General features: G+C 41.6%; 9 protein-coding genes across 14 annotated transcripts in view; 4 read left to right on the forward strand and 5 right to left on the reverse strand.

Annotated features, from left to right (window-relative positions):
• Window positions 1-36,394, reverse strand: part of LOC126391270 (lamin-A-like) — a 63,116-nt gene extending 26,722 nt beyond the window's left edge. Inside the window, exons 1-2 of one of the 3 annotated variants that reach the window (XM_050045903.1) lie at window positions 36,376-36,394; window positions 22,623-23,001 (exon numbers count right to left, since the gene is read on the reverse strand). In XM_050045903.1, the coding sequence (XP_049901860.1) occupies window positions 22,623-22,957 (335 nt within the window). In that variant the 5' untranslated portion in view covers window positions 22,958-23,001; window positions 36,376-36,394. The other 2 variants (XM_050045901.1, XM_050045902.1) reach the window with 2 other exon arrangements.
• Window positions 36,395-49,447: 13,053 nt separating this feature from the next.
• mex3a (mex-3 RNA binding family member A) lies at window positions 49,448-62,071 on the forward strand. The gene is made up of 2 exons (XM_050045904.1): window positions 49,448-49,991; window positions 53,256-62,071. Exons 1-2 carry the CDS (start codon window positions 49,571-49,573, stop codon window positions 54,407-54,409), a joined length of 1,575 nt encoding a protein of 524 aa, XP_049901861.1. The 5' UTR covers window positions 49,448-49,570; the 3' UTR covers window positions 54,410-62,071.
• Window positions 62,072-63,369: 1,298 nt separating this feature from the next.
• Window positions 63,370-78,434, reverse strand: rab11al (RAB11a, member RAS oncogene family, like). The gene is made up of 5 exons (XM_050045957.1): window positions 78,112-78,434; window positions 72,131-72,326; window positions 71,106-71,299; window positions 67,626-67,706; window positions 63,370-65,259 (listed from the first exon to the last, which is right to left on the reverse strand). The coding sequence occupies exons 1-5, from the start codon at window positions 78,149-78,151 to the stop codon at window positions 65,120-65,122; spliced, it is 651 nt and encodes a 216-aa protein (XP_049901914.1). The 5' UTR covers window positions 78,152-78,434; the 3' UTR covers window positions 63,370-65,119.
• Window positions 78,435-86,096: 7,662 nt separating this feature from the next.
• Window positions 86,097-105,139, reverse strand: rab25b (RAB25, member RAS oncogene family b). The gene is made up of 5 exons (XM_050045959.1): window positions 104,836-105,139; window positions 95,318-95,513; window positions 89,961-90,154; window positions 89,002-89,082; window positions 86,097-86,716 (listed from the first exon to the last, which is right to left on the reverse strand). Exons 1-5 carry the CDS (start codon window positions 104,870-104,872, stop codon window positions 86,601-86,603), a joined length of 624 nt encoding a protein of 207 aa, XP_049901916.1. The 5' UTR covers window positions 104,873-105,139; the 3' UTR covers window positions 86,097-86,600.
• Window positions 105,140-107,293: 2,154 nt separating this feature from the next.
• Window positions 107,294-111,426, reverse strand: lamtor2 (late endosomal/lysosomal adaptor, MAPK and MTOR activator 2). The gene is made up of 4 exons (XM_050045961.1): window positions 111,206-111,426; window positions 109,793-109,955; window positions 109,595-109,684; window positions 107,294-107,871 (listed from the first exon to the last, which is right to left on the reverse strand). The coding sequence occupies exons 1-4, from the start codon at window positions 111,271-111,273 to the stop codon at window positions 107,815-107,817; spliced, it is 378 nt and encodes a 125-aa protein (XP_049901918.1). The 5' UTR covers window positions 111,274-111,426; the 3' UTR covers window positions 107,294-107,814.
• Window positions 111,427-113,079: 1,653 nt separating this feature from the next.
• On the reverse strand, window positions 113,080-120,717 carry ubqln4 (ubiquilin 4). The gene is made up of 7 exons (XM_050045917.1): window positions 120,536-120,717; window positions 118,238-118,389; window positions 117,989-118,146; window positions 116,893-117,155; window positions 115,991-116,106; window positions 115,712-115,883; window positions 113,080-115,065 (listed from the first exon to the last, which is right to left on the reverse strand). The coding sequence occupies exons 1-7, from the start codon at window positions 120,680-120,682 to the stop codon at window positions 114,925-114,927; spliced, it is 1,149 nt and encodes a 382-aa protein (XP_049901874.1). The 5' UTR covers window positions 120,683-120,717; the 3' UTR covers window positions 113,080-114,924.
• Window positions 120,718-122,230: 1,513 nt separating this feature from the next.
• Window positions 122,231-124,714, forward strand: LOC126391282 (1-phosphatidylinositol phosphodiesterase-like). The gene is made up of 3 exons (XM_050045927.1): window positions 122,231-123,360; window positions 123,474-123,545; window positions 123,646-124,714. The coding sequence occupies exons 2-3, from the start codon at window positions 123,493-123,495 to the stop codon at window positions 124,490-124,492; spliced, it is 900 nt and encodes a 299-aa protein (XP_049901884.1). The 5' UTR covers window positions 122,231-123,360; window positions 123,474-123,492; the 3' UTR covers window positions 124,493-124,714.
• Window positions 124,715-127,744: 3,030 nt separating this feature from the next.
• Window positions 127,745-135,292, forward strand: LOC126391287 (uncharacterized). The gene is made up of 7 exons (XM_050045940.1): window positions 127,745-127,806; window positions 131,120-131,314; window positions 131,483-131,599; window positions 132,380-132,436; window positions 133,657-133,872; window positions 134,119-134,241; window positions 134,706-135,292. Exons 2-7 carry the CDS (start codon window positions 131,138-131,140, stop codon window positions 134,769-134,771), a joined length of 756 nt encoding a protein of 251 aa, XP_049901897.1. The 5' UTR covers window positions 127,745-127,806; window positions 131,120-131,137; the 3' UTR covers window positions 134,772-135,292.
• Window positions 135,293-140,379: 5,087 nt separating this feature from the next.
• LOC126391280 (transmembrane protein 176B-like) overlaps window positions 140,380-144,179 on the forward strand; it is a 35,871-nt gene continuing 32,071 nt past the window's right edge. For 3 of the 4 annotated variants that reach the window (XM_050045923.1, XM_050045922.1, XM_050045926.1), the window contains exons 1-6: window positions 140,380-140,518; window positions 140,596-140,790; window positions 141,240-141,359; window positions 142,702-142,758; window positions 142,998-143,207; window positions 143,672-143,794. In XM_050045923.1, coding sequence (XP_049901880.1) covers window positions 140,614-140,790; window positions 141,240-141,359; window positions 142,702-142,758; window positions 142,998-143,207; window positions 143,672-143,794 — 687 coding nt within the window. In that variant the 5' untranslated portion in view covers window positions 140,380-140,518; window positions 140,596-140,613. The remainder of the gene's footprint in view (window positions 140,519-140,595; window positions 140,791-141,239; window positions 141,360-142,701; window positions 142,759-142,997; window positions 143,208-143,671; window positions 143,795-144,179) is intronic. The other variant, XM_050045921.1, reaches the window with a different exon arrangement.

Raw genomic sequence — 144,179 nt, forward strand, 5'->3', positions numbered from 1 at the left:
ATATGTGCTAATTTCTCCGCCCAAGCTGTGCTCAAACATTGATCCAAATTAGCCTGAGCCGAGTTTGAAAGAGACTGAATAAGTAAGAGTTTTCACAGGCCTCCATGCTGCCCTCTACTGTTTACTAACCTGTTTTCCAAACAGTCTGTGGCGTCGAATGTGACACGCTAAAAAACCTCTTCTGCTGCGGAGGCATTAGGAAAGGAGTCTATAGCCTGTTTTTGGAGGTTTTCCCGTGTTTAAAAAACCTGCGTACACATATTTCTTGTCAAAAATGTGCTCAGAAACATATTTTATATGAATGATTTAACTGTAATACAAGATTGTTTGTTGCCAGCCGGTTGCCATATTGTGACTGTGTCAAAACGGACAAGCTTGCATTACGTCACCCACTACGGGGAGTGTTTATTGGTCTGGTGCGACGCAGTGCATTCTGGTAGTTGTGGGTTTACTACCTCTCGAGCTAAAGCGAATGCGACAGCCCTTTTCCTTTGTTTTTCCGTCTTTCTACAGCAGACAGCCTAATTTTATAAAAAAGTCCACCTTTTCTGCAGCGAAAGACTTTTCTACGTGACATTTTATTTTTTTAATAGAAGCTGACTAACATATCCCCATATTTGTCAGGTGGAAGAAGCAAAGTAGCTGCGAGGGATTCAGATACCTACATGCACACCAGCACCTTTGGAGCTGCCCGCTACAGCTGCAGCCTGGTGCTGTTCACCACAGAGCAGCTCCCCTGCAGCAGTAGGGGGTTCAGCACTTTGCACATGGGCACATCTGCTGAAGCTGTGGAGGGACGGGGAGGGTGCACATCTCATTCATTTCACCCACAGGGTTTTTCCCTGCCAGTTTTTTTTAAAGCAGTTTCTCTCTGTATGAGGCTGCTATAGTTACAATCCATCACCTCCTTCATTTCCTGTAGTCAAAGAATGACATCTAGTGTAAGTGTCCATTGATCCATATTGTATGTTACTATGTAAACAGACACACACACACACACACCCCGTCTGGCAACCATGTGTGGGCCCGTGTGGGTGGGGTTTCCCGATGACTCATTGCTGAAACACTGAGAAGAGGAGAAAAAAAAGGGGGGTCTCCCAGATTCCCTGTAGATTGTGGAAAAATGTTCCCTTCTCCAATTATAGCCCCCTTTCCTTTTGCCACCCTGACTACATTTAGTTTAGCCATTTACAAAGCGGCTTTATGTGGAGAACACTGGAGGGAAAAGGTGACTAAGAGGAAGGTTGTTGAATAATGGGGGTTTTAGTAAACAAACACAGGGACCCAGAAATAGAGCTGGCACCAGGAGAACATGCGGAGTACAGTTTATTACTGTGTTAATGGGCCATTACATGAAACACCTTCCATGAAGCTGGCTGCATTATCATGTTGATCTTGCAATTATTTTTTTCTGTTTATCAGTTAATTGTTTTGTCTTTACAAAATATTCCCATCACATTTTCCCGGAGCCAAAAGTGACGCCTTTAAATTGCTTGTTTTGTCCAACCAACCGTCCAGGACCCTCAGGTATTAATCACTTAACAAGCAGTTTTCTTCTTATTTAGGACGACATCCAGTCGAATCCACACTCGACTCTGAGAGATGATACATATTCTCAACACTCCATCACGGAAATCATTTTGAACCCAGTGTCACTGCAACAACTGTGGTTATTTTGTAACAAGATCAAAATCAAAATTAGAAAATTACAATCACTGATAATAAGTTAAAAAAAAATAAATAAAAAAATAGATACCTCCATGAATTCATGTAAGCATCTCTTTGACTAATTCTGACTTCCCTTTTTGAAGAGACCAGGATTGGGACTCTCATCAAAGAGTTTAACAAAAAGAAATATCAAACAAAGAATCCTCGTATTTAAGAAGCTGGAATGAGCAAATGGCATTTTTGTCCTTATAAATGACTTTTTCTATGAGCGAAATTGCTGGATTAACTTTCAGTCAATTGCCTTATCAATTAACCAACGAACACTTCAATACAACTTAACAAGACATACTTTAACTCAGTGGTTCCTGACTGGTCCGGCCACGGGGTCCAGATTTCTCCTTAGTCATTAGTTCAAGGTGTACACAGTTTAATACATTCAGTGTCATACTTGCGTTTGGCCATGTCGTCAAGCTAGTTTGCTGTCTCTGTCAAGTAGTCATTCACGCTACAGCAGGAAATGACACTTAAAAAAAGAAGCTATGCGCCAGACATTCACTGTACTTCAAAATAAAGTGTGTTTTTTACAAACATGACATGTTCGTGGGTCACTTGTGGTCCAGTCAGAATGGAACCATGACCCACCAGTTGAGAACCACTGCTTTACCCTATAGATATAAGGTGTATTAGAGATCTGGGGTGGATCTGACTGAGAGGCCAACAATACTATGCAAGCATGTCTTGTTAATCACAAGGTAGCCACACCCTAAAGCACACCCTGCTTTGTTGTCAATTTTGCTATAAATGGGACAATAATTTTCAAAATGAACATCATTCTGTAGTGAAAACTTGAAACTAGCAACTGAGTCCATAAACTAATTAGGAAAATATTCACTGAGGTCATAAATCAACTGAGAATTAGGGTGATTTTCTTATAGACTTCTACATAATCGGGCTCCTTTTAGCAACCAATGGAGTCGCCCCCCTGATGGCCATTAGAAGGAATGCAGGAAAGCTGTAGTTGGTAACTTTTATAAAAAAAAGAACCTTTCGTCATTTTTGCTGAAAGAGATGAGATATGCAATCCCTCCAGTGTGTTCTGGGTCTGCCCCGGGGCCTCCTACCAGTGGGACGTGCCTGAAACCCCTCTAACAGGTGGCGCCCTGATCAGATGCCCGAACCACCTCAACTGACCCCTTTCGACACGAAGAAGCAGCAGCTCTACCCCGAGCTCCCCGAGCTGAGTACAGGATAAAGATTATTTTTAAAAACATACTCCTCTGCCTCCTCTTAGTGCTTCTAATGTCTTTTGTACAAATCTGCCACACATGAACGAAAACAACCAGTCACAGTCGAGGAGTCTCTGATCTTTGTTATTATTTGCGGTCAAATTAGGCAGCGCTAATCAAATATGACTCAAGATTCTGTCACTGCGTTGCCTATTTCTCACCTCTAATTATTTCGGACACATATTTAGTGTACTGTTTAGCTGTAAAATGAAGAAGTTAGGCTAGTGGGCAGTGCTTGGTTTTTGCTAGACTGTTTGCAACATGGCAGCCAGGTCACATTCTTTCTCACTTTACAGCTAAACAGTACACTAAAATATGTTTCTGAAAACATCTGAGGTGGGAAATAGGCAATGCAGTAACAGAATCTTGATTCATGTTTGATCAGCACTGCCTAGTTTGACAGTCTGACCGCAATTCAGGAGCAGCGACTGATATAATTAACAGCAGCATTAGAGACTCCTTGGCTCTAATTGGTTGTTTTCATTCACATGGGGCAAATTATCTGCGTCATGTAATACTGGGTAGATGTCGGGACAGTTTCCGCAAATAAGACAAAAAGTTATTTGTATGCAGGTTACCAACTGTAGCTTTAGGGCACTTCTGCATTGGCTTCACCTTTTTAGACCCTGAGGCTACATCCATTTTATACAGCCTGTGTTTTGCAGACAACCTTTGAGATACACTGTTATACTAACTGCAAACACAATGAACACAGGCATGTGTAGTGCAGCAGGTAAGAGTTGATCCACACACTCTTACATAAACAGAGATGTGAGGAGCGTCTCAAGCACAGACTGCAAAACGGCGATGCAAAAGCTGTTTAGGCCTGCTAGCTCAAGTCAGCTGCGCTTTTTTCCAAGTGTGTTGTGCAACTGTCTCCCAAAAAATATGCAGTAAAATAAACATTACAGGCTGGCACATGACTGTTTCCTGTGTCTCTTCATGGATGAGGAACACAATAACAGGGATTGTGTGTTTGTGTGTGTATGTGTGTGTGATAAATCATCAGACACCGACAACAGCGCAGCCTTTGCCAGAGGCCACCCGTACACATCCACATGTGGCAGATGGGAACAGAGTTGCCAGTGTTTTCAGTCTGAAAGCAGAGCAAATGTCGACCGTGTCTGATTTCAGTGAGCCGACTTCTGACAGGGCAGCCACAGAGGGAGGGGACAGACAGAGAGGACGGGCAATGTTCTCTTATGTCAAACTCATGGTTTTGTTTAAGCCGTCTCTAAAGCAAACTTTGTGAACTCAAAAGAATCGTATGCACTCTCTTTGTTCCATTCATGCCTGCGACAATTTGCATTTGTTCATACAGTTCCTCAAACACGGCGTCAGTCAACAAGATGAACGAGAAAGGTGTCCCGCCTTTTATGAAAAAGTGTGTGTGTGTCCACAGACACCAGAAGGCCTCACAATGAAACAGCCCTTGTTCCTGTCTACATGATTAGTTGATGATTCATCTGGTGAGTGAGTCAGACACTAGTTTCCCAGTCTTTGTGTTAGTTTACAATCTACATTTTTACTGGTACTGAATCCGAATATCTGCAAGGACTCCGAGGACTCACCCTTTCACTTTCTACTTTATAGTGTCGTAAAATAAGCAAGAGTCCACAGGGGAAAAAGATAGGGAGTGCAAGTGATAAATCAAGATAAGAATAGTTAATAGTTACTATACACTCTATGAGTTTTCTGTTTGTTGTCTAAAAAAAAACTGTCTCAGATCTGAAAAACATTCATGTACACCATTCCAAGTAAATGACAAACATAAGCCTTGGCTAATTATCTCCTGAATGCATCCTTGGTGAGCCTGCAGGCACTTAAATATCCTTTTTGCATCCTTATGATAACAGGTTCAGCTGCATTGCCTCAACATTCTTGCTTTACGTGTACAGGAAAATGCCAGGAGCAGGGGTGGAGGAAGAGATCCTTTATTTAAGTGAAAATACTCCACTACAAGTAAAAGTCCTGAACTGACAATGTTACTTAAGCAAAAGTATAATCAGGAAAATGTACTTAAAGTATTAAAAGTAAAAGCTGTGACTGTAATTTAAAAGTTATGTCTGTAACTTTCAAAAAAAATCCTTATTATTAGTGACACCTCCCTCTGAGGCCGTTAAGTGAGCATCCTGTTGCTTGTGCTCGTACTCAGTAGCTGTTAGCGGCACCTGGGCATCGGCCAAAACAGTGATTGACCATCATTATGTTCAAATGATATTCAGAATAACATTACTATCTGCAATGTCCTTTTTTAAAAAAAAATTTGGACTGTTGGCTCCATGATATCACGTAGCTTAACCACAAATGACATTATCTATCAACTGACACTGTGAGCAACCATGTAAAATAGCTGATTAGAGCTAGCTGGCTAACATTAGCTCAGGCTATAGTTAGCTAATTCGCTGTTACTGCATCACTCTTGGTAGTTGAAGGTACTTTTTACCATCACATCTTTAACTAGTGGTTAAATCAACACCGTTTGTCATAATACAAAAGTTATTATCATGTATCATGTTAGCTGGGAAGTAATTTGGCGAGCTAGCCAACTGACAAATCCACTCAGATAGTGTTGTGCTAGCAATAACATTAGCGAGCAAGCAAGGTAGGTTAGCCAGCTAGCTGTAAGCCGAACTAAGCTACGCTGTATTTATCTGGTGTTGGTTGCTTTGTAATGCTAGCTGATAAAGTAATTTGCAACCAGCCAGATCAGATGTGGAGTCTGGATGAATTAAATGAGAAAGTTGGGTAAAGTCTTAGTTTTTAAGTTACATTACAACCTGAAAAGTTAGGCAAAGAATGTTTAAACAATTGTCAGACGAGTTTCAGATTAATTTTCTGTCAACTGACTGATCATATGATTTTTCTGCAAAAATCTCATTTTCTAAAGTAACTAAAGCTGCCAGATAAAAGTGAAGTAAAAAGTACGGGTAAGAACGAAGTCAATTTACAGTAAAATTAAAAAATATTCGGTTATGATTTAAGCATGTATAGAAAGATGGTGCATAAACCAGCAAACTGTTGGGAAAAATAAAATGGTACAATGGCCAATTTTGTTGTTATAGCACAAAAATTAAAATCTTGTAGAGGGCATCGTGCCACATTACTGGGGCAAGATGCACCCTGCGTAGGGCAAAAAGACCCCGAGCTACAAAACAAGCTATCTAACTAAATAAAAGAAATAAAAAAAAACAAAAAAAACCCTGACCCATTATAGGATTATCTAGAATCCTTTTAGCCTCTCCTTCAGGCTAATTCTTTTAATTTGAGGATGACTTCCTCCAGCAAGCTTCTTAAAAATGTTGGCTAATTCTGGATAGCTAGCAATGCTAAGGATTGCTAGCAGTAGCAGCTAGCTATCTAGCTAATAATGCTAGCAAGCTGTTAAAACTACAATACTATACTATTACTATATGCAGATATATAAAGTCACATATAGATTTTGTTTTTTTAAACTATTATTTTGAGGAGGGATGCCTTACATTTTTATTTTAAAAGGAGAATTTTTTTTTTTTCATCTTTCAAACTAAATTATTATTATATATGAAAGCTTTTTTATGTGCAACTTTATATAAATAAATAGATCACTATTTTCCAGTGATGAAAAATTAGATCAGTTTACCCTTAAATGGTTCTGGTGTAATAAAAGAATGCAGCAATTCAGATCAAATGTCAACATTCATTAAAGCAGAGCCGTGTCTTGGCTAGGAGAGGAACTAAGGGGGTGGGGACATCTAACCCCATCTAACCCCTACAGTATTTCCCTCTGAGATGTGGTGGAGTAGAAAGTAGCATAAAAAAAGACTAAAGTAAAGTACAAATACCTCCAGTTTTTACTCAACTGCAGTACTTGAGTAAACATACTTTGTCACATTCCACTACTGATCAGAAGAGACTTTATGAGCACTGATGCTCTGCACATATGTGACGCTGCTGCACATTAATTGTGCTTCTTAAGCTGGTAATTCACATCATTCTGATTGGAACAGTGTCTCAATTTGCATCCTAGAGTTTAATTCTCATTTGCACTAACAAGAAATCTCCCTGGTGTATCACCACCCTCACTTATGCTCCTTGCAGTAACAACAGATTGTTTTCTAGCCTCCCCTCCGATGAGGCACAGCGCTCCTTCCAGCTGCACAATGAAAACTCCATGGGTAGAAAGACTGCTGCTAACGTTAGCTTGAAGCTAAACAAAACCCATGTGGAGTTTATGAGACTGTGATGAGCCTTGGTCAGCATTCTTTAGCTTTCGCTAGCGTATGAGGCGGAAAAAAAAGGATTTGATGCCTGGAGTGTAACCAAGTTGTGGTTGTGAGACGAGTCTGGCGATCGGCTGCTCTCAAATCAAATACATACATCAAATACAGACACTCAGGAAACACAGGAGAGCTCGTTGATGAGTGCTTGACAGACCAAACGGAGAGATGAGATGTGTTCTAACAGCAGACATCCACAGAAAAGGCAGAGTTTGCATTAGGACAATTCACTTTGTGTCAGGTGAGCTGTAAAACACTGAAAGTAACGCCGCATTGACTTTCCTGTCATTGTCTCAACTCTGGCACTCTGTGTCCTGTTCCCTGTGGCAAACCCCACCCATCTGGCACTAAAACATGCAAACTATTTCCAAAGTAGCTACTGAGCCAGAAGAGTGTGTGTGAATGTGTGTGTGGGAAAACACACAAAAAACACTTAAAAAGTCATCATATTAGTTGTGTGTATCAAACACACTGACACAGCAGCACAAGAGCAGACGAGTGCACTTCTCACAAAATACATGTGATAAAGATTTTAAATGATACTAATTAGCATCTCCAACTATTTTACCAAAGTACAACAAACTAACTGATGAGGAGCCACATCAAGATGTAAAAACTTGGCTCTAATCAGATTCCTCCCGTCCTAACGAACAAGAGTACAGCAGTTAATGCAGAACATCTGAGACGTCTCACATTGATTCAAAGAGCTCTCTCACAAACTCAGTGCCCTGTTTAGATTATACAGTAGAGCTGCTCCAAACATCCCATCAACCCAAATTCATTTCAGAGTAAATGAGGTTTTGCAGATCTGGAAATGAACGATTGTTACGTAACAAACCAGATGGGACGAGGGTGGTTGAGGTTATAGTGCGCCCAACCCTGCCCACTTCCAGCGGTAGAATGTAACTAAGTGCATTTACTCAAGCACTGTATTAGTATTTCCATTTTCTGCTCCTTTATACTTGTCCAGCACATCTCAGAGGTCAATAGTATAGTTTTTACTTCACTATAACTTAAGTTACTTTTCAGATTACAGTTTTCCAACCCCTCTCTTATCCAGTGAAAATCATGTACCTCCAGATGTGCTGATTTTGGATGTTTGTGCTAAACTAAAGGATGAAGTGTTCCTTTATGTGTTAGAAAATTCTCCTACTTCTTAAGCTAAATAAACTCATAAAAAACCCTCTTGGATCAGACTTTAACTTAAGGTTTTGAATGCAAGACTTTGCTCGTAGTAGTGTTTCACAGTGTGGTATTAGTACTTTTACTTAACTAAAGGATTTAAATGCTTCTTCCACCGCTGTTCACTCCCTAATAGGCTGGTCTTTGGGCAGAGAGAGCCAGTGAGCTGGAGAGGGAAATACAGAGAGAGTCTGGAGTCCCACCATCTTAAAGTGATTTACCCTGTCCATGTGCGAGTGAGTCATCGAGGGCTTGGCTGGCTCTGAGGGCTCTATGGAAACTCTAATTCTATAAACTACACACACACACACACACACACACACACACACACACCAGCAGCAGCCTGCCAAAACCTCTGCTTGGTACCGAGTTCTGGTACGTTGAAGTCCAAGACCGACTCTCTCATTACTCGCACACCAATAAACCCGACAGAAACGGCTCCATACTAACAGCCATTCAGCACATTTACAAGCCTACAGCATCTGTTCTCTATTACAAAGTATTCTGTTAGAAGCCAAGAGAACAAATAGCCACCAGGCCAGCCAGCCTCACACACATCTACTGACATTATCTATAGGATATATGTTCAGGAATGAAATACAAAAACAAAACAAGTAATAGATCATCAAGCAAACTGTGTGTCCTTCAGCTACAATACCTCAACGTAATAAATCAACTGTATCAGGAGGAAAACATCAGTGAAGAATAAATGTCTGTAAATTAAAATAAACTGTCCCAGAGCTGACACAGTAATTAATAATCTGCCATTATTTTTATAATCAGCGAAGAACTCAAGGAATTTTTTTAAGCAAAAATACCAAAGATTCTCTGTGTCTCGCTTCTCAAATGTGTCGATTAGCTGCATTTTTCTTTTTTATATAACAGTAAATCAAATCTATTTAAGTTTTGGACCATTTGTCGACAAAGCAAGTAATCTGAAGACACGCCCTTGGGCTAGGCCTGTCACGATAATTATGTTATCGACTTATCGTGGTCAGTAAAAATTAACAAGGTCACGTCCATGTATTGTACAATATTGCCACGGTTTTTACATGTGTTTGTTTACATAGGAATGTCACCAAAATTTTAGCCAACGTGATGCCAGAATAAACAGCTGGGTTTGACCATTATAAGACTTGAACGGAGCACATTTCTTCACAGTGCCTGAGCCAAAGGAACAGAAAAAAACGCTATGCTAAGACATGTTTTTAACTTTAATTTCTCTCTGAATTTTTAAGTGCGTATTTGCATTACTATTTTTATTATTACCTTTTAATGAAATAATACTGTTTATCACAAAAATTTGGGATAATGTAGCCTGTCGTCCAACAAAAGTCGAACAAAAGTAGTTATCGTTACAGACCTATTTGGCTCTGAGAAATTGTGCTAGCCAATTTTTATTTTTTTATTTTTATTTATTTATTTTTATATACTTTATTAATCCCCCTGAGGGGAAATTCAATTTTTTCCACTCCGTTGTCATTAACACACAGGTCCGAAAGACACACACATGCACAAACAGGACCTATACATGCACAAAGTGGAGAGATTTCAGAGTGAGGGGGCTGCCTTGATCAGGCGCCCCGAGCGGTTGGGGGGTTCGGTGCCTTGCTCAAGGGCACCTCGGCAGTGCCCAGAAGGTGAACTGGCACCTCTCCAGCCACCAGTCCACGCTGCATATTTGGTCCGGACAGGGACTCGAACAGGCGACCCTCCGGTTCCCAACCCAAGTCTCTATGGACTGAGCTAATGCCGCGCAGTTTAAGAGCAAATAATTACATTAAAATAATTGTTAGTTGTAATCTATTGATATGAATTAGGGATGTCAACAGTTAACTGCCAAGAACATTTTTGACCGGTCGCACTGTGCATCACCCAGGTCTGCTGAGAGCTAGCTAGCAGTGCCACTCATTTAGCAATTGCTGCTAATAACGCTGTCCCCACCCGGCAGTGTTGCTGTGGTAACACTGTGCTCACCCTCTGGTCTCCGCCCAGGCTGCCACTGTGAGTATCTCTATCTCTATCTCTATCACTGTTAGCTCTGTTAGCACTGTTAGCAGTGTCAGCACAGCTAGTGATGCTAGCATAATTAACAATGCTAGAGGAATTTTGTGGCTAAAAATAAGGCCGCTTATTCACCAGGGCTACCTCGGGCGAGACCGGACGGTGGCCACCATGTTTCAGCAGCAACACCATGCCACCACCAGAATAGCCTTACCAGCGGTAATTGCAAACTGAGCAGCATGGCTAGCTAGCTCCCACCTGACCTGGGTGGCGCACAGTGCAGAACGGCTAAGGCTAACAGTAGGTAACTAACCAGTAAGGACTGAAGGGTGGGCAGTGGGTATGTTTTCATGTGTTAACACAGCCATCCAACCGTAGGTCAACAAAGCTAATGGAAGATAAAATAAAATGTATAATATGTACAACACAAAAAATTAAAAATTCACCACCTCTAAAGGGATAGCGATTGGAAATGCGATGCTAAAGTTCACTGAATGCAGCATCGTTTAGCTCAAAGGAGTGGCAGAATAAGAAAACTCTTGTATTTCACGTCATCATTTTTTTTTTTTTAATTAACCGGTTAGTTACTGGTTAATGGGTCAACAGCAAAATTAACAAAAACTGACATCGCTAATATAAACATGAATTTTGTTGTGGAATAAAATGTGCATTACTCCTTTAGTTTTCATGCAATCACTTACAGCTACTGTTGCTGCTGTGTAATGTCACAAAAAATGTGCTGGGTAGGAAAAACTGTCCCCCAAAATTATTAATATCTCAATAAGATAATTCAGCTCTAAATTATTAATCATATGCAAAAAAAAAAGATGTTTTTTTTTTACTTTACTTTTGAACAAGTTATTCAACACAGAAGAGTGTCTTCAATGTTGTGACGCTTAGAAAGAGATCACTTTACATCACTGCTGGATAACACCCAAAATCACGGGCTGCTTCTCGGCGCTCTTATCTGCCCTCGCATGACTCAATGTGACAGACAATTGTCTGCTGTCACATAATACAAGCTGAGATCATCATAGGGGAACACTGGGTTTCCCCCCTGAGGCAGCCGGCAGAACAGAGGGGGCGTGTGATCAAACGGCATGAGGGAAAGATGTAGAACAGCCAGATGAAATCTGCCGCTGGTGGTTGATGGTGGTTTGTAAACCGTCTCTGGCCTTGGGGAGCAGAACTCATGATGCTGAGCTTAAAATGCTAAATGTTTTAGAGTTTAATTTTGTTCCACATCCAAACCTGAGCGAGGGTGTCAGGGACACAGAGACAAATGCATTTAAGAAGGAACTAGACATTTTTCACAGCAGACATTTTGATTGATGTCATTTCAGGAAAAAAAAAACTGGTGCAATTAATAACAATAATGAAGGCAGTTCCAGGCTCTTGGTATTGTGCACACTGCCTCACCAGCATGACTTACTGGGACACTTACTGGGAATTAATCCATTGTTAATTTAATTAGTTCTACCTGTGCTTTCCCTGATATGACAAGTCAAAATGTCTGCTGTGAAAAAAAGGTCTATTGGTGCAATAATTATTGAGGCTGAAGGATAAAAGATGTTTTCTAATGGCTGCTGGCTTTGTGTTACAGTGATGCAGTAAATTATGAATGAAGTGGACAGACTGTAAGCTTCTACAAGTGAGTGTTAAGAGAGAAATACCCGTCAAGGTGGGTATTTGACATTTAAACAATGATATACCAGGATAATAAGAACCGGGTGAGCTTAATTTTTCATCCCACTAATTACTCTGACCTAATAACAGCACGTTACAGTCATTAATTTTTTACCAAGCCTGCATAATGAGTCTTTTAGATGTTGGAGGGAAGGTGCGTACAGTATAATGTGCTATAGTTTAGACTGAAGCTCCAAAAAATTCCGTCTGCTGCACTGACGGAATAGTTTTACTTATTTCTTGTAGAGCTTCCGGTAGAAAATTAAAACCAGCAACTACTTTTCTAAAGAATTAATTAATTTTTTTTTGGATAAATGACAAAAATTCTCTTGTTCCATCCTCTAAAATATGAAGAGTTTCTGCAGTTTTTTTTTTTTTTTAATTTTATTTTTTTGGGAGTGAGTCTTTTGTGACAGTAAATTGAATCTCTTTGGGGGGTTTGGATTATACGTTGAAAAAAACAGACAATTTGAAGACGTCATACTGGGGTTTAGACAATCGTGATGAGCATTTTTCACTAAAAGACCAAGAATTTAATTTAAAAAATATCCTGCAGATAATCAATATTGAAAATAGCTAACCAATATTAAAAACAATCTTTAGCTGCTAGGTATTTGTCCCTGAGATGCATCAGATTTTTTATTTGTGACTATGAATGGATAGAGCATTTTTAATATACATCACTAAAGATCCTATTTTATTATTTATAATTCAGTCTGTTACATGAATCTAACTGATTTCTTATGTCAGTCAGTCTGAGATGCTGAAGTACATGGACAGCTTTTTATGCATCCGGAGATACATTCAGTTGTTAAGAGGGGAGAAAGGGTGCTTATAGGCATCAGAACATTTTTTGAGATCATTTTTAACCAAATTTTAAGATTAGTTGTCCGACAAATCATCCTTCTCTTACTCAAGGTTTTAATTCAATTGAATTTTATTTATAAAGCCCAATATCACAAATCGCAATTTGCCTCAGAGGGCTTTACAACATGACATCCCTCTGTCCTTGGACCCTCACAGCAGATGAGGAAAAACCCTTTAACGGGGGAAAAACAGAAACCTCAGGAGGAGCAACTGAGGAGGTACTCTCCTTCCAGGACAGCAGACGTGCAATAGATGTCGTGTGTATAGAACACATCAACGTAATTCAATGACAGTAATTCATCTATTGTGGTTAAGTATAAAGGTAAGTAGTATATATGCGGTTCTGTGCAGAGGTTTAATGCAGAAATATGACCATTACAGTGAGTTAGGTTGATCTACAATTTGCCAACAGATAAAACAAGTATTAACTGCGTCGGGTAGAAACTAGTTACAGGTAATTAAATTACAAGATAAATGTCATTGTAATCAGTTACAGTTACTAAGAAAAACTATAAAATATAATTACACTTAATAGTCAAAATGTAGGTGATTATAAAGAGGTGGCATCTGCATATATTATTTTTGGTAAAAGTTTATATGTAGAATTCTCTTTATTGTTTATATCCATTGTAGTCACTGCTTATTGTACTTGCAAGTGCTCATCATCTCCCCACGAGCTCATGCCACTGCTTGAGTTTTATATTGATGTCTGTGGATGGTGGTGGTGTTATTTATTTATTTATTTTTATTTTAACTTTTTTTTATTAAATTTTTTATTCTTGATTTTATTGTATTTTATCATATTTTATTTTATTCTAATTTTTCTGACTTTTTTTTTTGGGTGGGTGGATGGTATGGGGGTGTGCTGTTCAGTGTTCAGGCCTTTCATTTTATTTTTTCCCTTCCCGGAAAATTCAATAAAGAGATCTGTCCAAGAAAAAAAACAAAAACAAAAACGTTTATATGTAGAATAAAACATCCATTTTGTTGCTTTGCATGTTTTCGCCGTGTCGACACGCCTCCTTTTGGCATTGCCTGTTTCTGGACATTTCCCAGCTTTATCGCCCACATTAAAACTTTAGTTAAGAAAGTAAGCAAAAAGTAATCAAATGCAAGAAGTTACATTACTTTGATGAAATTATTAAAAGAGTTACATTGCTTATTAGATTTTTAATAAGGTAACTAGGAATCTGTAACCTATTACATTTCAAAAGTAACCTTCCCAACACTGAGTATTAAGTAAAAATACAGTATTAGATTCAGCTGTAGGTTTTAAGATTTGTATCAGAAATGTGGACTTTCACACAGAAGAGCTTGACTCATTTTAACAAAAATAAATCAAAAAATGACTTTTTGGGTCTTATATTTATAAAATTAAACGTGAGAATTTTTAAGGACCTGCAGACAAACTAACAAAAATAACGCTGTAACTGTTGCCACCAAATTATCCTGAGCAAGCTTCACTATAAAAAAAAAAAAAAAAAAAAAAAAAAGCAGCTAAGGCATTTGAAAGGCTTCAGAGCACGATCAGAAGTAGAGTGCAGGCTGCTCTTGTCCATTTTAGGAAGAGATTTTGAAGAGAAAAATTTTATCTCAACAAACTTGACATGAGCAGCTTGAATGAATCCTCCTGTTATCCACAACACGGTCCTGTTATAACACGGATGTATAATGTGTCACCTTAGAGACGCTTTGAAAGTTCCCCTCGAGTTAAACATAGAAACTTTACTCACTGAAACTCGAGCTATTACTAATATTACACCACTTCTTATGACGTCCACCTCTGCCGCCGCTCCGTCACGCTCCCCCCTTTTACTTCCCCTTTTGGCTCACCAGGTTGGTGGAATATTAAAAAGCTTTTGTTTACCACATTGCATGCGTTGCTTAGCATGTGAGGTTTGCTTCTATTGTGCCATAAATGTCAGAGCCTGCTGTGTTGCTCCGAGATGACAATAAAAACATGTGACGTGTTGTACGAGGCAAATTAAGTCTCCAGATTGTAACGAATGAAAGGTCAGAATGCAGCTTTACATCTAAATGTGCTATCATGAAGAAATGTAGTTCATGGGATAACAAACACTTTAATGAATCAAAGAGAGCTGTGGGTGATCATAAGAAACAATAAACTGCAAAAACACCAGTCATATTTCATAGAAAGCAAATATCCCAAAGAAAGGAAATGAGACTGTGCTATAAGATAAGTGCACTTCCTGCTGCATTCTCTGATAGCTCCAACATTACATATCAGTCTGTGAATACAGCACAAGAACATGTACAGTGCTGCACAAGATCTTTGTGTTATATTAGTTTCAGCCTGTGCTGCGCCTGGACACGTTCTGTTTCTACTTATTGAATCCATTTTGTTTTTAAAAAGACATTGTTCCAACAGACTGCCCGTAAAGAAATGTCTGAGAGCTTCATCTGCCTGCTGCCACACCCTAAACCACAGTGTGCCGACAGGTGGGGCAGACTGAGCCGAGGTAAATCCCTGCTTTTATGTATTCAAAGCAGATCAGATCCAGAGAAGGGTTTGGCGGTTTACTCTTCAACCCTTACAGTCGAGTCTCCTGCTTATCGGACAGACTTTGACCAAAGGTGCAGTTCAAAGTTTAGTCTCAGAAAGCGAGTGTTCCCTTTTGATTAGACAGGGTGTGCAGCAGGAACGCAGACACATGTTTGCCACAGATAATACTACATTAACATTTTATTTAGTCTTTTGCCTTCTTTTGCTTTTGCTTTCTTTTGACGGGACAGACTTAAGCGTGAAAGAGGGAGAAAGACGTGATGATATGCAGCAAAGGGCCAAAGACTGGAATCAAACCAGCGGCTGCTGTGGCGAGGACATTGTCTTTGTACATAGTACACCTGCTCTAACCACTGAGCTACTGGGCACCCATACCACATTATAATTAATACAGTAAAAGCAGCTCTGCACCACAATAAGCTCAACTGAATTGAATTCAATTGATCTCAATTTCAATTGATTCGACTGAATTGAATTCAATCGAATCAATTGAAAAATTTAGATATTATATACTATTATACTATTTTTGATATTTTTTAGTTTTTATTAAAAGACAAATATACCTCCTGACTTTCCTTTTCTTGATTAAAGCAGAGAAAAGCAGAATGACTGTAGTAAACATTAACAATAAAAGAGAGCAAGAAAGCCCAGCTGGTATCGGTGTATCAATACTGCTGAAAATGATTTTGAATCTGTTTCAAATATTCAGAATCTGTATGTATCAATAAATCGATATATTAGACAACACTTTTTGCTATGGAAAGATATAATGGAATAATGAGCAGACAATGGTGTCACACTACCTCTATGTGTGATATGGCGATATGGAGACAATCACGTATCACAATATTCTTGACCAAATACCTCAATATCGATATTGCAGAGATATTGTAGGGTTGATTAGTGGTGCTTTTACAATATAGTTACACAATTAGACTTTTTGATTAATAATCATTAATTTAAAAAAAAAAATCACATTCCTGATGACTAAGTAGCTAAAGTCTGGTAAGTTCAGAAAATCATTTGTATTGATAGAATATTTTAAAATATATTGCCGAGATGTAGCTATAATCGGAGTGTCTGTTTTTGCCGAGGTAGCATGTGAGTCCCTGTGTGTGGCTAGCTAGTTGTTGGTTAACACTAACATCGGGATGGCGGCATCATAGAAGCGTAATGCCCACCCTCCAGTTCCCTTCTGGTTAACACGGTTAGCTCTGACGGCACTGTTGCCATTGTTAGCACTGGTCACAGTGTAAGCACCCTTAGCTGCAAGGTGTTCACGCTGCTAGCACCGCTAGCTGCTGCATGTTTACGCTGTTAGCACCATTAGCTGCTAGCTGTTCACTCTGTTCGCACCATTAGCTGCTAACTGTTCACGCTGTTAGCACCATTAGCTGCTAGCCGCCAACTTAGTCACCTCCATGTTGAGAGTGCAGACAATCTCTGAATTATAGATACACTCTGAATGTCACATACAGCTCTTTTAAATTGGGGCTGCAACTGGTGATTATTTTATTAACAATAAATCTTGATTTTTTTTTCTTCCCCATAGCATATTTTTAATTGTATAAAACGATGTTACATATTAGGTATTGACAAATAATATTAATTCCTATTTTTCCATTTGGATAAACATCCTGATTTGTTTTATTTCCAGCTGTATTTCTTTTTTATTCTTAATTTTATTTGTAATAACAAAGACACAAAAGTGACATATAGATAGGAACGCGGGAGCAGGTTCATTTCACTGTTAAATGATAATGGTCAGGGGGGAAAAATGCCCATCACTGTTTCCTGAAGCCCAAGTTGACATATTTAAATGGCTTGACACAAAGATGTTTAGTTTAATATTATAAAGCACTAAAAAACAGCTAATATTCAAATTTTAGAAGCAGGAAGTTGTACATTTTTGGCCCTTTTTGATTTTGAAAATTAATAAAAAATAAAAATAAAATATCTGCAAATTCATTCATAGTTCATGAGTGCATGTCTTTTGCACAAAAACCAACATAGATAAAGCAAACTTTAACCTGAAATCTACATGTGCACATTGTAAATACCATCTACTCTGCTCTGCCTGGGTGGAGCGTTAAAGACGGATTTAGAGAACGAGTCTTGCCAGTGATGAGCCAGTTCCCCCACACAGGCTCCTGTGTCACAGCCAACGGCACAGCTGGAGGTTAGACTGGGCACGAGACACCAGACAGACGCGCTATTTCAGTATTAAAGCAAAGACGACTGAACGAGGTCTCGAAAAACCTGTGAACAGAGTTCTGTGGCTCCTGCCGTAGCTCGCGGGCTCATATTTAGCATTTTCTGACCTGCTTTTTTTTTGGATACCTGGCTCTGAGCTTTACACCTCATTTTACAGCACCACATTCCACCCACACCTGATTTTGCCAAGTTACGTGTATCTTTTCTCTACAGTTCTGAATTATTCACAGTCAAAGTCAAACAGTGCTGTGGGGAGACTGGTTGGCATTCTGGCCCAACAGCTTGAGGTTTTGCCTCCGGAGGGAGGGGGGGCATGTGTTTCCTGGGTGTAGTTCTGCATACAAAGACGTGTGTGAGGAGAAACAGTGTCATGCCTTTGGGCTAAACAGGTGTGTCCAGTCAACTGAACTGCAGTGACGGCTCCACCTGTTGCTGTGTGTTCTGTCAAAATCGAGAGGAATAACCAAGGACACCCGCAAAAAGTCAACATATTGTGAGACGTAGATGTCCGGTGTTTGTTGCGCCGCCGTCTGCTGCTGTCGCCACCTGAAGCTCAGCTCTGCTCAGCTCAGCTCTGCAGCCCATCACAGTGTGTATTAATAAACCTGACTTCCCGTTACAGTGAGTCCGCAGTCAGCCCATTCCAGAGGCCATGAAAAACCTCTGAGTCACCACCCCCGTCACACGGCCAAGCCAAGACTCTCACAGCACCATGGCAACAAAACACCAAACACAGGGGCTAACAGATACAGCCGGCCCAGGCTGGACTGAGTGATTCTTTTCCACCACACATGCGTCAAAGGATCGGTGTCCTTTAGAAAACAATATTACTGCGGGAGCTGTTGGTGCTTCTCTTGCCAAGTAGCTGGAGAGGCACAGTGACATGAGGGATACTGTGGCAGTGAATACTAAATTTAATAATACTATTCTCTCAACACTTAGCGGACACACACACACACTGCCTTTTATCTGGAGCACACAACAAAGTAAACATCCTCACCCACCTACAGTGATGTGCAAATTTACAAACAATTGATTGATGAGCTTGAGACCAGGGCTGCAACTAACAATTATTTTCATTGCCGTTTAATATTCTGATTATTTTCTAGATTGATTGATTTGTTTGATCTACAAAATGTCCGAAAATAGTTAAAATGTTTCCCAAAGCCCAAGATGACGTCCCCAAGATATTCAGTTTACTGTCATAAAGGAGGAAAGAAAGCAGAAAATATTCACATTTAAAAAACTTAAATCAGAGAATTTTGACTAAGCTTTTGCAAAAATTACTCGAACCAATGATCAATTATTAAATTAAACAAACATTAATTAAATAGTTGACAACTAATCCATTAATTATTGCAGCTCTGCTTAGAACAGTGACACCACAATGACCACATTTAACAAGGCAGAATTTTTACATTTGTATTCATCTTTCCAAACGCAGCACTGAGTCACTCCCTCTGAGTATTGCGTGCATTCATGAGGACATGCCTCACAGTGCACATTCAAAAATAATGTCAACCTAGTGAGCAGAACACAGTGGTGCTAATTGGAGGAAAACGCTCCCTGCCATGTGTGTTCCCCTCATACTCTCACACTGCTCTTTCAACACTGAAATATGCCTTGTTGAAATTCAGTTTTGTTTTTTGAAATGTGCTGAATGTCTCTATCTCTGCATTCTGTCCCTGCCACAAAAGTGAATCTCTGTGCTACAAATGCAGGTATGTAAATGCACTGGGGGAGTACAAATACTTTCTTTGTAGTGGTTTCATTTTCTCAGACCCCTCTGCCCTCGGTTGCACTTTACCAAGACATTGACACATTCCTCAACAGCCACCGCTGGCTGCGGCCTGCGGCAGTAGTCAGGCCTGCAGACATTCACCTAAGTAGCTGAAATCACAGCTCAGGAAAACACTGACGACAAACCTGCTGCCAACACCTCACCTCAGGAAGGACTCAGCCACACATTTCTCAGCCTGGATGGCGACAAGCGGGCAGTAGAACAACAGTGGTCAACACAAAAATGGCCCTATGTGGAGCCAGTGTTTGGTTTGTTTGCTCTGGGCTACTGTAGAACAACATGGAGGACTCTGTGGAAGACAACCTGCTCCCTTTGTAGAATAAACGCCTCTTCTAAGGCAACGAAAATACAACAGTTTTTAGTTCCACATGATTATAAACTATTAAAAACACAGCTGTGATTATTTTATACAATTTCTACCAATGGATGCCCCAACATCCTTTAATTTTTAAGGATTCTGTTATTCTATATTATTTTTGTTTGTATTGTTTTTTGTTAATAAAATAACATTTCCAAGAGGCTTGCTGTGTTTTGTGCAGAGAGTTCTGGTTGAACAAGGTTCTATTTATGCACTTTTGTGACATAATAACAGCGTGTGACAATTTATCTTAGCGCGGATAAATTACAGAGCTACATAAATGCTCATAATAATGGGCTCTGAATCTGAGGTGACGCCCAACAAAGTGCCATGAAAAAAACAAAACAAAACAAATAACCGTATCCCAAAACTGAAAACAGAAAACCTACACAACGGACAAATATCTGAATATTTGGGTCCAGCTTCACCGTACAGTCAGTATATGTCTCAAAAGAGATACAAACAATAATATAATTGCATGCTCTTAACTCTACAACCCCTTAAGTTAATAATTTATTACTCTACACACACACACGCAGTGCCAAGTTCGCTTAAAACCACCGGGTGACTTTTATGTGACTTCTACTCGAATATTTCCTGGTAAAACATTAACTTTTCATTTGATTGATGCAGTGTATTCCAACAGGATGTAGCAAGCATTCAGCTTTTCTGTGGTGACATCAAGTTTGTAGAAATCATTTAAAATATGTCACTACTCCACGTGTGTTTTAATCCACTGTGATCTGTGAACACCCGGCAGCTTGTCCATGATCCAACTCCATTAAAAGTGCAACAGATGTGAATTCGGAGCTTCTGTTCGTGGAGGCAATATTGTGCATCACATTAGAACTTTACGCAGCCGAGTTGTGTCACACACTGAAATAATGAAAGACATTCTGTCATTAGGGCCATAATTCCACCTTTACAGAGCAGGCTGTGTGTTAAAGGTGTAGCCTGTTTGGCTGGAGGTGTGTCATTTTCAACCTCCTCGAGGGCTTGAAATGACGCAGCTGCACTTGCCAACTGACGAGTCACACAAACTTAACCGCCAGGAATGTACTCCGCTGTGCTAATGTTGGGTATGGCTGCACACTCCACGCAGCATTCCTGATAGAAAATTAAGGTGTTGCACTATCTCAGTCGTACCGAACAACAGGCGTGAACTGGAGGCGTAAAAAGGTAAAACTACAACATCAAGATCCACACGTTGGACTGCTCTGACTGCACTGCACTGCTGTGAAATGTTTTGGAAACACATTATTAAAAACAGAGAGCCTCAAACTTAGAGCTGAAATGCAGGCGAGTGGCTCTGAATGAAAAAATGCTCATTTAAAAAAAATGAACACAAATGCAAAAACAAACCTGCAGCGGCTGATGTGCCGCAGCACGTACAGGAACATCACGTGTTACTATAAATGATGTCACATATAATTCATTCTCGTTTTACTTTTGTGGCTTAGTTTAGAACAGTTTATCTGAATTATCATCTTGTACTAAACATGACTGGCCTATAACGTAAAGCATATAATTCTCATGCATCAGAGCGACGAACATTCCCAAGTTACTGTGGGATCAGTTGCCAGAAAGACGGGGAATTCCCAAACAAAAGAACCAGACAACAGCAAATAAACGTTATGTCATCAATACTGCAATGCAACCTACAAGATTTATGGACGGCTCCTGGTGGAAGAGCAGACTTTGAAGTACAGCTGCATGAAAACCTGTTTTAATCTGATGCAGGTAAAAGTGCATTAAAGGGATAGTTCAGATTTTTTGAAGTAAGGTTGTATGGGATACTTATCCATAGTCGGTGTGATAAAGGGACAGTAGATGTCAGTCTGCATGCCCCCGGTTTGGAGAAGCGGGCTGGAGTCTGACACCTAAGCTGAGCAATGCACTGCTGTGGATGGGGTCAGCGATAAAATGTATTTTAGCAACCTGAAAAAGTCTTTATCAGTTTGAGTGTATGCTATATTAAGAGCCGCTTTACCTTTCTATCAGACAGCCAGTTCAGAAGGGGAAACATAATGGCTTCAGTTCCCCATCTCGTCAAAGCCACCAGACTCCATTGACAAAAACAGCAATTTAAGCACAATGAACACAGGGGCTGCTGGTCTACCACTGCTTTGATTAGTAAGTTAGTTTGTGTTATTGTGTGACTTTGGTGAATCCAAACCAAATTTTTTTAAACACCAACGTCACACAATAACACAAACAAAATAACTGATCGAAGCTGGGGTCGACCAGCAGCTCCTGTGTTCAGCGATGTTAAATCACTGGTTTTCTCAATGGAGTCTGGCTTTGAAAAGAGCGATATCACAGCTTCATTTTCCAGTTGTAAATCACAGAAAGGTAAAGCAGTAAAAATATTCTAAATATAGCGTACGCTTAAAGTGATAAGATTTTTTTAGGTGGCTGGAATACGTTTTGTTGCTGACCCCATCTCAGCAGTACATTGCTTAGCTTCCGTGTTGGACTCCAGCCTGCTTGTCCAAACTGGGGGCTTATCAACTGACATCTACTGTTTGTAAGACACTGGGATATACTGGGATACACTATGGATAAGTACCCCATACAACCCCACTTCAAAAAATCTGAACTATCACTTAAAAGAGAAATGAGACGTTCAGAGAGATGCACAAAATATTTTGTAGTGCGTACTATGACACAGTATAATAACATGAACTGTATGTGTAGCCACATCCACTTTGTGACCTCACACTTGTACCAAAGCCACTCCCTCTCAAGCTCCACCCCCAAATGCTCCTCCTACCTGGCTTTGAGCTCCTTGTGCTCCTCCCTGATCTTGCCCAGCTCCAGCTGCAGGCGTGCTCGCTCCTTTGCCACCTGGTCTAGGGTTTTTCGGGCATCGGCCAGCTCTGCCTCGTAGGCCGCCTTCATGCCCGACAAATCTCGGCTGGTCAAGGACTCCGACTCTGTGATCTTCAGGCGCAATACGGCATTTTCCGACTCCAGCGAGCGAACCTTGTCAATGTAGACAGCCAGCCGGTCATTGAGGTTGCACAGATCCTCCTTCTCCTGCAGCCTGGTGATGCGGGCCGGGGAGACGGCTCCGCGGCTGGTGCGTTTCTGGCTCGGGGTTTCCATGGTAATAATGGCTCAGCAAGAGGTGCACAGGGGTGAGTCACTGGCTGTGGGGGAGGAGGGAGAGGGAAGAAGAGTTAATGACAACTACAGTATCTGGAATGCCTTCCCTAGAAACGCAGTGCACCAAATCATGGGTGGAATCACACGTCAAACTTTAATGGAGTTTATGCTGAAGAAATGTTCCAGTCTTGCGTAACCCTGATCCCTGTCTGGGCACCCTGCCTTCAGTGCTGGGTCTACTCTGCTCACAGACCTGCATGATAATGTATTCCAGGATCCTTTTTCCACAGTCAGTAAGCACATCTATAAACCTGCATTTGCATTGTGTGGGGTTAAAACTAATTTGCAGAGGCAGAATTCGTTCACAGGAATGTTTTTCTTGGTTCTCGTTTTTTTAGGACTTCAGATTTTTTGGATACAAAACCCCCATTATTTCATAAAAGAAGGCGCTACAGTGTTCCTGCCCTTTTCCTGCTTTTAGTGCTCCTGATAACATCCCTTATTCACACTGGCATTTCCACTGCACAGCGTAACACACTGTCATAACATATGCCTTCTCTCCTCCAGCTCCATTAAATTGTTGCAGGAGCAGTTCGGCCACTTTATACATTTCACTACCGAGCAAACATATTTCCCACGAACATCAGCCTGTACCTTTGGCTCACTCACAAGGCAATTAAAACACTTTTATAATTACTCTTAAAATATGCAGCCGTAGCCAGGGACACTAAAATAAATTAAAACATGTCTCTTCTTCTCTGCTTTCCACAGACTTTTTTGGTGGAATGAAGGCAAACCACATTACAAAAAGCTTCTAATTGCTTCCGCAACATGTTCGGCAGTGATGATTTTGCCCTTGTCCACAGCCACTTGCACCAGCGTGGATCATAATACCAAAGTGTTGACTCATAAAATCAACAATTACTGCAAGATGCCCTGATAAGGAAGTACAGAACATGTGCCCTCTATGTGGGCTAACAGTGGAATGAATCAAAGAGCTCAGGAGTATATTTGAAAATGAACGGGGAAAAAAAGAAAATGATCCTTTTTGAGATCTTTCACAGAATTTGCTTTGATTACGGCAAATGTGAGCAAACATTTCAAACTGTAAATATAAATTATTGGGGGGGAAAAAATGCAATAGATGGCATTTTTTCCATATCAGAGAACTCTATAATACAACTATAGATGAGGTCTTAAACCGTATTAATAAAAGGTGTCTGTATTGTTATCATCAAATACATCTGTGGTGTAATACAGGTGTGACTTTAAAACTTATTCTTACTTTTCAGCAGCTAAGCGCGCGCAACCTAACAGTCTCTTCCCAGTAAACGGCGGGAAAGCCTCCTCCAATTTGGTTCAGTGGTGGGTGGACTTTGCCATCCATCCCACCACCGCCCATTACCAAAAGTGCACATGAGGACACGCACGCCCATGTGGGTGAGATGGGATGGCGCACACATGCATGCACATGATGCGTGCGCACGCCCACAGGAGCAAAGCCATACACTCACACAAGTACTCTCTGGCCTAACTTTGAATAAATGAAGCATCCACTTAGAGCTCCCAAAAATGTGGCGAGCGTTAACAGGTGCTGTCTGATGTCCCACTCTCCTGTAACAGCAGGCGGTAAAATGAGCCGCAACTTTCAAAAGTTATTCCACATCACTACCCGACAAAAAATAACTTTGAGCTGACTAAACAGACACTATATCATGAGCGTATTATCTGCACAACAGTAGCTCTGCCTGTCAGTGTAACAAACAATAAAAGTCTCACTGGGAGACAGAAATCTGAGCTGTGAACCTTACCTCGGCTGTGTGGGAACCTCTCGACTTCTGCCTGCTGAAGGGACTAAAAGTGCGAGTGCAGGACCTTTCTAGAAGTTTATCTGCTGGTCTGAGTGTGTGTGAGCTGCAGTGAGTGAGTGTGTGTGTGCCATACCCCAGAGGAAGCGTAGAGAAGAGGATCCGCTGAATAATGCAGTCTCTGCTAGTGGGTGTGTGCGCCTTTGGCTCGTGCCCTGAACTGCTCTCCTAGCTGTCGCTCACTGCACATGTACCTACTGCTGAAGAGGGAGAGAGGGGGCGGGAGCACAAGAGCGAGGGGAGGGTGGGGCGGCGAGGAGGAGCCAGGCTAGACACACACACACACACACACACAGAGCAGCTGCTGAGCTTTATCTCTCCCTGCACTGGCCCTATCTTTCCCTTTCTCATTTCACTCAGACGGAGCCCTCTCAGACACACTGACCTCAGCGACTGGTGCAAGTGCTCTGTCAATAAAACGCAGTGACACTGATGATACTCAACAGCTCCCAGGTGGATGAAAGTGTGTGAATGTGCAGATCTCACCCTGCTCCTCCCTGCTGATATGAAGAATACATTCTTAGCCCACTTTTCTGCTTGAAAACGGCTGTGACAGCTAAAGCAAACACACGGAGGAAGAATTTCTGTTTCAATTTGAGGGCGCAAAAAGGAAATCCTCTCAGCTTCAGAAACAAGAAGGGATGACCTTGGCACACACAAACACGCAGAGCTAATCAAACAAGTCCAAAGTACATAGAAATCATTTATCACCTCGGAGCAGGGTTGTGGTGTTATCCATGGCAGCTCGTCCACTGAATCCAAAGAGGAAAATGTCCACAAATTTGTATCATACTCCCAGAGAGAGATAGAATAATTCCCACAAGACATCCTGACAGTCTAAAGGTCTGACACTCAGAGATGAAGTTGATTCTGGTCTTATATATTTATTTCCTCGGGGTGGAGTTAATGGAGTCACAGGTCCAATGAAGTTCTGATGCAGGGGAAAAAGACGTTTTCTGTGTGTGTGTGTATGCATCTCCTCACCATGGAAATGGAGGTTAGACTATTTGTGTGTGCATGTGTGTGTGTGTGTGTGTGTGTGTGTGTGTGTGTGTGTGTGTGTGTGTGTGTGTGTGTGTGTGTGTGTGTGTGTGTGTGGTTAAACAAGGGGCAAGACAGCATCTCTGTTTTTGGGCATGGGGCAGGCCCAGTGGCGAAGGGAGTATCCTGGCTTCAGCGTGGCCTTCCAGTGGAAAGGAGCAGTCAGCCTCTGAAGCAGCCTCTCTGAGTCACACACCCCTGTACAAACAGCTCATTTGTTTCCACCTCCTCTCTACCTCTTTCTCTCTTTCTTTGTCTTTCCATTCTAAGTTACTGCGTTTCCATGGAAGTCACTTTGGGACAGGCATGCCTGGCTGGCAGTCCAAACATCTCTCTTCGACAAGCTTTTTTTTTACGACCCACCAAATCTTTTGGCCTTTCCTCGTGCAGTCTGTGTGCACCTACAATAATTAAAGCGTCAAGAATGTTATCACGTTGTAATAGGGAAAACGCAAGCTTGATCACTGATGCAGAAAGGGGTGAGGATTTGCATGTTTCCTGAAATTATAGAACAAATCTGCAGGTGATTGATCAACTCGTGGTTTCAAGACTCTCTGCTTATTAGCATTTGAAGACAACTTGTGCCCTCATTACGCCTCCCTACTTGCTAGTTTGCAGTTTTACTGCTAAAGTTCCTCTACAAAAGGGACTCGCAGAGCAAAACAAGGCTGAAAACTCTTTTTACAAATTAGAAAGGGAAAATAGAAGGAAAATATATTTCTAGGGCTGCAAATGATCATTTTCATTCATCTTTGTCGTCTAAATATTGTAAAAGGTCAACACAGATTCCAAGAATCCAATGAGATGCTTCAAATTGCTCTTTTCGTCCAACCTGCAGTCCACAACTCAAATATATTCAGTTACACGGAATACTTTACCACAAAATCACCATCTGTGTATCAGTTACTCACCACACAACTTAGGAGTTGTCTTTGATCCATATCTAAACTTCAATCAGCACATTAAGGGCGTTGTTCAATCCTGTTTTTTTACAAATCAGAAATATTTCCAGAATCAAACCAATACTCTCCAAAAACATAGTTGAACAAACTCATTTGCTCCCCCCTCGACTACTGCAACTCCCTATTTACTTGTCTTAACTATGCCTCTGTTAACAGTTTACAATTGCTACAGCATGTGGCAGCACGGTTCTCACAAACCCTCAACGTAGGGTACATATCACCCCAGTCCTGGCTGAATTACACCAGCTCCCCGTTCAGTACAGAACTCAGTTTAAGGTTCGATTAATTACATTCAAATCCCTACACGGTGTGGCTCCGTCTCACATTTCAGAGCTCTTAACCCCCTGTTGTGCTCCAAGATCTGTCAGATCAGAAAACCAAATGTTGTTAAGTCCCACGGTCCAGACGTATAACAAAGGGCAATCATGCTTTTACTATTTTAGCACCAAAGTTATGGACAAACTCCCCCTTATTATCAAATCAGCTGACTCAGTTCCCCAGGACCCACCTGAACAGACTGGTATTTATAATGTTATATGATTATGAAGGTGTGTATGTGTGCTTATGTACGCATATATTCATGTGTGTGTGTGCTTGTATGTGTGTTTATGGGTATGTGTGCATGTATGTACATATGTGAAGCCTTTATGTGTATGTATGCGTATAGATGTGTATGTTCAGATGTATGTTTGTGTTTGTATGGACATATGTGTATAAGTTTCTGTATGTATTTTATGTATATGTATAATTTTAAAATTCCATTTTCTGTGGATGACGTTCTTTTATTTCTTTGTTTTTCATACTGTATGGTACTGCAAAGCACTTCATAACTCTGGTTTAGGAAAGCGCTACAGAAATAAAGTTGAATGTGGGAGTCCTCGAATGGAATGGGAGCCCTTCTGTGAGAAGTTTGCCTGTTCTCCCTGTGTCAGCGAGGGTTTCCTCCAGGTGCTCCAGCTTCCTCCCACAGTCCAAAGACATGCAGGTTAACTGGTGACTCTAAACTGTCCGTAGGTGTGAATGTGAGTGTGAATGGTTGTCTGTCTCTATGTGTCAGCCCTGTGATCGTCTGGTGACCTGTCCAGGGTGTACCCTGCCTCTCACCCAGTGTCAGCTGGGATAGGCTCCAGCAAATGTCTTGTTTTTGCGTTTTGTGTGGACCCCAGGAGGAGGAGTTGTTACTGCGGTAACGACTAATGGGGACCCTGAATAAATAAATAATAAATGTGTTTCCAACTGTTGGATCTCTCAGCTCTTATTACTGTCCCACATATACTGAGTATATGACATGTGACAATGAGAGAAAGAGTTTTATATAGGTACAGCTATAAAAAGATGCAGCAGATTCAACAGAAGTAAACTATCATTTTCAACTACTGAGATATCACTACTGACACATTCAAGTCTTGAGCTGCCTGTCCAACACACACTCTCTTGGAGTCTGCCCCTGTTTTACTCCTCCTCTCTCTCATTCTTCCCTCACGGCATTCCAAGCGGGCAGCAAAAAAACAAGGAGTGCCTGTTGTGCAATCTAGAGGTTTCATTTCTCCACTATGAGCCAATGACTTGCTGCTCTCCTGGGAAAAAAACAAGCAATGACAAATAAGGATTTCAGCATGAGAATATTTGGCGTGGGTGGGACCTCTGAAGATTTTTTCCGAAGCAATCAGGCTACTATAAACACCCATTCCAGTTTCAAAACCGGAAGAAAAGCTCCACTTTTTCATACCTGATCAACGGGATGCTCAACCTGCTTTGCCCGAGGGCCACTTTTGCACGGTGACAGGAGGCCAGAGGCCAGTTAGTCCACAAACATCAAAGGCTGTGTATGTAACTTTTAGAAAATCCTCTCTGAGGGTGTTAAATGAACTTCTGTCAGCATCCTGTTGCTCGCGCTTGGGTGCTCATACTTGGTAATCATGAGCGAGTACCTGGGCATCGGCCAAAACAGTGACAAACACAAGGCTGAACTTTGTTGACTGTCATGTTGATAGAAGGCTGTATCTGCAATGTGCCTACATTTCATTTGGACCATTGGCTCCATGACACTAAGTAGCTTTACCGTTTGCAAATTACATCATCAGCTGACGAGCAACTGTGGCGAGCAGCCATGTAGAATAGAGTGCCCCAAGAATGAGTCCTAAAACCAGGAAATGAGTTAGCATTTTACCTTTCCCAGTTTCCTCGTCTCAAACTCAGTGGGTTTTTGGTTAGATGCCTGACACTTTAAGGTTTTATGTGCATTAAAAAAGTTGGTTGCTAACAAGTAGCTAGGCTAACCAAACGTCCTCTTTTGCCCGGATATGTCCACTTTTCACATCCCGTCCGGGGCGTCCGGGGGTTTTTATAAACTGATGATAATGTCCGGTTTTACGTGTGTTTGTGTGTGTGTGTGTGTGTGTGTGTGTTAGAGTGCGGCACGGGCCGCATATTTCTGTCCGAATCCGAACCGAGCCCGACATTATTTAATGACCAAAGCACTGAGTTTGTGTCACACAGTTGTTACAGGCTATTTAACAGGCCGGGCGTGCGCTGTGGGTGCTCAGCGGAGAGGGACACCTCCGTGTTTGAGACGGGAGCGGGAGGCGGGAGGTCCAACGCTTCCAGCGAGAGGAGGGGGAGAAATAAAACAAAATAAGATAAAATAGGAAAAACCTGTCTCCCTCTTTTATTTTATTTTCAGCATTTAATCAAGGCGGAGGCGGGCGGCTGGAGGTCCGAGACTTCCAGCGAGGGGAGAGGTAGAAGCAAACAGCCAATGTGTGTCTGTGTGTGTTATGTTCAGGTGTTGTCACGTAAATAACAGTGCCCAAGCAATAAACAGGACAGACAATAGGATTTTATTTATTTTTACACTACATTTTCACTGAAAGCTGACCGAATCTGACCCGAGCCCAAATACAATTTATAGCTACATTTTTTACCAAACCCGGCCCAACCCGTCGGGTACAGTTCGGCTCGGATCGCCACACTCTAGTGTGTGTATGTGTCCCATATCTATAGGGGCCTATCTGAATTTCTGTCTTTGAGAGATATTATTTTGTAATATAACTGAATTTTCTATCCATACATATACATTTTAAATATATTAAAATTATAAGGCATCTTTGAGTAAACTGCGAGTATCATTTAAGTAGGCTTTGTCGTGGCCGGGCCGAGTGTCCTCTTTTTTGGAAATCAAAATATGCTCACCCTAAAGTAGCTAAATGAGACTATAGAACGTTTTCATGCCGAATATGGCTGACAGCCTTGTTGCGGTGGCGACGTTAAATTACGCGACCTCTGTATAGTTGATAGCCTAACATTAGCTTTTTCCTTCTGACTATTGAATTTAGGCTTCAAAAATCATGAAAACGGTGTTCGTGTATGAAAAGTTTCAAAACAAAAAAAGTTTGCCACAGGGATTATTTTCAGCAATATTCCAAAATCTGATTGGCTTAGTCGACAGCACCAGTGTGACGCTCACTTCCACGTCAGCCTACAGTAAAACCTCATCTGGAGCCCCCTGTAGCTAAGTTACAGCTAGCTTACGTTAGCTCAGGCTGCGGTTAGCTTATTTGCCGCTACTGCATCACCTTGATTTGTAAGCGCTTTGCACCAACATCTTTTATATTGTTGGCTAAATCAACACTGATCTCTTAACATAAATTAGTATTATTTATCACGTTAGCTGGGGAAAAAATTTGGCGAGCTAGCCAACTAACCAATGAACTAAGATAGCATTTTGCTAGTGATAATAGCAAGCAAGCAACCCAAGGTAGCCAGCTAGCTGTAGGCCTGACTAAGCTATGCCGCATTGATCTGGTGTTGGTTGCTTTGTAATGTTAGCTGAAGTAATTTGCAAAAGAAAAGGTAGCTAATTTACCAGCCAAATCAGCCCTGGAGACTGGATGAATTAGATGATGTTTATCACCCAGGACAGGATTTTGCTGTGTTAGCTAGCTTCCTTTTCAAGCCCCGGGGGCACTGACATCATGACAAACATGAATGATACAACAGACGTCAGCTCAGACCTGCAGCCGCTGTAGCAACTCAAATCCAGCCAGCACAAACCCCAGCACTGAGTTAATGTTGGGCTGAATTCGACCTGTCGCAGGGCCCTATCTGAAGGTCCGTCTCTATTGAGCCGCCGCTGCGAGATGTATTTAGCGAAACAGCACGTGTGATGTGGTGGGTGTCGGTTGTTTGTTGATACTAGTGGACTCCATTTCTTAGCTAAAGATGGCTACTGTTTCACACTGTTAGTGCTGTAGCAGAGTTAAGCAGAGGCAAGGCATATGATGTTACATCCTTTTGACTTTCTGGAAAATTCGGGCTGAGCTCTGCACATAGAAGTCAGTCCACAGGCTGCTGGAGGCGAGCGAGACAGTCGAGGAAAGACTCAGTTTTTCGGTTACATTACAGCGACAATTACTATCAGTCAACTATCAGTATGTATGATGAATGCATTGCCTGTTTCAGCCTGTTTGCTGTTCTTCTCACTCATTATTGCAAAGAGGCAAATCTAGTCGAAGCAGCCTCACGCAGGTCAGGTGTCCGCAAGATCCTTCCCTGGTACTTTTTATTTGATAAACAAGATGTATTTTGATGCTTTTTAATGTACTCTGGCACCTTATTTATACAAAAACTCCAGTGTGAGTGCATCAGAAAATAGTCGAAGGACCACCTTGATCTCTATCGTGGGCCAGATTTGGCCCATGGTCCACAAGTTGAGAATCACTGCCTTATCACCTTATCTCCATTTTCCCGCACAGATGTACGGTACAGTATATCTCATGTCCTGATTCCTTTTCAGATAACGTGGCCGAATAAAGACGACGTATTTCTACAATTTAACAGCTCACAGAAGCATTAATCTTTTATTTGACGAAGCACCACAGTCAGTTACTCAGAAACACGTTAACTGTCCTTGAGCGTGCTTTGTACCCCAGCAGCAGCTATAATTGTAAAGCAGTCTCTCACTATGTTATCTCTGCTGTTCAAGAGACCATTGTTCACACAGCATGCATTAATCATTAATAAAAGACTGTTGCCATATCTCTGTCCAACGCACAAGACTCTGTTCTTCAGACTGCTGGTCGTGCTTTGTTTGGTTGCTTTTCAAAGTTAAGCTAAATACTAGTTTGATATTCTGTCTGTGAAACATGTAATATAACGTCAAACAACTGTTGCTTTGGGAGCTTATGTTTTGCTTACCATGCAAATTATTCTCAGCATGATCACGGCAGCGTTTAGCCTTTATAATTTCTCATAATGTGCAGGAAATGTGGACTAGATATTGCTGCGACAACACAATGTGTTACCTTTGATGTTTTCTTGGGTGCGACTAAACAGACAGAAACCATAACCGAGGAAGGATCAGAAACTTGTCTCATTACTTCAATCAAAAACATGAGGAAGTCACTGTCCCAGGAGGAAATAGAGGAAACTGTAGATGGGAAAGATTAACTACACCCAGGCTGAATAATCTTACTACTGTGGATTTGAAAATCTTATCTGTGTGATGTTGCAGTGTTGAACAATCTCCCCTCTGGTGTTGAGCTGCAACTAACAATTATTTTCATTGTCAAATAATCTGTTGATTATTTTCTTGATACATTGAATAAATTGTCAGAAAATGGTGAAAAATGTCGAACAGTGTTTCTGAAAGCCCAAGGTGACATCCTCAAATGTCTTGCTTTGTCCACAGCCCAGAGATATTTAGTTTACTGTCATAGAGGAGGAAAGTAACCACAAAATAATGACATTTAAGAAGCTGGAATCAGAGAATTTTCAGTTTAATTTTCTTAAAAAACGTCCTAGAACTGACTAATCCAGTATCATATTAGTTGTCGCTTAATTTAATAGTTAACAACTTATCGATTAATCGATGCAGCTCTACTCTTGAGCTCATCATCGTCTCTACTTCCAGCTCAGTACTTTGGTACAACTCCGAAGTACTTGTGCTTCACTTAAATATTTGAATTTTCCGTTACTTTATATCTAGGGCTGTTAGCGTTAACACATCAACTGCGATGCGATTAACGCCTGAACATAATGCATTACATTTTTTTGATAGCGTTAATAGCTATAGGCAGCTGAGTTTTAAAGCAAAGTTAGAGAGATGATACTGGTTTCTTATGAAACTAGAAGACCGAATGAATCCAGTGGTGCCAGCAATGTCATGGTAGGTTCTCAGGAAGTAACACTCTGAGGTTAAGCTAAATATTGGCGAGGGAAAAATCCAGGTCCCTTGACTTCTAACCTCAAGATATCTGAATTAAAATGGGTTCTGTGATTCCCCATGAGTCTCCCCTTTACAGACATGTCCACTTTCTATTAGTCCCATATAGTTTCGAGCACTAGAAAAACTTATATTACGATTAATCGTAAGTTCAAATAAAGGGTGCGATTAATCATGATTAGTCACAGTTTAAAAAATGATTTGTTTGACAGCACTATTTACTGAACTACATTTCAGAGACAAAATTTGTCAGTTTTACTCCACTGCATTAATTGGACAGTAACACTTTTCAGATCAAGATTAGCCCCATGATCAAGAGATAGCCCCATGTGTTTTTCATCTATTTCCTTTTAATCTAATATATTATTGCATTTCACAATATTCATTTCTTGTGTGCACTAGTCTGCAATTGTTTTATGTTTTACAATTATATTGTCTTATCAGCTTGTCAGTCATGTGTAAAGCACATTGAGTTGCACTAACCTGTCTGACGGTGCTGTAAAGGACAGGTTCACATGTTTTCAAGTCTATATTGTACTTACAGTATCAAAGTAAAAGTACTTATTGTGCAGTAAATTGCTCCCTGACAGTGTTTTCCTATTATATCTTATGTCTACTGGTGAATATTTCTGCTGCATTAATGTGTATGTTGCATTTTCCTGCTGTACATGTTTAAGGCTGTGCTCATTTTAACTCCTTTATGTACTGTTGGGTAGTTTAATTTACAGCAATGCATCATATTGCATAAGATCATTGTATGTTTGTAGTATCTGTCCTGTGAGAACCACATTATCTCTTATGTCGAGTTTTTATGGTGTCAGAAAAATCAGCCCTGTTGTCAGCTTTGCGATGATTTTTAAAGAGTTTATTTTACTTAACCTGCTCTGATCCCCCATTCATTCCAATGGACATAACTTTTCTGGGATGTCTAGATCTATGATTACTGTCATCTGACTCCACCTAGATGCACAGACTCATTTAATGGGACATCTATAAGCCAATCACAGTGTTCCACATCTTCTAAAGTGGACTGCAGTAGAGCCACGCCCCATTTTTTAACAAGCATGGCTGACCGTGAGGCAAGGAGGAAGCACAAGGCACATTTCAGTCTATTAATCATATTGTTTAAGTACATCATTTTTGTTTAAACCGTTTTAAGGTAAACATGAGATGTTATACTACTTACACATCATATAAAAGATTTATAACTTTTACTGAGGATTTTTTTTTTTAAAATGTCAGTCCACGAATGGATAGTGGATATAAATGTCACCGAAAAATGAACAGGGAAATACTGTTCTGATTTTCTAATGATACAGTCAGCTTATAATAATGAATTATATTAATTATGTGCACAGAAGATTTATCTCAGGAGGTTTTTGAATACTGTTTTCAGGTAATACTTTAGAGAGTGAGGATAGTAAGTTACAAGGACAAATACAAAATTTACATGCAATGTGTTTATTATTATTAGCTAACCTTCATTCAGTCATTCATTCATTCATTCATTCATTCATTTTCCGTAACTGCTTGTCCTGTTAGGGGTTGCAGGAGGCTGGAGCCTATCCCAGCTGACATTGGGTGAGAGGCAGGGTACACCCTGGACAGGTCACCAGACTATCACAGGGCTGACACATAGAGACAGACAACCATTCACACTCACATTCACACCTACGGACAATTTAGAGTCACCAATGAACCTGCATGTCTTTGGACTGTGGGAGGAAGCTGGAGTACCTGGAGGAAACCCACGCTGACACGGGGTGAACATGCACCTTGGGTTTATATAAAGTTGTGTTTTAAGACGATTCTTGAAAATCTCAATGGTGGGGGAGAATCGGATGGCAGAGTGAAGAGGACTCCAGAGCTTTTTGGGCAGCGACAGAGAAAGCCCTGTCCTCGTAACCGTTAGTCCTGGATCTCAGGACAGACAGGGGTTTTTGATCAGATAATCTCAGTTCTCTCATGGTGTGACACGGGGAGAGGAGCTCTATAATGTAAGACGGGCGAGGCTGTTAAACACTTTGTAAACAAACATCAGAATCTTAAAATGTATCCTGTAGCTAACAGGCAGCCAGTGTGGGGAGGCAAGAATGCATGTAATGTGCTCCCTCTTTTTTGTCCTTGTTAAAACTCTTGCTGCTGCATTTTGAACTAGTTGAAAACGGGATAAACAAGACCGAGTAATACCAAAATATAACGACTTGCAATAGCTGTGGCGAGAGGAAATAAAGGCGTGGATGACGTTTGGAGATTGACTGCATGAAACTTAATTTTTCTACATGATTGATTTGTCTGTCAAACTTAAATTCAGATTCAAACATGACTCCAAGATTTTTAACATGCGATTTATGTTTTAGGTGTGCAAGGTCATCCAGTGGGCCGGATTGGACCCTTTGGCGGGCCGGTTCTGACCCCTGGGCTGTATGTTTGACACCCCAGATCTATTGGGATGCCTAGAAAAAAATAAGACATAATAGAGTATGCTAATCAAAGTTTTGGGGGATTTTTTCCAATGATTTTTGAGTGCATTTAAAGCAGAGATCCACCATTACAATATTTTTTGTGGATTCTGAGCGGGTTAAGAAGTAGCAGGAATTTCTGAAAACATACAGGACTACTTCATCCTTCAGTTTATCACAGACATTCAATACATCTGAATATGGTTTTCACCAAAACTGTAATCCGACAGTGATGCTACAAACATATGATGACCTTGCTGTAGATTAAACTACCCAACAGTATATAAAGGAGTTAAAATGAGCACCCACAGCAGTAAATGTAACATACACATTAATGCAGCAGTAATGTTAATCTAAAAAACAGCATATATAATATTAAAACACTGACAATAAGTGCATTTAAATTTACTTTTCAGTTCACTTTACTGACCACAGATTTTCACTGCAGGACCTTTCCTTGCTGTGCAGCATGTTCACAGTCTGGTATGAGTGCTCTCTCTGAGGTAAAGGACCTGAACACTTCTCCCACCACTGGGTGTCTACCCCTGCAGTGTTGTGTCCTCATGAATGACGCTGCAGCTCTCACACTGCTGCTCTCTGGCGCCCCCTGTCTGCCCTGCTGTCCGCCTGTCGTCTCCAGTCATTCACAAGCACAGAGCAGATACTAAGCGCCATCCACTGGCAGACACACTGAATGGAAACTTAAGTGAGTGGGAGAGATCTCTCAACATCGGTCACTGAGTTCACGAGTTACTTCACCGCCCTGTCTGCTCGTGTGCTTTAAAAAATAATGTCCCTAAACACAACACACAGCAGCTTAAAAACACTTCCGCTGCGACACACACTGACTCCACAGTCTTACCGTCTGTCTTTGGAAACGCGTTTCTGCAGTCGTTTAAAACACGTCCCCTCCTTTCCACGGTCACTGCTGACCTTTCAAAATGTCGACAGTCGAGTTAATCATGATATTATCCACTGGGCCGGTTTTTCCTTTGCACGAATCGGTGAGGGTGAACTCCTCTGAGCCGAGCAGGCAGCCGACAGCCACCTGCAAATCAACACACTTGATTAGACTGCCAATCTGTGCTAATTACAATGCAGCCTATAGGCGCCACCTGGCGACCATAATTAACGCTCCGCTCCTGCTCAGATCAGCTGATCGTGGGTTTGCAGTGAGGGCAGGTGGAGTTAGACAACATTAAACACACACTAAATGGAAACAGACTACTAAAGTAAAGTGAGTTACTACATATAGGTCTATAGTGACTTACTTTGATTATTTCCATTTTATACTACATTACACTTCTACTCCTCTATATTTTACATCTCAGAGGCAAATAATATACTTTACATTTATATTACAGCTATAGTTACTGGTTACTATTGGTTATCATAATTATAATCCAATAAAATAACACAGGCGTAGTGAATGCATAGGCATACTTTTACTTTTTGTGTTTTGAATGTAGGACTTTTACTTGCTGCACATAATTTTTACACTGTAGTATATAATATATATTTGTAACACATGACATACATGTACATATGAAATATTAATATTGGAAAAAAAAGTTGCTCTTTATCAGAATAAACTGTAGGTGTGCAGCAGTTATTTTCTGTGTACGGCTCATTTAGAAATGTTTATTTTCAAATATGGGATTAGTGGTAATTTATTTAGGGTATTTATTTATTCATTGTTCTTTTGTTTATATATATATATATTCATATATTTGTTTTACCTTAAGATGATTGGCATGACACAGAAATACAAATTAACTAACTAACTAAGCAGTGGCGCCCCAAAGTGCAGGGCAGTGGGGGCCATGGCCCCTCTAATACAATTGCTGCCCCCCACCCCGGTGAAAATAATTGACTCTTTGCTAAGTCCCACCCCTCAAACCCAGACTGGCAAGTCATAGCGTAGCATCGGCCAACTCCATCAAGACTCCGACAACAACACAGCTGTGCTCCATTGACTCTCATGCAGTAGTGTCAGATTTCAAGCTAAACGTTGTGCCTGGGGCACCAACACATTCTCACTCTGACCTCGTCACATATTGACGTGCTTGGTCATGGACTTTCCACGTCCATATACAACATGCAAGGTACCCTGGGTGTGTTGGTTGTTAATGTTCTGGGACACCGTGTCAAGTTCTGCCTGTTACATGCATTGTCTTCTTTCAAGATACACTTCTGTTGTCACAGGAAATTTAACGTTCACATACAGTCTCTTTCAAAATAAATGTACTACGTTGGTACGACACCGGAAACTGACATTTTTTTTCCTTCAAAAACTAACACACATGGTTAGGTTTAGGAAAAAAGAACTGGGTTTGGTTTTAGAATCTTACGGGACACGAACAGCGCTCTCTTGGGTGAAAGTCAGGTGAAAGTCACTTTTACACTGTGATCTGTAGCCTATAGTTCGGCTTTAGCTTCTAACTATCTTTGTCTTTTTAACCTGTTGTTGGTGCTGAGTCAGTTTGACATCCTGGATATATCCTTCAAACACAGACTGTAGACCCCTCTGTCTGCTTCTCTCTGGAATCACTGGTTCATTTTTCCAGAAATATGATAATACTTCTTCAGGGAGTGCAGTTAGTTACAGTGTGGGCTGCATACTAACTCCAACAGCTTGACGGACCATGACTAAGGGGCGGGGCTTAGCGAAGGGTCATTTGAAGGCCAATATTACTGTCTATAAGAGGCTGTGGTGTGCTTATTTTTCAAGCTACTGCCAGTGTAGTGGTATGCTGTGAAAACTAGACAACCTAAAAACATTTATTGGTACCAACCATGTTGGCAAACCTTTTCAGACAGGAGTCTAAATAATGCTCAAAATTAAATTTTGGTGTGAGAGCAAGTAGCATAGTCATCTTCAAAGCTGACCTTGTCCTATCTTACAATCAATGTACTTCTTCAAATTAAAGCTTTATATTTGTCTTTTTATGGAAACGGACAACCAGCCTATTTGACGAATAATGAATCGCCTAACACATGTATAGATACATAACATGTTAAAACAGGATTATTGTGGAACTCAAAATGTTAGCTGTGGCGGTATAAGTCGATGCACATCAGGTATTTAGTAATATTCATTTTAAAAGAATAAACTAAAGTATATCAGTGTGTGATCCCTTAACTCTCCATAGATCCTTTTCCTGTTAGTAAACAGCATGATGTTTTTTAGTGGGCGGGGCTTAGCTGGAGGCAAAACAATTCTCCACAGACATTAGCTAGCGCTAGCTAGCTAATGTCTGTTGGCTTGTTTTAGATGATGGAGGAAGATGATGTGAGTGGTGCATTCAGAAATACTCATTCTGAGTGCCGGAGCGCACTCTGACACAAACTGGACCCTTCGTAAATTCAGAGTGCTGTCTGAATGTACGTTCCTATGAAGCCTACAGCCCTGTGGGAGAGAGTCCTGTTTTGCCTCCAGCTAATAAAATTACGTCATTGTGACGTCGGCCCTAAAGGGGTCTGTAATGACATAGTTTTCAACTAGCCTACAAACGACAACAGCAAAAGCAAATTCCTGAAATTCAGTTATGGCTTTTGGTTTTGGTTTGTCACCCCAAGATTTTCACTGGCCCTATATAGCCACCCCTGTTAAATATTTCTGGGGGCGCCACTGTAACTGAGTAACTAAAAATAGGTCATGGACTGTGAGTAATCTCAAATACACAGAAATCATAAATTGGTCATAGCTCCTAAGTCCCTTTTTGTCTCTTTGCCACACTTCAGACACCTGTTATCACAACATTATCAATACACTTGGTTGTCAAAACTTTAAAGTAAACACAACAGCAGTGCTATTTATTTTGCTCAGGACCCCCCGAAGAGCCCTCAGAGGCCCCCCTGACTCCATGAACCCCACTTTGGCAATGATTGATACACTGACCTGCACTGGGTTTCACATGAATTGATAATTTAATTAAACCAGCAGCCAGAACAGCGCCATACAACTATTCCTCAAGGCAACTATACCAGCATGACTGCCACTATCAAGCTGTACAGATGGCCCAGTTGAATAGTGCAGTCAGTTTAATTCCCCGCGATCCCAAACTCATTCTAAACACAAACAAAAAAAACACAAATTAAAAACAAGTCAAGTGTGCTGCCGGAGATATTTTACAGAGCTCTTCGTGGATATGCTTATCATTATGTAACAGCTGAGCATGAATTTTACATGACCTATGTTACTGAGCTGTAAATGGTTTGTTTACATTCCTAATGGTCATAAATGATGGAACAGGACTGTGGGTCACTTAGAGGCATCCTGATGAAGAGAGAACAAGGCCTGAGAATGTGCTGTGATTGTAGCCTGCTCTGGTACTAAAAGTGTATCTTCAGGGCAGTATTAGTTTGTCATCTGTTACTCTGAAATGATTGTATATAATAAAGATGGTCGTATGTTGAAGCGTCGGTACAAAACTGCGCCCTTTAAAGTGTGCTGTTAGGACAACCGAACCCACGAGAATGACCTTGAGAAAAACAGTAATCGTGTTTCTGACATGGTGGTAAGTATAATAATAATAGTGTCGTCAAAAAGATCAGTCTCTGAATAAAATACAGTTGTGGAAGAAGTAGTAAGATCCTTGAATAAAAGAAGCAACACCACAATTTTAAAATACTCCAATAAAATCGCACTAGTGCCACATTAAAATCAAAATGTCATCTCATGATGCTGAACTGACCCTTTCGGAGTGTTATGTATATTTTTTAATTATCATCATCAGCATTTTATTTTTGTAGCTGGCTATGCTGAAGCTATTTTTATTTATCAACTTCGCTCAATTTCATTAGATTTACTTGGCTCAGAGGGTTTGTCAGGGGCAGGATGGATACTATTTTAATATTATCTGGGCTTGCCCTTTATTTTTTCACTTTGACAAGAGCTTGCTTAAGCAATAATGAAGATTTTTTTGGAATAGTAATCAATTGCTTTCTATGTCACATCACAGCTGAGCGAAACCCCAGAAAAAGTCACAGCTCAAGATGAATGTCTCTTTAAAACACTACAAGAAAGCGGTCACATGGCTGCAGCCAAACCCTCCAACAGAGGATGAATGGAGTACCACTGTAAATGCTTGACCACTAGCTTAAGACTATGATATTATCAATATGTAAAATACTGGAAACGATGGACAATATAGGTGCCTGTAAGCTGTAACCCATTACATATGTAATTGAAAGACGTTTTCCTGTAAGAACACTGTATGAAATTGTCTCAAGGCATTAAAACCAACACGAGAGGGACATTTTTTACTTTATATAGTGTTGGACAGTTTAATTGATAACAATGAATCACATTTTATATGATTTTTTTAATATGTTCTTTAATTAAAAACCTTAATCTGCAAAGTAACTGTTAAATATGGCTGTCAGATAAATGTATTGTAGTATAAAGCACAAAACGTCCCTCTGAATTGTAGTGGAGGTACTAAGCAGTGGTGGAAGAAGTATTTAAGTTAAGTTTATTTACGGTAAGTGAAAGTAAAAATACCACAATGTAGAAAAATCCTCTGTTCGGGAATTTTAGCTAAGTAAATACTAGCAGTATTATGTACTTAAAGTATTAAAAGTACTCAGAAGGGGCATATTGGCTTTTTCAGAGTGTTACAATATGTATTAATGTGTAAAAAAACATTTTAATGTTGTAGTTGGTAAAAGTGCAGCACATTTTAATATACTGTTGGGTAGTTTATATATGCTGTGAAATCAAAAGTACTTCTTTTTTTTTAATGTAGTGCGGAAGAAGTGAAAGGAAGCATAAAATGACACTAAAGTAAAATACAAATACCTCAGAATTGTACTTAAGTACACAACACTTGAGTCATGGATTGATTACTGAACAGGTCTACGGGGCTCAGGCCTAGGGCCCCCAAGAGTCAGGGGGACATTTGCGAAATATCACTTAAATAACCGACCACGAGAAGATACAAAGGAACTGCAAAGAGAAACACAACGACCAGTAAAGACACAAAATGACCTCAAAGTGACACAAAACCATAAGAAGATGCACTACAACTACAAAGAGACACAAAGAAGAAGTAAAACCTGCACAAAGTCTGTGTCTTGCTCCTATTTAGGAGAGGTTATGGGGCCTTTTGCATAACTGTGCCCAGGGGCCCATTGTCCCCTAATCCTGTTTAGTTACTTTGCACTGGATTAAGCAGCGTGACAAGTAAATGCTCAAATAAAGTAGATTTGTCAAAAATTGAACTACACTACTTGTGTAAATACAGTGTTACATTCCATAAATATCTGAATACCATATATAGTTTTAAAGCTTATCTTTTTTTGCATTTTATCTGTTATCTGATATAAAAACAAAATCTTAAATTGAAGCATTAAAGCTGCGTCGTGTGCAATCAGGTGTGAGGAGGTATATTTCCAATAAGCCATCATGACTGAGTGACAACAATTCCTTCATTCAAATGTGAACCGTTCAGTAATTTCGCAGTGTGACACTGACCCTGTGACTTAATCCTTTTGCAGATTAAAGAGATGCAATATTTCATTGAAATGCAATATCCAAATCAGCTGACTGTCACACTGTCTGCAACTGAGAAATGAATGCCAAGATTAAAGCGACCATCAAGAAGGACTTCAAGAGTTGAAAGCTTTCTGTGACGTGTGTGAGATCACCGCCATACGGGAAGCAAGCGTTGAGGTGAGCCTTACTCATCACTAGGCGTGTCACTGGCTGTACAGCATCAATGTGATTAGAGAGACGGAGGGGGGGGGGGGGGGAGGAGGAGGAGGAGGAGGAGGAGGAGGAAGCCAGTGAGAGAGAGATGACCTAATACCCTGTAAAAAGCAATGAAGTCATACTACCTGACTCATATTCCCAGCTGACACCAGCTCTCCCAATCACAACATCCCAGTGCATGTGTGTGTGTGTGTGTGTGTGTGTGTGTGTGTGTGTTGTTAGAGGTTAAAGGGAGAGTGTGTTTGTGTATGTTTGTGGGTCAACAGCTTCATATGCATGTGAGTTTCACAGCAGGTGAGGAGAAGCTGTGTGTGTGTGTGTGTGTGTGTGTGTGTGCGTGTGGGGTTAACAAAGTCACACACTGTTGTGCAGAGAGGTTAAAGATGATTCAGACATTGAGCAATTCATGTACACAACAAGGCTGAAACAATTAGCTAGTCAATCACGAAACTGACCAACAATGATTCTGCTAATTGCTAATATATTGTAAATCTGTCAAACGTTCTCTGCAAGGCAGTAATTATAATATATGTTAGGGGGCTGACATCCCCTTCAACATTTAAATACGCACAAAATATCCTCCCGTGATAGAAAAATAAATAAATTTGTCTTTGCTATGTTACGACAGGAGACTACACACTGCCATCCAAAATAATTACAAAATGTAATCAAATAATAAACTAGAAAAGTGCACTCAATAAAGTGCAGATCTCCGCCAGGCGACCATGCGGCCACCCAAGCTGACTGCGGCCACTCTAGACAAATCTTGTAATTCCAGCAGACGCGGTGCAGGGCATTTTAGAAACGTCCCAGGAATACATGCCTCGTCTATTTTTTGACGGAGCCACGGTGTGTTACACAGAGCAGATCAAGTTTTCCTGCTAACACACACTGTATGAGATATATAGATATAAATATGAGGATTAATGTATTTTTAATTACTAAAACACAGCCGGAAACCTTTGATCCATGTCAGTCATAACTGGACTTTAGGTAGTTGTAACTTTGTCTGGTGGCTACAGCACAACAAAGTAAGAACACAATTAAAGTAGACAAAAAAAAAAAAACAACCTAACTACAGAGCCCACTTGCAAAGGCACACGTATCTTGAATAAAATGACAAAATCTGTAAGTCTAAAAAGTGAGGCAGGAAAAACGCTCTGCTTCTGAAATGGATCTGGTTTCAGTATGACACCTTAAGGCAGTTGGTACGTGGTGCAACTGCGCCTGGTGGAATTGTCCATCGTGGCTCCTTTACAGTCAAGATGGTGGCAACGATAACAAAAATAGAGATTTAATCATCTGGTAGTGTGCTTAACTTAAATGAATCATAACATATTGAGTATGAAGTTAATCTACAGATGCTCTGGTTCAAAATGAACCAAACTTCTCTACAGATGTCAGTTTTTAAGCCACAACAAAGGCCAAAATGTGGCCTGCAACAGCACGGTAAGGCTTGTGGTTTTTAGCCGATTTCTGGAAAACTTGTGGCCCCAACCGGGTGGTTAAGAGTGAGTGAGTGAGGAGTCAGCAGTAAATGAGGGTATAAAACAGTCAATAAAAACAGGTTTTTCAACACTTGTGAATCACCGCAACCACAAGAGGCCCTTGAGCATACAGTCATACATGTGCACACAAAATATGAGGCTGATTGGTCCAGTAGTTTGGGAGATAAGATGCAGACAGACGGATACACACACAACCAAAAGCTCACACATGACCAAATGCACCATTTCCTCCAGGCTTATGTCTGGAGGAGATAATAAACTTTACAAATTGCCATTATTATTACCACTGGTTCTAGTATAACGGTGTACTGCTCTTCTACATGTGGTTTGTCCAAGTGGTGTTGCCGTACCCTAGCAGAAGCTGTAGCTGTGGGTACAATCAGTGTCAAACACTGTACTGTCTCTCTAATTATTTTCAAATCTATTAAAAAGTGTAATACTAGAGTGTTACATAGGCTCTATCACTGTCAACTGTGATAGTTTTCATAAAGTGTTTTGAAATTATAATTTTATGACAGTTAGGTTCAGGTTATCTTCGCGCAGGGTTAAGCTAAATACCTGTCAGAATATTAGCTAGCTAGCATACATTCAATGCATTAGCTAGCAGTTAGGACGTGCATAAAAAGGTAACACAGATGTCAATACCTCAATTTTGCAGTGGAAATTGTAATTGTGAAAATAATATCTTTAAAAACAGCCAGAGTTTGGGATGAGACAACACTCTTAGCTGTCTCACTCACATAGACAAACAGGCCTAGCTGGCAGCGGACATCAGTACTGACATCAGAAAGACTTTGGACTCTTGAATTGGACAGATCATAAATTTTGGTTGGAATGAAAATTGGCAACAGAACTTCACGTTGTTTGGATTTTAACATTATGACCTTTTGCAAAGGTTTGGTTTTGGGGTCCATACCTCACGACAAAATGTCTTTATGTTATGTCAGGATTATTTTGGCATGAGACACGTGGAAGAAGTTGGATTTTGGTTACTTTACAACACAACTTAAAGCCAACAAAATGCCAACGTCATCTGTTGTCAGTATTTTATGTCAAATTGACATTGGCATGAAACGTTTTCCTAACATTGAATTTTGGTCACCAGACATCACAACCTAAATTCAACCAAATATCAGTATCTAACAACGTTGGTGGCGAGCTGGGTAGTTTTCAATAGTGTCACCCATTCCCAAACCCCAAAAAACTATATATAGGAATATATATCTATATGGAATAAATACGATCCATAAAATATTTTGATTTGCTTTTGTTTAACTTCTAAACTTGCTCTGTGCCAAACAAGAATTCACAACTTTAAACAATTAAAAATGTTTTAAAAGCCTTCGCAATTGAAAACTAACAGTACATACTGATGACATCAGTGTTAAAGTGTACTGCTATAATCATCTTTATTTTAAAACATATATTTTTGTGAAAATGTTGGCCCTTTAGAATTGTGTCCCAGATTTTTGTCAACTCCCTCAGATTTCTACAAAACCATAATTTAATCAGGCATAAAAGGAGTTAGCTATATCACAAGTACTCCTGTCTCACTTCCTGGTTTCCAAAAAGATAAGAATGCTGCTTAAGTACTGGTGAGTTTTCTAAATTTTTTTTATATATTCTTTAAATAATATTGCTATCAGGTGTGTCTCAACCATAATATGTCAACCCCTCTGCCATGCTAAATCAAAACTTAATAAAAAATATGGTTTAAAAATGAGTATTCTGATCAGCATTAAGAGAACTCTTACTGTAACTCCTGGCTACACTATACGACTCTAAGACATCAACTCCGTCAGATCTTACCTCTGATATCCATCATGTGTGCTATTAAAGGAAAAATAAAATCACTGGGAGGTTGGCCCATTACAAGGTTTAATAGTCAAGACTTTGATCTTTTATTATATATTTTTTCCAGCCTAATTGAAGAATAGATAAATAAATAAATATGGTTTTGTCCCAATTCTCAATAATGAGTGGTTACACTGCTCACTGATTAAAACCCAAACCATTTATATAAAAGTAAATAAGCAGACCCAAGAGGAGTTGAGTGAATCTGTGAGCATAACATACACATTGAGCTTCACCTTTTTGGGGAGTGAAAGTGGAGCTTAGTGTGGTGACTTTATGCTGACTTACCCCAAAAATGGAGCATAGTTTGGGATGAAAAGGCCTCGTTATTAGGGTCTCTGCATAATGATCAACCTGCGGAAAAGAAAACAAAAACCTCAGACTCTCACCTGCTTTAAGTATGATGAGGTTTTTGCTTTTTAATTGTGCTCCACCACTACCTCTCCAACTCCATTTTATTAAATGATTGCTTTTTATTTGTTTTGTTTGATTATCATGTGCAGTCTTTCTGTAAGTACTTGTGCTGCTGCTGCTGCTGCTGCTGCTGCTGCTGCCCCGGCCTAGTCTCTCAACAATGGAAAAAACTTACAACAAATTAAAACAAACACAAATGAGCAAACAAATAAAAGTTAGGAAAAAAAATACAGAGGGGAAAACCCCTCACACAAAGTGGCCTCTGGATTTAGTGTTTCATCTGGTCAGCTGATCGACTCCAGGGCTCTCGTCAGCTTATGAGCACAAGATGTGGTATCATTTGCATGAGGTCTTACATCATCCCTGAGAGCCCGCTCACCATGGCATCAGCACGTGGTGCTTAGCCAACATGTCCCTTTGTGCTCGCAGAAGCCTCATTCAAGTGACAGCGGGGCACCAGAAAAGTCTTGAAAAGGACATCTGGCCATGGAAGTCAAAGGGATGTCCTTTAGGGATCCTCAGACGTGTCTTTACAGCCTATTAAGCCCGTCCTCTTTGAGAGACAGATACTGTCCATAGGTGAAAGCGATATTTGCATGGGCTTTTGGACAAAGAGGATGGTATGTGTCTCTGCCACACAGTAAACCACAGCATCTCCCCAGAGATGCCAGTCAGCCTTTCATCGAGGGGAAAAAAGAGAAACAGCACTACCGTGACGACCAGATGGTCAAGATCATTGAGGGTTTTTTTTATGTGCAAGTAACATGACCTCAGCACTCTGGGTTTCACAAGTATCCCGCAGCTAACACACACACTCACGCACACACATGCACAAAGAAACACAAGTGTACAAATGACAATTGTAGCCCACAGCTATAGACAGCGAGGTCTGAATGGAAACCAAACCTGCTGTAGTCCATTCAAAGCACAGAGACGGTTTAGTTCAGGGTCACAAAGGTGACGTGGTACGACAGCATCATCGCCAATCAGGCCTCCAAACAGGCCGCACCAAACTCACACATCCAGGCAGAGAGGGGTGTGTGCACGGGGGGAAACACTATCCCAGATCCATGCTTTTTATTGATTGGGGCTCTGGACTCCCAGCAGACCCCTTTTAATGGAAATCCAGACGACCTCTTGGACACACTGACATACTCTGAGCACCGCGGAGAGGCCGTCCCATGTGGGGTGCTCGTCCCCCATCCCAACCCTGCTCTCACCCAATCCTCTGGCCTCTCCACTGGGTGGGGTGGGGATTGAGGGCAGACCTCCTGAGCCCACCCTCTGGTCCTTCATGCATCACGCAATCCTGTTCTCCTCCTGCTGCTGTTTTTTTTTTTTTTTTTAATCCATGTTATTGGGTGGAGAGGGGATGTTTTAATCCTGGACTCATACCAGGAGTCTCCCTGTGAGTCCTCATCTGCAACACACCCTAAGGGAACGAGCCCCCTTCCTGATTGGCACCCAGAGAGCGCGTCTAGACTGTGATTATGCATGTAAATACACCTGCTCTGTCTTTCTGCTGCCATTTTATTACCACATTTATTTTGTTTCTATTTTCAGACCCGGTGTTTGAAAATTTGTGATTATATTGTTGCTCCGTTCTATGTGTTATTAAAAGGCAGAAGGCGTTCTCACTAGAAATGCTAAAATATTCATGCTGAATCTCTCCAGGAGTCACATGCCATGCTCGGTCTGTCATATAAGCCAAAATGGAAGACTGCGCGTGTTTTTGTTTTTGTCATGTACCCCAGTTACAGTGTGGGAAAACACCATATATGACGGGGGAGTATTAAATTGAAATGGGGTTAAAATGCACAAGTTATCTACAGGCTGAATACAACACCTCCCCTGGGAACGCAAAGCAAACACATCAAGAGAGGAATTTAGCTGCACATTTAGATATCAGCGAACATGAAGTTCACATGTATGTGAAGATATTCTCTAATGGTGGTGGAGCAGTGGAGCATTTACTGTTTCCTCAAACATCCCCAGAGTTCGCCTTGTCATTCAGGTAGTCTTACACAACACACTGTACATCCCACCATGCATATGCACAGATGGGAACGACAGGCTAAGCTTGAGTTAGACTGACACTTTGAGGGAGCTGCTCAGCACTGTATGGCAATTTATACACCAGGGCCAATGTTTCCCCAAAGCTTTTTTTAAGGTGGTGACCCAAGTGTGCTAACAATTCACAGCTCAGCAATACAATAATGACATCATATGAGAAATTCCGCCTTTAACTCCCTCTGATATTATTTATTTAGTGTAAATAAATGTAAATTTCCAGATTTTAATGTGAATTTATGGAAGTTGCAGGCACTTTGTTGCCTGTTTGAAACCTAAAAAATCTCCAAAAAAAGGGAAAAGTCTGCTGAAATGCATCATTTGTGTTAATATATATGTTTTTAAGAGTGTTATTATCATTACTGCAGTTGGAGTCTTTGTGTTGTAGCTACTACAACCATGCCGTCAGGCGTGGTTTCTGTCGAGGACATCTTGGGGAGTCCATACGCGAAACGAACGGCGCGGTTCTTTGTTCACCGGGGCTGCTGCAAACCCTTGTTTTTTTTTTTTTTGTTTTTTTTTTTAAACGGGAAATGTGCAAGGGCTTTTCTGATGTTCCCCCGCTGCATAGGGTCTGCAACGCCTGTCTGACAACTCCCTTTCTCTTCTCCTCCTCGTATACAGCCCCCACCGCCCCCCCACCAGACACCCTCTTTCCCTCCTATACATAACATCCTCATGCGCAACGGCGCCGGAGACAACAACGCGGTGACCTGCCGCAAAGCACGGCTACATAGAGGTGGGCGGACCCCCCCTCCTCCTCCTCCACCACCACCACCACCTCCTCCTCTTCCTCAATCCCCCTCTTTCCAAAAAAAAATGTCACAAACTCCTTTACTCCCAAATTTCATGTCAGATGCTCCCCGATAAACCGCAGGAGCTGCTCGGTTTTTTTCTGAATGCTAAAGTTGACATCATCTTTTCAGCAGCAGCAGCAGCAGACGACCATGTGCGCACTGTACATGCACCTTTTGATACGCGACTGTTTACATCCAGGATGGCTAATCTTACATAAGTCACCGAAATGCGGTTTTCAGGCTACACTGCAGCTGCGGAGCTGGGAGCAGGTCTGCGTTAACACGAGTGCGGTGCGGGTGAGGTGAACCGATGAGGTGTTTGCTCCTTTTCTATAGGTGACGGGGAGGCAGCTTGATTTGGGATGCCACAGGCTCGGGAACCTGAGACGGAATGGTACAACGGGAGGGCGGCTCGTTTTGTCTCGGCGAGGAGGGGAGCTGTGTAAACCAGACTGGGTGGAGCAACACATCGCCCGCCCCATCTATCGTGCAGACGGCCTTGTGTCCCGTTTGCCTGGAGCTCGGAGAGAGACTACTGTACTGAAAGTCTGGCGGATAGAGAGAGAGGGGGCCGGTCTATGGGAGGGACTAGCGCAAAGGGGGGAATTGGAAGGAGGAGGGGGCGAGGAGGAGGCGGCACGGGTGCTGTTTCTCCAGTCTCTTTCCCCTGTCTTTGTCTCACACACTCTTTTGTTAGCCATGCCTAGCCTGCTGGTTCTAGCAGGGATCATGGAGAAAAATGGGGGCTATGCCGGGGATCTGGCCGGCTCCGGCTTCGGAGGCGAAGGTCTCCTTGTGCCGCCCGACGAGGAGGAAGACGACTCCCGTGCCCTCAGGGTCGCGCTGGGCCAGTTGTCTCTGCTGGGGCTCGGGGAAGGCGAGGACGGCGGCGGAGCCCCAACAACAGGAGTACAGGACCGGAGTAACAATAACAACAACCACCACAACCACACGAACAACGTCGGAGGTGGCGGGGACACGGCGATCCTGCAAGGGAAAAGCAAGTTGTGCGCCCTGTACGAGAGCTCCTCAAGTGAGACGAAAGGACGAGGCTGCAACATAACAGAATGCGTCCCAGTGCCCAGCTCTGAACATGTGGCCGAAATAGTGGGGAGACAAGGTAAACCGCTGGCTTGCAAATTATTTCCCTCCAAACTTGTGCTTTTATCCCACAAACAGTGCTGCATTATCCCCGCCGTGGTTTCCTGTGTGCTTTGTTTTTTGTTCTCTAACTGTTACCTGGTGTTATTTGACAAAGAAAAGGGAGTGGTGTGTGTGCTCGCGTGTTTTTTTTGTACTCCCCCGAGACATCAGCCTCCCACTTTTTCTGCTACGATGTACCAAGTTCCCGTGTACTCATCGTTACACTTGTACGTTGAAACAAGTCGGTGGCTGCTGCTTTGTGTTTATTTTGCTTTTGAGTGATTTTTTTTGTGTGTGTGCACGGAGGCAACGAGAGAGCCCCGTCCCCTCCTGGGCGAATTATTCTACATCCACGCCATCAATGTCAGCGCACAGACACACACACTGGAGCACGGAGAGCACTTGCTTCCTTTGTCGTCTGAGACGCGCCAGACTGTTCAAAAAGGCAACGTGCAGCTGGCGAGGAGAGGAATGTCTTTCACTTTGAATCGATGGGCTTAGAAAATAACCACACACACACACATTTGGTGTCAGTGGTGGGAGATGTTGTGCCTCTTTCCAAATTTATTCAGCTCGTTGTTTATGTTGCGCACTGCCCCAGTGACACAATTGGACAATAGAGCAAGCGTGGTCCACTTGTTTTTTTTTCCCTTGCTCAAATGAGGGGAGTTGGAAAGTTCAATTCCAGACACGTTGCAGATTGTGCCCGGGTTTTTTTTTCTTACAGTTGGAGGTTTTTTATTGAACAAAGACCTGAAGTTGAATGACAGCAGCTGTCAAACAAAGGTGTGAAAGTCGGGGGATGAGGGGAGGGGCGCATTAAGACAGTGTTGCTGCTCGGCACACGGGATGGCCTTAAAGGGTGACTCAGCGAGAAGTTGCACCAGGCGGTGGGAGTCCTTAAATAAAAAAAATAAAAATAAAAATTGTAGTTGTTTGCTGTAAAGATGTTATCAGGTGATTTTTCCCCCCACTATATCCAACACTATATTTGTGTGCTAACAAGCCTGAAGTAACCCAGAAGTAGGTTTCTCCTCCTGCTTGGTGGTGGTGGTGGTGTTTATGTGGCTGCACCCATTGTTGAGTGTTGTGATGAACCCATGGGTGAGAGGGGGCAGAGAAAACAAGGACAGGGGGGACGGAAGGGCAGCGTAGCATCTAAAAGCTGAATGGGAGTCACGCCTTGGAGCTCAACGCAGGGGGCTCCTCATGAGCCCCACTTCACTGCACACTCTCAATACCACATGGTTGCCTGTCAGGAGAGGGAGAAATAGGGGGCTGGACTGAGGGAAGTACAAAGACTGCAGGGTGGGTAAGGTGCCATCAACAAATCCAGATTTATCTTGAAAACAAACAGGTCTTGAATCATGTCACATGGCGTTCAGAGGGGTTGAAATGGCTTCTTCTTCTTTTTCTTTCTCTTACCAATACTCCCCTGTCTTGCTCCACTGTTGTGGTACCGTGGGTTTAGTTTGTGCTGCTAAGTGCCCCTTGTCTCCCATTGCGGCTCCTGTTCTTTACTCTGAAGTGTAAGTTTTGAATTTTAATGGGGTAACCGAAGACAGCTGGAGGGTGGATCCAGTGAGCACAAGAGCAGCGAGAGGGCCCTCTTGCCTTGACCGGGGAAGAAGTGCTGATTTGGGGGGATTTGAGATGAGCTGCTTTTGATTCAGGCCCTTCGTTAGTTGGCGCCACGCACACACCCCCTTTTCCTCATCCTCGGCACCGAGCATCGCAGCCCGCCTGGTGAATCTGGCAAACGGAGCATCCTGTCTTGTAGAATGGTTTTGGATGTGATTGTGTTCTCCCATCAGAGTCGCAGGCATTGGTTCCCCGAGGATGCTCTTGTACCTTCCTCTGGAGCTCCTCAGATCAAGGATGGCTTTGTTTTGAATCATGGGCACCTCTTACACCACAGTTCAACAGTTAGAAGATAATTCCTGGTTGCTATTAATTAATCTTTGCCTATTTTGTTTACAGATAATTCTTTAATTGAGACATTCATTTGGGCTAATTAAAAGGTGCAATGTAGTTCGAGAAAAGGAATTTGGCAATTGCTCTTTGATCCCCCGTGGCATGAACAGATCTATCAGACGAATACCAGGAAATGGCCACAAAGGGCATTTTCAGATTTAGGGTATGAGCAGTACTAACCCTTCAGAGCATCACTATCCGACTGTCTGTACCTCTGCTTCCTGAGAAGTAAGTGTTCCTGAACAAAGTGGGCCTATTTAGTTGCATTAGAGCGACATTCATCTTCAAGTTAATGTGTCTTTGAACCTTTTGATACCTGCTGCTGTGATTTTCAGATAGGTAGTGTGATGATGTGCTGTGTGATCTGAAGCACCTGGAGTCTGGTAAGATGAGCTCAGATTTGCTCACTGAATAGATTGCCTGATGGTTCTTGTTTGTCCAAAGAGACATGCCGGTCTCTTTAAGACACGGCCCGAGACGAGAGAGGCACGTTTAAGTCGTCAATAAATGTGGAAGTCTTAATGAGGGAGCTGCCTGAATTTCTGAATGAAAACTGACCCGAGTGGTGCTTGATGCATTCTTCATGGAGTGTTATATAAACAGACTCTTACCATGTTCCTCTTGACCTTAAATGTACCTGACAATCCTCCCTAAATAATTACTGATTTACTGTATGTCCTGTTCCGTCCCATTATAATGTCAGGTAATTTGTCATGAAATAACATTAACCTGCACTCTCTCACACTGAGACTCTGCCTTAAAAGCAGCTAATAGAGTAAACTATTACACTCTGATCAGAAACAGGACAGATGTAGAGCAATAAATGGCCCGAAAACAAAGGACATGTGGGTTGACTGAATTGTCTCACAAGTTCAAGGAGAGGTCAGGAAGTGATTGCATCTGCTGCGGCTGTTACAGCCCCCCTAAACAGTCATGTCTACGCTGGCCAATACCTCTGCACCATCCATGTATCTCTTAGTAAGACGTGTGTCTGATTTAGAGCTAATAAATAAGAGCACTGAATGAGTATACTAATGCTTAAGTGGTGGAAACCTCATGAATCATGGTAATTACTCTGTATCCTGTGCCAGTAAAAACCTGCAACATATTAAGTTGAACTGGTCATAATTGGTGAATAAATATGAATTTGGGGGATTTCTGTGAGGTCACGATGATAACAAAGTGCGCTCTGTTGATTCGTGAGTCACGAAATTTAACTGGTGCATCATATTTACTTATTTCAAAATGTATGTTGGTGTCTCTGCAGGTTGCAAGATCAAAGCCCTGCGGGCCAAGACCAACACCTATATCAAAACCCCCGTTAGAGGAGAGGAGCCCGTGTTCTTAATCACTGGCCGGAAGGAGGATGTTGCACTGGCCCGCCGTGAAATCATCTCTGCTGCAGAGCACTTCTCCATGCTCCGGGCATCCCGCAACAAGCTGGGGGTGTCCTTCAGTGGCTCCCCGCCCACACCTTTGCCAGGTCAGACCACCATTCAGGTGAGAGTGCCATACCGTGTCGTGGGGCTGGTAGTGGGGCCTAAAGGCTCCACCATCAAGCGCATCCAGCAGCAAACCTGCACTTACATCGTCACTCCCAGTCGAGACCGCGACCCTGTCTTTGAGATCACAGGGTCACCGAGCAACGCCGAGCGGGCCCGCGAGGAGATTGAAGCACACATCGCCTTCCGAACAGGAGGCCTGCATGACCACAATAATGAGAATGACTGTCTGGGGCCGAATGGTGGAAGCAGCCCAGCGGGCAGCAGCGGTGGTCTGGAGAGCCGGCTACAGCAGGTGTGGGGGCTGCAGGGGGGCCAGCGCAAGCCTCTCACCAGCAGCTACCGCCAGAACTTCTCTGATGCCATGGTTGGAGGGGGAGGGGGAGGAGGAGGCGAGGGAGGGGGAATCTACAACAAGAGCAACTTCTCCAGCTCCGGAGAGAAGCCTTGCTCTTATTTTGGATCTGAGGGCACCCAGAGCTGGGGCGACCCCGACTACCCCAAACAGGTGGCCTTCTACGCCCAGCAGCGGTCCAAGAGCTTTGGAGGCCTCCCACTCCCCCTGACCAGACTCTCCCCTGGTTTACCCGAGTCCTGCGGAGGTGGAAGCACCAACAACTCCTCAGTCACCAGCATTGTGCCCGTATCCGGCTCACCTCATGCCCAGGCCCGCCGCGCCCACAGTGAGCCCACCTCAGCCGGCGAGGGCTTCCCAGGCCGTCTGCCAGTGCCGGACTCGCCGCCGGCCACTGTGCGGGACTGCATGACCTGCTTTGAAAGCAAAGTGACGGCTGCCTTGGTGCCCTGTGGCCATAACCTCTTCTGCATGGAGTGTGCCATCCGAATCTGTGAGCTCAACCACCCGGAGTGCCCAGTGTGCCACACCCAGGTCACACAGGCCATCCGAATATTCTCTTAAGGAACCACATCAGTTTTTATCATTAGTTTTGTCAGTGTTTGTTCAATAATTATTTACTGTTATTATGATTATTATTATTATAATACACATTTTTGTTTTTCAGAAAATTTAAAAACAATCAAGCAGATATTTTAGAAGGCACTGCTTGCTTTACTAAAAAGTATAAGAAATATTTTTAAGTTTTTCTTTTATATATATATATGCATATATATTTTATAAAAGTTTTGTTTATAAGAGAAGTATAGTACCTTGCATTTTCAGTTTTTTGACTGCTGCTGTTTTTCATTCATGAATCACAGTGTAGGCAGAGGTAGACAGTAATGTGAACATTTTATTATTCAAAATTTTTTATTTTACCATGAAGTGGGTTTATATGGAAGGAAGAAGATGATTGTTGAGGTACCCAATCTGCACCTGACTGACCCAGAAAGTCAATGTTGTTATTAGAAGGAGGAAAAAAACATAGAATTTTCATTGCACCTTACAATCATCTTGGTCTAAAATAGGATTTTCAATCATACCTTGAAATTTCGGGAGCTGATGTCAAGGTGAATTCAGCCTTTTCAGTTTTACTGTGATTAATAGGTCCAAAATAGATATTAATTTCAGCTAAATGAAAATGTGAATATTGGTTCTTGTCAACGCCTTTTAGTCTTTGCAAGAAAACAAAACAGCCCCCTTTATTTCATTATTATACCTTTAAGTCTTATAAACTAGATTGATGCTAAAAAAGGACATTACATCATTTATTTAAGGTTACATTTTATTGGTATCATCATTCACAGAGATAGATGAAAGTTGTATGAAGTGTCAGTAAAATTTTTCTTTCCAGTAGCCATTGATTACACCTTGGCCACTGCAGTTTGTTGAAAAGATTCAGTAATGCTTGCTCCTCGTGGCACTTGAAAAGCATGTGGTTCCTCGGTTGGCTTAAAGCACTGATTTAATTTGTGAGGCCGAAAGCCTTGGAATTCATCCAGTTGGCTAGTTCTCGATATCTGTCTCCCCAATGGACTTGTTTCAAAGCCACCTTAACCGCGCTTTATTGTCTTGTGTGGTCATTTGGCCACAGTCGCTGAACGATATAGGACACGGTGAGAGCTCCAGTCAACAAGCATTTCTCTGAGGTGTGCACTGTAAATAAGGAGGAGAATTAGTGCGTGGACAGAAGCCGAGTAAAACTGTAAAATGTTTCCTGAATCAGCAGCAGATTGAAATAGTTGACACTGTAAAATACAGAGTCCCAAATCAGTAATCCTTACTCCACGTCCCCAATACTAACAGCATTATGTGCAAGCTCTGAGGGGCCAGCTGTCTCCCCTGTAATTAGCAAAGCTGTACAGGAGCAGGTGTTTCATGGCACACTGTAGCTGTGACCCCAAGTTGGAGGTCTCGCCTAGCCCCCTTTCTTTCTCTCTTTTCTTTGGGAGTGGCTTTTATGTCTCCCCCTGCTTACAGTTTGATCGTTTGCTTTCTAAGGCCTCTCTGAGTGGGGCGTATTGTCTGGGCCCGGTAGCGGCGTGGGCTGCACAGCGCTCGGACACGGCCTGGATCTACTCATTGATAATTAGGCAAATGGGTTGGTCCAGGTGCGGACCGTGTGGGGACTCTGGAGCTGTGTGAGTGGTACGACGGGGTCCCGCAGCGAGCCCCTTACTGCCCCGCCCCGCTGTTACAAGCACAGAGGGGGCTGGATGGTCTGGATGCAGCTGGGCGAATAGGACCCCCTCCTTCCACTCCCTCTTGCCCCTTCCTCCCCCCTTTTTCCTCTCCTTTTCTGCTGCTCTGAGCTATCCCTACTGAGGAGAGGGGGGCCTCCTTTGTCCCAAAACACACACACACACACAAAATTTGAAAGACACTAGCTGAATTTGGCAGCGCCTGTGAAATGAGGGGAGGCTTAGGAGCAAAATAAATTATCTACAGTTATCGGGGGATACCCCAGTTACCTGTTTTCAACGCTAAATCCCCGTATGCCCATTCTGAATTCTGAAAATGTACGCGCTCACCTACAAAAGAGAGATTGCGTGATCCTATCACGCGGGGTGCAGCATTAACTCCCCCTCCACTCCCCAACAGCGCCGCCCTGAAAATTTGGACGGGGTCTTGTTTGTGTGACAGCGCCAGTGCTGATCGTGTCAGCTCGCTACTGTATGGGACATCCTGCAGCTGCCCCTTCACTATGGACACCCGGGCTCCAGCCAATGGCAGCCCCCCTCTTCGCTTTCAGCTTCCAGAATGAAATCAGACAATTGTAATTGACAGGAAAGCAGAGGAAACGCCCCATTTAACCAGCACTCATGCTGAATCAAATTACACACCCTCTGCGTCTGCCTTAGCCCCAGCCTGGGGATTTCAGAGGGCTAGAGGAGAGCGGATGGGGGTAGGGATTAAAGCTGTTGAATGATAGGAGGAGGAGGGGGGGGGGATTTCATTTTGGCTAGAGAAAGAGAGAAGTATGCAAAAAAAAAAAAAAAAAAAGAAATGGTGCAGATCTCACAATTGTATTGATCACTTAAGTCCTGCAGCGAGTTTTGAGCTGTTGTCACATGTGTGCCAGTGGTGATGACAGGGAACCTCTCGAGTGTTATATTGGAGAACTCGGCTTCTGTCTCAAAAGAAAAATTACAGATTGTGTCTTTCAGGACACAAAGGCCCCTCCTTTTTTTTTTTTTTTTTTTTTTTTACAAAAAAAGAGAAAAAAACAGCTAACATGTAAAGCAGACCACTCGCATTAGGTGTGGACTGCAGGGAAAGCACTGTACTTGCAAAAAAGTACCCTGATATCTATCAGATGTAGAAAATAAAGAATAGTTATGATTTTTATGGATGGAGAAATTGCACAGTGGTTTGGCCTAAGCTTTCAAATTCAAGGCAGTATGACACTGTTCTTTGAACTTAGTATTTTTTTGTTGTTTTGTTTTCTGCCTTAATGTTTTTTATTGAAAGATTGCCATTACTTTGGCATACAAGGTAGCAACTTTGGCCTTTGATAGTACCGCCCCCCCGCCCCCCCCAAAACAAGTTTTAAAGTACTTATTTTTGGAGAAAAGAATGTGAATCAAACAGCTCGGGTGGGGATTAGAGGGATTCAGGAAATTAGGCCCTTAAAACACTTTACTTAAAATATAGAGTAAAGCACCTTATTACAAAACATCTGATTAATACCAAACCGACCACTGATGGTGAAAAGACATTTCATAGAATTTGAAAAACATGCACATAAGGATTCCCTATCATTTTTTTGTATTATGGTGGTTCTTGTTATTCTTAATACTACAGTAGTACTAGTGGTAATTTGGGAGACCTCTCGTCCATTTAGTCAATGCTGATGACTTGGTTTGAGTGTTGCACTGGTTTAATGAAGAGAGGGCTTATTGGAGATTCTCCCTGTTTAGACGCTGTATGAGTTAATGAGTATTGTACTTTATGGGAAAGCACTCTGAGCATCTATGTAAATACAGTATGTGTATCAGTTATGAACATCCAGACAAAGGCCCGCTTAAAGTGAGGTTTTGATTATTTTTACAAGCTGAGGGTGTCATTGTCAATGTTTTAGCATACGGAAGTCGAAATGTCTCTGAGTTTTAGGGGGAGTAAATCTTTTATATATGCGTCCCATCCTCCTTTTTGACTATAATAGTATATTAGATAGATCCATACATTTAAGAAATATTATTTAAACTGATTAACTTAGTATTTCATCCAAATATATAGATAAGAAATTAACCAGACACTACTATAAACTGTAATAATGAATATCCTTTTATGAAGCCGCTGATGTATAAATCCAATCTCAAATAAAAACTGGAAGGAATAGTATGTGTAATAACCCCTAATGAATAAATCTGTTTCTATGTATATTAGGATGAAAAGCAATAATAGGACTATACTGGGACAATAAACAGAGGAGCCTGCTTAGTCAGTTCTTTAAATAATATTCTATTCAGAAATTGACCTTGATTATTAGGATAATACCGCTGCATTTCTGTCTCATATCTGCTTAAAATTCATTATGGATTCATGCCAGAGTAGAAACAGAGATATAATTAATTAGTAACAGTTTCAGGATAAGTAATTGTTCTTGTTGTGTTCATCAGGGTCTTAAAGTGATTGCTTAATTTTTTATTTTTTTTTACGTTGAATATCAATCAGATCACAGGGTGGGTCAAGACAAAACTTATGGATTCCTTTTTCCTGAGTAGCACTGAAATAAACTTGGAGGAAATCTCATAGCGCTGTAGAAGTGAGTGTAAAAGTCAAGTGTAAACAAACAAACAAGACCAGAGCGGAAGCACAGAGGGCTGTCCTGTTTGTTAAAAAGCAGGAGCTGGTGACTTTGCTTATGACAGACTGATGTCTTGAAGGCTTTGGTCAAAAAGACAACAACACAGCAGTGAGAGGGAAGAGGAGGGTAGGACAACATGATGATGCACCAGTCACTCATGTTGTCCATCTTTACCCTCTCTCAGTTACACACAGGGGCAGGCGTGTTACTTATAGCATATCTTAAGATGATTTCTGTTTACATAGCAGTCATGGCTCTATTTGAGATTTTGTTTTGCACCTACTTTTTCATCTGTATTGTTTTTGAAAGGAAAAGGTCAGACGTAGCCAAAGAACAAAACGCAAGGAGAGGACAACTTATCAGTTAACTTATTTTAGCGTCAGAATCAACATTGGTTTTAGAGTTTAATCGAATCAGGATTATTAAGACTCTGTTTGCCCCAAAAAGTCTTAGAGGCCGCTCAATCGATATCTGCGAAATGAAGGCATATCATGTTTCAGTGTTGTAAGATTAGTTTAACACTACAGAGGCGTCGTTAACAGACTTACTTCTCCCCAAAGAGATCAGCTTAAAGCACATCCTGGCACTTACACCGTCCGCTGAATAGTTTTCTATTGTCATGGTTAGGTTCATGGGAGAAGAGCAGTCCAGGGAATGTCTTAATCTTTGTCGCCCGATCTGGAGAAAGTCAGATAAAAATGGACTGCCCACGCAATTTAAAAAAAAAATTGTGTTGACAATGACAAGCCAGTGAAAATTCAGGCTTAGTTCCTAATTTTAAACCCCCCCTCAGAGTTAACTGTTAAGGATTAAACAAGGTGACAGTGGACAAAACAACACTGTGGTTTCATCGTTTGGAGAGCCATTAACTGTACCCTTAAGTTTAACTGCATGTTAGTGAGATATAGCACAGTAGGTAAGATTTATCTGAGAAAAAAAGTTAAGATCGCATAAAGAATTCATCAGCCTGATATAAAAAGCTTTAAGACCTTAAAGTGAACATCGGTTTAAAATCATATATTTACCGTGTAGTTTAACTAATTGATACATAAAGTTTAATTATGATTCTTAAGAATATGCTATGGTGTAAGTTTCATTTGTCCAACTCACCCGGTATGAGATACTTTTTTAATTCAGTGGAGCAACAAAGGGGTGGGGTGACTCGCAGTGACATTTGATTCATTAAGTTCTTGTTAGTATTATTTACAATATTGTATTAAGCTTACTATTATAGTAATGGTAGAAACTGTTGATGTTTTTCTTCTCTTGATATGAAAAGGTCTTTATGCATTTATGTAGAATCCCTTTTAAGGAGTGATAGGAAATCCTTATTTTCAATGGATGCACTTAAGCAATTGTACCAACCTGTCTAAATCACACATTGAGCAAGTAATGCATTTGAATGTAAAAAACAAAAAACAAAAAAAAAGGAAAAAAAAAAGACCACTCAACTCAATGCACTCCTTATGCTTATTGTTTTGTCAATTTACAAGTGAGCTTTAAGTTTTTTTGTTAGTTTTTTTAATTATTTTTTTTTGGAAAGAATTTGCGACAGGTTTTCAGCGTAGACTATATTTGAGTTCTTCCACATACATTTATAGAAAGTAACTTAAAATGAATAAAAAAAAAACATATTACAGTTTCTCAAATCTATTTTGCTAACATGGGTTATTATTTCATAGAAAGCAGAGGAAAAAAAAAAGTCAGTATCTGGATGTTATTTATGAGAAGTTAAAAAATGAAGCAACATATTTATGAGTAACCTCAAGACATTTTGTTTTTTAATTAAAATTACAAGAAGTTAATATATTTCTAAACACAGGGAGGTCAGTTTCTACTAATAAGTAAAATGAGAAAAGAAGTTTAGAAGTTTTATTTATGAAAGTTGTGGGCGCTCGCCTTGTCCACGTACCTCATGGAAAATGGCGTACATGGAACGAGTGGTCCCCATAGCTGAAATTTTAACTTCAGACGTGCACCACTTCAACATCAGTGCATTCACAATGGAATAATTACAGAAAATAATATAATATTTTTTAGAATTTGGAGATATTTTAGTCACAGAGCATCAATTTTGTGCCTCAATTATATATTTTTCCTGCATCAGCATTCTTTGTGCAGTGCTGCTTGCTGTAACCCCCTTTCCCCCTTCAACTAACCCCATGTTACTGACTGAAACGCATAACTCATTTCCTCTGTAATCTAAACTCGCTTTTACTTATCAAAACATAAAAAACATGTTACGACTGCAATGCTTGGAATGAATGAGGCAGCTGTGGCCCCCCGCCAATGGGGCCACACAAAACTTGTACACACTTTCATTCATACATTTTCTGCATCTACTACGCGGACAGTTTGTGATCAATAGTGACAGAGCATAATCAGCCTTTATGAGAGACTTTCCCTAATGTGTTAATTAGGTGAAGAGTGCAAATCGAGCGGAGGCATCTAGGAGACAACAGCGCACTGTGTAGTAGATTTATGTAACTAGATGCACACATTTACACACAACAGGTTCATTACCGTACTAGCTTGCATGTATGTTGTATGGTCACTTAGACAGGAGGAACGGTGCAGGTTCTTTGTTATCCTTGAACATCAGGGCACCTGGGCTGTTTCTCCTCTGTAGATTTTCATAGTTGGAGTCTCTTTGGAAACTGGAAAGTTGACAAGAGTTTGGAGCCAGGTAAAGAGGCCATTTCAGTCCCCACACCAGAGTTGGATTTTATACTCTCAGTTACCTGTTAGTGATGAAAGACTGTTCGCACCTCATATGAATTAACTTGAAGTTCCTAGTTTGTGTAAGAGTTGATACAGATGAGAGAAACTTGACAAAGACACTACAATGGCACATTTTCTGCTGCACGTTAAAGATGGGGGCTGAAGTGACGCTCGCTGGTGAAACTCGCAACCTTTTCCGAAGAGGCCAAAACAGTCTGACAGTTTGTCTTTGGTAGCGTTTCCAATTTTTCCAGCACAGTAGAGGTGTTTCATACCGGTCTAATAGTGGTCGTAGTGCATTAGTTTTTGGGCCGGCATCAGCTGGCGTTAGTTTCTGGTTTCTCTGTGAACAGTGAAAGAGGGTTGCCAATGTGGCCCTCTGTGGCTGACCGTCAACTTTGATGGATGGAATAAAAAAAAAGAAAAAAAAAAAAGAAGTCTTTGAACTCTGTTACAGTATGCCATGCCCCAACAAGGCATGTGATATTGCAGGTTTATTTGTTATAGCACATGTTTTTTTGTGAATTACATTTTTTGGAGACATTTTTATTATTATTATTGTATCTGCGCCATGTTAGTTCTGGTTCTTTGTTATTTTTCCAAGATTCAAGATGTATTGTAAATGTTTCTAATAAAACAAAAATGAAATGATCTCCAATTGAAACCAAGTGCATTTTTTTTGTTTAAGTGAAGTTTTCACGGCTTAATTGATCCTTAAAGGGGCAAAAAGCGAAATCGTTTCACAGCTAGGTTTGCTGTTGTGCACTGCCTGTAGACCAAAACAAAGTGTCATGAGCCACTCCTCCCTCTACCTCTGCTCTCCACCCCCCACCCCCCACCCACCTCGTCTAGAAGTTAGCGATGTCTTGGTCTCTGCTGTGTTTAGCTATTCCCCTGCCTACTTCAATGATGATGGTACCTGTAATAAATGTAATATAGTTGCTGAGCTGGAGGCGAGGCTCAGTGACTAGAGGAGCTGGTAGAAGCGCTCCATAGCTGTAAGTTACTCCAGTAGCCAGTGCTAACACTGGGAGCTAACGCTAACGTTCCTCCTCTTCTTCTCCTCTTCTCGAGTGGGCTAGAGCCCGCCAGGCTGCCCGCCTGGCTCGCGGGCTGCTCAAGCTCCGGACATTAACCCATCCCGGTGGTTTCTCCGCAGCCTCCACTTCACCCAGCTTCACTCAGCTGCCCGATAAACCCGCTGCTTCTTCCCACTTTAACCTGAAGCGATGTTTTAGCCTAGCGGGCAGCCCGCGAGCCAGCTGCCCGCTAGGCTAAAACATCGCTCTCACTCGCGGAGAAGAGGAGGAACGTTAGTGTTAGCTCCCGGTGTTAGCACTAGCCGGGATCCGGCGATGTCTCTAGCGGAGTTGGCTGCCACCGGCTACTGGAGTAACTTACAGCTATGGAGCGCTTCTACCAGCTCTTCTAGTCACTGACCCTCGCCTCCATCTCAGCAAATATATTACGAAAATGTAGCCTCGCGGGCTGCACACCTGGCTCGCCAGTACAATGCTAATTGAAAATGTTAGCTGGGCTGCCGGGCTAACTTACTCACTTAACACAACCGTAACGTACGTTCACATGAACGCGCAGCCGGACCGGCTTGTAAACAATGGGCTGGAGATCAACACAGAGAGAGGGTGTGTGAGGTCATGCTATACTCCAGATGAAGTTACACCTCTAGTTCTTCACATAGCGATTTTTTAATTCCTTCAATCTAGAAATGATGAATTTAGCTTATTGCTCCTTTAAGTTAACGAGCATTGATATTTTAATCCCCATGATCAGAGGAACTATCATTTTACAGCAGATATCTTGTTATATTACAGCGGACATTCAGAAATACAAAAGACAAATTAAGTCAGACCTCTCCCACATTTGTGAATGAAAAACTCAGCTACTTGCAGCTTTAATTGTTCATCTTAAAGACACATGAGAGGAGGCAGGCTATAACAAATGAGATTTATTTATACATATGCAGTCCAAATATACATATATTAGAATAAATGTTTAAAAAGCCCTAACCTACACCACCCAGTTTAAGACCTGTGAAGTCAACAGAAGTCAGTGTTGATGTGGAAACACATAACCAGGATAAACACCATCTGTGTGCATAACCTTTGGATTTAATTAAGCCCCACCTAACACTACCATCCTTTCTCCTTTTCCTCATCTATTAAACTATTAGATACCAACAAACCCAATCCTGGCTCCTGAATACAACCCCCGCCCCCTCCACAGGAAATACAGGCAAGTGAGAGCGAGGGCAGACCTCAGGGAGATCCCAGAAGGCAGAGTCCTGTTCCAGTTACATACAGTGTAGAGAGAGACAGAGAGGAGTAGGTAGCAGGCAGTGGAGGATTTCACTTACAGTAAAACAAGCCATCTCGGGTACATCAGAGACCACAGGAGCAGGGCAGGGCTGAGTGCCCTCACTACCTCATCCCCTGAAACATTATCTATCTATCCATCCCAGCAAGCAGGCAGCAGAAGCAGCAGCACAGGGTTGTCCATGCATTTAAACCGATTCCCTAATCTCTCCCGCTACACCCAAAGGTTCAGGGCAGGGGTGAGACAGTCATGAGCAGAGCCAATGCTGCTATCCCACCGACTTGTGAGGCAGTTAACCCATTCACCAGTGATGCAGCTATCCCGTCTCATTTAGAGTTAACGCTGTGCAAAGCTTGCAAGAGCATGACTCATCTGCAGAGTACAAAGTGTGCGCGGAGCAGGAAAGCCTTCCAAACAAAGATCAAAAGCAATCAAAAAGAAATTACATGTCACTGGTAGGGAGGGATGTTATTGCTCTGAGTGGCCTGGTGGAACACAACTTGAACCAGCCGACTTTGACCAAATTCCGGCATGTGCATTTAGGAAAAATGACTTGAAGCCCTTATTCCCCCATTAGTGAGGGGTAGTTGCCCTCACAAGCTTCTTCACACAGAGATATGATTGTGGGCAAAAGCATAAAAAAAGCAAGAGCGCTCCCTTTTTGCTGCAAAGCGATCAGCGTGGAGAATCTAAACCAAATAGTGTTAAATTGCAAACCCTTTGGCCAAACAAGACCTTAATCTAGTGTTTAATAAATACCGCGAGGGACATTATTTTCTAAATATTATACATTTAGGGGAGAATGGGAATGAGGGTGGTGACAGAGGGGTTGCAGTTCAGTCTTTTTGGATGTGGATTTTTATTGCCCAATATCCTGGTGGTGGTAAACTGAGAGAAAGCATTTACTGGCTTGTAAAATAGAGCTTTCAAAAAAGGGAGGACAGTTTTCAAAGACGGAAATCGTGATGAGATACAAAAGGGACCTCATAATGTGTTAAATTTTTCATTAGATTGTGAATCAGTTCTGATCATGTACCTCTTTCAAAAGCTTAATGCACTGGGTACGGTGCATCTCGCCCGTTTTCTTTCCATTGATAGTAATCCTCCCACACCACACCACACCACACCACACACCCCCCCTGTCTGAATGTCTTTACTATCCCTCCTTCAGTGGTCCCCCTCTTCATACTGTATTAAGATTTCTTAACCAGACAACAGACAAATCAACCCCAGTATAAGTGTCCTTGTGTGAAATGGTTATCTCTACCTGACTCTCTTTTCTCCCTGTCCATCTGTCTGTCTCTGTTTGTCTATCTGGCTGTTTCTCCAATTGCCTGGAGGTGAAGGAGGAGGTCAGTGGTAAGGTCTCAGTTGGTCTGGCAGCAGACACCCTTACTGGCTGAGTTTTGGGTGGGCTCAACCGTGATGGGCACTACGTTGGAGGCTGGTGAGAAGTCTGAGTCGCTTCGCCCTGAGATCTGCCTCTGTGACACGATGTTGTAGATGGCTGTGATGGAGAGAAGGGTGAAAGGGAATGAGTTATGTGTAGATGCCTATAAATCCAGCCAACAGTGGGACATATTGTGATAAGGACAAACAGCATGGCAAAACTGAACAACAACTGTTCTATCCAGACTCCTGGCAGCAGCGAAGGATTCTTTCCATCCTAAACTGGCATCGTTGTGTCATGTGGCAGTACCAAGTCTCATTTAGGCATTCCCCAATGCTACAATATGCAATACAGTTTACATTGAATTTGCAATGCAAAAATGAACATTAGACATTGTTGGTCTTGCGTCTGTGACCCTACATGCGCATGCTGGTGAGCAGACACAATAATTAGCAGACAAGAGCTGCTGAAACACACAGCTCAACTTTAGTGTTTTTCAACTGACATACAAATTTCCTTCTTCAATACTTGAACACATTTCTGATTGTGGTTTACCTAAACTTTGGCTTAGATGCCATCGTGGTGGTCAGCTGATCAACTTGAGAGAGGAGAGCAGGAGTGCAGACACCTCTCTGACTTACTGTTGCACACTGCCGCTTTAACTCTAAACTACAGCCAGATGTGAAGCACAACAGTCCTGAAATAAAAACTGCAGATGAAGCAAGACGGTTCAAAGAAAAACAAGACTCCTGGCTGCCTGGAACATGACGCGTCAGGGGGTCAAACTGTGACGCGCTACTACTGACCACGCGGCAGCCTCCAGGGATGACAGATGAAGCTGACATCAAAGTGCCAAAAACTGCACTTCCTCTAATGGCCACTTGAGGCTGACTCCAGTCAATCCCCCCATGTTAAAATGCCCAACTTTACAGCAGATATAAACATGTTTACAGGCTGGTACAACAAAATGTCTCTCTATGCCTAATTTTCCCATTCATGACAACTGTGCGGGAGGGGGGTGAATTTTTATATAACGCACCCATTTACATTTTATCAAAGGAGCAGTGTGTAAAATTTAGAGGGATTACGTGGCATCTAGCAGTGAGGATTGCAGATTGCAACCAGGTAATTCAGGTGATTATACACTAAAGGAAACATACTTTTATTCTTTTAATCTTCTATTTCTGCCAATATATCCCCCTAAATCCTACACATTAAATCTTTAAGGCTATAAGTTGTGCAGAATTAAGGGCATTTACATTTAGAGATGACAATCTACAAGTTAAATCCATCCCTCGCTCCTCCACAGCTCCACGCTCTTATCTAAATATGGTCACTTCCAGCTTGAAAATCCAAGATGGTGACTGCCTAAATGCAAAACTTGACACTTCGAAACAGCAGTCCACAAATCAATAGGTGACGTTACAGTGGCTACGTCCATTGTTTTTATAAAGTCTATGCTACAGATCCCACACAGCGCCAGCTGCTGCGCCTGTATAACCCACCAGGATGACCCTCTCTGACCCACGATCTGTCTGCTGCTGATATCTACACGCGACATCATCTCTGCTCCACTGGGTCTAAAGTTCAGCTCTTACTGGCCCGCTAATGCACGGCTAACTTCCTCTCTTCTCCTCCCTTAACGAGCTCATTAGCTACGTTAGCTCAATGAGGCCTGTTAGTTTGAAGTTTTTATGAATTAGAAATTACTGATAAAGCTGTGGTGTGGGCAGAGTGTCTCAAATGGCTCAAGCAGAGGCGTCTGGGAATTGAACACGGTGCAGAAGCAGAATACAAGCAGTAAGTGGCGCATACTTGCAGACTGATAGCCCCTGGAGCAATTGAAGTGGAAGCACCACTCACTGTTGGATTACCCCTTTAAGCACTCCAGGGGTTGACTCAGTCACAACAATTGCTTTTTTTGCCTCCATGTTACCAAAGCTCCAACATCAGATGCACTCGTTAGTGTGGCTATATGCCTCCTGGGCACATTTACTTGAGAAAAAAACTGCGAACCAGTATCAGAATTTCTGTCTTCCACAGATGCATCTGGTACAGTGGGTCAAAGTGGATTTGTAACCATAAACAAAGAGCATGGTGGTTTGCTGGTGATTGGCTGTCTTTATAGCAGCTCTCACCAAGACTGACTGGCTGAGCGATGTTTCATGGTGCCAATTAGTCATATTTTTGAAAACGATTGAGGTGGAGTTGTCGGCATAGACTGCACATCAGTGATGAGCACTGAGAACAGATAAGATGGATTTTGCTGCCATCTAGTGGCAGACGATCAGTGTTATGTAAATCATCACTGTCTGGACGGAAATGTAACACTTTCAGACAAATCAATACCCAGTATATATACAGCATTATCATTAGATGACTTGGGAGCTTTAGACATCAGTGCCCTTCAGGATCAAATGCACTTTCATTCTATAATTTGATACGAACACTAAAAAACGGCACGAGATAAACACAAAACTCACCTGTGAGAATAGTCTGGAAAGCCAGCTCCACATTAGATGAGTCTAACGCTGATGTCTCCAGGAAAGACAAGCCGTTCTTCTCTGTAACACACACATGCACATAACGCCACAATATGTCATAGGCCTGCATTATTTTTAAGTTTCATATCTACACAGAGCTGAGGTGGATTGTATTAATGTACAGTACTGGCATTAACACTGCACTGATTCAGCGATTGATTTCTTCTGCATAATTCGCTCACTCCAGGTTTCTCCACAGAGATGTAGTAATTTCAGCCCCATCCTGTTTGATTGCTGACTGTGAAATGCTTTTTAATTATAGAAAAACCGATGGGTTGTGTGACAGCTGAATTAACTGTTCACTCTATAAAATATTCCTTTTTTTTTTTTTAACAGCAGACATATAAACATCTAATAGTAGGAAAAGTGCAGCTGTTGCCAATTAATGCTGACTTTGTTGTCCTAGTACATCTTGCCTGGGTACAGACCATTGACCCAGGCAAGACCAATGAGGAGTTGTATCAATGGCGAGCGCTACAGACAAGATAGACGCTGCTATCGAGGCTGTTCTAAATTGTCATGTCTTCTCCATTTCTGCCACAAATCGTAGTTAGTTTTAACTTCTCTCCACTCCACTCTTAAAACCCTGCACAGAACGGGTATGTTGGCATGGCTACACGAGTGTGGACTTATAATGCGGTTAGATTCAGGCTGATACGATGGTCTCTAGTGATTGGTTAAAGAAAATTAAGTTTCCCTCCCCGACAAAAATCAGTCAGGACACAATGTCAGATTGAAGATGGAAACAGAGTGTAACGAGTTGTCTAATCTGCCTGATATCAGGCGACAGTACATCAATGTGACAGTTGGCCGTGACCCTGAAACCAAAGCAGCAAAATGGAATTCAGCCATCATTCATTTTTATCAATCAACCTGTGCTTTTCCTACTGCGAAATGTCAAAATACCTCTAATGAAAAAGGCCTAGAACAAACAGTGAAGGACAAACTCCTATTTAAAAAAACATGCTCTTTATGCTGACTCAATCCGACCAACATCAAACATCACCCAAGTGTATGTATGACATGGAACTGAGAGACATTTCCTATGTGTGAAGATTAGTGTCGCCCACCTTTCACAGTTGAACCTAACAATATATTTTTTTAGCGCTTAACTTTCTCTGTGATAACAAAAATGTCATTTTTAAACAAGCTGCAGGGGGGGACGTACGAGACTAAAAAACAATTCTGCTCCTCTGTTTTTTTCTAATCACACATAAAGCTCATCTTCTGTCTCCGTCTATCTGTCCGTCTGCTTGTTTGTGTACATGTGTGTCTGCTCGTTTCGCAGTGATGCTAGACGATTACTAAAACAATATAGAAAAGAAAAAAGAACAGATGCCAAAACTACTGCAGCAGATTGGTTCTGCAGTGATAGTTTTGGCTTGCTGGGAGGCCGATGCGGAGCTCTGTGGCTGGCTCTTCGGCTTTGGGGCACTTCCGCCTCCTGTCTAAACCCATTGTTCTTACCTAGATGTGCTCTCAGGTACTGAAATATGGCGCTGATGGATTTAGCGTAAATCAGTATTCAGTGGTACAGCCGTGATTCAGTTGGTACCCTTAAAAATAAGTTCAGAACAGCACATGCAACCAGCAGATATTTGGTGATATTATATAGTAAATGATAATAAAGCTGCAAAGATTGCATTAATCATAAACATTTTCCAGTTTGTTCTTTCTGTCTCTGTACATTTTGATTCCAAGAATAAAGGAGATGAACAAATTCAATTATTACTACCACAGGTGGGGTAGTACTGTCACACAGTGGCGTAAGTGAGACATCAGATTCGTTCACTGTCGCTGTTGGGCTCTTTGAGGAGGAGCCTTCACTCCTGGTATCATCATAAACTTTGCATGTATGTGTCCATCACATGGTCTTAATGTAAATGAGGCATCATAAATGATGTTTGTGGTATAGAGAAACAAATCAGTGAAAAACAGAAAGCACAGAAGGTACAAACAATATTTATCTAGCGATGTAGATGAATTTCTTTACTCTAATATGCATCAACAGGACTCTTGTATTTGACGTTCTCACAGGCCGTCCTACAGGAGTCATTTACCAGTCAAAGCAGGTGCAACACGAAATCAGACACAAGCCAATAAACTCAAGGTCAAGAGTAGACACGTGGCCAAACTGCTCTGAAACAATAGGTTGTGAGTGTCAAAAGGTTGACTGTAAAAAAAAAAAAATGCTCTGAAACAAAGCCTTGAAATTCTCTAAGGGCTCCGATTAAAAGAAGTTTCATTAATTTAAATCAGGTCCTTTCGACCTTGTGCTGTGCTTTCTTACATGTGCTCAAACACGAGCCAAGGACGTATGGTGGACATATTTATGTAAAATGCCTTACAGTATCACAGTGCAAACATTTCTAACATGGGTGTTCCCGCTGGGAATGAGCACACAAGACTGTACAAACTAAGTAAACTAAAGCAGAAGCATTAATTTTATCATATAACACATTATAAAGTAGTTAAGGATCTAATTAAAGCAGCTCACGGTCAGAAACGTTTGGTATTCAACACTACTTTTTTTAAAGATTATTTTGTGGGGAGGGTTGTCTTTATTGTTAGAACACCTGAGGATAGACAGGAAAGGTGGAGGAGACGGGGGAGGACACGCAGCAAAGGGCCACAGGTCAGAATCGAACCTGGTCTGCTGCAAAGGATGAAGCCTATGTGTGGCGCAGAGTCTACCTGGTGAGCTGGAGGTCGCCCCTGAACTTGATACTTTAAGGGCACCTAGCAGCAGAATACCGATTCCTGTTAAATCCCTCAGTGCCAAATGTCTGTACCTGAGAGCACATTGGTGAGAACGCCAGGTTTGCCGTGAAGCTCCCAAAGCCAGCCATGGGGCTCTGGGGCCTGCAACAGAGCTCCACAGAGCTGACGGGTACAACTTCAGACAGGAGGCGGAAGCGCCCCAGAGCCCGGAAGCCAGCCATGGAGCTCTGCGGACGTACCATCAGCTTTCCAGTGAGCCAAAACGCCAATCTGCCATGCTGATTTCGGCATCTGGTCTATTTTCTTTTCTATATTATTTTAGTAATAGCGTTGTATCACTACTAGACAAGCAGACACACACACACACACACACACACACACACACACACACACACACACACATACAAGCAGACGGACAGAGACAGACGATTATCTCTATATGTGATTATAAAAGAAAAGCAGCATTGCTACGTCGCCCTGCAGCTTGTTCAAAGATTAGATTTTTGTCATGAGAGAGAACATGAAGTATCGAATTCCAGGTCCTGGTACTGGTATAGGTTCAAGTATGACCAGTACCCACCCATAGGGGGCAGTCCATCTATGGTCATTATCACCTGACCTGACCTGGTGATAATGTGTTAAGGCCGAGTCCAAAACCTCACAGGCTGCAACACACACACACACAGACAGTGACAATACCTGCCATGGCCTTGGCCTCATCTGTTGGCACTGCTCTTAGGTGGCGTAGATCACTTTTGTTGCCCACTAGCATGATGACTATGTTGCTGTCTGCGTGGTCCTGCAGCTCCTTCAGCCAACGCTCGGCGTTTTCATACGTCAGGTGCTTGGCAATGTCATAAACCAGGAGAGCGCCGACTGCTCCACGGTAGTACCTGGACAACAGAGGAGAGAGATCAACATTACATACACTGGAGCGGACAACTTTTTCTTGTCGCAGCCTGTTGGATATCTGGATTCTTTGCAGGTGTGTCACATGGGCTCGGCCTGTTTTGAAGCTGAGAAACACAAGAAATAAAACAGTGGAGTTGAAGCAGATGACGCTCACAACACAAGTAAACACTGACTGACATCACTTGTTTTAATTAAAGACTGGCTGCGCTTGCTTGTCTGCTTCCTCAGTGCCTGTGGGGGATTGATACAGTGCATGCCAATGCCTCGGGGGTTGGTTGCCACATCGACGCAGAGAATTCAAAAAGAGTGACGAATGCTGGGACGGGGACTTGATCGAGAAATGAGGAGGGATCAACAAAACACTTCCTGCCCTGAGGCAAAAAAGCTGCATTTTTGTTGTGTTAATCACTTCAGAATATCTAACTGATTCAGGAATGTGATTGTAAATTGAATTCATAGACAGAGGATGATTGGAAGTTTATAACCTTTTACCTACATCCGCAGCCAAACTTCATGTGACTGTGAATAACAGCTTTGACAAAAAATGGCACAATGCATGAGGAAGCAAAGGAGGCCCTTTGGAGTTCCTGTGCTTAGCCTGTATCAATATCAAGGTCATGCTTGTTTCAACCTTTGAATGCAAACCTGTGTGCGTCTGCATGCGTGCTAGACCCAATTAAAAATCCCATTATTTCCTTCAAGTGAGCATGTACTTGTGTGAAGTGGGTATCTCTGCCTATGTGTGGAGGCGAGTGTATGCACATGTGTGTAGAGGTGCTTCCACAAAGGCTTCAATGATGTACTGTACTCACGCAGAAGTGATAGCTCGGTATCTCTCCTGTCCAGCTGTGTCCCAGATCTGAGCCTTGATGGTCTTCCCTTCTACCTGGATGCTGCGTGTGGCAAACTCCACCCCGATGGTGCTCTTGCTCTCCAGGTTGAACTCATTTCGGGTGAATCGGGACAGCAGGTTACTCTTCCCTACACCTGAATCTCCGATAAGCACCACTACAGGAGAAAAGAAAAGGCAAAGAAATAGGAACAATCATCAGCAGACTGTTTTGAACTTTTTTCAGTATCACGACCACAATCTCATTTTCAAGAACCAAAAACACATATGGAGAACATCCTATACACAATTGTGTTTCAGCAGCACAGCGTACTTTACGGCAGCAGCTGTAAAAGGTAAATTCCTGGTAGATCTTTGGTGTAACAGTTCATTAAACCACAAAGAAGTTACACTGAACAGTGTGGGCTGACCTTTTTGAATTAAGTCTGATTCTCATTGTAATCAGATAGCCTGTCTCGCCAATGACACACATGAGTGGCTTCCAGCCGAGGTAGAGCAGAAATTCAGGGGACTCCCACTGAGTATACTGAATATTAGAACCACCTGCTCTTTTTCAGGAAATACCCGCAGTCTGAGCGCAGGTGAATTCAGCGATTCACTGAAGATTTCACCAGTCAAATACAGTCATGACAGTGCTTTACTGTGAATACGTTAGATACGTTGGAGAGAGCTGAGACTCCCTTTTTCCTTTAGGGACCCCTTTTCTGTAACTGAGTAAACTTGCAACCCCTGACTTAGTGACACGGATATTTCATATAATATTCAACACATAAAAATAACAATTGATAAACTGCACATTTAATCCAAATAGTGAACGCAATAGCTGCAAAAAGTTTAAATAAAACAAGCGATTTCCTGTGAATACTGAGATGAGTCAGAGATGAGTTTTCCTACTACTTTTAAGAACTTTTTATAACAATCAATCATACTAGAGCCCAACCTATACTGGATTTTTAGGGCTGATGTCGATATTAGGGAGTTAAAAAATCCTGAAACTGATATATCAGCTGATTCTATCTATCTCGCTCTCTATCTATACCTATATATCTATTTAAATGTCTGTATCTACAATGCAATCATCTCGTACATAGGGTTATCAAAGACTTATGACAAAGATATGTAATTGAGGCACGATTTTTTAGTTTACAGTGCAACGAACTAAGGATGTCCTCATCAAGTATCTGCCAATACTGAGTGCTGATCCGATACCGAAAGCTCTATTTTCCTGGATAAAACAGCTGCACGTGCAGACTTCAACTACTTTAAAGTTATTAAAAATCAATCAAATGTATAGCCTTTGCTTGACAACTGAATAGCTCTGCAATGCATTAACAAAAAAATCCCTGCATCCAAGCTGCTCCTTAATGTTTTTTAATTATCAGCCTGTTATTTACTTACTCATTTTTTACGAAATAACTAAGTATAAAATGTCTTGAGGGAACTTCTCTGTCCCTTTAAGAGAGTATTCAGCCTGTGTCTGAGCCAGGTGACTGCCCAGTATTCAGCTGAGTGGTTATTTTCATTGTCTGAACATCTTTTGCGTGGATTAGACTACATTAATATGTTACTTTTATTGGCTTTTTGCTGGCGGCGTTTTCTTTTATGACCTGTGTTGTTTCGCAGCAGGCGGGGCTCAGCCCCAGCTTTTACACACACAGGAGCTCGGCCATGTGGAGGAGAGACACACAGAGTTGGGAGAGCTGATGAAGGCTGCACTCCACGCTGCTGTGCATGAAAGTAAACAAAAGTAAAAACACCTGTGTGACAGCTGATGTTTTGGGTTCTACATAGCTCAATATAACGGAACCTGATCAGTTAAAAATACCTTGATCAGCCCCAAGACGGATCTTTGAGATCGGATCAGGACATCCCTACAATAAACTTTATTGTAAAAAATGACATCAGTGCACTGAAAGAGTAAACTTCAGTGGGAAATTAAGAATTAAAAATTGTTCTGCAAAAAAAAAAAAAAAAACTTTTCATATGCATATCAGACAGCATACACACTGATACCAATATATATGTGAGAGGCCAAGATCAGCCGATAAAATCTGCCGACACACACATTGGTTGGGCTCTAATACAGTCTTACTTGGGTTCTTTTTGGCAATGTCCGTGTTGTCTTCTCCCTGATGCTTGACGACTGTTATATTAACTCTTTGGTTGTTTTAACTGTGTACTTTTTTTAATGCAGGACAAGTCTGTGTAGCAGGATAAAGGTTCTGTGAACATAGCTTGTGTTCAGGTCTTCACTGTGCCCTTATCCTGTCAGATTTTTTCAACTTATTCTTAAACTTTAAAATTTTCAACTTCTAAATTTCATTTAGATTTCCTCACAGAAATAAATAAAATGCTGAGATATAGGCCCACTGTATTTTTTGTTTTTACTTTTCTTACACCCCTTAAAATCAAGAAGGCCTTGCAACCCTCTGTGAAATGTTGGTGACCCCTAGTGGGGGTCCAGGCCCCCAGGTTGGGAGCTAGTGGATTGATTATACCACACATACAGTATGCTCAAATCAATTTGTATGAATAAGTTATCCTGCTGTTTTAAAAGCAATATATAATAAAAAAAAATCTAAATGTTTAGACATTAACTAAAAAATCTGAGAGCTAACTCAAGTCTCAGCCAAAAACTCTGCTGAAGTTTGTCCGGATGCCAAACACTTCCTCCAAATTGCTTTGGTTGACAGAAGCTACTATTTTACACTTCCCAAACAAAGCATAAAAAATCCATAAAATCTGCGAACAATGACTAGACTTGGAGAGAGGCCTTGTTTTGCTTTAGATAAAAATGGCAGTGGAGTTGTTACTGACATGGGGTGAGAGAAGTAAATCACTACATGTGCAGTGTAGAAATGAGCTACTGCTTTAATGCTTAGTGTGTAATCATGACGATAAAAACAGAGGCTTTAATGCTGCGTCTCTTCTACTGGATCCTCTCCTAAAACATATTTAAACATTATTAGAGTGAGTGTTTGTCAGAAAACTACTTCCACAATTGTCAGGTGAGTCAGTGTGTCAAAAGGAACCAACCACACCAGCTCACCACCCTGCTGTTATGAAATAGGAACTTGTTAGGGAATGTTGAAACTGCATTAACGAACCGACCACTGTGTCCACACTTGCATTTAAGCAACACAGCTCGTTCTGAGGGGAAACTGTACATTAAAGTTTGTCAGTATGGTGTAACAGACACAAGCGGAAACCTGTCCTCACTAAAGGCTAGACCTTAAAATAATGAAAACACAGGGGCCACACATACCAACGGTGTGGCTCTCCTACATGCCTAGAAAGGCAACACTGTCATTCTCCATTTCGTCAGGGACAAAAGATCTTGGGCGGAGGACAAAAATCATTATGCAACCACTTCTAGGTCCTCTGCCATTGCACAGGTAAAATCATGGCTGCATTACACACCCATTCTCCAACCTATTGTTGCGTTGGCATTCTTCAGCTAAAATGATATGACACCTCTCTTTCATATTGTACAACACTGCACCCAGTCATGCAGCCTAGCCTGAGACTGTCTGGAGGTGGGAATGAAGAAAGAAACGAAATTATACTGAGAATCTTTCTTTTCAGGGAGATTGTTTGATATATTTACATCTCCTGAATCCCTGTACATGGAATAAAAGATCACCATCACATGTCCAATCTCATTATTTCCATTTAGGTGAAATTAAAGCAGTGTATAATGCAGGCTATGGCTGGTTATCTAAAAGAGATACCTCCTATTAATGTAGGATCATTAATTTCTCATTAGTGCTGATTTTATTGCATCAAAATGCATCATATATATTTCCACTGAAAGAAGCTAATGGCTCTAACATGATTTACTCTGCTGGGCTACGAAAGGTGCTTTTAAACCAGAAGTGAAGCAGTCAGTCTGTAAAGTTTCTAAACAAACACCCAGTATTGAGGCTAACACACGGCACTAAAAATGAACATGTGCAGTACAAGAAAGGAGGTATGCTCCAGCAGGATGACCTCCTCCTGCTGCTGATGTCTCCATCAGTAGGGAAAGGTTTAGGTGACTCACCAACAGCTCACCCAACTTGACTCATGCTATCTTACAGCGAGGGACAAAAGGGAGGTTGTAGGAACAAAGGAGAGCCATTACAATAACGTTAGCTCTTTCCTGGTTTAAGCAAAGGATTGAAAGGCAGCCGATACCTTATCAGTGTCCTTGCACCGCTGCACATGATTCAGATAAATTTGCTATTTGGTCACAAGGAGTCATGTCATTTTATTCTAGAGTGAACAAGTGAGTGAGTGAGTAAATCTCATCTCCTCTTTGCTCCGGGACAGAGCTTCTCTGTGGCCCAAACACACACTGCATGCAGGTATTTCCAGTTTGACAACACACGCTTGTTTGGTGTTCTATATTTGAACAGACCATGAGTGCTCCATTTCCCCTTTGCTTATGACAAGGTACAACCATAAACTATTGTTTGTACCAGACAGCCATATGGGAACAATCTCCCCCCACCCCCACACATATACACTATACAGTTACAGTCCATTTTATACCAGATTACACATTGTGGGAGTGTTTCTGCATATCAAAGAAAGTTTCTTTAAATTCCCCCTGTTGTCCTCCTCAACCTGAGAGAGGGATTGGGCTATAAATTGGGTTTATCACCCATTCTTGAGAATTGGGACAAGCATGTCCTACACCAAAAATAAATAAATAGAATTACAACTTAACAACATGCTTGAATTCACAGCTTTAAAAAAATAAATAAAAAAATGTGTGAAAAGCCTACAAAAAAAGTAAAACTAACAGTACATACAGATTGCACTGGTGTACAAATGTACTGCTGGTCATCTTTGTTTTAATTTTGTGTGTGTGTGTGTGTGTGTGTGTGTGTGTGTGTGTGTGTGTGTGTGAAAAGTAGGCCTTTCAAAGATTTCTGTCAACTCTACAAAAACTTTGATCAGGTATAAAAGCGGTTAGCTACGTCACAAGGACTCCTGCCTCACTTCCTGGTTCATTAAATAATGATGCTATCAGGTGTGTCTCAAACATAATACGTCAACTCTGTAGCCCTACAAATTCAAAAACAAATAAGAATAATGGTTTAAAAGTGAATATTTTTGATCAGCATTGAGAAAACTCTTAAATACTATGAGAAATATAAAGGCTACTCACTATGACTGCTGTGAAATTAATAAAAATATAAGTTTCTGTCAACTCTGTAAGACATCAACTCAGCCAGACCTTACCTCTGACATAATAATATTATTATACTGATAATTACAAGGTTTATTAGTCAAGATTTTGATCTTTTGAAATATATTTTCACAACCTAATTAAGGGTAAAAATTAAAACCCCAAAAGAGGAAGGTTTTGTCCCAGTTATGTCCTTGTGAATGAGTGTTACAATGTTTGTTCGACCATACTGAGATCTGTTAATTATTAGAGTTAAACTGCTGTAGGTGCAGGTGAGCTTTTATTGACATAACAGGTGATGTTTTCCCCAAGTGCTCAGACCTGTATGTAGATTACACCTGCAAGTACACCATGAAGTCCCCAGGTACAAAACTACTGGACCAAACTCCATTTATTCCCTGAGCCAGTCTGCTTGGAGGCTGTTTTGACGCCTCAGATTATGACCCCCTTGTTGACCAACACTGCATCCTAACATGATTGCATCATCGGCCTGCAAGATGATGACTCCACTGCAGATGCTGCTTAATACATAAGAGTACGTAAAGAGCCGCCTGTGTGTTAAAATGACACGGTGGGCGGCTGTAACACCGTGTTGTAATTCGTGGCAAAGTTGCAGCTAGCAGCAGCAGGTGCTTTTGTCTCAGGTCTAATGTCGCCTTGTTGTCAGGAGGTCAACACCTCCAACAACTCGGCATCAAATGACACTTGCTCACAGGTGAAGGCTGTCGAAGTTTAGCTAACTAGCTAGAAGACAAACAGGTGCTCACCTTTAAAAAGATAGTCATACTCGTCTTCTCTGTTGGTCATAGCTCCTCTTCCTCGGTGTCTCTACGTATTTAACTCGAAGTCGGACAAACTTCTGTTGTATTTTAGCTACTTCGCGACCAACACACCGCCGTTAACGACTTTAATTAGCCTCACGCGGACGACGGTTAATAATCACTCAGCGGTAAATTACTGTCAGAATACAAGAACGCGACACCGCCGTTGTTATCACGCTTAAAAACAACCAACAGCAACTGGCAGCTGAAAAAGTTTCGCCTTGTCTTCCTCACCCTCTGTCACTTGCCATTACCGAGGCTGCGACGTAACGCCAGTTTCCTTGGTCCCGCCCCTCTCTTGCTCCTAATGGTCAATGGCTGATCGACACCTGTCACTAGCCTCCACGTGATTGGTCCGCTGTGCTGTCCGTCATGATTTGCCTTTTGGTCGTTAACTGGGATGACGTATGTGGGCCCCAAGCCTCAACAGGTAATATCAGCCTCAGGTTGATGAGCAGCAGCAGCAGCAGCGGAGCTCAGCTGGCAAACAGTGGTATCACAATGTCTCACTGCAACACGTGTCACTGCAGCCCAGCAGTACAGATACAGCGATATAACACAGACTGCTGCTCCCAAAAACAAGACTCATAATTTAAAGCCTATTTTTCTGTTTGGGGATCCATTTAATAACTAAAAAATATTTATAACAGTGTTTTTATCAGCTTGATACATCATGGTATTCACTAAAACTTATGATTCCTTATAAACATGATTTTGATCTGATTACATGCTGCTGAAAGATATGTTAAATCTGCATATGTATAAGTTCTGTGTGGTGTAAAACATAATTAGAGACCCAAATATAACAACCTCAGAGACACAAAACGACTACAAAGAGACAGAAAACAACCAAAAAAGGTACAACGTTATCTCAAAAAGACACAAAATGACCTCAAAGACACACAAAACAACCAAAAAGGCACACAGTTACCCCAAAGAGACAGAAAACAAACAGAAAAGCACAAAATTACCTCAAAGAGACACAGAACAACCACAAGGAAACACAAAATGACTAACAAGAGATATAAAACGACCACAAAAATCACCACAAAAAGAAGCTAAATGACTACAAAGTGACACTCAACAACCAAAAAAGTCACACAGTTATCTTAAAGAGACACAGAACAACCACAAAGAAACACAAAATGACTAACAAGAGACACAAATTGACCAAACAAGACACATAGTTATCTCAAAGAGACAAAAAATGACCTCAGATGGACACAAAACAACTACATAGAGACACAAAACAACTACATAGAGACACAAAACAACACAAAAAGGGCACAAAATGACCTCATAGTGACACAAAGGTACCTCAGAAAGACACAAAATGACTACAAAGAGACAGTAACCAACCAAGATGGCACACAATTTCCACAGAGACACAAAGTTACCTTACATAGAATTACCTCAAAGAGATATAGAACAACCACAAGGAAACACAAATACAAAGAGACACAAGACCATCACAAAGTCTGCCTGTCTTGCTCCTGAGTACTAGAGGTGGTGGGGCCTTTTGTATATCTGTGCTCAGAGGCCCATTGTCACCTAAAAGAGAGGCTAAATGACTACAAAGTGACACAAAACAACCAAAAAAGCCACAGCATTACGTCAAAGAATGACAAAGTTACTTAATGAGACACAAAATGACCTCAAAGAGACACAAAAGGACTACAAAGAGACACAAAACAACTAAAAAGGCCTCAGAGTGACACAAAGTTACCTTAATAAGATACAAAATTACCCCAAAGAGACACAAAAGGACTACAAAGAGACACAAAACAACTAAAAAGGCCTCAGGGTGACACAAAGTTACCTTAATAAGCAACAAAATTACCCCAAAGAGACACAAAAGGACTATAAAGAGACACAAAACAACCAAAAAAGCCACAATGTTACATCAAAGAAGGACAAAGTTACTTAATAATACACAAAATGACCTCAGAGAGACACAAAACAACTAAAAAGGCCTCAGAGTGACACAAAGTTACCTTAATAAGACACAAAATTACCCCCAAAGAGACACAAAAGGACTACGAAGAGACACAAAACAACTAAAAAGACCTCAAAGAGACACAAAGTTACCTTAATAAGACACAAGATTACCTCAAAGAGACACAAAATGACCTCAGAGAGACACAAAACAACTAAAAAGGCCTCCGAGTGACACANAAAGAGACACAAAATTACCTTAATAAGACACAAGATTACCCCAAAGAGACACAAAATGACCTCAGAGAGACACAAAACAACTAAAAAGGCCTCCGAGTGACACAAAGTTACCTTAATAAGTGACACAAAGTTACCTTAATAAGACACAAAATGACCCCAAAGAGACACAACAGGACTACAAAGAGACACAAAACAACCAAAAAAGCCACAATGTTACATCAAAGAGTGACAAAGTTACTTAATAATACACAAAATGACCTCAAAGAGACACAAAACAGCTAAAAAGGCCCCAGAGTGACACAAAGTTACCTTAATAAGACACAAAATTACCCCTAAGAGACACAAAAGGATTACAAAGAGACACAAAACAACTAAAAAGGCCTCAAAGAGACACAAAGTTACCTTAATAAGACACAAAATTACCCCAAAGAGACACAAAAGGACTACAAAGAGACACAAAACAACTAAAAGAGCCACACTGTTACATCAAAGAGTGACAAAGTTACTTCATAAGACACAAAATTACCTCAGAGAGACACAAATGTACCTTAATAAGACGCAAATTTCCCTCCAAGCAAAGCAAAGGCCACAGAACAACCACATACATCCATCCATTTCCGTAACCACTTATCCTCATAAGGGTCACGGGGGAGCTGGAGCCTATCTCAGCTGACACTGGGTGAGAGGCAGGGTGCACCCTGGACAAGTCACCAGACTATTCTCAGCTGACACTGGGTGAGAGGCAGGGTGCACCCTGGACAAGTCACCAGACTATCACAGGGCTGTCACATAGAGACAGACAACCATTCACACCTACGGACAATTTAGAGTCACCAATTAACCTACATGTCTTTGGACTGTGGGAGGAAGCTGGAGTACCTGGAGAAAACCCACGCTGACATGAGGAGAACATGCAACTCCACACAGAAGGGCTCCCTCCTGGAATCGAACCAGGAACCCTCTTGTTGTGAGGCAACAGTGCTAACCACCACATCACTGTGCCGCCAGAGCAACCACAAGGAAACACAAACTGACTACAAAGAGACACAAGACCATCACAAAGTCTGCCTGTCTTGCTCCTGAGTACTAGAGGTGGTGGGGCCTTTTGTATATATGTGCCCAGGGGCCCACTGCCTTATGATTCACCCATGATTTTGTGTCTCTTTGCACTTCCTTTGCATCTCTTTGTGTCTCTTTGTGGTAATTATGAGTCTCTTCGTGGTTGGTAGTCTGAGTGACATTTTGCAGATGGAGGCCAGGCCCTGTGCCCAGCTGGCCTGTTCAGTAATCCATCCATGTTTGACAGAGCAGCTCAAAAAGTCCAGCTTAGTTTCTGTGACAAATAAAATTTAAAAGCAACATCTATGCAGTGTTTTAAAACTAATATTAGAATCTAAGATATGGATTCTGAAATGTTGGATGTAACTGCATCAGATAGAAAGACGTGCCTCATTTATTATTATCTAGATAAAGAACTCTGCATTGAAGGTATCACAGAGTGAAAGTGAATAATGATACACAGTTTAAACTGTAATTTCGTACATTATGTTGGACAGTTTTTGGTATTTCCCACAATTTACTACTTGGCAGGACAGGAAAGTCCCTGAAACAGCTTGCAGCCTTTAATGAGTCCATGTTTAAACGCATCATAAAATGAGATTTCACTGCTGGTTTTACACACTGTTTTCATGTTGTGGTGCTCAGAAAGGAACTTTTTATTTTATCACATCAGACATGGATAACACAGACCAGCTGATATCTTGTGTTTGATAAAAAAAGGCCATTATATTGGTTCAGCTCTTGTTTTCTCTGTCTCTTATCAGGCAGTCCACTAATTTCCCATAAAACTGACAGCTGGTTTGGTTTCAGTGTTATTAAATTTGCAGCAGGAAGGGAAAAAACATTTCTACCATATCTCCCACAGCCCTTCAGAGAGGCCTGCGCACTCATTCACTCCATGCATCATCAGTCTGGCAGAGTTCAGCCAACATTAATTGGGCCAGTTAATTATCGCAGCTTAGTCGGAGGAAAAAGAGATATCATGTTTGAAAAGGTTGCGCAGCCCTGACCTGTTCTGTCACACGGAGATGCTACTGTACATCTAAAAATAAGGAAAAAACATCTTTGCCGCTTCGTATGTTGAAGTCTCCAGATTTTTTAGACCTCATTATGGAGTTCCTGTTAGGTTATGAACTTCTGATGCAGCTCAGCATTTGATGTGGAAGAAATATGGTTTCATACTTTGACTCATACAACTATATGTGTTTCATAGAGAGTTTAATTAACAGATATTAATTGTAGGTTTAATGGTGTGTTATTGTGATTGATTTGAATCACAGATGAGGTGGTAAATCTTACTAATCTGGTATTCTTAATTACTTGAATTCTTTGGGCCTGTATCACAGGTGTTCAGGTGTTACTAATATCAAGAACAATGGCTCTGTGCTGTTCGTGTTTTTCAGTGGGTCGTGATAGTGTGACAGTGAGTGGTCTTTTACCTGTGCGATTTTGGGCAACGTAATAGTGGTTTGGTATGAGGTCAGATAGATCCATCAAAAGGTCATAGTCTTGGCTACCAAGGGCGTACATTTTATTTCAACATTGGGGCACTCATATTAAGTGGGAGGCCTGGTTAATTTATAGACCTTTTTCCTGTTAGTGAACAGTATGACATTTGTTGGTGGGCGGGGCTTAGCTGGAGGCAAAACTATGCTCCACAGACATTAGCTAGTGCTAGCTAGCAAGTTCTGTTGGCTTGTTTTAGAAAATAGAGGAAGATGATGTGAGTGGTGCATTCAGGAATATGCATTCCAAGTGCCGGAGTGCACTCTGGCACAAACTGGAGTTATCCAGAGGACCGAGCGGAGTGAATGTGAGATTAACTTAACTGTTTGTTGCTCTATAAAGAAACTAGTTCATACCCATTGGTAGCTTTGTCACCTTCTACCTATGCCAGTCCTCAATGCCTATGTGCAGTTTCACATAAATTGACCACATCAGTGAGTAGAGAAACGTGAGACAGACAGAATGACACACTGACAGTTTCCATGATTATGTACAGCATGCCATACCATGACTTAGTCATACCAAAAATTAGGAAAAAAAAACAACAACATTGGTCCACAGGGGGAGCCACAGCGATCGGTCGCATTTTAGCCATTTTTAAGCATTTTTCTGTTGTTATAGCGCCACCCAGTTGCCAGTTAGAGTTAAATTTCTCCAGTCACCTTGAGGCGTCCTGTTCTACATATCTACCAAGTTTAGTAAAAATCCATATGGCGGTTAGGCCTAGATAAGAAATGAGCTCTCTAGCGCCCCCATTTTGTTTGATGGGGTCAATAATGGAGGGGTCCCCTCAGATTATGTGTGGTCATATGCCTACAAAGTTGCGTGGTGATCGGTGAAACCCTTGAGATGTTATACACCTTTATGTGATGAGCCACGCCCTCCGCAATATTCATTGCCTTATAGAAGCTCAGTTTTAGTAAGTTTTCCAACTTTTGCCAAGAGGGAACTTTAGATATTGGTCCCTAGATTATGTTCACCGAGTTTCATGCAGATCGGTCAAACTTCCTAGGAACTTCCTAGTGTTTTTCAAAAAATTCAAAATGGCAGAAAATCTATATAACCGGAAGTTATGGGTTCTGGCAAATTTGTTCCTCATGAGGAGAGGCATCTCTGTGCAAAGTTTCATGTCTCTATGACATACGGGGCATGAGATATGCCCATTCAAAGTTTGCAATTTCAATCAGTTGCTGTCGCGCCCCCCTTTGGCCAATTGATGTAATATTGCTTCATTCGCACCCTCCCATGACCCTCTACCACTGTGCCAAATTTCATATGGATTGACCAAGTCAGTGAGGAGAAAAACGTGGAACAGACACACAGACACACAGACAGACAGACACACAGACAGAGTTTTCATCATTATAGAGTAAAAAAGATATAAAGCTCCGTCTCTTCGACTAACAGGGCTCTCATTTTAGTGTAGAGCATCAGACTGAAATTACGAACGCACCATGTCAGGTCACTCACTCTCCTGAGGCCTGTACTACGAAGTAGGATTTGGAGTTAGCGAGCTAACTTCAGGGCTAACTCTGGGTTTTCAGTACTACAAAGCTGGTTCTCTTTTTAGCGGGATAAATCACCGTGGTAACTAATGCAGAACAGCTACCAGCCTGTCAGCACCCCGACCTCTGACCAGTCAGATCACTGAGGACAGAAGTATCCACAGAGTCTCAGGTAAAAAAAACCCAGTAACCTTTAAACCATATGAAGTTAGAGGTCAGTATAGTAGAATCATTTCAGGGCTCTATTTTTAATGGTTTTAAAACAGAGCTTCTAACAAACACAGATCGTTTCCACACTAAACACATGATTTTAGCGGGATTTTAACACAAAGCTATTTTTACACTCTGATTCATCACTGCAGCTCAAAATAACTTTAGACACCTGTGTCATGAGGACTAGAAAAACACTGCTAATTGGCTCCCGTTATTAAATGCAACATTTAGATCAGATAGACCTCTTCAGTGATTAATGGGGCTACTTTTCCACCCTTTACTTCAGCAGCAGAAACAGTCTGATGTTACTCTAAAGTGTTTTATGTGACATATTCAGAGTAGTTTCATCATCATCCAACTAAAGAGCAAAAAATACTCTATACTAATGTCACTTATAGCCTGGTGACACCTACACGTAAAGAGTACTGTTTACACCCAACACCACTGACATTTTACTGTCTCGCACTCGCAGACACTTTAAGTACCGTTTCATCACATATCATATTAAGTACTTCATTCATGGTTCTGATGATGTTGCTTGTAATTAACAGCCCTGCTTCTTTCACATGAACGCGCTCTTGGCTGGACAGGAAAACCCAGAGTTGACTGAACTCATTGATGACCAGCTTTGTAGTACCGGTTATCCACACGGACAATGTGACCGGTAAAGCCAGCTAACGAGAAGATATCCTGGGTAAGTTGAACTGGCTTCGTAGTACAGGCCTCAGGACCATGAGTGTTACTTGAATAAGTAAACACTGACCAACGGGACCAGACTGGCCGACCCGTATGCTCTCACTCAGTGGATGGATGATGTCACAGGAAGCTTTGTGGTTGGTTACCATGCCAATCTTACAAAGGAGGACGACACTTGATCGGTTTCCTCCATTTTGTTTTGCTATCAAAGCTAACGTTAGCTAATGTGCTAAAAGTTAGCATTGCGGAGAAATCCAATATTCCTCTTAATCCCTCCCCAGTTTCTGGCAGTGGTGGCTGGTATGCGATAACATTTAGGTTTTGAGCCATGACTCCTTCTATTCTGGGTCCCAGTAACACAACAAGACGACATTTTAAGACTCCCGTGTAGCCTACAGTCCTTTGTCATCATGACGTTGGCCCTAAAAGGGTCTATGTCCACAAATTTATGGTGGATCAGTCTTTATATGTGAAGGAAAACACAAAATTCAGGCAGGTAAAGAATGCTTTGGGTATCTATAGCTAATTTTCCCCTTCATGACAACTGTACAGGGGTTGACTTTTTATGTAACTCGCCTGTTTACATGTTATAAAGGCTTAAAGTTATGCATAATTAAGGGTGCGGCCTCACAGAGTGACCCCAGAGGGAAATTTTGCTGCTCACAATGGATCTTTTCTTTTTCCCATCAGAAATAAATCAGCTTCTTATTTGGAGATGATTAAATTTTGATCTGTTTCTTGTAAACCCCCATCATAAGACACAAAGAACACAGTAGGTCTCCATAAATCATTTATTTCTTAACCATTACAATCAGTCTCATCATTAATCATAAGATGGAGCACACACACAGCAGTGACAGCAACACTCACAGTGACACCAACCAACCAACAGTCATGTGTTATTTACATTTACACACGGCATGATGTGTCTGTGGTACTCAAATTCTGTGCATTGATTATACATATGTCATGTTACAGGTAACATGGTGTTGGTGTTTTACTTTCGACCTATGTTCAATAGTCGGCAGGGAGTCTTAAAAGGATTCATGTTGGTCTCCAGCTACATTCATTCACATATATGAATCATTATTTGAATACATCATGCCATCATGCAGCTTGTAAGACTTGTAAATCAGTCATTTTCAAAGTGGCATCACATAAGCCAGGACCGTTGATACTGGCACACACGGTTGCCGTGTCGCCCCGCCTGTCGTCGAGCTCTCGAGCACAGGGTTGTGGGTCACCTGTCACCCACCCTGAGGCTCCTGAAGGACCTTGTGGTCAGATGTTCCTGCAGCAGGGCTTATTCTCCTCCGTCTCTTCTGCTCTGTTGTTCAAGGACACAGCGCTGATCGAGCCCCGAACAACCTCCTTACTGCTCACCTTCCTGTGAATCTCTGTGGCAGAAAAATAATATACATTACATTTTCATGGGAAAATGGTGAGCACATTCAAGTTCAAGGTGTTATGTTAAAGTTTGTGTAAAATTTTGGGGGATATGGTGCTGTCTCACGGTAAATTGCAGATTGAAACCAGTTAAAAGACCTCCCAGTTAGAATTCCTTCAGTGTTCATGGTTCAGGAGGTTTTTTACCAGGAGCCATATTATCCACAAAGGTCTCGTTCTCTCCAAAACAAACTGAACCAGTGATTTAAACCAGTAAAGGGGAACCCAGCTAGGGGAAGCTGAGGCAATGACTCACTTATAATGATCGTTAACGTATTATTTGACTGTAATTCTACATTGTGTTCTTACATTTTATCACCAAAATGATGTGGCATTTTGAATTTTGGGACCAAAACCCATCATGACATGCTGCTATAAACAGAAGACAGACAGGGCTTCAACTCCTCTTGTGGGTTTGTACAAAGCAGTGAGAGAGGTACAGAGTGGGAAGTCAGTACATCAGGTGGCAAGCTTGACAGGATGACTTTAAATTAGGGAAACTCAACTTCCTTTGCTGGGGGGCTAGTTTTGCAAAATGACAGTGGGTCAGTTAATGAAAAACATTAATAATTAATAAAAGTAATTAGCCTGGACCTTTGTCGGGGGATCTGGGTGATCCTCTCTCAGAATTTTTTTTTAACAAACAAGCTCTATTTTGATGCTTTTACCTAATTTAGATTCAAATGTGAAGAAATGTATTGTCATTGTGAATTAGAAAATGGTCCACCCTATTGTGGGTCAGATTTGGCCCACGGGCTACAAGTTGAGCATCACTACTTTAAAGCATACATGGAAATGAAACAGGTAAAAAGAACAGGGTATAAGATTTACCCCCATGTGGCTCAACTTATCCTCTCCCTAGGCTTAATTTACCCTTCATCGGGGGCAAGTTAAGCCAAGAGACCACGTTACTTTGGAAAGTCATATTTTGTGACACTACATTCTCACTCCAACCTCGTCACATATTGAGATTTGGTCATGGACTTTCCACGTCCACATACAACGTGAAAGGTTCGGTGTGTTGGTTGTTGACGTTCTGGGACACCGTGTCAAGTTCTGCCTGTTACATGCATTGTTTTCTTTCAACATACAGGAAATTTACTGTTTACATACAGTCTCTTTCAAAATAAATGCACTACGTCAGTACAACACCACAAATTGACTTTTTTCCCTTCAACAACAAACACACGTGGTTGGGTTTAGGAAAGAAGAACATGGTTTGGCTTTGGAATCTTACAGGATGTGAACACCATTCTCTCGGGTGAACGACAGTGTTTGTTGGACCCATCCAGCACCCTTCCTTCCCACCCCAGTCAGACTTTTGCCGCCTTAATGCCGCCAGGCATCATGCTGATGCTAAAGGACGCCTTTTTTGTTGGTTTCTGATGCCGCAAGTCACTGCCCAAGCACTGGATTCGGACGACTTCGGAGTGAGACCGGGCTCTTTGTAAACTATTAATTTTAGATCCAAAGTGATTCTTTCCAGGGAGGCGCTACATCCTGAAATATATGTACATATTTTAGTTGGAGACATTACTGTCATGCCCTCACTTTAAAGACCCCTCAAGTAAAACCTCACTCAACTCATCCTGCTCTCCTCTGTGCTAGAATAAAAAGAAGCTGCAGTGTTTCCAGACTTTGAGAGGAAAAAGTAGCACAAGTGCAAATAATGCACACATTTTGATTAGAAAAAGACAGCAACACTTCAAACAAAAAAATCTGTAAAGTTGTTCGTTTCCAACCAAAAACCAACCGGAGGTGTTTCCTCCCAAAGCAGTCAATCAAACAGCTGCAGCGGGACCACCAAAGGTCACGTTGAGCCCGACCTTTTCCAACCCTCGACTTTCCTCAAACCTCCATGAGCTCTGAAGAGAGGGAGGTCTGCCTATGTGAGGTTAAATTCAGGGTCACAGGGTGGAGCCGTATCTCAGCATGTTAATGGGTGAATGTGTGTGTCCACATCATTCATGTGTCTTCGGTGGAGGGAAGACAAGGAGGGTGAGACATGCGAGGGAGCAAACTGGCAGAAACCCACATGCAGACAGAAAGAGCTGGGGCTGGGGGATGCTGTATGGCAGCCAAACATGCCACCCACACAGTTCATAAACTGTGACAACCTTATTGTTAAAAAGAATATGCTTCTCTTTGTATCTCTGCAGATTTGGATGTGAACAACAGATTTACATAACAGCTTCTAACAAAGTGGGAAAAAGTGAAATACATTAAAATTAATTACCTGCTAGGACGTTGTTGAAAGCTGCATCCACATTCGTCGACTCAAGGGCAGACGTCTCCAGAAACAAAAGGCCATGCTTTTCTAGATGATACGAATAAGCTGTTAGTTATTTTATGCATGTGTCACTTAAAGCTGCATATTCCAAATCACATCACATTTTTTTGGTGTGAGTTTCGGAGGGTTTGAGATGTCAGCCGTAGATATGTCTGCCTTCTCTCCAGTATAATGGAACTAGATGGCACTCAGCTTGTGGTGCTCATGGTGCCAAAAAATACACTTGAAAAACCCAACATCAATGTCTCTTTCCAGAAATCACTACCTGGTTACTCAAGATAATCCACACACCTTGTTGTGAGCAGTTTCATGCAGGAACTATTTCCTCTCTACCGAACACCTGCCAATGGTCTCACTGCACCGAAAGAAGTGTGCATCTACTGCTAGCTCACCTAGCACACCTAGTTACAGCTCAGCTGAGGACGCCATTAACGTTTACATCTCGCACTGCCATGAGAACAAGCATCGTCCATGAGTAGATGCACACTTCCTTCTGCAGGTGATATAGTTAAGTTGGAAGAAAATAGTTCCTACATGAAACTGCTCACAACAAGGTCTGTGGATTATTGTGGGTAACCAGGTCATGATTTCTGGAAAGAGACATTGCTGTTGAGTTTCTAAAATGTATCTTTTGGTGCTTTGAGCACCACGAGTGCCATCTAGTTAAATTATATTTGAGGGGAGGCTGATATCTCCAACATTCAGCAACTCACATCAAAACAAGCTAGACTGATAAATGCACTACAGGTAAGAGTTAAAATAGAAAATGAATGAATAAATGACATGACATGAGACACATCGACAGCCAAATTAAATTCTCTATAATCATCATAAGTTTAGTTTCCATTCACTTATTAAAAACACTGACTGCAATGAATTTTCTGTACAGAGTTAACACTTTGTACCTGCGTAGTCTTTTGCCTCCTCTGTGGGCACGGATCTCTCTGACTCCAGGTCAGTCTTGTTGCCCACCAGCATGACCACAATGTGGGGGTCAGCGTGGTCGTACAGCTCCTTCAGCCAGCGCTCCACGCTCTCATAGGTTAGGTGTTTGGTGATGTCATAGACCAGCAGGGCTCCAACTGCACCTCTGTAATACCTGTTGGGAGGAGATTGACTTTATGGTGACATTTAGGTATCTTTTTATGAACTTGTTAGCACGCAGTTGCTTATTTACACATTTAAAAATTACAGAGCAACATTATCATCATTTGGTGCTACCCAATTGCCAGGAAAACCTTAAGCATTATACGTTTATACATTGAAACTTGTTTCAACAACAATGTGATTAATGTGTGGTTGGGTTTAGGTGCAAAAAGTACTTCATTTTGGTAAAGAAAAAAATCATGTTTCGGCTTAAAATACCCAATTTTGGGGGCACGATCCCAGCAGGAGAAGCAGCAATATGTCTGTAAAACACAACCGTTTTTTGTGCCACTATTCCAGCAGGAAAAGTTGCAATGTCTTGGTAACAAACATCTGGTTTTCGAGCCTAATAAGCAGCTGGAAAAACAGCAATGACTCGCTAAATCACAACTGGTTTATATACTACATCACTTTGATAGGATACGTATGAAAATGTAATGTATTCTTGGCTTGCAGAAATGTACAGTGCCAACGTTTTCTTCTGGTGACTGGACTGTTGGTGTCATGTTTTTGGTCACCTGATGAATTTAAGCCCAAATATTTAGCGTCCTTTTAGCTCTGTTTTGATCATCACCAACTCCAGGGGGAAATATCTGGCTCTTCAGCTGATAGACGCTCCACTATGTTCACCAGCTGGATGCTAACTGTATCTGTGTGCCATTTGGTGCTGGGCAGCTAGCATAAAGTGTTTTATTTTAGCGGCCAAAGATGACACTATGAGAGCAGTGAGAGCTCCGCAGAGCTGATAGACCTGCAGAGTTGGGTGACATTCTCTGTGGGTTCATCACTGAGAGTAACCCCCTTTCACAGAACACACTGGATCCATTGTTAATACAAAAATAGTGATTAAGCATTGTCCTGTCTTCACAGAGAATAAGCAGTGTCTCCTGCTGTCAAGTGAAAAAAAAATGTAATGACTGACGATTGCTCTGAAGTCATGAACCAATCAATGCTTCCTTCACAGTTCCATCTCTGCTCCCCTCTTCCAGCAATATAATTAATTCCGCTTTAATTGGTTTTAGCTGCTTGTTACAGCACAAATGAGAAATTCCATGGGAGTGAGAATTTGCGTACTGGAATAAGTCGGCAAGTAATTACTCAGAAAGCCAAGCCGTCAGAAAAGAGCTAATCCAGCGGTGTAGCATATCCTCAGATTTTTCCATGTCTTAAAAATAAAATTGACATGGTTCTATTGTTTTAAAACCAGTTTCCACACTGCTAATCCTTCTAGTTTAATTAAAAAAAATGAATCAGGAGCACCCTCAGATAGAAGAGAGACCTGCTGAGGGCTGAGTGCTCAAACAAAGGTCTCTACTCTAACCAGTTGGATTTTGGGACCCGAGTGCGTCAACTGTGTTGAAGTTGCAGTTGTCGGGTTCATCCCACAGGCCGTGAGACTTCTGACACTTGAGCTCATCACTTGTCATTCTACCATTATAGTTTTATTTTACCATTATATTGTCACTTTTCCTCAAGAGTGTAGTTTTTTTTTTCTGCATCTATTCATGGTGGAAACGTCATAGTACGTCCTGCTTCGATCATACATAGTTACGTCTTCTTCTTTTTGTTTTATCGCAGATTGCAACCATCGCTTTTGGGGTCGCAAACTGCTACCAACTAGAACCAGAACATGAAGAAGCCTCTTGGATGAGAGATGAAATGTCTTCAAGGAACTCAAGCAACTCCTACGATATAGCACTTAAGAGTTCTACCAACTACTTTACTGGAGTACTAAACAAATACTAACACCATTAAAATGTTTACATTTTACCTGTTACCAGATATTTTGCCCATTCTTGGGCAATTTTTTAACACATTCCCATCCTAACTTGTCAAATACCGCCATTTTGTCAGTGGATCTACACGTCTAAATATGACTCAGAAGCCCTTTTTAGATAGGAATTGTGCAAATTTGCAGGAAAGCCCAATCGGTCTTTTTTCAGCATTGGCAGTATAAAAACAAAATCGGGGAGTGCAGCAAAATGCCGCCTGCCTACTTTTGTTTATACAGAATGCTCCTTTTTCAGGGGAATGGGGGGCGTGAGCAAGTTAACAAAACGTGTAGCTCAGCGTATGACGTAAACAGTGACGTGGGAGGGAAGCTGCGGCTGGTCAGGCGGCGATTCTCCCGAAAATCGGCCCGTTCTTCACCATCTCCGTCATCTGACAGTTAATGGCCTCTTCGTTTGCGAGGACAAGGAGGGCGCGCAATTCCTTGTCTCCCCAGTTGCTCATCTTTACAGTGTCTGTCAGGTTTGTGTTTCCCTCTTGCTACTAGCTGCTCGCTAATTCCTGCTATCAGCTGTTTCCTGTTTATCCACCGCCAGTGGGTCGCACGTGCGGCGTCATCAACAGCCCCTCCCGTTGCAGAAGGCCGCCTTGGTCTGTTTAAACTAAAAGAGGTCCACCTATACGACTACCCTACGAGGCGGAAAATTGGGCACCTCGGATCAACTTATCATTCCGCATCTGTGTGTCTAAATGCTCGCAGCTGGCCGGCAAAAAGGCCCAACATTTGCAAAAAATCTGGCAGTGTAAAAGGGGCTATAGTCACCCTCCTGTGTTTGTTTTGGACATTCAGGGATGGCGTGTCAATTTACGCTTGTTACATACAGTGTCTTTTCAAAATACACCTCCGTTTTCACAGGAAATGTACCGTTTCTGCTTGTTAAATGCATGCAGTCTTTTTCAAAATAAACTTACAACATTGGTAAAACCCTGTTTTTAGGATTATTTTCATAGGTTTATGCAACAAAAGTCCGTGGTTAGGCTCACAAAAAAAAGAAAAACCCATCATGGTTTGGTTTAAACTTCACACGGGAAACAAACAGCAGGCTCCCAGGTGAAAGTCCGGAGTTGGTTTGACCCATCCACCACCCTTCCTTCCTTCCCTATATGGACTTTCTCGCTCTTTAGATTACGGTAGTTGCCAGGGGCGTTACAAGCTGCCACCACCCATGAAGTGTGCCTCTGTGCATCCCGGTCTGACGCCCACGTCCACTGACAAAAGCGGTGGTATTTGTTAAGTTTGGAGTGACAACAGGTTGCAATTTTAAAATAATTGATTTAAACAGTGCTCCTTTTGTCTGTATTTCTTGTTTGCTCACTGTACCAGACTTTACACATTATTATTAGATATTTATAATATTTATAATTCATCTCAACATCTTCCAATTGAGGACAGGTGAGATTTGGCCCTTTCTATTGAGACTATAACACTAAAATATGAATCAAACTTTAACCAGGTCAAGCAAAAGGCCCTGAGAAAGAGCATAATCCTGTATTCACTGTAGTCTATTTAAAGATAGTGTTGCTACCAATAGGTCTTTTCATGTACATTATGTGCACTAAAGCTAATACACAACTTGGTTCAGTGCCATGTGAAATGGCAACACGTTACACTAAGCAGGGCCCCCAAACCAAATCTGCTTAGGGCCCCCAAAAGTCTAGGGTCGGCCCTGCAGAGGGCATTGTTACGTCTAGGCTTCGAGTTGCATTCTAGCAGTTGGTCAAAATAATTAAAGGTCCTCTGCTACTTTCATGTTGTTATTGGCAGGGACAGATGCACATGTTATAAATTTTAAGGGGGATGTGTTCCCTGCACCCTCCCAAAAAATCTACGCCAATGTTTTATCTTTATATATAACCTCTGTGTATATATATTACTTCACATCACACACTAAGTGCCTGTTAACATTCAGTTTATTTCCAGTATTGTTTAAATTTATGTTACTTTATTTTATGTTTACATTCTGGCCCTCTATTTTATCTTTCAGATTTTGCTTTTACTTCCGTGATTTTATTGTTTTTTAAATAGATATTTAATGAGTGTTGTTAGAGGGTGCCTGAGGCCTAAGATTTTCATTGCTTCTCTGGTACTGTTGCACATATGGTAAGAATAAAGAGACTGAACTTGGAGCTGACAGGAGACGAGAATGTGCTGATTGTTTTTCAGCTAATGTGGGAGGAAACTGTAAGATCAGTGCCTGTCCTTGCTTGTGTTTTGGCTGATAACAGCACCACCTCAATATGCCGACATACAGGTTGCTCAACTGGCAACAAAGCAAGCATGAAGTGTTGATTTGAAAAAATAAACTGCCTTTAATTTCAGTGAGCCTGTTTGAGAAGAAGTGCGGCTTTCAAAACGGTGCATCTGTTCGTTCGTTTAAGTTACTTCAGCACACATAGGGCAGGCTCTTTATGAACTTTTATTAGTCACAAAGAAATGAAGCAATATGAACCATCATCTTTAGCCACTAATTGAGACTTTTAGGCTTAGTTACTCAGTGTTGCACTGACAACTGTTTCCAATAAAACACCAAGAAGTTGTGCAAAAATAGACTGTTAGATTTACCAATAATGTCTGTTCCTGTTGTTTGACGTTGTGCTGCTACTTGCTACTTAAAAGAATAGTTTAACATTTTGGATAATATGCTTATTTACCTCCTTCAGACAGAACCAGACTCGCTGTTTCCCCCCGTTTCCAGTCTTTATGCTACGCTGAGCTAATTGACTGTTAGCTGTAGCTTCATATTAAGTGTACAGACATGAGACATGTATCAATCTTGTCATCCAACCTTCAGCAGGAAAACAAAAAAGCATATTTCTCTGAATGTGTGCATATTCTTCTAATGCATTAAAGTTACTTAAATTATTTTCCATGAGGTATTTTCTCTTTACTTGTTGATCAAACACAGCCACAATTGCAATCCTTGTGTAATACGAAGAGATGTCAGTTTCTTTACTCACAGTAAAACCATTAAGTAAGACAACCGCAACAGATGTTGCAATTTAAATCAAAGGCTCTCTGGCTCTTACATTCCCAAATACCTTAATAGGACTAAAATGGACAAGGTCAGAACCGCCTCTGCCTTTGGGTCGGTGTAGGTAGACAATCAGTAGGTGAACTGAAAGCAGTTCAGACAGTTTAACATAAAGTAGGTGGACTAAAAATGTAATATTTTATATTAGAATAACTGCAGGAATGCCTTGAAAATCTGTCATAAAGCAATGCAACAAAACAAAACAGATGTGCCCAAACAAAATAAACATATATTCCATCAGTGTGTGTGTGTGTGTGTGTGAGAATCTATATAGTGATGGGTGTTGCACTCACGCAGAAGTGATGGCCCGGTATCGCTCCAGCCCAGCCGTGTCCCAGATCTGGGCCTTGATGGTGAAGCCGCTGAGCTGCACTGTCCGTGTGCTGAACTCAACCCCGATGGTTGTGCGACTGTCATGGTTGAACTCGTTTTTGGTGAAGCGGGACAGCAGGTTGCTCTTTCCTACTCCAGATTCTCCTATTAGAACCACTGCGGAGGACACAAACACAATTTCTTAAAGTGGGTCAGTTGTTGCAAAAACTAAACCCATAGTGTCTTGGATAGAGGAGACAAGACTCACATTCACAGAGCCTAACATGAGCCATTCCTGTGCGTCCACCTCATCCTTTACAGCCCTTCTTAACAGAGGCTTTTAGTCTAGGTGAGTCTTTCTTGGTTGCCCCATATAACCTCATTCTTATAAGACTGGGGGTAATTACACCACCGGGGATATGAGATCCTAAACAGCTCCACACCCTCACGGTAAATGAGTTAATTGTTTTAACTGAAGCATGCAGAGCAAATAATGCAGCAAGAGGACATGTTGAGTAAAATACTGGGGAAAAATGTGGGTTGGTCCATAACCATGGGCGGATTATAAGACGATGGGTCCCTGGGCACAGATATGCACAAGGCCCCACCACCTCTCCTACCCAGGAACAAGACACAGGCTTTGTGTTGCTTTCTTTGTGGTTGTCAGCATCTTTTTATTGTTTTGGTGTCTCTTTGTGGTAATGTTGTGTGTCCCTGTGGTTGTCTTGTGTTTTTTTCAAATCGCTTTGTGTCTCTTTGTAGTTTCTTTGCATCTCTTTGTAGTTGTTTTGTGTCTCTTTGAGGTCATTTTGTGTCTCTTAGGAGTGTTTTTGTCTCTTTCTTTGGTTGTTTTGTTTTTCTCTGAAGTCGTATTGTGTCTCTTTGGCGTAAAAGTATGTCTTTTTTGTTCGCTTTGCATCTTTTTGTAGTCATTTTGTGTCTCTTTGAGGTCATTTTGTGTCTCTTAGGAGTATATTCGTCTCTTTCTTTGGTTGTTTTGTTTTTGTTATGTGTCTCTTTGAGGTAAATGTGTCTTTTGTTCGTTCTGTGTCTCTTTGTAGTTGTTTTGTGGCTCTTTGAGGTATATGTCTGTTTTTTTAAAAAAAAAAAAAATTGTTCAGTGTCTTCTTGTGGTTGTTTTGTTTTTCTTTGAAGTCGTTTAGTGTCTCTTTGAGGTAAACGTATGTCTTTTTGTTCGTTTTGTGTCTCTTTGTAGTTGTTTTGTGGCTCTTTGAGGTCATTCTGTGTCTCTTTGAGGTATGTGTGTTTTTTTTGTTTGTTTTATGTATCTTTGTAGTTTCTTTGCGTCTCTTTGTAGTTGTTTTGTGTCTCTTTGAGGTCATTTTGTGTCTCTTAGGAGTATATTTGTCTCTTTCTTTGGTTGTTTTGTGTCTCTTTGAAGTCATTCTGTGGCTCTTTGAGGTATATGTGTGTTTTTTTTTATTGTTTTGTGTCCTGTTGTAGTTGTTTTATGCATCTTTTTATCTGTGTTGTGTCTCTTTGAGGTCATTTTGTGTCTCTTAGGAGTTTATTTGTCTCTTTCTTTGGTTGTTTTGTTTTTCTTTAAGTCATTTTGTGTCTCTTTGACATAAATGTATGTCTTTTTGTTTGTTTTGTGTCTCTTTGTAGTTTATTTGTATCTTCTTATAGTCATTTTGTGTCTCAGGAATATATTTGTCTCTTTACACCAGATTACTGATTAGCACTGAGGATCTTGTGGAGCCTCTGTAGGCGATCCCAGCATGCACTGGTGAGATGCCAATTCTAAAATACACTTATGGTTTTGTTTATTTTATATTTATTTAGTCAGCGAGGAGTGACGGTGTCAAGTAAAGGAAGCAAAGCACAGGCAGGAGTGAAACCCGTAGGGCCAAAAATGTAGCTGCAGAGGTGGAGGACTTCACAGTTGGCATTTTGAAGATTTCCTTTTAGTTTTCTTTCCTGCATTTGTCTGCAATTTCCCCAAAATTGGCTCAGAGCATGGTTTAAATTTATCACGGATGCTGTGCAGCACAAAGATCACTCATGCCTCACTCATGATCTGCGTTACTGATGTTTAGGAAACCTATTTTAACAAAACGGAAGGACAAATTTACTGTAATTTGTATTTCTTTTTCCACATTTGTCAACTTTCCTAGAGGGGGAGGACACACTTCCCCCTCTAAAGCCTTTGGGGCAAAAATCTCTCACAAGTGAACCTTTGTTTCAGGAAATAAAACAGTCTCCTACAGTGTAAGGTGATTCCAAATCAGGTGGAACAAGTTGAGCTGCCACCTCCTTTTATCTTGGTCAGGAGAACCTTCCTACTGATCAAACAGGACGGGAAACAACTCAGACACCCCCTCTGTACATTTCAGTGACTAATGTTTGGGTTTCAGTTGTTAGTGGTTGACTCAGAGAGAAAAGAAGGCTTGGCTTAATTGGCGCAGATAGGAAAATATGACCACACTGTGAAAACACAGTGGCGCTGGGATCTAGGACTGGATAAGGCAGAGTCACAGCCTAATGCCGAGGCGTGTGAGCTTGTGAACACAGATAATTCTTGTGACATTTCAGCAGCCATTAAATATAGAGTAAGGGTGTGATGAGGGTTAAAAGAATAGTTTGATATTTTGAGAACTACCTGTTTTCCTGCCAAGAGTTAGATGAGAATGTTGATATTACTCTATGTCTGTAAGCTACAAGTTTAGCTTAGGTTAGCATAAAGATTGGAAGCAGAGGAAGACAGCTAGCCCGTTGCTGTTCGAAGATAAAGACAAAAGCTCCATCCACCAACAAAAGTAATTAATTAACACATCTTTTAAAAGGGGCTCTATTCGAAATTCAGAGGGTATGAGTTGTCTGTACACAGTTCTCAACATGGAGGTGGCAGCTAGCAGCTAATTGCACTAACTCCATAACAAAACAAAACAACTGCAACAGTACTGACAGAGCTCAGCACCAGAGCCATCCCGATATCAATGGTAACTGCCGTATGAGATTCAAAATTCAGAACGTATGAGTTGTCTGTACACAGTTCTCATCATGGTGGTGGCTAGCAAATAACTCCATAAACAGAGCAAAACAACTGCAACAGTGCTGACAGAGTTAAGTATCGGAAGCATGGGAGCTGTGCAGAGTGGCGGCAATGAGCTAGCCAGTAGGATACACACACGCACTAACATGCACACACGGGCAGACCAGCTAACCACAACACACCCCAGAGAAGCAACATAATCTCATCCCTACACATCACATTTTGCAGCATAGGCAGAAGCCACAGACGTTATTAAGACGACAATGAGGGCAGCTTTTTGCGCTGTATCTTGATGTAGAAGGAGTTGGCGGTAAGAAGGTTGATGGCTATGTTTAGGCAACAAAACTACTTGGTTGTGGTAAGAAAAAGATGGCGAATGTGGCCAAAAAACATCTGACTTTGAGCGCCACAAATGCAGCCAGAAAAGCAGCGACATGTTGCCAAAAAAAACGAGTGGCACAAATGATTTCAGAAAAGCTGCGGCGTGTCACTTAAAAACACCCGGAGTGCCACAAACACCGCAACCAATGTTGTTGTTTGTTGGTCTCGAACGCCACTCATCTGGGTCAAAGTTGTTGCTCTGAGCGTCAAAAAATGACTTGGACGGTTTTATGCAGGAGTTGGTGGAAAGCCCGGTGCATCCCACACAGACGTTAAACGGATGCCAGGGCCACTGCCCAAGTGGTAGGCCTATATTTTGACACCCTGGGAGTGGGACCACGCTGGAGGAGCTCAGATTACAACACACACAGAGGCAGAGTGACTTCATCCTCTGCTCAGGACACCATTACTCCACTTTTTACATAGGAAACAGTGGTTTGCTGCTGTGTTGCACGACATGATTTTGCCAAGTGGGACATGCTCCTGGATCAACATCCCACATTGCAATCCAGGACCGACACTGCAATCAACCAATCACAGCCCTCTGACATCATCAGTGTGCTGCTCCTGTGGTTCTATCAAAATTCCTTTTTTAAGTATACAATTGGTTACTGAAAACAATCTCACCACAAGATCCACCATAATCTTTAACAGCTTTCAATCATGTTACATGATCTTTATCTGCAGGTGGAGTTTGCCTATTCGCTCTTTATTTGCTGTTGAAGATAATGTGGTAAAATGCCAGAACAGTTACTAAATGAACACTGTGATGAGACTGTTTTCTTAACTTCTTTCTTTTCCAAGGCCGAGATCGAACCTCAATCTTTAAAAACAAGTCACTGAAATGAACAACTCTTTGACGACCAGGTAAAGCCAGAACAGCCAAACCAGAAAACCAGGTAAACCAGAACAGCTACTAAAGGGACCTTGCTGTGAGATTGTTTCCGCAACGTCTGTTTCCAAAGCCAAGACTGAACTTCAACTCACAAACCATTTACTCATTGTTCACCAGTAACTCAACCACAAATTTGAATAAAGCTGGTGAGCACCTGCTGACTCCCATAAAGGCACGAGCACAAATGACTCTGCCCCAGTTCTTGATTTACAGTGTGTTTAACCTAAAGTCTAAAGTCATGCCCAAGGAATGTTTTACAAGCTGCTCTACTTTTGCTAGTTTTAGGTAATTGTTCACTGTGCTGCTTTTTCTTTCAGTGGGTGAGGTGAGACGGCCTGTTCTCCCCCTCTTCTCCTCCACTACTCAGTAACTTCTTATGCAAACAATGCCCCTGGTTTCTATGGCGATGACAGGACAAGAGGCCTTCAAGCCTGGTTTGTTGATTTGGAGGAAGAACTCGATGCGATGCAGTGAGGATTAAATTTTCCTTTTGTTTGTTTTCATGACCCTCAGGACTGGAAATGTAACTTCTGTGCTGTACACAGAAATCCTGGTGGAGACCTAAAATGACTTATGAGTATATCTGACGGAGCAAAGTTTAATTCTGACAAGCTCCATATTCATTTATGTCCAATATTTAATATTTAAACACATTATAGTTTGCAAAATGAGCATTATTGAACATGAGCATATGTTTCTTAGTTTGCAAGTTAACTTTAGGTACTTGGTTACTTAATTTAATGCAATATCACAGAGTTGATGAATGAAAACCCAGCAGAAATGCTTTGCCTAGAATAAACTCATTGCTGCAGCATTCCCGCTACCATGACTACTGTCACTTTACCTTTATGTACTTTTACTTACTGTTTTTCACCTGCTTACATCTCTGTACATCTTTGATCATCTTGTTACAAGGCAATGCTCTGTTGGGAAACCTTGGGTCTTGGCATTTCTGTGGATGCCACCTGAGACACTCCACCAACCCAAACACCTGCATTTACATGACATTAGAAAAAAATCTACTTATTGTGTTAGTCCGACTGAAATCGTCCTAAACCGAATTACTAAAAGTCGGACTAACACACTCAGATAATGCGATTGGGAGTCAAATTGCTCCTGCATGTATACAGCCAATCGAACTCAAACTGGCCGAGGTGATCGGCGCATGCTCCAGTGTCCGCCCCGAGCTTTGACCCAGAAGTCAAAACCATTAAATGCTTAACAGAAGAAGAAGCCGGTAACAACATGGTAAAAATCTACATCCAGAGCCTTGTATGTGTCTAGCTGTGTCTCCTCGTGCAGAGCTGCAAAGTTGTCCACCATGGTACCAGTTAGCCACTAGCTAACTGTAGATAACTAGTCTGTCAATTGGTCTGGTCAACTGGAAAAAGGTCCAATACTAACAAGCTGAACGGGGGCATTTCACCACCTATGGTAGCGGAGTAGGACATGCTTTAGTCAATAAACTGATTCCCCTCCCTTGCTTGTATACTGGGACAAGGACAGTAGTACAACCAAATGGCCTAGCCGAGCTATAACCGTAGTTTGACTTAACTGTGCATGTAAACGTACTGACTGTTGCAGATCAAGTGTCCCCCTTAATGGCAACGGCACTCCCTGATGGTAGTGCCCCCCAAAGCAGGACCAAGCACTATGCTACACCGCAAAAACTACTCAGATATGTCCCGAGGAACGTGACAAAGAGCTCAAGGCGTCAACCTGGCCTCCAAATTCCCCAGATCCTGATCTGATTGAGCATTTCTGGGATATGCTGGTACCCTAGGGGTACCCCTGATCCATAGCGGGGCCTCCTTGAATCGGGCTGACCTGCCAAGGCATGGACACAGGACCTCTGGGAGGTGTCCTGTGGTGTCTGGGATCGGGGTGTTGGCAGAGGATCCTTTGCGTCTTGTAGTTTGAGAGGTCGGGTACCAGCATGTCCCACAGATGCTCGATCAGATTGGGATTTGGGGAATTTGAAGGCCGGGTCGATACCTTGAGCTATTTGTCACATTTGTCGGGCCATTCCTAAGCAGTTTTTGCAGCGTGACATGGCAACTTGTCCTGCTAGGGGGCACTGCCATTGGGGAATGCCGCTGCCATGAGGGGGTGCACTTTATTTGCAATGGTGTTTAGGTGGTTCTGGTACGGCAAGTAGCATCCTCATGAATGCCAGGACCCAAGGTTTCCAAGAACAATGCACTGTAACAAGATGATCAATGTTGCCCACTTCATCTGTCACTGGTTTGAATGTTTTGGCTGACTGATGTATATATACTTAATATACACTGTAATTACTGTACAGCTGTCTACCACAAATACATATGATTTGATTTTATATTCTATATATGTTATATTTAATGTCTAAATTTTAACATCTGCCCTACTTTATGTCTTTAATCCTCTTTTTTCACTTGCATGTTTTTCTTTTAATTCATATTTATTGAACATTGTTGGAGGGTTGAACAACTCCTTCTCTGTAATGGCGCATATGACAACAAATAACAAGACTTTTCTCCCACAGTGTGTCCATGTACAGTGTGTGTAGGGTCGACAGCGTGCAGGCTTACATTCCAAGCAGCTCTATAGAATCAGATTTTACTGATTAGTTTCTCTCAGTTATCAGTGAATCGCTAGGTGGAATGAAAACCCCCTCATACCTTCGAGATACTACAGCACCCACTGCTTACTGTAAGAGCACTGCAGCAGCAGAGTGAGTTTATTCAGAGATAACAATCAGTTTGTTCGCCCATTCACAATTCACTGGCGAGAAGAGGGATCCCTCGTCTGTTGCCTCCCCTGAGGTTTGTTCCTGTTTGTTCGCCCATTAAAGCAACAGCTCGATATTTTTGTAAATAAGCTTAGCTGCTTTCTGGCCGAGAGTTAGATGAGAAGATCAATACCACTCTCATGTACAGTAAGTGTGAAGCTACAGCCATCAGGCAGATAGCTTAGCTTAGCATAAAGACTGGAATTAAGGGGAAACAGGAAGTAGTGAGGTGAAACAGTCCTGCATATAAACCTCCAAAAAACCACAACTTCATTTTCATTTTTCCACTTCAGTCTTCGCATAAATTAAACAAATGAGGTATAATGTGTTAATGTGTGAGCATTAGAGGTGCTGTAGGTGAATTCTGTGACCTCTAGACAGAGCCTGGCTAGCTGTTCCCCTTTGATTCTAGGCTTTATGCTATGCTATGCTAAGCTTAGCTAAGTGTAGTATCAATAGTTCATCTTTCTCTCAGCGAGACAGCAAACAAGCGTATTCCCCAGAATGTTGAAATATTCAGTTTTACATTTTCATTCTACCCTCACTTGTGAACAGGGGTAGAAGCTTTCGAATCTTTTGAAGCAAAGCGAAGCGAAGCTTTGGATTTACTGGTCCATCTACGTCCCAACCCTCCCCTAAGGTCATGAGCTCTGGGTAGTGACTGAAAAAATGAGATCGCAGATATAAGCAGCTGAAATGAGTTTCCTCCATGGAGTGGCTGGGCTCAGCCTTAGAGATAGGGAAGGAGCTCGGACATCCAGAGGGAGCTCAGAGTAGAGCCGCTGCTCCTTTTCATTGAAAGGGGTCAGTTGAGGTGGTTCGGGCATCTGATCAGGATGTCTCCTAGGCGCCTCCTGTTAGAGGTGTTCAGGGCACGTCCCACGGGCAGACCCAGTACACACCGGAGGGATTACATATCTCATCTGGCCTAGGAACACCTCAGGGTCCCCCAGGAGGACCTTTCTTCTGAACTACACCCACCAACTTTATCACTGCGTAGAAGCAAGTGTGCATCTACTGCTAACTCACCTAGCACCACTGAGCTAGCTAATGTTACAGCTCAACTGAGGAGGAGGGCATCTGTGTTTACCTTTCACGCTGTCACAAGCACGAGCCTCTCATCTGTGAGTAAATGCACGCTTCCTTATGTGCCGTGATAGTTGGTGAGTGTAGTTTGGTAGAAAGAAAATAGTTCCTGCATGAAACTGCTCACAACAAGGTGTGTGGATTATTTTTAGTAAGTGGGTCATGATTTCTAGAAAGGGACATTGCTGTTGAGTTGTTTTTAATGGATTTTTTTTTGGCGCTTTGAGCACCACAAGCTGAGTGCCACCTAGTTCCATTATACTGGAGAGAAGGCAGACATCTCTACGGCTGCTATCGTCAACACTCGGCAACTCACACCAAAACAATCTACACTAATGTACAGCACTACAGGTACAAGGAAAAATATGCAGTTTTGATTTTGGGGTGAACTATCCCTTTAACTATTATGGCCCCAAAGCCCGTAAAAGGCAAATCTGTTACTGAATGTGTGATTTGTGAACTCATTAATACAGTAAGTGATGCTTTCAGATGGACACAGTTACTTTGGCTTCACCATTCACCTGCAGTGCCTTTTATCAACCCGGCACTTTGCACCCCAAATGTCACATCACATGCACCTGAACCGAGTCACCTCTCTGAATGCCTTTCACTCCTCGGGAACATCTGCTAGGAGCCATCTGGTACCTTAACTAGCTGCGTTTAAGAAATGATTACTGTGTCATGTAGTAGGCAGAGTGCAGGATGAAGAGACTGAGTGGCACAAGCTGGTACTTTTCAAAGAACAGAGCAGAGAACAGATAAGTCCAGCGCAGATGCACTGTCAGTACTTCCAGCAATCACTGTATTTAGGAGAAGGACTGTATGAGTGATGCACTTTGTCTTTTGTCACTGACACAGGGCTTTAAACCAGACACTTGCTTACCATGTTGTTCTGCGTGGCATGCAACAGATAAGCAGGAATTAAAGTACACATCCTGGTTTCAACAACACCCTGTACTATGCATGCTTATTGCTTACTCACTCAGGCACAATATACTGGACTACTTATGGTTTATTACCTTTGTAATGATGCAGCTCACCTGAAGTGTTTTTAAACTTGCAAAACACCAACATACATTATTAACCTACACAGATGACTGAACTGTAAACACCCATACACATAAGATCAGACTATCAGCTGTGTATTACTGTGTAGTGTGTATTATAGTAAGCTGTGTATTACTGTGAATATATTGCATTCTGTTGCTGCACAACACAGTCCTGTTCCTTTAAGTTAATGATAAACAAGGAAGTATAATGTGAAGGACAAAGGACCATTTCAGAGTCATCTCTTCACACACTGTAGAGATGCACCTGAGGATTAGATCAAGTAAACAGAACATGCACTCACCCTTAAAGACAAAGTTGTAGGCCTCATCTGACCCCATATTCTGTCCATTCAGTGTTGCCGCCCCTCAGTTTACTGCCGTCTCCAGCACTCACAGCCTGATTACAGGATGTAAGACGACACTGACTCACACCACAGAGCCCGCCTGCCCCCTCAGATCCTCAGGCTTCAGGAAATAAAATGGCTGCAAGATATGTTTTGACACATGAATGCTAGTCGCCAGCTCTCTGCCCTTCGCTACCCTTCCCTATCTGAGTTAATAGAAAGCTGGCTTGTTTGAACAGGGCATGCTGAGTGTATCCAGGTTGCTCTGCAGCAGCAGGCGGGGCTTGTGTCAGGGAGTGGTGGGGCAGCTGTGGAGGTGTGTCTTGGAAACAGAGTCAGTGTAAGGCAGGTTGGACAGGTGGGGCGACTAGCAGGTGAGGCTGAGAGGGGTTGTCAGGCGCCTCCTGCTGGACCAATCACATTACTGCAGCCAGGAAGCAGGAAGTGAGTCTTGCTTCATCACTATAAGGGAAAAACACCCTGGAACAGATGTTTCATTGTATTTCTGTACAGGAAACTTCATATTTTTTGATTTTTATCAGTCTCGGGGCCATAAGTACACTTTAGTGATATATTAATAGGACTTTTAAAACTCTCTGTCATGGTTAAAATGGCTGTGTTAAAAGAGAAAAACCTTTCACTTTATAACTTGGTGCCTCCTTGTGTTAAATTCTTAGCAGTAAGGCATCAAAATGTCTGACATTATTGCCCATAAACACCGACAGACAGCATGCAACAAAGTCACTATGATAAATCTTGTTTTAAGCAATTTAATTTAAATCTCCGACTGATTTTAAGTGAAGTTAAAAATATGTTGTGCAAGCCTGAGGCTGTGACTAAACTGCACTTACAAAGACTGACCAAGGTTTTTTAGTTTTACAGTCATTACGCTTTTATTAATATTCATTTCAGGTTTTAAAGGCAAGTGACTGAGCAGGGTCCAGAGTCTGATATAATGAAACACATATATTCACTGGCCACTTTATTAGGTACACCTGTTCAACTGCTTGTTAACGCAAATAGCTAATCAGCCAATCACATGGCAGCAACCCAATGCATTTAGGCATTTAGACATGGTGAAGACGACCTGCTGAAGTTCAAACTGAGCATCAGAATGAGGAAGAAAGGTGATTGAAGTGACTTTGAACGTGGCATGGTTGTTGCTGCCAGACGGGCTGGTCTGAGTATTTCAGAAACTACTGGTATTTTCACACACAACCATCTCTAGGGTTTACAGAGGATGGTCCAAAAAAAAAATATCTAGTGAGCAGCAGTTCTCTGGGTGAAAATGCCTTGTTGATGCCAGAGGTCAGAGGATAATGGTCAGACTGGTTCAAGATGATAGAAAGGCAACAGGAAGTCAAATACCCACTGGTTCCAACCAAGGTCTGCAGAAGACCATCTCTGAACCAACAACACGTCCAACCTTGAAGCAGATGGGCTACAGCAGCAGAAGACCACACCAGGTGCCACTCCTGTCAGCTAACAACAGGAAACTGAGGCTACAGTTCACACAGGCTCACCAAAACTGGACAATAGAAGATTGGAAAAACGTTGCCTGGTCTGATGAGTCTGGATTTCTGCTGCCACATTCAGATGGTAGGGTCAGAATTTGGTGTAAACAACATGAAAGCATGGATCCATCCTGCCTTGTATCAACGGTTCAGGCTGGTGGTGGTGGTGTAATGGTGTGGGGGATATTTTCTTGGCACACTTTGGGCCCCTTAGTACCAACTGAGCATGGTTTAAACACCACAGCCTACCTGAGTATTGTTGCTGACCGTGTCCATCCCTTTATGACCACAGTGTACCCATCTTCTGATGGCTACTTCCAGCAGGATAACGCACCATGTCACAAAGCTCACATCATCTCAAACTGGTTTCTTGAACATGACAATGAGTTCACTGTACTCCAATGGCCTCCACAGTCACCAGATCTCAGTCCACTAGAGCACCTTTGGGATGTGGTGGAATGGGAGATTAAGGCAGTTCTGAAGGCTAAAAGAGATCCGACTTGGTACTAACAAGGTGTACCTAATAAAGTGGCTGGTGAGTGTATATCCTGTGGTTATCTGCAGGAAAATGTCACACAGCTAAGGATGCAAAACTGAGTGTTTTAGTGTAAAAGGGCGTGGGTACTGGACTGACCTGCCTGCCGATTACACCTGACTCCTGTTGAACATGTGTGACACATTATTAAGCGCCATGTGACTGCAGAACAGAAACCCTGGACTGTTGAGCAACTAAAATCTTTTATCAAGCAAAACTGGGGAAGAGTTTCAGTTCCCACACGCATACCGAATACTGCTCAAAGAAAAGGTGATGTAACAAAGGGATAGACTTTCATCCATCTCCATCTTTCAGCCCGCTCACACCAAGCACTCCATTCAGAGCATAAACAAAAAAATAAAGTGAATATTAATCCAAAAATTGTTTATTTGACAGTTTTGAAACAAAACGTAGCAAATAATGTTTACTGCATTTTTTCAGACAGACATTTTTAAAAAGGTTTCCACAAACCATTTTAGTTCTCTGATGGGATTCAACGTGTTCCAACTTCCTGCTTCTCTTTGATTGGCTTGCCTGAACTAAAACTGCAAATGAATGAATGAATCATCCATGGGACCAGTTTGTAATGGAATCATCTCGGCAGATGTACACTCAGACTTCCTACAGACAATTTATGTGGAAGTTCAGAACAGACCTTTAGGTGAGAGTCACAAGGGAGGGCGAATCATTAAAACCCCAGACAAGTTAGCTTCAATACCATGATTATAAATACACTGCCCCCCCCACTCCATCCCACTCCACATGTTCACTCACTCACTCATAGATATAAGCATGTACACAGAATGTTACAGTAGTCCATGAATGACCTGGATCACATGACGCTTGTTTTCCAGGCAGACAGAAGGCGGAGCGTTCGTCTCATCTTCACTATGACGCTGCCACTTGGGTTAATGGTTCCTCCAGGTACTGCACCAGGGCTTCTGCCTGGAAACACAACACATACAGGACAGTGTGAGGAGTGATGCTGGATTAGTTTGGGCCTTATGTGTTGTGGTGTAGCAAACAAGCTGTGTTATAAGCAGAACATCTAATATAAACCAAGTTACTTTTGCAGATTTAATAAGACATGAGTGGTTTTAATGACTTCAAGTTGAACAATATTGAGAACTATTAATTATCCAGTCATCAATTAAGTCATTTATCAAGCAAAAATGCCAAATATTTGACCATTTTAGCTTCTTTAATGTGAATATTTGCTGATTTTTCTTGTCTTACATCAGAGTAAACTGAATATCTTTTGGTTTTGAACTGTTGGTCGCAAAAAACAAAATCATCTTGGGCTCTAAAAACTAGTGATGGTTTTATAAACCAAATGATTTAATCTCCAAATGTAACAATTATGCAGATAATCTTTAGCTGCAGCCCTGTACAACTGTCTCTGTACAACTGGTACACATTTCCAGTGTTTTTTAAATGCAGTTGTTCAGCCACAATAATGTCTGTCTGCAATGTCCGATAAAAAGTACAAAAAAGCTTGAATTCTGGAGATTCTTGCACATTACCAGAGCAACTTAATTCAGTGTTAACCTTCTGTCTGACTGATTAAAAGTTAAAGCCTTTGCACACTGAGTCAGTTTTTTCGGATGGGTTTTTTAATCCTCCAATCGAAAACATCCTCACGCACAGGAACTTTACACACTGATTCTGATGCATTTTATTGTTCTATTCGTTGTGAAAATTCGCAATACGTGACTCTCTCTCCACTGGAGTTACCTATCTGGCTGTCATCACTCCCTCCTTATCTTTCATTTGGCACCGCAGCTACATGAAGGGGTGGAGATGTCCTCCCTCTCTGTGTGCGGTCCACATCCTCCTCTTCATCATCATCCACCTGAATATTACTATCTGACCTGTTCAAAGTGAGCTGTCTGAGTTATGTAATGATTCTGTGCACCCCGTTTCTCTGTCTTGTCACAGATGTGTCCTGCCATCACATTTTCTTCACTGATTCTGGCTCAAACATCTCTAGAGGCTCTGACGGACGCAAAAAACACAAAAAATTGAGACTGTTCTGAAAATTTAAATGACGAAAGTAAGTTTTGGATTCAGTGTGCAAATACGATTCAACTTGAAGTTGTGTTTATGTTGAGACATGCGACAGTTTTAGATCATAAAAAATTGGACTCAGTGTGCAAAGGCCTTTAGTATGTGTATGTAAATTGATCAAGACATTCTGCCAAAGTCGAGAGTAAAACAGTTTTAAGGTAAATTCTGAACATTTCCTCGAGGTCCGAAATTCATCCTGGGATCAGATTCCATGCTGCAACCATACCTCTATTTTAAATGACGGGGAAAAGACATTTACATTGATCATATGTCAGAGATTTGAGATTTACAAACTGCAATATCTCTCATCTGTTAACTTGGTATTTCCTGTTCCTCTTATTTAAGATTTAAACTTAATCTATATGCAAACCAATTTTTCAAAATACAAGCAGCTAACAATGCATCGTCGACCTTGACAACAGAGCTTAAAAAAAGGCCCCATTACATGTTAGTGCCATAACCCTGATTATACAAATGGGCGTGGCAGGTACAGTAAACCACAACAAATGTACACTATACCATGTAAGTATAAAAGTAGGACGTTAGCTGTATGGGGAACCAATGACTGATGTCAGCACCAACTGCAAAAAAACCCTCTCACCTTTGCTTTGAGCATTCCAAAGCCCACTGTCTCTTTGGCGTACATACACAGCAGCAGGTTGGCGACACGAGTAATGGCCACTCTTCCCTCCTGAGAGAACAAACAACAGAGAAAGTCACAAACTGTCTGTATCACAATCACCCATCATCATATCTCTGAGAACAAGTGCAGTGGTTACGGACTAACTGCACTTCTTACCATACAATCCATGAGAATGAATTTGAGTTTGTCTTCGTTAAACGCTTGGTGGCCGTTCTTGTCGTAGGCCGCCCAGATGTTGCTAGCGATGGCGGCTGTCACTCGTGCGTCTGTGTCCCCGTACCCGGAGTAGGCCAGAAGTGAACCTTCATTGTTCAGTAACCTGGTGAAAATATGAAGTTGGATGTTAAAGTATCCAGCACATTCATTCATTCATTTTCTGTAACCACTCATCCTGTTAGGGGTCAGGGGCGTGCTGGAGCCTATCCCAGCTGACATTGGGCGAGAGGCAGGGTACACCCTGGACAGGTCACCAGACTATCACAGGGCTGACACATAGAGACAGACAACCATTCACACTCACATTCACACCTACGGACAATTTAGAGTCACCAATTAACCTGCATGTCTTTGGACTGTGGGAGGAAGCTGGAGCACCTGGAGGAAACCCACACTGACACGGGGAGAACATGCAAACTCCACACAGAAGGGCTCCTCTTGTAGTGAGGCAACAATGCTAACCACTGCACCATCATGCTGCCATCACATGAACATGGGACATTATTTTACTTTACTCTAAATATGCCATACGGATTTTACTCCAGCTACATCTATCAAGCTACTGAATACTGATGGAGCTATTTATAACCTTAATCATAGTATATAGTGTACACAAAGACATATGAAACTACCTGAACTACTTAAAAATATGTAAAACTGTTATGAACTATATTGCTTGTTTGCTGTGAGTTAAAAGTGTAATTAAAGTAGATTTAAGATGTTTAAAGACCAAAATTAAAATTAAAAGCATCTGTTGAAATGCAGGCTGGGTTTATATGGACAAAATGACCAATTAGTTCAAGTTAGTGAATTTAGCATTCTTATTTATTTTAGTAGAATGGAAACAAGAGGCTCACAAATACTAAACACATAAATAAAAATAAATAAATAAATAAATAGACAAGCAAATTCATTGATAATCAAAAAAATATTTCAATAATTATAAAAAATTGAATAAAATTTACTGCTCCCAGCTCCTTAAATGTGATGATTTTTTGATTTTGTCAGGTGTATATTTAGCTGAATATCTGAAAATAAATCCTAAATTTCAGATAAATTAAGACTTAAAACCTGTAAACAACACGTAAGGTTTACACATACTAAATACATTACACAGATATATCTCTGTAAAGTGTACATTGGTTGATGTTGCTAATATTAGCCTGTCTGTTGGCACCATTCCTGATAATAATCAGCTAGCAAACTCTTTATATTTCCATGTAAAGCTGTATCAAAACGCCAACCGTTGTAACCGTTGAAACAACAAACTGTATAAAAGTCAAACCCATATTTAACTCCTGTACCAAGTAGCATATCGTTAGCATGCTAAGCTAGCTAGCTAACTGTACTCACAGTGTACTTTGGACTCCGTTTGTGTTCGCCTGGCTCAGAACCTGCGTCAACGCCTTTGGTCGTAACATAGCTAATAACTCACTAACATATAATACTGACAAATAATAAATATATATATATATACTAAACGACTGCCTTTAAACTGTCAAAAACTACTCATCAAAACACGAAGTGGAGTCAGCTGACTGTGTTTTCTTCCCTTTCCGGGAGTCGTCGCAGTGAATTGTGGGAATTGTAGGCATCGAATTCATCCTAGGAAACGGTCTTCTTCTTTGTTTATTAATGGCGGCTGGCGTCCACAAAGTTGCAATACCGCCACCTAATGGGCTTACCCTAAAGCCTCCACTTATATGAACTTCTACTAATACCAATAATGATAAGTCTTTCCCATCTAGTTCCAATTCTGTTGTAAATCTTCAGTTTCCTGGTTGTGTGAGAGCCTTAAAGCTGCTGTACATCTTCTCCAGACACACACAACATCCAGAGATCTCCTTGCCGCATCTGATTATCTCAGTTTTCTCAGATTTTCTTTCAGTACAGTAAATAACTGTTGCCACAAAGGACAAAAATCTCATCTAGTTTTTATACAAGCAATATTCTTAATGCTTCCTGGTCGACTTTTACATATCTTACCTACTTCCTCACGTTTGTTTCTTGTCTTCATTCTTTTATTATTTCTGCCTCCCTTACTCTCTTTGCACAGGTAGCTGCATGCTTACCTTTGCAAAGAACACACTCTGGTTCTTTCACACAGTCTCCTTCACATCCATGCTCTCCACATTTACCACATGCATCACAATCCCTTCTCCACACAGACAAACTGTGACCAAACCTCCAGCAGCTGTTAGACTGAAGTGGTTTGGTGACATACTGCCTTACTTGAATTTTCTTTTTTTAATTTGTATATACTTTATTAATCCCCCTGAGGGGAAGAGTGTCAGAGTGAGGGGGCTGCCCGAGCGGTTGGGGGGTTCGGTGCCTTGCTCAAGGGTACCTCGGCAGTGTGCAGAGGTGAACTGGCAACCTCTCCAGCTACCAGTCCACACTCCATATTTGGTCAGGACGGGGACTTGAACAGGCGACCCTCCAGTTCCCAACCCAAGTCCCTATGGACTGAGCTACTGCTGCCCAAATCAAAGTGCAGCATAACAGACTTAAAGTGTGACAATTTAATCAAGATTTACTTATATATTTACTGTTCTTAGCTAAATGTGAAAGTATATTTACTTAAGACAAGTACTGCACTACAGTTTACTGAAGTATTTGTATTTTTTTAATTTTAAACCTTTAGTCCACATTTATTACCATGTTTATACTTAAATGTACACAGCACAGTAGCATAAATATATATATTTATGCTACTGTGTTTATACCTGTACACATCACAGTATATATAATCATTAACTACCAGTTTATGTATATCTATCTTACTTTAATTTATATGCATACAAGTTTCTACATGGCCTTTAACAGTATTATATTTCATTTTTATGTAAGTTCTATTCTTATATTTTTGCACTTCTTTATATTTTGCATTCTAATTAGCTTTTAGTCCACTTATGTAACTTGTCTTTATGCATATATTATAGTACAGTGTCTGTGAGACAGCAGAGGGAGGGAGCCTGAGATCTAACAAACTCATCGCCAACATTTACTTCACTGTTAATTGTTGTGTACATAACAATAAAAGACCTTCAGCCTAATATTCAATGGGTAAACACCTCCTTTGTGCTGCACTGCATTTATCTGACGTCTGTAGCTTCACCTTGATGTGCAACACTCTAGATTTTTAAAGTTTAATGTTAATATCTCTAGCATAAACAATCCAATGTTTTCAGAATACATAAAAGAACAGAAACACATTCAAAAAGATCTAAAGCGACAAAAAGGTGATTTTACTTTTAATAATTCAAAGAATCTGGTGCTGAAGACTTGATAAAGGCACGATACAGACTTTGACAGTGACTGGAGTAACATTCGAGGTATTGCTACATTTAAGTTTCTCCAGCACTGCACAGACGACTGTTAGTGACAATAACAGTATTTCAATTTAGATTTTTTTTTAGGGAGCAATTTCAGATATCATTGGAAGCCATAAGCAATTTGATACGCTGTGGTCAAAAACATATTGTCAGGACAAAAGAAATTTCAATCATGGATTTAAAAAACACAACAGAGCTGTCAGAATGTCAAAGGAAATCATTCACACATATTTAGAATAGACAATACACATTACAAATAATTTATTGGATTAAAATATATATATATATATATGTTTTGGCTTCCCATCTGTCCGTAGGGAGACGTGCAACAGATTTCACAGATCATATTGCAGAACCCAACATTATCTTTAGGCACTACACTGCTTGTGTCACTGAGAAAGGGTTTTACTTTTCTGTCCATCACTTTAAAACAATTCCCTAACATATTTTTCTATCATGTAATCTATAACCACATTAATCACATTATTATCATTTAGATCCAAAAAACAAATGGGTGCAAGTTTATTTACTTATGTACTGTTAGTCAACAGGATCCGATCACACAGTCTGGGTTAGAGTTCAGGGATATGAATAAAAACTTGATGTTTTGTTTTAAGGCGATAGTGTGATTCGGGGGCGTCCACAATTTACAGATTTGAAGATTCAAATGGAAACGACTGTTTTGCTAATTCTGCAAATGAAAAACCTGACAAATGCACTTCCTGTAAATCCAACACTAGCAGCACCAGAGATATTAAAGGGACGTTTCTCTCAACATAGCAAAATCTCTACCAGTTAAAAAGTCTCTGTCCTCTCAGTATGTCGTCTTAGGGTGTTTCCACATATAGTCCGCTTTAAAACAAACCAAACTCAGTAATCTTAAAGTGCACCAAAAAGTGGACCAGAAAGGACTCGATTCTCTTTCTGGTCAACTTCAGCTCTGATGGGGCCTCAGTGCGAACTACAAGCGAACCGAACTCAGACCACTTCCTGAGGTGGCTTCAGGGTGTTGAGTTGTCGCTCTGAGACTGTTTAGAGAGCTGAAAAAGTGTGAAAACACCCTTACTGTCCAAACCTCCTCCCCACACACACACACACACACACACACACACACACACACACACACACACACACACACACACACACTTGGTCCTACTATCCATAATCGTTTACCTTCTCCTCCTTTGACATTTAGGCAGCAGTGCCAACCACACAAACAAGATCCCGTACTGAGGAAAGTGTTTTAGAGGAAATATAAACGGTCAAGAGCCAGTCAGGGTAAAAAACTTAAATAAATACCAGGGAAGAGGATGGAAAAAATATGTGAAAACAAGCTTTGTGTATGGAAAACCATCAATTTAAACTCTTTATCAAACCACCTGAATACAATCTGTTAAATTTAAATAATGTAAAAAATAACAGGTGATTCCTTTGTGACCTGTCGACATGCAGTGAGTGACCATTGGTCATTTTAGAAATAAACTCCAGCTGCACTGAGAGGAGTAACGAACTCACAAGTCGAACAGTAACATAGACCCTATTCTGTTAGACAATATGTTTCCCAACCTCCCTGTTTATTCCTCCTGTGGTTTACAGATCAGCTGCAGGAGCAGTCTGTCGGGTCACACCTGCATTTGATTCCAGATTATATTCATGTATTCATTTCTTTGAAATCTCCCATGCCAGTCCCTAACTCTACCGCCTTTCCACCCTCGGCCCCGGAGTGAACTGAGCCAGTTAGGCCAGCAGTCTCTCGATGGCGGCGTTGACGTCCCCTCCTGTAGCAATGAGCGCCTGCAGGTTGGCTTGGCGGTCGATGAAGCCCATGGCGCTGAGCTGGTCGAGCTGCTGCTGGAAACGAACCTCCGGGGTCTGTAGCTGTGAGGGACGAGACGACGCATAGGGTCAGATACTGATTATTTCCAGATTACAGATTATCACCTCTTTTCTTTAGATTCTTTTGACTTTATAAAATGAGTGCAGAGGTTCCTCTAAATGTTTCTCTACAGACGAATCAGGGAAAAGTACAGGAAGTAAACAAGTTGCCATGACTGTGGCGTGCTATTTGACTCCGCCTTTCAGTTTGACAAACAAATAAATGCAGTATTTAAAGACAGCTTTCTCCAACTCCGCACCATTTCCAAAATCAAGCCATTTCTCTCCCTCAAAGACCTTGAGATAGTCACCCACGCTCTCATCTCCTCCCGTTTAGACTACTGTAACTCTCTGTGCACTGGTATCAGTCAGTCCCCTCTGTCCCGCCTCCAGCTGGTTCAGAACGCTGCTGCCAGACACCTCTCAGGAACCAGGAGGAGAGACCATATCATACCTGTTTTGGCCTCTCTCCACTGGCTGCCTGTTGAGTTCAGAACTGACTTTAAGGTTCTTCTGTTTGTGTACAAAGCCCTTATCCTACATCTCAGACCTTCTAACCCCCTATTCTACGCCCAGCCCTCAGGTCAAGGACATTATCACATCCATATCATTCAAACGGGACAAATTCAAGTAATTAAATAAAACATACTGATGGTCCTCCGCCTGCAAACATCTGTAACATCTGCTGCATGAGCTGCTGCTGAGAGGGACTGGTGGCTGCGGCCGGAGTGGATCCTGTTGCCATGGCAGGAGGTTGAAGGTTCACTGGGGGAACGCTACCCCCTGTGGTTGGAGGAACTGTGAGAGCTCCAGGGGACAATCTAGAGAGGGGACAGACATGTCATGACTGTGTCTTCAAATAACCACTACCAATACTTATTAAACTGAATTCATACAGTATACATAAATCTGGCATCATAGCCGGTACCTGGACATGAATCCTGGGACTTCTGCCTGTAAGGTCTGCAGGCCCTGCTGGATCTGTACGAGAGCCTGCATGGCTCTGGGGTTGGTCAGCATGGACAGCGTTTCTGGATTCTGCAGCTGCTCAATGACAAACACGACACAAGTCAACTCCAAACCAAAGAGTCCCTGACGTCCTGATAGACGATACTTTCTATTCTTGTACGCACAAGATAACAATATGAATGTGTGCATAAATCCTCTGGGGTGAATTATAAACCCAGGGGACGCTCTCAGGGTTACTAAGCGCCCAGTCCTCCTGGTTACACATCACATCTTGCATCATGTCTGGATTCCTTGCCAACTCTAAGGTCTGTCGAGGGACGGGAGGATTCAAATAACAAAAACAACCACAGTGAGAGCTGATGAGGTCTAGAAGAAGAAGCACTCTTATGACTGGAATGACGTCTATCAGTGTCAGTCCTTAAGCTTGTTGCAGGAATGACCTTCTGCAACTAATGTCTCATTAGACTGTTGACCTCCCTTCATATTTCAGCACATTTTATCTGGCAGACAGACATCCAAACCACAGCAGGAGAGGATGAAACCAATATTATTCTTTCATTATGGTGGAAAAAAAAAATCACCCAGGCAGTAAGTGGTGAAAGAAAGAAACTAGATCATAATCTAGGAGCTGGTTGCAGTATGAGAAAGAAAAATCATGTAAAGAAAGTAGCTGCAGGTGACGGTACTCGGACAAGCTAAAGTTCTGCAGCTCAGTTAACAAGCAACGCTTCTAGTTAAAGCAAAAAGTGTTACAACTTGTAACACAAGACCTTTATTTGATCAGTGGACATTTATCCGCACTGGCTCTCTGAGGCTGACTCTCTGTTTCAGGGCACTAACATGAGAAGACTCTGCACTGACCTGTCTCATGAGGTCAGGGTTGCCGAACAAGCGGGAGACGTCCGGGTTCTGATTCAAGAGCTGCTGCATCTGAGGATTGCCTGCCATCATCTGTCTCATCAGGTCGGGGTTGGACATCATGTTCTGGACCAGCGGGCTGCCCATAATCTGTGACATCATCTGTGGGTTGGACATCAGCTGACTCTGCACCTGCTGCTGCATCTCCATGAGGCTGGATGAATGCATGCCTGGACCGAACAAACCAGACAGGTCACCGAGCCCACCTGAGGAGGAGCAAAGATGATTAGCTCCTTGGGGGGGAACTCCAATATACAGGGTGTCTACAGGTATAAACGAGATCAATTTAAGACTTTAAGACCTTTTTAACAGCACTTTAAATGGAATATAAGACCAACCTTGCGATGGATTAACGAAGAGTACACTCGCAAGATAAATGTGACACTGTCTAATGTCACAACTTAAGTTCGATTGGACCAAACTAAACAGGGCAGGTGTGAAAGCATCCTAAGGGATTAGAACATTCTCCATGATGGTGGAGGGTGCCATCAGTGGGTCACGGGAGGAGAGAGGATGCCAGGGTGTAAACTTAGCATAATGAAAAACATCCTTATTCACATTAGGCTCACTTCTACAGTGAAATAAATAGTGAAGAAACTATTCCCCACTTTTTGGCTCCCTCAAGGACCCCTGGATCCCTGATTGAGAGCCACTGATGTAAATAATATGCAGAACTTCTTTGATCAAACTCTCAGGGTCGACCAATACTGACCCCCTGAGAAACACTACATACTCCTATGGTTTTGCGTATGTGTTGTTTTAAGTCGTTAATGCATCATGACATATAATATGTACAGTGTCTGATATTTTACAGGCTCGGTGTACAACACAACCTCCCGTGAAGTAGTGGGGACTGGGAGGAAAAAGTTAGTGTGAGGCATCTGGATTCAGATGTTGCTGTTTCACTATGTGGATTTGTGGCAAGTCCCCTTCTGCGACCTTAATTACATTTGCACAATCTATGTGACCGGATCACTAGAATTAAACTCACTGCAGTGCAAAAAGCCAGCAATTAAAAAAAAAGTGGTACAGTTCTTACTCAGTGCATTAGCAGGTCCTGAAGGACCGGCTGGTTGTGTTGGCCTCTGACTCGTGCCGCCTCCTGCTCCGTCTGGTGCAGTGCTGCTGCTGCTGCTGCTGTTACTCTGAGGTGTTGCAGCGCTGGAACTTGTTCGGGATGTACTGTCACCTGTTGATCTTAGATGAGAAAGCAACTGTGAAATTAAACTCTTACCAGGGTTGAGCTTTGCCTTTTAAACTTCACACACATCTTGTGACTTGTACTTACTTGGGGGCACTCTTGATGACGAGATGAACGGTCAACCCGTCTTTGATGCCGTGCTGCTTTAAAGTATCGGCATCCTTCAGAATCTTTCCTGTAAATATCAACACCAGCTGGTCCTGCTGGGCGTTGAACTTTTTGGATACCTCCTGTCTGAACTGGACAAATGAGACAAAAGCAAGTGAGCAGCCGTCCCAACAAGAGGTCTCTGGTCATTTGAGTAGATTGTACATTAAATATAAAATCAGCCTGCGTTATTTAAACTTAAAGCCCTTTGTGAGGAGGGTGCTGTGTCTGAATCTACTTTAGAACCTTCATTATCTTTACTTAACTCTGTGTTATATATGGTTCTTATTTCTAAATTACCAGACAGTTGATGTCATCAAATTATCACAAAGTGACAGAGACAACCTGGAGTCAGGCAGTATTCTAACACTGGAAGTGGAAGACTGGTTGGTTTCTGGTTGAACTGGGGAACATAGGCTCCCATCTGATGTCTGCTTTACCTTTAATGTATTAAGATGTGGCTGTATTGGTCTGATAGTTCCCACAGACAGGGAACTTACAAAGGGATAATAAAAGAATCTCACACACATTTTTTTTTTGCTTAAGTGCCCCAGACAGACAGGTTAAACAGGTTAATGGACAAGAGGTGTTGTGTGCGCAATCACTTCAAGGAGAACTATGCTACGTTTCAAAATTCATTCATGTTATCCCTATGGTGTGAGCACACAGCAGCAAGCTAAGACGGGCCGCTCTTCTCTGACATGCCAGACAGCGTTGTAGAAACACTCATTTGCAATGTGAAACCATTTTATTCAGTGTTTTACTGGTTTTAATCACCTGGGGTCTCATTTATAAAACACTGCGTAGGATCCATACTAGAAATGTACGTACAGACAAAAGCCAAAAATGGCGTGCGCCAAAAAATATTCAACAATTTCTACAATCAGGCTTCAACCTCACCATCACCATCTGCGTCGCCAAGCCCAAGCGTGGGTCAGAGTTTCTCCTATCAAGTCTGCTTTAATAGATCTCAACTTTTGTGAGGGAAATGGCGTTTGTTTTGTGCGTACACAGTGTTTATAAATGAGACCCCTCGTCTGTTTGCTTTGGTGAAGAAGAGACTTTTGTCGATAATTCGGCTCCTGGTAAAAACCTCCTGAACAATGCAGACAAAGGGAATCAGCTGGGAGAAATTTCAGCTGGTTGCAATCCGCAGTCCTCACCACTAGATGCCACTAACCCCCCCCTAAATCTTACACACTTAACCTTTAAACCTCATGAACACACCAAAGTCAGAAGAACGACCTCGAAACTCAGGAAATGGGACCATCCGAGTCGCACTTCTGGCACTAGCATTGAGAGACAGAGGCTCATGATCACCATGATGTTCACAAACACCAACTGAACTTTACTAAGCTATGGAGACAACAAACTGAGATTCTTAATATATGTGACGTGCATGTTCCCCTTTAACAGAGTAAAATAGTTTCACAGATAGGCATCAACGTCTAAATGATCAGTATCAGCTCTTAGACTTGTTTAATGTTGTTCAACAGCACCAGATATGTTTACCTTTCAGCGACCTGTCACCTACACAATGTAAGATAAAGCTAAGTCGTTTTCGCTAAAACCCAGAATGAGTTAGCATTTTACCACACACAGTTCCCTCGACTCAAAGTCAATGGGCTTTTTGGTTAGATGTCTGAAATAAAGTCTGTGGTTAACACAAGCTTAAGAGACTTTCAGGTTTTGTTCTACGACATAAAATACGTCAGTAAATACGACACAGTGAATTTTTAAGCTTATATGTGTCTTTAAAAAAGCCATTTGCTAACAAGTGGCTAAATAAGACTACAGCACGTCATCACGCCGAGCCGCGCCGAACACGGCTTGACAGCCTCATTGTGGTGGTGACGTTATCTCTTGCGACCGTAGTGTAGTTCGCTTAAAACCTAACGTTAGCTGTTAGTTACTGTCAGTGTCACATTTAGCTAAATGTCGCTATATCCTACAACTTCGACGTCAATGTTTGCTCTGATATGCTAATTTTTCTTAACCACATAGATGTCTACTGTCTTTGGAAATATCGGATTTAAACGCTGGTTGCGCATCGGGCAAACATTTTTCAGACAGCTGACATCTGTGACACCACGAAAATACTTTTAAAGACGCAACCCGCTGCTGGACATCAAGTGAAACAATACATCTTTTGAGCTTTCCCCTCATTGTGCTAGGAAACGCTTGATGACGGTGCTGTGATTTCCGCTGCCGGATGTTGAAAAGGGTCCCTGAACGCACCTGAAGGACAGAAGAATCCTCCGAAATCGTAATTTCCTCTTTTCCCATGGGGGTTTTAACGTTGACCACCATCATTGATACTCCGGGAGCAACATTTTTGTCTGCGTTTCCCTCCTCCGTACGGTCCGCCTTACTTTCGTCCGCCATCTTTACTACTCGCTCTTCTTCTACGTTTTTTTTCCTGGCAGAGTTGAAGCTGTATCAGTGTGTTGCTGCTGCCACCAATCGGTCGTTAGTTAAACAACAGCTTTACATTTTGAATCACGGAGAAAAGTAGATTCTTTCTGACTGTGTCACGTTTAGGTAAGAATATTGATGGCACTTAGGATGAGGACTTGTTGAATACATTTTTAGTTGCTAAATGGACACTGAAGCACCTCCTAGAGCTCAACAGCTCAAACTGGTTGAAAAGGGAATTGGAAGTATCTGTCAAGATACTCCTCACTTTCTTCCCTGTCCTTCTGTAAAGGGCTTTTTGTGGTTTGCCAACTTATTTGCTTGCCAGTAATACAATCCCAGAGAATTAGTGATGTGCAAAGCAGTTCTTTAGATGTTACTGAATCACTAGAATCAGTTCATTAAAAAGATTCGTTCAAAAGATTCGTTCACCGAATCGTTTAGTGCTTGGCGGGAGGAGCCCTGACTGTGTACTGCATAGTCCGACTCACTGAACTGATACACGGCTGAGCTGCTGCTGCGTCTGCCCTGCACTTGTGAGTCTCATTACTGGCCAGCCTAACGTTTTAAGTTTGTTTATCTGGAAACTAACTCTGTTAAAACAATGGGGAGGTGTGTGATGGTGTTCATGTGGCTTGACTCCTGGCTACATTAGCTGTTAGCTTGGAGAAAATGGTCCCTATGAAAGTGTATCACTGAGAAGAAATCATTTTAATCACTCAGGGATCGGGGTTACGTGGTTCACCGAGTGATTCGTTCACCGAGTGATTCGTCACAGGGTAGGCAGTTTCTCCCTGCACCCTGGCTGCCTCGCAACACGCGAGTGATTCATCGTTCGCATGGAACGAATCAGCAGTTCCACTCCCGGCCTGCGCGCTCGCTGCCCAGCTCAACTGAACTGAGAAATGAACAAATCAGTTCCGGAAGTGATTCAGTTCAGTACGTTCACTCAACAGATTCATTCTCTTGAATGATTCGTTCGCGAACGACACAATACTACAGAGAATAATTCCACGAAATTACAGTTCCGAAATTAACATTGCATACAGTCTCTTTTCAGATAAACGCACTACGTTGGTACAACACCGTGAATTCACTCTTTTTTTTCCCTTCAACAACAAACACACATGGTTAGGTTTAGGAAAAAAGAACAGGGCTTGGCTTTAGAATCTTACAGGACATGAACACTGCTCCCTTGGGTGAAGGCTGGTGTTTGTTGGTTTTCGTCAGTGTCTGATGCCGCAGGTCTCTGTCGATTTTGTTGGATTTTGATGACTTCGGAGTGAGACTGGGTTGACTTAAGGCATCCATTGTTACCAAACATGAGTTCTCGGAACCCATCGGCTGTATTCGGCGTCTGACTTCCGGCAGACGGCAATACAGCCTGTATTCGGCGTCTGACTTCCGGCAGACGGCAATACAGCCTCTGGGGGTGAGACCCCCGATTTTTTGGCATTCCGTTTCCGACTTCCGTTTATATATAAGTAAATATGCTGAACCATTGCAATGGANACGGCAATACAGCCTCTGGGGGTGAGACCCCCGATTTTTTTGGCATTCCGTTTCCGACTTCCGTTTATATATAAGTAAATATGCTGAACCATTGCAATGGATTCAGAGTTTGCAGTGACGCCAATTATGTTCCGCCTTGTTAGTTCACCGCACGGGCTCTTCCGCTCTTCTTCTGGAGGAAAGATCTCCATTCACTGAATGTAGAGTCTGTAGAGACTACCAAACATGTAATGCTATGTTGTCGGGAAGTGGCTAAACAGAGCAGTCTCACTCTGAAGTCGCTGAAATCCAGCACTTGGTCAGTGACTTGGGGCGTCAGAAACCAATGTAAAAAGGCTTCCTTTAACTTCGGCATGATATGCAGCGGGAAAAGGACGAAAGTTAAGATGGTGAAAGTCCGAAATTAGGGCAGGTGGGAGGGGTGGTGGATGGGTCCAATGAACACCGACTTTCACCCAAGAGAGCGGTGTTTGTGTCCCGTAAGATTGTAAAGCCAGTGTGTTTATTTTGAAAGAGACTGTATGTAAATGTTAAATTTCCTGTGAAAACAGAAGTGTATGTTGAAAGAAGAGGACTCAACACGGTGTTTCAGAACGTCAGTGACAATACACCCAGGGTACCTTGCACGTTGTATCTGGATGTGGAAAGTCAGTGACCAAAACGCTAATATGTGACGAGGTCAGAGTGAGAATGGGTTGCTCCAAAGCTAAATTTTGGTGAGGAAAATCAGTCCTGCCCCATTTTCATCACCCGATAAGCTTGTACTTCATTATTGCTTGCATAAGTTAAATAATGTCACCAATTAGATGGTAAAGATGATATCTTATATCTTACATGGCTTAGTCATTGTTATTTTGCTGCGCTGGTGTGGCCGCTTACACTCCAGATAACTCCTGCTAGAAATCAAATCTAATCTGACTCAAATCTTTATTTAGGGACGCGCCTTCTCAAACATTCTGAAAACAAACACCACAATCTGGACAAACATGTTTGACATCTGCATTTCTTAACTGATATTTGTGGTCCACACCTAAAAGTTTGTAGATAACGAAGCAATATAAGTTATGGATGGTTTGTTGAGTCGTCCACATTTTGACCAGTGGGGTGGCTCGCTGTGAAATCCTCCTGGCTGTAAGGTAAAGGACAAAACATTGATTTGTTTAAGTTGATGCTGTTAGATAAAAGCTTTGGATTTCAATGTGATTTCGATGAATTAATGTGTAATTTTTTGTTATAAATCATTTGCTAGATCGCTCGTCTCTGCAAGAATGAAGGCTGGTCACAGGTGTCTCCTTTTCCACTGCATTTTGCTGTCCGTCACGTGAGTATAATATTAAAGTTTAATACAAGGACAGATTGTTTTTAGGCTGCAGCTTCATGGCGCTGGAGATATTGTAACATCACTTGTTCCATATCAACAGTTTTTTGTGCCACGGAAACAACGTGTTCTTCAATGACAATAGTAACCTCATACTCCCGGGGTCCTACAATATTCCATGGATGGCGGGCATTGAGGATTTCCGCATCCTCTCTTCCATCACCATCCCTGGTTCCCATGACAGCATGGCCCTGTACGGAGGTCCAGAGGTTAAATGCCAGGCTTTGTCCCTGAGGGATCAGCTCAGAGCTGGCATTCGTTTCCTGGATCTCAAAGTGTTTGGACTGGGTGACACCCTCTATGTCATGCACGGGGTTATGTTCCAGCGCAGCACTCTCAAGGATGTCCTAGCCACTGTGCGAACCTTCCTGTCAGAGTTTAGGTCTGAGGCTGTGCTCATTAGAGTGCAACCAGAGTCCTTTGAGAAGAGTACTGTCAATCAAATGGTGCAGAGTCTTATTGGCAACGACCAACATGTGTGGGTGAACTCGGGGATGCCAAATATGGGTCAGGTCAGGGGGAAAATTGTGTTCTTGCAGAAGAGCACCTTCACATTGGGAATTCCTCTCATAGATACAGGCAGGAAAGGTAGCAACGAGGTTAGCGACGTTAAAAATAAAGACAACAGAATCATCAAGCAGCTGAACCAAGCCACTATAGCCTGTGGAGGTGATAACGTTGTTCTGACGTACACTAGCGGCACAGGCTTTGGTACTTTCTGGGGAATGTTTCTGACTCCAAAGGGAGTGGCTGAGAAGGTGAACCCATGGCTCAACCAGTACCTGAGACAGTTTTACCCCAATCAGCCCAGACCGTGCTTTGGTGTCATTGCCATGGACTTCCCTGGCTTTGACCTCATTCAAACTGTTATCAACTTAAACTGGTGGTAGTCGTGTACAATGTGCCCGATCGTGTGTTTGAGAGGTTGAGGGTTTGAATCTGATACACTATGGAATATTTACCCTTCACTGTAAACTGATGAAACTGAAATATCTGGAAATACAAAATGTCATCTGAAAACTCTCCTTGTCTTTGTCAGTGGAATCCTTAAATGCTTAAATGTGGCAGCAATGGCAGTAACATTTTGTGCATCATGACAAAAATAAACTTCATTTTACCGCCTCCTCATTGATCTGAAGTGTTCCTCAGTGATCTTACATCTCAGGTACTTTGCATGAAGCTTAATACTGTCTTAATGTGCTGTTTGTAAATACAATGTTGAAATACTTTAATGCCCTGCAAAAGTATTCATCCCAGCTGGCGTTATTCTAATTTGTTGCATTACAGCTTGTAATTTAAATGGATTTGTATTTGTATTTTTTTGTAATGGGCTTATACAGACGAGTCCACACAGGTTTAGGAAATGATGATAATAAACTTGTTCTAAAAAATTAAAAAAGCAAAACAGACAAAACTGCACAGTGGTGCGTTCACCTTCAAAAGTCACATAGTGACTGCAGGTTCAATTCCAGCCCTTTGCTGCATGTCATCTCCTCTCTCTCTCTCTCTTTACATTACACATTAGACCTTCCTATCTAATAAAGGCAAAAGTGCCAAAAAATTATCTTTAAAAAAATCACATAAATAGCTAAATAAAGTCCCCCTGTGTGCAATCTAAGTAGCACATGATCTCAGTATATATACACCTGTTCTAAAAAGGACCCACAGTCAGCAGCACCACTGAGCACATGGCACCATAAAGACCACGCAGCTTTCCAAACAGGTCCCAGACAACATTCTAGAGATCAGGACTGGGTTATAATAAAACATCTGTAGCTCTGAACATCCCACTGAGCACCATTAATTCCATTATTACAAAGTGGGAAACAAATGGCACCACAACAAACGTGCCAAGAGAGGGCAGCGCACCAAAACTTACAGACCAGGACAGGGCATGAATGAGTGTAGTATTACAGTAAGTGAAGGTACTCACGTAAGCGGCTGCTGTCAGTGTCAATGTTATTATATTAGGTTATTATTACTGCTGCGTCAGTATCAGGTTTATTACCAAGTATATTGTCACATACAAGGAGTTGGTGTTTAAAGCATAAACATAATAAAAATAAAAGCAGTTACTGCAAAAGTCGAGAAAGTAAATATATAGAAATATATTAAAGAGAGAAAAAAAGACAAAAGAATAGATTTGAAATATGAAAATTTTAGATTAATAGAAATAGTAACCAGGGATATACACTCATGTCTAAGAAACGCTGACATGTTTTAGCAAGTTGAGATGGAGCTTATTATAACTACTTATATGCAGGTATGTAGTTTGATCTACAAAAAAGTGACCCTCTTTAACAAACTAATATGTTTTAATATTGGTTTATTTTTTAAAAGATTAAAATGTAATTGTAGCTGTTAAATAAAAGTAATTACAATATTTCCCTCTGGAAGTTGGAATATAAATAAGCATAAAATTAAAAGGTTTGTTTTGTTTTATCTATTATCTCATTAATTATCTCAAACTATATTCTGAGGGAGATAAGAGGTGGTTTAAAGCTCTCCTTGAGTCTTGAGAAAGGACCCAGACTTCAGTTTGTTGACAAGAATATTCCTCATGCCTCATAACATTATCTTTAAGCCAAAGCAGTGATGGAGTGGGAAAACCTTTTCTGGCCTCAGTTTACACGTCACCTCACAGAGCCACATATCTTAGTACCAGTTTACTGAAGAAGATCTGCATATTAGAGAAAATGTTACTCACTATGTAACTAGAGAACAACATAGAGAGTTTGTTACTAAGAATGAATTTTGTTGGTACCTCAGCCCATCTCATTGGGGCTGTCAGAGTTAACACAACAATATTCACTATAGAGCTGAGGCATTTCAAAACATACATGATATTTGCCAGCAGGCGGAAGAGAAAAGAAATAAAAAAGCTCTTACTGAAAGTCGTATCTGTTTACCGACAGTTTCAGCTTGTATTGATAAGATTGGATTATCTGGGTCAGAGCCATTTATTCAGATTTGCTGCTTGCCAAAAACTCACCAGTCCTAACAGATAAAAATCTGATATACAAGAGTAAACAGGAGTGTAGCGCAGTAGGCTTGGGTGGTATTTACTTTGTCATGCTTTCATACCTTCCTGACATATATATGATATATTTTACTCTGAAAACAAGTATCTAAAAAGATGTGTTCCAAATTCATCTCTGTGAAAGAGTTGAATTTCTTGATTTGCAATTTTAAAAGCTGAATTTGAAGATATTTTCTTTAATGTTCAGATTCAAAAATTTAAAGATAGATAGATAGATAGATAGATAGATAGATAGATAAACAAATATTGTTAAAAAGGAATATAAACAATATTTAAAACAAAGCATCAACATTTACAAAAACTGCAATAAATCCATTTAATAAATATGTGGCATAGCATGAGATCAAATTAAGAATAGTATTTGACGTGAAAATAAGATGTTTTAATTAATCAGTATCAATTTGACTGAAACTTAGTAATTTATGTTATTTCAGACGTAGATTTATTAGTTGAATTAAATGACATAATTGAGGCTGAAACCCAACAGAAACCAAACTATGATATCTTTAGTAAAACCTTTAAGTTTTCATTGTGTCCTTGAGTCCTGCTTTTGAATCTCACCACTATTGCAGCCAGTCACTCCCTGACAGGAACGATATTGTCGGACTGACTATTGGTGCTTTCACAATATATTTAAACAATGACATTTTTGATAATCAACAGTAATGTAGACATAATGACTAAGTGGGTAATGGCAAAAAATAGAGCAGCTAGATAAGCTCAGAAAATTACATGATTTTACTGTAATGCAGCCTTTAAAACCAGGAAATGACAACACTTACAATATCATGATACTCAACAGATAAGACGATATCTTGCCTCATATAATAATATCAATATAATATTGATATTTTCCAGTTTGAATATTAAGCAACAGTTCAATATAACAATATTGGTATCTGAGCGATCTGCCACCTATATCCATAACTCATGTTTACCGAAAAGTTTTTTTATTTTGGACCTCCTAAATTTAAAATAAAAATCGTGTCTCTCAGGTAAGGGTTAAGCGTCTGCCTCAGGATGAGGGGGAGGTGCTGAGCTGCCAATCTTTCCTCCTCCTCTTCCAAATATTAGGAACTGTACCAGTACAGTTTGCAGACAGATGCAGTTTTAGGTGAAGCTCAACCTGTCGGCACTGCTGTGCTGCCAAACAACCAGAAACAGGTAAGACAGCTTTCGTATATTAATGTTTAAGTTATTGCATTTTATCATATACAGTATCAAAATGTTTCAGGTTGAGCAAAGTGTGTTCACTGCATGTTTAAGATATTTCAAACAAAATGTAAACAGGATTTTTACGATTTTGAAACTATGTTGGATGTAAATTCACAAAATGTGTCAGAGAGGTTAGATTTGTTTGTTTTGTTTTATTTATTATAGAATTATTTATCTCAAACTATATTCTCAGTGAGATAAGAGGTGGTTCTCCTTGAGTCGTGAGAAGGGACCACAGTTTGTTGACAAGAATATTCGCCATGCGTCATAATATTATCAGAGGAGTGATGGCGTGGGAAATGCTTTATGGCCTGAGTTAACACCGTTACCTTACAGAGACAAATACGTCATTGGTAACAATTTACTAAAGTGAAGTGCTGAATTTTTGTACAGTACAGTACAACACAGTGACATAAGGTAGGCGCGACAGGCCCCAGTGCATGCTATTATGGACATATCATCTCATCAAATGATCAGAGACTTGACATTGGATAACATAAACATACATATTACCCAACAATGATCGTTGCATATCTGTATATGTAGAATAAGTATATAATTTTGAAATAGATTCTATTGATTTTACAAAAAAAGAAAAAAAAAAAAAGACGAAGATGGGTTTGCCTTTTTCAAGTGCACATGTGTCCTCATATGAGGACATCACACTTTGGGTTTACTTTACCTTATACTTCATTCTACATAACGTAGACCTGTTGTCCTCATTCATGGATGCTTTTTTGTGCCATCTAGTGGTAGTAAGACCACAAAACACTAGGCGTTTCTCAATACCAAGTACTCCAAGTTTGGACATGCGCACTTGCGAGTTCAGACTTGGCAAGTTCGACTCGGGAGTACAAACTCCCAAGGATGGCTGCCATTGCTGCTAGTCTGTGAGAAATGCAGTTTGGAATACCTGTCTGTCAGAAGTCCACACAAGTCACCTCCCGATGCATCCCCAATGGAACGGGCAGAGCAAGTTCACATCCGGGCATTTGGACTGTACTTGGCTGGATGCGGACTTTGAATTGGAACAGTACTTGGGCTGCGACTGATGACGTTTGACAAGTCCGCAAGAACACAAGTACAGGCAAGAACGCAGATTGAGAAACGCCAACTAATCCATGTAAAAACAACACGGCAGCCATCTCTGCCAAGTCAGTCTGCAGCCGACCCCTACGCAAAAGTGGACAAGGTCCACAACCTGATCACGTTATGGTTGAAACTAAGCTAGGACACTGTTAATTAGGAAGTACTCGTTTGATATTAGGACTTTTTTATCGTCTCTTTTGAGGACATTGTGACAATATTGCGTTTTTCTAAACTTATCGGGTCCTACTGATCCCAAATAGCTAGGAGAAATTAAAAAGCATATCAAACAAAGGTTTGGGTCTCAGGAGGATTTAGCAAATGGGACTGTTTTTAATTTAATAAGAGTTCTTTTATGAACACAGGCATATTTCCAAGTTGGCAATTACTCATAAAGGCCAGATCTGCACCCAACACATTGCTGGAGGGCCCACTCCCTCTATAATCCCCTCCACCTCATGGCTCCAGTGCGGAACAACATATAGAGTTTATTTACTGTATGAATGAAGAATGAATTTGGTTCCCACCTCAGCCCATTTCACTGGGGCTGTTAAGCGACAAGTATACTTGCTGCGTCGCCAAACGTACGCGTACATGGTGTGCTGCACCTGTGTGTATACTTGCTGCAGCACGGACGTTCGTCGATGCAGCCAAAGCGCCTGATACTGGTGGTCTCTGCTAGGGGCAGACCGCAGCACTCAGACACAGAGGTCGCGAAAAGCGAAGAAGGCGGTGACAGTGCATTTCCGGATAAACACAAACATGGACACTCTCGATGAAGAGGAGATTTATTGCTGTTAAGATCTCGGCAGAGGAAAAGACGTTGTCTCCGCTGCCATCGGAGATGGTATGTGCGGCCAACCAATCACATGGGGAGTTTGTTTCCCTTGTTTTACCCATGCGATCGATGAGGAAAAGCACAGGGAGTTCTTCTTCTTTGGAGTTTTACGGCGGTTGGCATCCGTTACGTTGCATTACTGCCATCTTCTGGGTCTACCTTGCTCCTACATCTTTCATTCCATTATATCCTTTTCACCAGTCCACCTCCGACCTCACGTTCACAGTCTCTAGGTATACTTCGCACGAGTGCCTCTAGTGTTCATGTCAATATTGCATCTCGCATACGCGTCACGCTACCTCGCAGCAAAGTGTGCGGTCTACGTGCCAAACAACCGCAAAATACGCGTGGCACCCAAACGTGCATGAAAACTGCACGCGTTTCGTGCAGCAAGTATACTTTAGCCTTTAGAGTTAACAACACAACAAATTCAAAATGTTGCATTTAAACATCCATCCATCCACTTTCATCCGCTTATCTGAAGTGTGGTCACGGGGCAGCAGGCTGAGCAAAGCACCCCAGACGTCCCTCTTCCCAGCAACGCTTTCCAGCTCCTTCTGGGGGACCCCAAGATGTTCCAGGACAGATGAGATATGTAATCCCTCCAGTGTGTTCTGGGTCTGCCCCAGTGTCTCCTACCAGTGGTAGGAAGTAGGATTTAAACAGATAATCTTAAATATCACCTTCAGCATTTGGTAGGTTCCAATAACGCAGGAAATTACAACTTGTAGTTCCTTATAGTCTTATAGTCTGCTTTATGCTCAGCAGCTGTAACCTTTAGCAGTCATTTACTCTACAATCACTACAGAACTGAGGCATTTAAAAACATACATAGTTTGATATTTTGTCGGCAGGCCAAAGAGAAAAGAAAAAAAAGCTCTTACTTAAAGTCTTATCTATTTACTTAAAGTTTCAGCTACGATAAGACTGGATTATCTGGGTGGGAGCCATGTTAAGATTTATCGCTTACCAAAACTCACCAGATAAAAATTTGATATACAAGAGTACACAAGAGTGAAGTGCAGTATGGCTATAATACTTCTGGAAAAACTCAAAATAAAAACCCATAAGTCAAAATACTTTTTGAGGAATTGGTTAAGAATAACTTAATTAACGGAAAACCCCCAGGAACCAATCAGAGGCCATCACATGACCCAGATAAAGGCACGGCAGGTGAAACAAATGGACAAGCTTGTAGAGAGTAATGGTAAATCACAAAAACAAGTGAAGTCTATATTCTCATTGAGACCAGGATACTCTAAAGCATCCAGTCGATGGATCCAAAAAGCCTCCCTTTGATTAAGTTTCTGTATTCCGTCACCCTTATTCTGTTTCCAGCCTCCAGAAGTGATCAGGATGTCAGTGACCATGAACAAGGCTGATGGACGCACAGTGGTCACTGTGGCCTCTGACCCCAAATGTGCTTGGCCTCCTCTGTGTCAAATCCTCAAGGCCCTTTGCTTCAACCCACTGTGCTGCTCTGTGTCCCAGCACCTGAGGAGGGTCCAGGGTACCTCTCAGTCAGCTCTGGGGGTCAGTGCTCGGCTTTCTGTACCTCTCAGTCAGCTCTGGGGGTCAGTGCTCGGCTTTCTGTTCCTAAAGATGTTTGGTGAAATTCAGCCGTTGCAAATTTTGTTATTCCATTTTGATCTATCTTCAACACGATATTTTAATTTGTATATTATGTTTTTGGCTCCGCAGGCTACACAAATTATGGTTGGGGCTATCAATGTCTGTCTCGGGGTCGTCATCAGTAATAACACTGAATCCTCATGGCAGTTCGTGATGGACTGGTATCCTGTTTTGCTTGGACTACTGGTAATCTTGTTTGTTATTTAAGCACTAACAGTTACAAACCATAGACTGTAGATGGACGACTGACCTCCACTGTCAAATTAAACAGCCAAAATATCTTGCATACGACTGCTGCCATCTTGTGCTGGTGATGTCATTTGGAGTCAGAGTCTGCGCAGTAGCGAAGCTCACATTATGACTGTTAAGGAGTGTAGGACTTTGAACTTGACTTGGGACTTGCCTGTATTGACACGTGCAGTTGTGACTCTTCCTATAGGCGACGTGGGCAGGTGCCAAATGTGCTAAGTGGGGCACTGGACTTGGGACTTGACTTGGGACTCACCTGCAAAGACTTGAGACTTGCTTGTGACTTGCAGGGCAATGACTTGGTCACACTTCTGCACATCACTAAATAGAACAGGTAAGAAACACAAAACGTTGGACAATCAGAAAGGTTTTAAACGTATCCACAGGTTTCTCAAAATCATTTACCTACACTGTAACAAACATCCATCACACTTTAGAGGCCGGCTGTCAGGTTCAACTTTGACCTTCTGTACTTGCCCTAATTGTGTGCGCACCATTTCCCTGCAGTTAGGAGTCGTTATTGACATTTCAGGTGTGGTCACTTTTGGTTTTATCTCCAAATAAAACTGTACCTCTCTTGCCCCGATGGATGTGTTGTAATGGTTTTGCCGTGTTCTCATATCACTCTGTCAGTGATAATAGAAATAAAAATATTGAGTCAGGAATCGTCTGATAGAGTGCAGTTTAAATAACGTCTTTCCTTTGTCTTTTCTCCAGTTTGCTGCCATTGGGACCTTGACCGTGTTGTCTGAGAAGTATCCCAGCCCCTGTCTGGTGAGGTGTTTATCTATATACAGAAAAGACCTCAGTATGCTTCAAACTAACTACGTCGCACAATGTGTTTATACCTGTTCAATACAGTCACACTGGAAAGGCGTTCGAAAAGCCTGCACAACCTAATCTATAGGCACACACTTTTCGTGTGTAAAGTGTGTATATGGATAGTTGGGACATGTCCTCATATATGGACTCTAGTGTTGTCTGCGTTGTGTTGACATGAAGAGGCCCAGACTGTGGATGTCTTTGGAAGCAGTCTCCGTTCATTCCTGACAACTTTGACAGCCCTTCATAGGTGGGGTACCCCCAAAGGTGAACATAGGGGCACAGAAACTGAGTATCAAACGTTCCACATAAGACAGAGAGTGAGACAGAGAGTCGTTATGTTGTGCTAATTCTTGTCTCGTCTGTGCTCTGATAAACAGTAAATTCATCACATTCAGTGCCATGTTGTCGCTGTTCTCCAAGCTACTGTTGCTGCAGTCTGGTTGCCATGGAAATAGATTACGTCCGACTATTAACCACGCTCCCATTCTCCCATTAGCTGTTTAACAGGAAGTAGCCTAACACTTGCTGAACACAAAAGACACAAAGGAGGATGGAAAAGCAAACTGTGCCTACTTGTGTGCTGACTCTGTAGAGATAACATTGAAAGAGAAATGTTTGTCTACAGGAGAATAAATATGTGACCCTACCTAACCCTAACCCTAACCCAACTGGTCCAGCCACGGGGTCCAGATTTCTCCTTAGTCATTTGTTAAAGGTACACAGTTTAATATATTCAGCGTCATACTTCAATTTGGCCATAGCATCGAGCTAGTTTGTTGTCTCTGTCATGTAGTTGTCTGTAAGTCACTCAGTCTACAGCAGGGAACGACACTTCAAGAATCACTTGCGGTCCACTGACTTTTGGGCTGCGACCCACCAGTTGGGAACCACTGTTTCAAAGCATACTGAGGCCTTTAAATATCTTTGCAGTCTGTACTTCCAGTAGCTTGCTCCAGGGCTCTTTGGTGAAGTTGCTCGGCATTGTAAAATGAACGCCCAGGTGCGTACTGTAATTCTTCTGTTAATTTGTGCATCATCATACCTGTTTTTTGAACTGTAGGCCAAATTACAGCTGCTATAAAACATCTGGACCACACTGTAAAGCTGTGGCTGTGCTGTGTATTGTTTGATTCCAGATGCGGTATTAACTGACATCTTTTCTACTTCAGGTCACTGCCAGTGTGATTGCAAATCTGGCAGGAGTTGCTTTTGCCGTCGTAGCCATCGTACTCTACCGTTTCGTCATCTACTTTGGATTGTCGCTGTTGTGCTACCGTTGGGATTGGGATTACTGGTACGGCCAACGTATAACAATGCCTCCAGTTCCATCTGTTGCAGAGAAGATCATGATGAATAAATGCCTTGAGGCAAAAGCATTGGTCCGGGTAGGTGTAGACGACACTTAAAACAAAGCTGTGTAACTGCTGAGTAAAACATTCAGAGCTTCACTTATTATTATAATAATAATAAGTTTTTAAATGTTAATAAAACATGGCCAAACATAAAATATGCCAAAGTCTGGCGGGGTGCTGCAATAAGCTAAAAGCCAAATATAAAGCAAATGTACAAAACAGTGTACCTGACTGGTAAAGATTTTAAAGCTGTCACTGGTTCTTCATGTGTCCCATCAGAATCTTCTGCAGAGCATCAGTACTGTGCTGGCCATCATGTCGGTCCTCCAGCTTTGCCTCTTCATCAGCTCTGCTGTTTTGGGCATCAAGGCTCTGAGGAGGAGTCAGAGGGAAACAAACAAGGTACAGGATGCACAGGATATATGGATTTTTTAGCTGTTTAAAGGTCACCAGACAATCACAGGGCGACACATAGAGACAGACAACCATTCACACTCACATTCACATCTACGGACAATTTAGAGTCACCAATTAACCTACATGTCTTTGGACTGTGGGAGGAAGCTGGAGTACCTAGAGGAAACCCACGCTGACATAGGGAGAACATGCAAACTCCACACAGAAGGGCTCCCCCACCCCGTATTCAAACCAGGAACTCTTTTGCTGTGAGGTGACAGTGCTAACCACTGCACCACCGTGCTCCCTATACGCTGGATATTCCTATCTTATGTGTGCCTCATCTCTGAGTGTTTTCCAAATGTGAACGTCCACACCTGTGCCTTGAAGCTCTCCTTGTAGAGACCTGAGTGTCTGCTTTTTTGTGAAGGCTTCACTGTGTGACTACGTTTGTGTGTTTTTCTTTTCAGGACACTGACGACCCAAATCTCTACAGACTTCCCGTACTGAAGGAGATCTCCACCATCACAGCTTAGAGGAAGTGCTGTTCTCTGCTATCATGAGTTTAAGTCTTACGCATTGTTGAAAAGTACAAGAGACCAAATATAATAAAGGTTTCTGTCACAGTTTCTTCAATTCTGACACATTTAGGTGCCTTTTTGTTTGTCATATCACTTGTACGTGTAAATAAGATGTTGTGCTATTGCATTGATCTGTCACCGCTCCTTCAACAAAATGGGGCTCGCAGTACATGATGATACAATATAATATCTTTAAGTGAAAAAATACCAAGAATAGGCACGATTCAAACAACTGTAACATAACACAAATGTTGCCTGCAGCTGCTTGATTTTTAACACTGATTTCAATATGTTTGATACAGTAACTTTAAATTCTACTGTTGTTTTAGCCACAAAATATAAATCAATAATTCAAAAAAGGGGGTTTCTCCACTTGGACAGTTTTCCAGGCAGTGCAGGGAAGTCCTAGAAACTGTGTTTACATAGTAATGACATAACATTTACAGAATATATGATTAACAAAGCTAAATACTGGATATTGTAGGTGGGTCGGTGATGGGCTGTGTCAGAAGAACTGTTCAGACTCTTCACTAAAGTAAAAGTGGTTATACTACAGTGCAAAAATGCTACAGAATTTACAACATGTAACTGTAATATTTCACAATAAATTACATATTACCACCTCACAGGCTTTTACTGTGATATTTAACCAAATTCAGAATTTTATTGTGAAATTCTGGCAGGTAAATATAGCAATTTTACAAAACTACACTGTTAAATCACAGTCATATATGGAGTTTAACTGTGCGATTACTGTCAAATACAACAATTCTATAGGAGCATATTGCCAAATCACATGAAATGTACATAAACTATGAAGTTACGCTTAAATTCAGTAATTTACATGAATGTAGTGTTAGATCAGTAATGTAATGGGCTTTAACTGTAACCATTTTTCAGGAGTCAACTGCTAAATCACATTAATAGGCATAACTACTGTGAGATCACAGTATACAGCTGTCATTTCACAACAATTTACTGTAAAATGAACAGTAATTTACTGTGAAAGTAATGCAACTGGTAGCTAGTGATTGACCCTTTTGCTAAGCCCTGCCCCTTTGTGATGGTCCAACAAGCTGTTGCATGGATCCCACACTGTAACTAACGTCCAACAAGCTGTTGCATGGATCCCACACTGTAACTAACTGCACTCCCTGAGGAAATATTATCATGTTTGGACAAATGAAAGAGTGATTCCAGAGAGAAGCAGACAGAGGGGTCTACAGTCTGTGTTTGAAGGATATATCCAGGATGTCAAACTAACTCAGCAGCAACAACAGGTTAAAAAGACAAAGACAGTTAGAAGCTAAAGCCGAACTATAGGCTACAGATCACAGTGTAAAGTGAACCACCACATCACTGCTGATCGCCACACAAGACAATGAATATAAAGGGAAACTTTGCTGATATTGAACCGGCTGTGTGGCATCACAGTGTGTGCAGATGAACCTTGTTTGGCTTCACCCCTGTGCCGCTGCCAGCACCTGGACCTCCACCGCTGGACGGGCAGGGATCTACAAACATTGTTCATCTGAACGGTCCGATTGGGTAGCAGGAGATGGAGACGAAGCTGGTCGTGGCAGGTTTTCTGGTAGAGCAGACGTGGAGAATCTGAGACAGAGAAAACATATCCGATGCCCAAAAAACGCCAAAAATGCAAACGGGTAAAAAGGTCACAGAAAGATGGCCTTGACGTCTGTACCACATGGGAGACTGAACGATCTGGCAGAGTCTGGATGTCTGAGCCAGGGTTTCATACTGTGGTGGCATGATTGGTAGATGAGGTGCGGGTGAGTAGGAACAGCAGCTTGGCAGGAGGAGAGAACCAGCAGTCCATGTCGAGCTACACACAGACTTTTATGATATTTTCAGTAAAGGCTGTTGTATCATACACCTGTCTGTGTGGAGTGAATGATCGATATACAATGGTTGGACTGATAGATGTACATAGATTGGGTAACCCAGATCCACATGTCTAAACATGAGTAATGAATGTATGAATATTGACAAGACTGTGAAACTGTGTGTACCTGACAAATTAAAATACAAAGAAAATCTCATTAAATTAAGGAGATTAATTCAAACTGAGCATAAGTTTTAAGTACAAAAATAGAGAAAATGTGCTTTAGGTGGCTCAATTGCAACACGACATTACAACTAACCCTGCCAGGTGGAAATTTTACCAAGCCTAGCTAACACTGGCTAGGAGTTGGTTACATAGTTCAAAATGGTGCTGTGTTTTAGGCAAGAAGACAGTTATTAAAATGATATATGAGTCTGATGCGGTGACTTACATAGACAGCTCAGTCATCAAGAAACAAGTATGACAAAGAAATGTACATAAATTGGCCAAAAACACTCTTTGTTACTGAACTCTGCTGACACACGTTCAATCTCTGGAATTTTGCAGGTCACTGATTGGTGGTATTGTGGTCAGCTGGCCGGAAGCACGAAAGGATTTTGTGTCACCACTTAAAAAGCATGTTTCACAGTTTACCCCACGTTAGGTTGTGGCCCGCTCTGGCCTACAAGTAGAATGTAGGTTACCTCAGAATTTCCCCCACTGGTGCTGGGGGAATTTGGACCCCTAAACTTTCTGGCTATGGCCCTGCAAGATTGTGAAATTAGGGCATCAAGGTATCCACATCTGTGTTTGATTAGCTGCATAACAACAAACAGTTAGGTTTCCTTGTAGTTTCCAGATCAGGGGAGGTACTTCTGGTAACAGGTTGGTATTCATCTTGATATCCAGCCCTTCCCTTTATCCAAACAACGCAACAACTGCAGGTTACAATCAGCCACATTTTGTCCAGTGTGGTTTAGTTTTTCCTGCTACTCTAACAGCCATTAACAGGTAAGTGTTTTTTTCATGTTTGAATCCGTTTGCCGTAAGCCGTACAGTGCTTTTCAAGTGTGTTAACGGCTTAATATTTAAAGTTTAAACCCACTGTGATATGGCTTAAAGTCTTGGTAATAAAATGGACTTAATTGGATGGAGTGCGGGAGATTTTATATTAACATCGAGACAACTCGCGTAAAATCCAAGATGGCGCACAGCTTCCTCTACTTACCAACGGCTGAGCTGCTCAGTGCTGCCAGTGGTGGCTGAAAACTATATTATTACTAATATAAAATTGTAATATATGACAAAAAAGCACTGGCGATTTTCAGATTTAATATTTTGTTTCAGTCAAACTGAAAGGTAAAAAACGAATGTCAACGCTCAGCTAATGCAATATAGCTTCCGACCACCGGCGGCAGCACTGAGCATGATACTGTTGAGCGAGAACTGCGGTCAGTGAGGGAGGAAGACGACGGCGTTTAGCTGTAGTTACATACAGTGAAAATATGCCACAGTTTGTTGAAATAAATCGTGTTTCTGTCTGGAGAAATTAACTTTCAACACTTTTCCATATGAGTTTCAAATGGTGACTTTTTCTCTTTCCACACAGACCGTACTACACTGGTCTGTGGCTGAAAAAAAAGTCACTAGCGTTAAGCTGCAGTGACTAACCACATATAACCCCTTTCACAAGCACCTTTAGCATCCTGAACTCTAATGCAATTTAAGAGTAAATACCCTAAGTTAAAATAGAACCAACCAGTCATGCAATAAATCATGTTTTCAAAGAGGTTATAATGTTCAGTTTTGTTTGAAGTGTTTTAGACAGCGGTTAAATTAACTTTATGGTCAGTTTGGAGGATGTAGTTTGTGGTGCAGTTGAACTGTATTGCCTCACACAGAGAGGCGTCAGTGTTATTTAGGTCATTGCTATTAATGGGGTGGACAAAATAATAAAAACACCTGTACTTCCCAAAAAGTGTGACTGCTGCATAGACATTTAGGACTGTGCTTACATAAAGTTTGGGGGACTCATTATAGACCTACCCCTGTGGTCATTTCACACACAAAACTGTCTCATTCACCCATCCTCATACAGGGAAAAGATACAACATCAATGCTGTTATTGAATGTGCTACTGCTAATGCCATGTCATTTATTGGTAAGACCAGTAGACCTTTAAAAACTGGTATTGCCAAGCACAGCAGTACTATCCGGCACAATTGTTACGGTTACATTGTTACTAATAAGCTGAAATGACAGCTGTCTGTATGTAGACTAACTTAGTTTGACACTTATGTTAAAATACTTTTAAACTTAACTGCTGGCTGAGACAAATACAGGGCACACTCCGAATCTTCTGCGTCATCACGCTAATTTGAATACATTTTCCGGAACTTTGAGGTGCGGTGGAAACGCAAACCACACAGATTACCAGGAATTCTTTTGCCCAGGTTAACAAAGTCCTGGGAATAAAAGTTCCTGGAAATGTTGGTGGACAAGGGGCTAATGTAACATCTCTCAGATGAAACAAAACACTTCCACTCAGATATGTGGGAATTGAGGTGATTAAACATCCATTCAGAGGAGGACACCAAATGCTCAATGAAATTGTTCTGGATACATACTTTGAGCACTTTGGCCAAACATTGCCGGTCCAGCAAACAGTATACACATATATTGTCTTTCTGTGTTTTTCTAACCGGTGTCATGTGTCCTCTAGAGACTCTTTCTAAGGTCAGATAAATAGACAGAGGTGCCTCTAGTATTTTCATGAAGGCTATTCAGCCAGGAGACTATGTATGACGGCTATTTAACCAGATAACTTTGCAAAATAATATATGTGGGATATAAAATGTGCACATACTGGTATTTTGCCCTGATATATCCATCAAAAGTATCCATTGTACAATATTGGGCTACATGTGGGCAACAGATGTGGCATGTCACATGACTGGCTCAGGCACTATGAGTATTTAAGATGGCGACTATCTGTTATTTATCAGAAGTCTGAGAAAGAGATGTAGACTCAATCCTTCTAAGCGAGAGCTGCTTGGTCCGCGGACTTGTTTTCTACTATACCAGATGTTTCTTTGGTCTTGCTCCCACTCCATTGGACATTACGATGTGCGTGTCTTTTGTACTGTTTTGGACTTTCAAAAGGAGTTGTATCAATCACAGCAGCCGAGCTCATCATATCCTCATTTTCAGTTCCTAGTTTGGGTCAAGCTCTAAAAATGCTGAGTGTACAAATTCCAAAGATGCAGCTAAATAGCGTATTTCATAAGATCCTTCCTGTCTGGTAAATACCAGTGTTGTTTATTTCTCCAGTTTATAATGAGGGCTTTCTGTTACAAACTCTAAATTAAAATATTTAAACATACAGCTGTTTCTACAGGATGCATAGTACTCCTCCTGCTGACTACACTGATCTGAATTTGTGGCGTGCCACTTTAACTTTAATAACAAACACACCTCTTCATATAAATCCGCAAAGCATGAAGTATGATGCTGTAAAAAAAATCCTACACATGCATTAAAACAACACTACAGGAAGACGTGTCACATAGTTTTTTTTAAAAAAAAAAATGTCTTTAATAGTTCTATCATTTATTATTCAAGATTTTACTACAGTGTTGTGGAAACTGTGCTGTACACGCCAAGTTTTGTAGCCCTAGGTGCAGGGCTTGGCAGTGAGCTTACCAGGAAACCACTCCCACATTCACTACCAGAGCAGCCATTTCACACAGCCGTGGCAGAGGAGTAGATAAGTGGAGAAAGAAGTTGCATTTGTGAAACAGTAGGTCCTGGGGAATAGGAGACAAACCAGCACAAGTACTAAAGTGTGAAGAATCAACAAGTACGTAAGGTTAAAGACTCAGCAACAGCACTCTAACCTGATTCACCAAAGTTTCTGTACTCTCTTGTTTCTTTCAGTCCACAGGAGCAGGCAGGATGTCTATAACCATGGCGAAGGCTGATGGGGTCACTGTGTTCACTGTGACCTCTGACCCCCGAAGTGCCTATCCTCCACTGTGCCAAATCATCAAAGGCCTCTGCTACAACCCTGAGTGCTGCTCTGTGTCTCAGCACCTGAGGAAAGTTCAGAGATCTTCTCAGTCAGTACTCGGGGTGAGTTACAACCTTTATATGTTTTATGACCCCATGAACTTCAGCTTTTTTATGCTACAGTGCATTTTTATGATGTATTTTTCTTCCCCGACTTCATTCTGATTCAACTTTGAGTGAAAAAGTTTTTTTAGTGGAATATTTTAGCTTAAAACAAATTGTTGAAGTCTGACAAAAGTTATTGTTGTAATCACATTACCGTCACATTGTTATAAGAAAATGTTTCCATGACACTGTCACCACTATGTGCCTGCTCTGGCGATCTGTCCAGGTTGTACGCCACGCCCCTCGCTCAATGTCAGCCGGAATATGCTCCAGCCCCCGCAACCCCCAACAGGATAAGCGGTTACGGAAAATGAATTAATGACTGAATAACCTTAACAGTGTCATCTGGTAACCGTCGTTATACTGTACAGGTGTTTGTTGTTCATGCTGTGTTTCCTCCTCCACAGGCTCTGCACATCATGGTTGGATTGTTCAACATCGGCCTTGGAGTGATCCTCTTTTGCAGCCACGGTGGCGCCTCATACCAAATGTTTTCAACTGGGTTTCCTTTTTGGATCGGAGCATTGGTAAGGAAGTTAATGCTGTCATTTTTCTTTTATGTCATAACCAAAGTCCAACAGAATTTCTTTATAAAAGTCTCTCCCAAAGTTACAGTAAAGAGAAATATAACTTTCAACAGATCCACCTCACGGCTCGGTCACACGGGACAGTCTGGATAGACACTCTGAGCTCACTTTGAAATGTCAGATGACATGAGATCTCCAGAGCCAATCCCAAGGATCAGTATCCAAGATTATCAGCTAAAATAAAGCCAAACAACGTTGGTACTGTAGCTACTGTGTTTTGCCTACCTCACAGAATTCCACCAAAACCTAACTGTTTTTTGTTATTGGACGGCTTAATCTCCTAGATTGTGATCTCGCCTGATATCAGACAGCATCATCAATGTGTTTCACTTTGTTTCCATCTTCAGTGTGCCATTGCCTCCTCTCTTACTGATTTCCATGGGGGAGGGGGGATTTGATTTCCTCTAACCAAAAACTAGAGACCAAACGTATCTGCTTAACTCAAAACACACATTAAACACACATTAAACATGGCTTAATAGAGACAATTTCAAACACAAGTGCACAAATCAGCTTCAGTATAACTCACAGCATTCACAGACAAACACTTGTCTTTATCTGGACACATTTTCCCCACAAATACAACATGCTAACGTTTTTAGCACANTTTTGTGGAGGCTTTATTGTCTTCACAATTTATTGTTTCTTATCTGTGAAATCAAAGTAAATAAAAGCTTTGTTTCCACTGAGGGAAATGGTTTCAGCTTACAGAAACAAACAGGAAGTCTGCATCACCGTGACGTTATTACAGGCTACAGTGTAGCTACGCTGCACGCTCTACGTCGACATGGAGCCTACGGCGTCGATTTAATGCAGAAGTATAAATTTCCTTTGATGTGTAGCCATGCCAATGTAGTACTGGTTCTCTCAGGGTTTCAAGAGTGGAGGACAGCAAAGTAAAACAAACTACAATGCCAGGCAATAAAGACTTGTCGATTAAATACAGTCGCCATTGTTGTTATAACTCCTCATTGGTCCTGGCACACCCCTTGACAACAGCTTGACAATGGTGTCAGTTCTGCCCATGGTGCTACTTGGATCAATGGATGGTCAACAGAAAAAAAACGCTGTTTCATCACGATGCTAGTAGAATCGAAAACAGCTCAACTCAACTCAACTTCATTCATACAAACATGCAGCCCAAAGTGCTTGTCTAGTTTCCCTCTTGGTGCTCAAAATGCTGTTCACTCAGTCAAAGATACTAGAAATAACATGCATATGAATTTAAGTGTTTGTGTGGAGGAATGGAAGTTTAAGATTCTGTTTTTTGTCTTTTCTCTAGTGTATGTTGTTTGGCATCATCGGCATTGTGTCTGAGAAGTACCCCAGTCCATGTCTGGTGAGTAGTTCAGCTTTATCTTATTGTCATCTTACTGTTTTATTTCAAGACCAACAAAATGGAGGATATTTTTTTAATTCAATTTTTTTGTTTTTTTTATTGGAGAGGGCAGAATATATCTTCAGTGTCTTGCTCCAAGGCACTTTGGCTAGAATAAATACTCGCCATCCAGCTGTCAAGGGTGAGATAGTCGATGGCTTTATAAACTACATTGTGTGTTTTTGTGTCTTGTGTTTTAGGTCATCTCCAATGTGATCCTGAATCTGACAGGAGTTTCTTTTGCCATTGCATCCATCGTACTCTACAGCAACAATATAACAAATATCAGTATGTGGTGGTTGTGTGAAAACCGCGACTATAACTATTCACTTGATGCACAGACTACAGATCTTTCTCCTGTGGAAAGGCAGATGAGGAAGGACTGCTTGGAAGGCAAAGAGTCGGCTCTGGTAAGTATGGAAAATATCATCTCAGCAGTGAAAACACAAGTTGTAAAAGTGATGAGAGGAAAATATGGGGCTTTAATTATTTTACAGATATTGTCATAAAGGGGGCGGCATGGTGATGCAGTGGTTAGCATTGGAGTTTGCATGTTGTCTGGTGACCTGTAGGTCAAATAGGAACACATTTATTATGAAACAAACAAATCTGTTTAAGGATCAGAAAGTTCACACTGTCCGGGGCATTGGTAGCGTAGTGGATAGTGCCGGCGCCCCATGTATAGAGGTGACGCCTCGCTGCAGCAGTTGCGAGTTCGACTGCGGCTTGCAACCCTTTGCTGCATGTCGTCCCCCCACTCTCTCTCTCTCTCTCCCCCATTTCTCACACTGTCCTGTCCATTAAAGGCAAAACGCCCCAAAAATAATCTTTAAAAAAAAAAAGAAAGTTCACACTGTCCGTTGTGTCCCACCAGATGCTCCTGAGAAGCATCAACGCAGTGCTGATCGTCCTGTCAGCCCTGGAGCTCTGCCTCGTCATCAGCTCTGCCGTCATGGGCATCAAGGCTCTGAGGAGCAGCGAGAAGGAAGAAGACAAGGTAGAGTTTTCTTTCATCATTTCTTGTTTAAAATTTTAAGTGTGAACAGGGTTATTAGAGCTCACATTTCTAACTTTTAGGATGCAACCTTTCAAATTGTTGACGTAAAATCATCTACTTATTGCACATCAGTTAAAGGAATAGTTCAACATTATGGGACAGAGGTGCTGGTTGATGGATTTGTTACCTTTTGAGGGAGCCAGGTTCGCTGTTTCCCCCTGTTTCCAGTCTTTATACTAAGCCAATCACCTGCTGGCTGGAGCTTTATATTTTGCATGTAGACATGAAAGTGGTTTTGATCTCCTCATCGAATATAAAGTCGTTTATGACAAAATTACTTGACGACACTGACTCTCGTGAGGGAGAGACGCTGTGCTGCTGCCAG

This window comes from Epinephelus moara, chromosome 6 (genome assembly GCF_006386435.1).
Source record: "Epinephelus moara isolate mb chromosome 6, YSFRI_EMoa_1.0, whole genome shotgun sequence".
Taxonomy (NCBI): domain Eukaryota; kingdom Metazoa; phylum Chordata; class Actinopteri; order Perciformes; family Serranidae; genus Epinephelus; species Epinephelus moara.

Excerpts from the sequence above, each read along its gene's own strand:
- LOC126391282 (XM_050045927.1), top strand. The coding sequence starts at position 123,493 with ATGAAGGCTGGTCACAGGTGTCTCCTTTTCCACTGCATTTTGCTGTCC. Across the intron at positions 123,546-123,645 it reads TGCATTTTGCTGTCCGTCAC|TTTTTTGTGCCACGGAAACA; the intron begins GTGAGTATAATA and ends CCATATCAACAG.
- mex3a (XM_050045904.1), top strand. The coding sequence starts at position 49,571 with ATGCCTAGCCTGCTGGTTCTAGCAGGGATCATGGAGAAAAATGGGGGC. Across the intron at positions 49,992-53,255 it reads CGAAATAGTGGGGAGACAAG|GTTGCAAGATCAAAGCCCTG; the intron begins GTAAACCGCTGG and ends GTGTCTCTGCAG.
- ubqln4 (XM_050045917.1), bottom strand. The coding sequence starts at position 120,682 with ATGGCGGACGAAAGTAAGGCGGACCGTACGGAGGAGGGAAACGCAGAC. Across the intron at positions 118,390-120,535 it reads AGGATTCTTCTGTCCTTCAG|TTCAGACAGGAGGTATCCAA; the intron begins GTGCGTTCAGGG and ends TCATTTGTCCAG. Across the intron at positions 118,147-118,237 it reads GTCATCAAGAGTGCCCCCAA|ATCAACAGGTGACAGTACAT; the intron begins GTAAGTACAAGT and ends TTCTCATCTAAG.
- LOC126391287 (XM_050045940.1), top strand. The coding sequence starts at position 131,138 with ATGTCAGTGACCATGAACAAGGCTGATGGACGCACAGTGGTCACTGTG. Across the intron at positions 133,873-134,118 it reads AGGCAAAAGCATTGGTCCGG|AATCTTCTGCAGAGCATCAG; the intron begins GTAGGTGTAGAC and ends GTGTCCCATCAG. Across the intron at positions 134,242-134,705 it reads GTCAGAGGGAAACAAACAAG|GACACTGACGACCCAAATCT; the intron begins GTACAGGATGCA and ends TTTTCTTTTCAG.
- lamtor2 (XM_050045961.1), bottom strand. The coding sequence starts at position 111,273 with ATGTTACGACCAAAGGCGTTGACGCAGGTTCTGAGCCAGGCGAACACA. Across the intron at positions 109,956-111,205 it reads AACGGAGTCCAAAGTACACT|GTTACTGAACAATGAAGGTT; the intron begins GTGAGTACAGTT and ends TATTTTCACCAG. Across the intron at positions 107,872-109,594 it reads TTGGAATGCTCAAAGCAAAG|GCAGAAGCCCTGGTGCAGTA; the intron begins GTGAGAGGGTTT and ends TTGTGTTTCCAG.
- rab25b (XM_050045959.1), bottom strand. The coding sequence starts at position 104,872 with ATGGGGTCAGATGAGGCCTACAACTTTGTCTTTAAGG. Across the intron at positions 95,514-104,835 it reads CTACAACTTTGTCTTTAAGG|TGGTTCTAATAGGAGAATCT; the intron begins GTGAGTGCATGT and ends TGTCCTCCGCAG. Across the intron at positions 89,083-89,960 it reads GGAGGCAAAAGACTACGCAG|AAAAGCATGGCCTTTTGTTT; the intron begins GTACAAAGTGTT and ends CGTATCATCTAG.
- rab11al (XM_050045957.1), bottom strand. The coding sequence starts at position 78,151 with ATGACCAACAGAGAAGACGAGTATGACTATCTTTTTAAAG. Across the intron at positions 72,327-78,111 it reads GTATGACTATCTTTTTAAAG|TGGTGCTTATCGGAGATTCA; the intron begins GTGAGCACCTGT and ends TTTCTCCTGTAG. Across the intron at positions 67,707-71,105 it reads TGAGGCCAAGGCCATGGCAG|AGAAGAACGGCTTGTCTTTC; the intron begins GTATTGTCACTG and ends TGTGTGTTACAG.